General features: G+C 34.0%; 4 protein-coding genes, 2 long non-coding RNA genes and 1 pseudogene across 7 annotated transcripts; 4 read left to right on the forward strand and 3 right to left on the reverse strand.

The window, feature by feature from the left end:
* The first annotated feature begins 7,174 nt into the window (after positions 1 to 7,174).
* LOC125678825 (uncharacterized) lies at positions 7,175 to 10,486 on the forward strand (annotated as a pseudogene).
* A 5,522-nt stretch (positions 10,487 to 16,008) lies between these two features.
* Positions 16,009 to 62,820, forward strand: LOC125678559 (low-density lipoprotein receptor-related protein 4-like). Its single transcript, XM_048917114.2, has 21 exons — positions 16,009 to 16,175; positions 24,727 to 25,165; positions 25,666 to 25,918; positions 29,053 to 29,200; positions 31,287 to 31,397; positions 31,671 to 31,925; positions 34,495 to 34,645; positions 34,828 to 34,965; positions 37,178 to 37,283; positions 38,004 to 38,142; positions 48,583 to 48,702; positions 48,853 to 49,080; positions 49,617 to 49,797; positions 50,032 to 50,159; positions 50,263 to 50,419; positions 50,867 to 50,979; positions 51,063 to 51,188; positions 51,309 to 51,476; positions 55,708 to 55,887; positions 56,029 to 56,161; positions 60,288 to 62,820. Exons 1-21 carry the CDS (start codon positions 16,118 to 16,120, stop codon positions 60,478 to 60,480), a joined length of 3,525 nt encoding a protein of 1,174 aa, XP_048773071.2. The 5' UTR covers positions 16,009 to 16,117; the 3' UTR covers positions 60,481 to 62,820.
* A 3,031-nt stretch (positions 62,821 to 65,851) lies between these two features.
* Positions 65,852 to 71,602, reverse strand: LOC125678558 (uncharacterized). 2 transcript variants are annotated; one of them, XM_048917113.2, is made up of 3 exons: positions 67,976 to 71,602; positions 67,730 to 67,882; positions 65,852 to 66,559 (listed from the first exon to the last, which is right to left on the reverse strand). In XM_048917113.2, the coding sequence occupies exons 1-3, from the start codon at positions 71,589 to 71,591 to the stop codon at positions 66,414 to 66,416; spliced, it is 3,915 nt and encodes a 1,304-aa protein (XP_048773070.2). In that variant the 5' UTR covers positions 71,592 to 71,602; the 3' UTR covers positions 65,852 to 66,413. The 2 variants fall into 2 exon arrangements, with proteins under 2 accessions (XP_048773070.2, XP_056012122.1); XM_056156147.1 differs by having other exon boundaries at positions 67,730 to 71,602.
* LOC125678569 (phthioceranic/hydroxyphthioceranic acid synthase-like) lies at positions 69,489 to 110,938 on the reverse strand. The gene is made up of 7 exons (XM_056156149.1): positions 110,731 to 110,938; positions 94,692 to 94,707; positions 89,521 to 89,681; positions 79,905 to 80,108; positions 79,442 to 79,623; positions 79,120 to 79,294; positions 69,489 to 74,564 (listed from the first exon to the last, which is right to left on the reverse strand). Exons 1-7 carry the CDS (start codon positions 110,936 to 110,938, stop codon positions 71,602 to 71,604), a joined length of 3,909 nt encoding a protein of 1,302 aa, XP_056012124.1. The 3' UTR covers positions 69,489 to 71,601.
* Positions 107,437 to 109,222, forward strand: LOC125648811 (uncharacterized). Its single transcript, XR_008800463.1, has 2 exons — positions 107,437 to 107,674; positions 108,542 to 109,222. It is a non-coding gene; the product is annotated as an uncharacterized LOC125648811 (long non-coding RNA).
* A 9,840-nt stretch (positions 110,939 to 120,778) lies between the features above and the next one.
* Positions 120,779 to 125,030, forward strand: LOC125678820 (patched domain-containing protein 3-like). Its single transcript, XM_056156150.1, has 4 exons — positions 120,779 to 120,997; positions 122,418 to 122,624; positions 122,710 to 123,131; positions 123,537 to 125,030. The coding sequence occupies exons 1-4, from the start codon at positions 120,814 to 120,816 to the stop codon at positions 124,167 to 124,169; spliced, it is 1,446 nt and encodes a 481-aa protein (XP_056012125.1). The 5' UTR covers positions 120,779 to 120,813; the 3' UTR covers positions 124,170 to 125,030.
* A 1,108-nt stretch (positions 125,031 to 126,138) lies between these two features.
* On the reverse strand, positions 126,139 to 129,785 carry LOC130052100 (uncharacterized). The gene is made up of 2 exons (XR_008800461.1): positions 129,343 to 129,785; positions 126,139 to 127,682 (listed from the first exon to the last, which is right to left on the reverse strand). It is a non-coding gene; the product is annotated as an uncharacterized LOC130052100 (long non-coding RNA).
* Positions 129,786 to 141,393: the final 11,608 nt, after the last annotated feature.

Below are 141,393 nucleotides of genomic sequence, written 5' to 3' on the forward strand. Positions count from 1 at the left end.
AATCTCATAACTCCTAAAAGCAATACAAGATAGAGAGTTGGGCAAACACGGACCCTTGGATATACTATAGGTGGGATCAAGTGCCCAGGAGGAATAAGCATCCCCTGTCGACCTGTCACGCCGTGAGCCGTGTATCTTGATCAGGTATTTTACTAAAAGTAAAGCCTACATTATGCTAGCCATTTTAGCGAATCTAAATATCTATTGTAATCATATCTGTGTGTGTGTGTGTGTGTGTTTAAAGTTTCTTAGTGTTTTTTTTTTTTACCTAACATTAGCAGCATGTTGTTACAAAAACAGAAGTTTTCTATATTCTCATTTGAATTGGTCTAAACCTTATTTATTTCACGACGATTAACAAATAAGATCTGTAACGTATATTATTATTAATGTTTCATTGATGAGGGAGGAAACTGAGATACCCAATAAAACTCTCGTGTTGGAGTGGGCACAACCACTGCTGATCCTAACGATCGGACAGTGCGAACAAGAAGCGAGGGATTTAACCGTTACGCGTACCGGACAATCTGAGTATTGCCAATAGGCATGAAATTGCCCATAATTTATTATCATTACATTATGAATGTCTATATCAAAAGATCATCAATCTTATACGGTAGACCTAAAGAACAAAAAACACACGTGTATTTTGATCGGTTTGTAATAATATATAATAGGATAAAATAAAACAAAATAGTTCGAACAATGTGGTCAATGATGTCTGTGTTTGGTGTGATGCCGAGCGAAATATAACTAAAATAGTGTTTAATTCCCATACCAAATGCTTCAAGGTGTTTTGAAAGATGTATGTCACTACCATTTGTTCATTGTTAAAACAAATGTTTTACAAGGTGTAATGTTTTCATTAATTCCAGTTTGTATGTACGGTAAGTGGTTGAGAGTTATACTTATTTTTCCTAAATAATACATGAGATTTACATTATACTGCTGCTATCGACAACATCAAAACGTACGCTTTTAAGAGACTTTACACGACTATTCCTCAAGATGAATTAAAGACTAGAATTTTTGCAATTATAGACAGTTGTGTCGTCAACAAAAAATGAAAAAGGAAAGATTCATATCAACTGAGCAGTCATCCAAAAATTTACTTTGTTAAACACCACTCTTATTCCACACACAAGTACTCTGAAGTTGAAATAAAAGATATGCTGGAGTTTCTCATTGACAATATCTTCATAGGATTTGATGGTCAGTTCTTCCAACTGTCTCTTGGAATTCCCATGGGCACGAATTATGCTCCTTTGTTTCAGGACCTATTTTTATTTCCGTTTAAACCAGAATTTATTAAAAAGCTTCTATACGAGAAGACAAAATCTCTTGCTGTGGTCTTTGATTCGATATTTAGATTTATCGACGATGTTTTATCTATTAACAGTAATCATTTTCATTCATATGTCGATTCGATATATCCATGTGAACTCGAAATCAAAGACACCACAGAGTTCTCCACATCTGCTTCGTACTAAGATATTTTATCAAAGAGAAATATTAACGGCAAAGTAGCTAACCGCCGCGGTGGTCTAGATGTTAGAGCGTTCGCCCCGCATGCGGAAGACCGGGATTCGAATCCGCGACAAACCTAAGTCGTTAAAACAGGTAGTGACAGTTCCATCGCCAAACGCTCGGCATTAGGTGTAATTGTCACGGGTCCTCGGAGATGACCTAAAATACGGATGTCCCGTGTCACAGTAGGTGTGGTACGCTAAAGAACCCTCACTGCTCAATGGACATAAGCGCCGAGCAAAGGCCTAAATTTGAAACCCTTCGCCGGTCTTTGTGATGTCTCCATATGAGTGAAAAATTCTCTCGAGAGACGTTAAACAAGATACAATCAATCAATCAACACTCAACTTTATGACAAACATGATGATTTCAGCTTCTCCATCATCAACTTCCCATATTCATGTAGGAATATTCCATTATCACCTGTATATGGTGTTTAGATCTCTCAACTGATTCAATACGTAAGAGCTTGTTCTGCTAATGATCAGTTTTTCAATCGAGATAAGCTACTCACAAACAAGTTGATGTTACAGGGGTTCAACAGTCTCGTTCAAAGTCAGTATTTCACAAATTCTATGGTTGTTATAATAATTTAAGGGGATATGATTGTGACGTTTTTGAAGTCATTGTACAACTCAAACTGACGTATGTCGTAACATTGATTGAATATGATTCTTGTTGATATTGTATTTTTTTTTTAAAGTATTGATACACAGAATTTAACAATAGAAACCATATCTTGATTAAATAATTTGAAGACAGTACCGAACTGATGTTTTAACGATTGTAATGTATAACGACACAAGCGTGTGATTTTCGGCACGGTGTTTACGTTGACAGCAGACGGAGATTGACAGATGGCTCGGTATCGCAAACACGGATTTAGGTCTGGAAAAAATGTTGCTAGATATTTTAGGATCTCTTCTATTCAGCAGAAACGGTGGACAAAGGAGCCACAACAGTCTGATCACAGTTACTGTGCCAACACGAACAAATATAGAGTCATATAGTTAGATCCGCCCACGTAACGATCAGTCGCTTTGTTTCGGTTCCATGAGAATGCAATAATGTAGACTAAAGTAGGACAATATGTATGTAAATACAATGCCTGGCTACAAGTCTATTGGTCTTTTTCACTGAGAAGTTCAATGCGAATGCACCGGAGGTTGTCAATGTCCTTGAACTACAGTGCATATAAACAGATAAATATATGTCTCATCAATCAGAGAAAATAATGAGATTCCGTGTTCATACTTTCAGAATATTTATTTGTAAACATCTATATAAGCTGGCTTCAAATATTTATTGTGAATTCAAAATTCTGTGACAAGTATTTCGATCTGAAATGAGAGATGGGGTTGTTTCAAAAACGGAGGAAATGCGGAATATACAAAACTAACATTTGTGCATTTTTTATATCAAATATCTTTGCCAAAATATCCAAACACAAACATTATTAACATGATTTAATGTAAATTACAAACTTACTCTATCATCAACTGCTTAGCAGCACTCATCAAATAATTAACAACTTCTTGAAATCCTACATAATTTGTTACATGTAGGACTAATTTACAGACATGAATTAACAGAATCCAGCGTCTGTATACAACAGGAAGTGGTCAAGGGGAGGTAACTAGCCTTAGAGAGTAGTTTTATTTATTTCCTATTGAAAACACATAAAACATATTTGCAAGTGATATTGCAAAAGTGTTTAAAAATCCCATTCAATAAGACACCCACCCACCCCACCCTTTATAATCCCCTTCCCAAAGAACATATCATCTAGCTCTCCCCCAAACCATGAACCACCATTAAAAAAGAAATAGTGTTTGCTTGTTTTTTGGGGGAGTGGGGGTGGGTGGGGTGGGGATGGGGTATATTTGTGTGTGTGAATTCCTGTATGTTATGCACTTTAGATTCTGATTATCATTTGTGTTTGCAAATGTTTTGATATTACTAATTTTAATTCACTTTTAATTAATTCTTGCATTTATAAAAGATAATTTTTCTGTTAATGGGTATGTTTTAAAATTGATTTAATTAGCATGAACCCAAACCCCCTCCCCCATTTATAGAATATGTCCAGGGTTCATTTTCATATCAAAATAGCACCATCAGTACCCAGGAGTATATTACAGTAGTAATGGCAGTAACAAAATAGCACCATCAGTACCCAGGAGTATATTACGGTAGTAATGGCAGTAACAAAATAGCACCATCGGTACCCAGGAGTATATTACGGTAGTAATGGCAGTAACAATATTTTTGTTAATTTATCAGCAACTGCTGTACATACTCAGCCTCATTAATTCTCAGAGATAACTGTAAAATTATATACATGTAGTGGTACTATATTTTTTGTTGCGCAGTATAGTGGCTACTTTATTAGTCTTTAATCATCATATGGCACACTGATTTTGACTGCGGATAACTCCGTTTACCTGATCAGGACCGGTCAACAGGGGATGCTTACTCCTCCTAAGCACCTGATACCACCTCTGGTGTGTCCAGGGGTCCGTGTTTGCCCAAATATCTATTTTGTATTGCTTATAGGAGTTATGAGATTGATCACTGTTCGTTATATTCATCTTGCATGTATCTTTATATAATAAAGTATTCTATAATAACACATATGGATGGCATAGAATGGATGGATAAGGGGGATTCGCCTTCACATCTACCTCCTGCTGGTTCAGATTCCTATCTCCCCTTGTTTCCTTTTAAATCTATTCTTCCGGTTGTCTTTCCTCTTCCTAATGAAATTTGTGTAAATGTATTAATTATTCTTTAAATTCATCTGTGGATGTCATAGCAAACTAATTCGCATGATGTCAGTATTTTTTATGAATTGATAGTAATTAATATTTTGCAACAGTTTATCAAAACCCAGGACAGAATGTAAATTTTGATTATAATAACACTTTAATGTTTAATTTAGCTCCTGGTTTGTTAAATGTTCAGAGAAAGGAAGAAGCAAATGAAGACTGGAAATTGGGGAGGAGAATAGTAGAAATGGACATTCTAGCAAAGGGACTCAGTGCATGTGAGGGGTGTGGATTACCTTTGCAGCTCATCCACACAAAGGACATCCAAAGATGTGGTCTTGGATCACTTCTTAAAGTATGAATTTCATCAAAATTTTATCTATATTAACCATCTTGGATTTCTTAAAACATCTCAAAATTAAGTTTGAATTTTGATATTACATGTATTTGAACTGTCAAAATTTGAGTAAAATTTCAGACTTGAATTATTTTTTTTAACTTAATTGATTTTGTAGCCACAATTAATGGTTTTCCTTAATAACATATTATGTATCAATTTTCCTGTACTACAGGTCCAATGTTTCAATACCAGATGCATGGTGATTAATGTTATCCCAACAGGCAAAAGGCATGGCAGAGTGTGGGACATTAATACAAAGCTAGCTACTGGTAAATTAAATACAGATTAAAGTAATATATGTACGCCAACGTAATAATTTGGTGGTCTTTTAAAAATCCAATGGAAGCATCATTGTTCACATAACATGTATATCAGGGGCGTATCTAATTAAATCATACAAAGGGGGGGGGGGATAAACCCAAGTTTGTATCTTTTCAACTCACATGGGGGAGGGGTGAAGACCTCAAATAGCTTAACAATTATGGCTATATCTTTTAGTTAAAAATCGACCAATGGGAGTTGGGGAAGGTTGCAACCCCTATAACTTTCTCCATCTAGATTCATTGTATTTTAATTAATAAGCATGTATGAGGTCATACTGTTTTCAAATAATTAATCTTGAGTGCATTAAAGTATCTTATTTTCTCATTACAAGCAAGAAATTGACTACTTGAACTGTCAAATAATAACAAGTTCATTTTTTATTTTAGATAATCCATCTATTATTTGAATTTCTTTCTCATAGATATAGTTCAGTCAGGATTTGGAGAGAGACAAATAAACAATTTACTTGCGGAGTTGAACATCCCACAGTAAGCCACTGCATGATAAATGCCAGGCTGAAGGAGATGGGAACTGTTTTGGAAAATTTTGCAAAAGAGACATCAATTGAGGCTCTTAAGCAGGAAGTGGTCACCGTTGACGAGTACGTACTATACATTGCGGATGAGTTTTCAATTTTACATACAATGTGTTAAATTCATGTAGGAAAAAAACCCTTGAAGAATGGTTTTACATACATGTCATAATATACTGCAGTTAATCATGCGAGTCATGTAGGATTTTCAAAAAGATAAGAAAATGAATAATGTACATGCATTTTGATAGATACTGTTATTCATTATTAACATAGTTTAAACATATGAAAAAAACCCTGACCATACCATATTACACATACACTTAAAAAGGAGAGGGTACTGCTGTGTCTACTACCTAATTCAATTCAAGTCGTGTGTGTGTCGATCTGTGTGTGTGTTTTACTTTTAGCAAATCAATCATACACTGAGATATGCTAAATATTCGCATGGATATGTGGTTAGTGATGTATGTGGTTAGTAGGACTGTATGAATGGAATAATACGATATTGTAAAATGTTAAGGTTACACACCTGTACATCATAATTTAAGATTAAACAAGCAACTTCCTTTTAAATTTTTGTTGTCATATTACAGGAAAAATGAGAAGCTTGTGATTGCAGTTGATGCTAGGTGATAAAAGAGAGGCAGTGGGAGATCTTATGATAGTCTCTCATGTAAGTAAGTTGTTTGTGTGGTAGGTCAATATATTTCGTAAATTTAAATACCACCTATATAACCAATACTATCATATTTTTCTGTTTTCTCAAAATTTCTCCCATTATAAGCTCTCACATGAGACTCATAAATTCCTTCATTAACATTCTAATGCTCCCTGGAAATTTTCAGGGGAGCATATAGTCGCTGCCATGCCCGTCCGTCTGTTCATTTGTCTATCTGAGTTCATATCTCCCAAACGTTTCATCAGAAATTGATCATAATTGATCAGAAACATTTCTTGGGATAGGGGACCTTTGGGCCAAGGTCATTTTGGAAATGTCAAGGTCACTCAGATTATTTACCTTATATATGGAAAAAGTACCTTATTTCAAAACGTTTTGAACAGGTATTGATTATATATCTCACTTATTAGTGACAGATAAATGGATTTCAGTCACTTGAAGTTAAATTGTTGAGGATGTAATTTAGGTCACTCAGAATATATATCTTGTATGTGAAAAAACCTTTATTTCAATAATGTTTCAACAGTTATTGATCTTGTGGACCTAGGTCTCTTAAAATCATTTGGAAAGGTCAAGGTCATTCGGAACATATATCATATATGAGTAAATAATTCCTGAGCATGCATCCATCAGTGTTACTGATATTCTTGTTTTCTTTGTTTGACATCAGTGGAACATGTTCCACTTTAAAACACTCTAAATACATGAAATAGTACAGTGTACTACAATTAAATTGGCAAGTCCTGTAGTCATCATTTTGAAATTGTGTCATTCAATTTATTTATCTAGGTCACTGCTCTATGGTGGGTACACAGACTGGAAAAATTATCAATTATTCGCTTTGATCCAAAGATTGCAGAGTCTGCACCTCAGCTGCTTCAAGAAATGAACTTGTTAGACAACATGACAGCTATCGTAATTGGGAGGGGAGTGCAAAGGCCATGGAAGCAGATATTATAACAGATATGGTTCTCGATATTCACAAACAAGGGTTCACAGTTTCTGCAATAGCTGGTGATGAAGATTCTTCAACCATAGGTTGCCTACGAGCAAATGTCAATGATAAGATAGAGAAAATATCTGATCGGTAAGTTGTATTACATGCGAATATATGTATACATATACTGATGCAAAAACAAAGGACATGTACAGCATCATAATTCCAATCTTAATTATCGCAATTGATTTGATTTGACAAAAATAAAGCTAAATGCAAATTTACACATCAATAAATCCAAAAGCGCTATGTATACATACACGCATGAAAGGATATAACATAGTGCGGAGAAACTATTTAATTTTTTGAAATTGATAATACAGGGAACGCAATGGAATTATAAGAATCAAATATTCTTTTTGCAAAGCACTTTTATTAGCTCACCTCAGCCAATGACTCAAGTGACTTTTTCTGATAAAAATTTGTTGTCTTTCGTCGTCTTCGGTGTTGGTGTCGTCGGCGTTGTAAACTTTTCACATTTTCATCTTCTTCTCCAGAACCACTGGGTCAATTTCACCCATACTTGGCACAAAGCATCCTTTTGTAGAGGACTTTCAAGTTTATTCAAATGAAGGGCAATGCCCCCTTCAAAGGGGATATAGTCACAAAAAAGCAAAATTAGGGTAGGGTCATTTGAAAATCTTCTCAACGATAACCATTCGACCAGAAGAGCTGAGATTTACATGACAGCTTCCTGACATTGTGAAGATTCAAGTTTGTTCAAATCATGGCCTCCAGGGGTAGGATGGGACCACAATAGGGGATCAAACTTTTACATAAAGATATATAGGAAAAATCTTTAAAAATCTCCTCAAGGGCCATTGGGCCAAAGAAGTTGACATTTACTTGAAAGCTTTCTGACATAGTGTAGATTCAAGTTTGTAAAAATCATGGCCTCCAGGGATAGGTTGGGACCACAATAGAGACAAAGGTTTTACATGCAAATATATTTGGATAGTCTTCAGATATGGGCCAAGGTAACTCAGGTGAGCGATATGGCCCATGAGTCGCTTGTGTTAAGTTTGTGAGTAAACTGTCCGGCGTTTACATATCGATCAATTCTTCAAAAAGAATGTTTAATTCTATGATATTTTGTATTATAAATGGCAATAAGACACATTGAATAAAGCAAACCTTGATTTTTTTTGTAGGAATCACCTTTGCAAGCTGTTGGGAAACACACTTTATTCATTAAAGAAACAACATCCGATGCTTACGGTCCACATTATTAAATATCTCCAGAGATGTTTTGATTACATCATTGCTCAGGGTGAAGGAGATCCACTTCAGATTGCAGCAGGCCGTAATGCTCTTACTAAACATCCTTTTGGTGACCATCAGTCTTGCTCATCAAGATGGTGCAAGTTTCTTAACAATCCAAAGTGTATGTATGTACAAGTCATTTCCTCATGGAAAACCACTTTCCAATCTAAAACTCCCAAGAATCCTTGAAACAAGTTTTCTCCTCTTATTCGTCTTTGCGATAAGCTCTCTCGCCTTGGTAGTACCCAAGCCAATGAAAGTTTCAGCCGCATGGTAGCATCAAAATCACACAAGAATGTTCATTATAGCTCTTCAGGAAATCTTTCATACAGAATTGCAACAAGTGTAGCGTACAAAAAAACAACACCACGGAACATAGATATGTTGTAAACTAAGTACATTTTATCAAGATGGTTGGTTTCATTGATAATAATTAAAAAGTTTTTGAAAGGCCAGTGTCAAAGTGCATTAATAGTAGCACTTCATTAATAAGTATCCCCTCTTTCAGGGGGGTATTGTTTTTCTACTTTCTCTCCGTCCATCCATCTGTCTGTCTGTCACAAAATATTGATAATGCTTCTCCTCCTACATGTATATGGCTTCTCTGATAGATTGGAAACTTTGTACAATGTTTCATTGCCATTTTTAGATGTGCATATTGTCGGGACAGGAAGATCCAATTGTTATCCTTAAAGTTATAGTGGATCTCAGGTGTGGAGGGTGTAAAATAGTTTGTGAACATATCCCCTACGTGACTTATTGGTTTTCATATGTCTATGTTCCTGCTCATGCTTTCTCCTTCATATTATGCAGTACATTAAGGGGTGGTTTCATTTGGAGCAATTCCAATTTGGGGAGACATTTGTTTTTCATTACTCTTGAGTATTTTCTCTGTTACATTGTGCGTTATGCATGGACAAACGATATAGGAAACAGAAGAGATATATGTAAAAGATCTATATATTTCAGATCAATCGTAGACTAGGGCTATCTCCTGGACATTTTACTGAGCGTCTTGCAAGACTGAGGGACTCGCAGAGGTTAAATCAAAGGGCAACTACAAACTCACATGCATTTAAGAGGAGGAGACTGCAAAAGAAATCAAAACAGTAATAATGATTTAATAGATATTGATTTTTACCAAAGAGTGAAAAGTATAATAATAATTACTTGTCATACATGTTCATGCAACCACTAGCTTGGATCATTAAAATTTAGATAAATAGCAAATCAGCTAATCTCAGGCATGTTCTTCAGTCCACTTTAAAAGTTACAAAAGATCAATCTCTATATACATGCCAAATAATGGATGCTTTAATTAATTAAGAGACAAATATTATTTGATAACAGACATCAGAAGACAGCCTCTGCAGAAATAAGGGAAGGTGTCTCATATCAGACAAGATGCACTCTAAATTCACAATTGTGCACTGACATTCAGACCATTCCACAACCCCTACTTCAACCTCAGTATGAGCCTGTTGATTCAAATGTGATGAAAACTTGTCACTTCATCTTTTTTGATGTAGAAACTACTGGACTAGGTATTGTTTTGAAAAATGAAACTTGACACTGTGGTTTTCTTATTCTGCCAAGCATGACTGTATTTAATACATTGTATATTCTCTCTCTCTAGCAATAATGATACCATGAGCCTGTCACGATCAATTTTAGGACTGATAACATTTATCTATTATTATTTCATTAAACAGGACGTGATGCACACATTGTACAGCTGTCGACAACTGACACGGAAGGAACTACGTTTAGTACATACATAAGACCAAGACGACAGAGTTCGAAGAAGGCATCAGAGATCACTGGCATACAGTTTGAGAATGGAAAGATGTACCATCTAGATAAATGTGTTCCTTTTGTAGGAATTACAGAGACACTTCAGAGTTTCAAGCAATATTTAGAGGGATTTAGCAAAAGCACAAATCTTGTTGGACATAATTGCAGAGTGTTTGGCATCCAGGGAAATGAGACATAAACATCGCACAAAATATGAAATTGTGTTTCGCTAATAGTTCGCAATTCAATATCATCATTATCTGTCGCAAGTAAGAAATAAGAAAGGATAATTTCATACTTGGTTTTATCATATAATTATGTTTACAAACAAATACACTTGAATTTATGTCTGTCTTAACAATTGAATGGGAAATGGAATAAAGTGTAAATGAAGTGCCAGGAAATTAAATCTTACAAAACACACATATTTCGGAGGTATTGAGAAGAATGGTACCTCCTCGTAACCTCCCCGAAAAACCTAAGTCTTCTACTAGAAAATAGCTTTCGAAATATCCTAGGCTACTTTCCTTAAATGTTTTAATGGCAAATCTGCTGACGAATCATTAACAGCAGACGTGAAGTGCTACGTATTACAGACAATCCAATCCATTGAAAACACTACTTTAAAATAAGCGAAGAAAGAAAGGGCAAACATGGAACGATGCATCATATACTGCTAGTAATTACAAAGGTAAAGGTCGAACCTGAACCGATGAATCATGTTCTCATATAACTGACATATCATGTACTCATATAACCGACATATCATGTACTCATATAACAAACATACCATGTACTTATATAACTGACATATCATATACTCATATAACCGACATATCATGTACTCATATAACCGACATATCATGTACCCATATAACTATGTATCATTTACTTATATAACTATGTATCATACCTAGGTTACCTATCCAAACATGACAGCATGCGACTGGTTATGAGGCTAACACAGGACAGTCTAGGGGTCGTTTGCGGATCATTAACCGTCGTCCAGGCCCATTTTAGCCTTATTCGATGACTGCCTATTATTGTGTTGGACAATGTTTACATATCACAGTGTATATATCACAGTGTACTTATCAAATTGTATTTATCACAGTGTACATATCACAGTGTATATATCACAATCTACATATCACAATGTACATATCACAGTGTACATATCACAGTATACATATCACAGTGTAAATATCACAGTGTACATATCACAGTATGCATATCACAGTGTAAATATCAAAAAGTTTATATTACAGTGTTTATATTACAGTGTATATATCACAGTGTAAATATCACAGTGTACATATCACACTGTATATATCACAGTGTATGTATCACAGTTATATATTACAGTGTATGTATCACAATGTACATACCACAGTGTACATATCACAGTGTATATATCACAGTGTACATATCACAGTGTATATATCACAGTGTATATATCACAGTGTACATATCACAGTGTGTATATAACAGTTTACATGTCACAGTGTACATATCACAGTGTACATATCATAGTGTACATATCACAGTGTACTTATCAAAGTGTATATATCACAGTGTACATATCACAGTGTTTATATTACAATGTATATATCACAGTTATATATTACAGTGTATATATCACAGTGTACATATCACACTGTATATATCACAGTGTATATATCACAGTTATATATTACAGTGTATGTATCACAGTGTACATATCACAATGTAAATATCACGGTGTAAATATCACAGTGTATCTATCACAGTGTATATATGACAGTATATATATCACAATCTACACTTCACATTATATATATATTACAGTGTACATATATCAGTGTATATATCACAGTGTATTAATCAGAGTGTATATATCACAGTGTGCATACCACAATGTATATATCACAATGTTCATATCGCAGTGTAGATATCACTGTTTACATATCACAATGTCCATATCACAGTGTGCATATCGCAGTGGAAATGCCACTGTGTACATATATCAGTGTATATATCACAGTGCATTAATAACAGTATATATCACAATGTATATATTACAGTGTATATACCAGTGTACATATCACAATGTCCCTATGACAGTGTACATATCGCAGTGTAAATGTCACAGCGTACATATCTTAGTGTATATATCCCACTGTAGATATCACAGTATATATATATCACAGTGTAGATATCACAATGTGCATATCCCACTGTAGATATCACAGTGTATATATCACAGTGTAGATATCACAATGTGCATATCACAGTGTATATATCATAGTAATAACCGTATATATATCACAATGTAAAATGTATATGTTACAGTGTGCATATCACAGTGTACATATCACAGTGTACATATCACAGTGTACAAATCACAGTGCTGACATCATAGTGTACATATCACAGTGTACATATCAGAGTGTACATATCACACTGTATATATCACAGTGTATGTATCACAGTGTACATATCACAGTGTACATATCACAGTGTACATATCACAGTGTACATATCAGAGTGTACATATCACAGTGTATATATCACAGTGTATATATCACAGTGTACATATCACAGTGTATATATCACAGTGTACATATCACAGTGTACATATCACAGTGTACATATCACAGTGTATATATCACAGTGTACATATCACAGTGTACATATCACAGTGTATATATCACAGTGTATATATCACAGTGTACATATCACAGTGTATATATCACAGTGTACATATCACAGTGTACATATCACAGTGTACATATCACAGTGTATATATCACAGTGTACATATGACAGTGTACATATCACAGTGTACATATCAGAGTGTACATATCACAGTGTATATATCACAGTGTATATATCACAGTGTACATATCACAGTGTATATATCACAGTGTACATATCACAGTGTACATATCACAGTGTACATATCACAGTGTACATATCACAGTGTACATATTACAGTGTATATATCACAGTGTATATATCAAAATTTATATATCACAATGTATTTACAGTACCCTCAACGTTATTTTTGACATTCCTATCGTGCTCTATCGTGCGTGTATCATATCGTATCGTATCGTGCGTGTGTTGTATCCTATTGTGTATCAGGTTTTCCGTTTTCTATCGTGTTTTGTGTTTATCAGGTCTATCGTGTATCGTGTTTTGCGTGTATCAGGTTTTCCGGTTATCGTGAAAATCGTTTATTGGGTAGAATCGGAAACTATCGGGATCGTATATTAAATCTAATGAAAAAGTATTATACTTTCCGAAAGCTTTATTAGTTTTGTTAAAGAAGTTATTTTTTAGGAATCGAGGAAAGACAGTATATTTGAAGGAGAACATAAAGCTGTCGATTTTAAGGCTATTTGTCTGTCCAGAGAGGGTATCTCAATTTCATTCTAATTAGTATGAAAAGTAGGCAGTGGTTTGCCGAGCAAACCGAGGACAGTAAAACTGAAAGCTCCTTCATTTGGAGTTCTTAAACATTTCCTTGTCTAGAAAAAATTATTTGTAATTAACACAAACAGAGAAATAGGAAGTTCCGATTTGAAATGAAAAATCAGTAAATTACATTGTTTATTACATATATTTTAATAATGGTTCTTTTTCTTCCGATTTTGTTCACCTGTATTCAACTTATTATATATCAACTACTGAACTTGTGCGCGTTCTTATCTATCTGATTTTGTGTATCACCCGTGTTTTGACAGTAAACATTCTCAGGGACATTGTATTTCACACATTTAGAAGATTAAGTTTTAAAAGAGTGCAAGGGTGTTGGATCTCCCAAAATTCTGCTCAGTTGCGCACGATTCAGCTGTCATCTTTTTTTTTTATTTGTACATGTACATATGTACCAATAGTCGTACGTGTAGATACTGGAAATTTATGCTGGTTTTGATGATTATTTGAATTTTTTACATGCTAAACACAAACATTTTAAGCGTTTCTAAATTGCGAATTTAAATCAAGCCGGGTTTCGTTTGTTTTTTAATAGTTTATTCATTTTTTGTTAACAAAATATCAATTCATATAAATATGTTCCAATTACTCATGACTATCAATTATCACTCATAGTGTAGAAATATCTAACATATGAGCATATGATGTAGTGCAGTGGATTGTTTTTAAAGCGGTCATTATGAAAATAATTGTAGTTATTGAATGAACGATGAACTCAGAGCTTGATGCAAAATACCCCCCCCCCCTCGCTACAAATAAAATATTACTTGGTTTTATTTGATATTCAGGATAATAGACATTAGAATAAGAGAGCGTCTGAAGCATGATACCACTACATTATATTAATTTTTGTTAATTCCCTGTTTAATTGCTAAACGCTCGGCATCAGGTGTGAGTGTCACAGGTCCTCGGAGATGACCTTCAAAACGGACGCCCTGTGTCACAGTAGGTGTGGCACGCTAAACACCCCTCACTGCTCAATGGCTGTAAGTGCCGAGTATAGGCCTAAATTTAAAAGCCCTTTACCGGTCATGGTGACGTCTCCATATGAGTGAAATATTCTCAAGCGAGACGTTAAGCAAGATAAAAATCAATCAATCCCTGTATGATTCATATATTAAACATTAGGTGACAATATACGTTTTAGAATCATTGGCTGAGAAAATTCATATAGATATCAAATAATGAATTAAATACCGTATATAGTTCAGTTTTCTGATTTTAGCTGTAATGGCTAAAAAAAAAAAAACCCAACACAAATAAAAAAATAAAAAAAAAAACCTATAAAAATAAACGTGCGACCGTGGATAAAGAAATTATACGTTTTAGGTATATAATGAATGTTGAAATCCTTCAATATTATCATCAACATAATGTAATTATTTTATACGTATCAAAATTTCGTTCTGTCTAAATTGTTTCTAAATTTACAACATTTCTATCAGGTTTTCCGTTTATCATGAAGATCATTTATCGTGTTTTGCGTTTATCAGGTCTATCGTGAAGATCGTTTATCAGGTTTTGCGTTTATCAGGTTTACCGTGTATCCTATCGTATCGTGCGTGTATCCTATCGTATCGTGCGTGTATCCTAACCTATCGTGCGTGTATCGTGTTCTATTGTTTATCATATCAAGAATAGCATTGCGGGTACTGTATCACAGTGTATATATCACAGTGTATATATCACAGTGTACATATCACAATGTACATATCACAGTGTACATATCACAGTCTATATATCACAGCGTACATATCACAGTGTATATATCACAGTGTACATATCACATTGTACATATCACAGTGTACATATCACAGTGTACATATCACAGTGTACATATCACAGTGTACATATCACAGTGTATATATCACAGTGTACATATCACACTGTACATATCACAGTGTACATATCACAGTGTACATATCACAGTGTATATATCACAGTGTACATATCACAGTGTATATATCACAGTGTACATATCACAGTGTACATATCACAGTGTACATATCACATATTGTTTGAATATTTTATTTCGATGAAAGGTGGAGGAAAGGAACAGTGATCTAACTTTGAAATCACACACTCTGGTAGTATAAAACTCTCTATAAATTATTCAGTTCTTGAAAGAAATTCAAAACTATGAAAATGTTTATTATGTATGCCCTTAGAATACACTTTAGACCTTCTTGAGATTGCTAACCCATCCCATTATATATTTGTATGATATGTTAAATTTCAGAATAATTTTAGTCACACCAATCGCTTCAAACTTCCTCATTGAATGTAGTCTTTAATCGCAATCGAGGATTTTCCCTGTTAAAATCCATTTTTCGTTTGGAAGTGCGACGCTCATGATGTTAATTCTAACACTTTTAGGACTACTGATGCTAAATGGGTATTCAGGCTACGGTAAGTTTAAATTATGCTACTTTTTTCGAAAGCAATACGCAAAACCTTAATGGACAGTCACATCTATCGCGCTGTACCATATGTATAGCTTTGTTTAACGATATGTACAGCTCATTAACCGGAAAGGGGTGTTCCTTCAAAGACAAAGAATTGAAAGTACACAATAACACAAATCGTACGATTTATCTCATCCCCCCCTTTTTTATAGGACTTTAGTAGTATTTCGTAGTATTTCACCAGCAGCTGTTCCATGTATGTAATCCATCGCAAACATGATAAAATGAGTAAAATTCAATAGTTGAAAATCATGTTCGTTCCTATTACGTCGGAAATATACATTTTATGGTCGAGTTGACACGATATAGATCCCTCAATACTACAGCCTTGAGAGCACAGGTCAACATTTGTGGCACTTCACATACAGTTCATGTCTCTCTGAAAAGGCGAAGATAACGAACAGTGATCAATCTCAATAAGAGGAAAAAAATTCGTGTCCATAATATTCAAAAGATTTAAACAACTTCGCTGTTTACTAAAATTTAGGCAAGTTCTATCCCTGTTCCCTGATATATGAATAAATGAATATTTAAATGAATATATATATATATATATATATATATATATATATAGAGAGAGAGAGAGAGAGAGAGAGAGAGAGAGAGAGAGAGAGAGAGAGAGAGAGAGGTAGGAACATACTTTATTTAATAAGAGAATGATAGATCTAATTTCTTAAAAGGTTGAAATCTTATTTCTCATTAAAGTAGGAGTTATTTTAGCAGATAATGTTACATTCAGAATCAGTATGTGTTTGTTAGGTTTCTTCAGTGTAAAGAGCATGACTTGCCATTACAAATTTCCAGTATATGTTTGTAATACCTACCTCACATCATCTCAAAACTATGTGATGCTTAAATAGACTGCCATCTTAAGTTTTTTATTATTAGTTTGCAAATCAGTCATTTCATTACCTCACATTTGATCCAGAGATTCCGTGAAAGTATTGCTGTTTATTTTCGTTCTTATATGTTATCCCACCATAAAACAATAGTATATATTATCTCTGTGGTCAGGGTTTTTATGAAAATGCAGTAAAACATGACATAATAGGTGAGAAAGTGTATATTCTGTTTATAGGTAGTCTGTGTCATCAAGTCTTAGATTTTAGCTCTTCCAATTACGTACAAGCATAAAAGTAGGTGAGTCATACTAAAATCATGAAGTTAAAATATCAACCTTGTATATGTATATTAAGATTAACCAGTAAATGGTATGGATAAGTCTACTTAAAACCTCTTCTAATGAACGGAAGCACACAGTCTATATAAGCTCTGAAAGTCCAACATGATTTATTTGTATACTCTAAAACTACTTATGATTTTGACGTATGAAGATGTTAGTGTTGGACAGTTACTGTATTATTTCAGTGGAACAACAAAGCGATTTTGTGAAACCTTGTGCTCTCTCTAAAGTTTACACGTCTAATATCAATTTCGAAATTGTTACTAACATTGTTGAATACTGTTCGATTAAGTCTGTTTATAGATATAGATCTATATAACTTTTCCTGATGTTACAAGGTTAGATCAGAAATTTTCTTAAGGTCAGCAAAAGATAATGAGAGCGAATTTTTTCAAGTGCTTAAATAAATCAAAAATGATATATCCCCTGGCAGTTATAAAGAGCTAGGTACGTCATGACGTCGACGTTTATGAACAACGTTTTGGAAGGCAAAATAAGTATTTCAAACTATCCGACCCTTAACGAAATAGAAAGAAATCTACAAAATAAAAGATAAGTATGTTTAGTTTTAATTTTGATCTGGATGAATACTATTAATCATATCTCCAGACAAAATTTTTATGAGTCTCTCCGAGGCTTGGCATACTATGAATTTTTGTCTCCCAAAATGTGAAAAACCAAGCAATTTCTTAAACATTGACGGCTTATCACTCTACTTAATGTGATACAAATCAAAATATGGTTGTACTCGTCAAAATATTGAATGTGCCTTAGATGATCGTATTTCTAATATACAAACCGGCTTCATAAAAACCAGATATATAGGTGGAAACACCAGATTTATGCATGACCTTATGACCTACACAGAAACCCTCACACATTACAAATCTTACTTACGTGTATACATTTTCAGAACACAAGACATTTGACTCAAAGTCATGATCGTTTTATAAACAATATCTTAGAATTTGTTTGTTTTGGTAACAAACTAATTATCTGTGTCACAATTTAAAAAAAAACCAATGAACAAGTGAAGATAACGAACAGTGATAACTGATAAGGTGAAAATAGCGAACATTGATCAATTTCAGCACTCCTCTATAGAAGGAATAAGCATCCCTTCTTCACCGGTCACACTCGCCTCGATTCCTAGGTAAACGGAGTAATCCGAAGTCAATATCAGAATGTAAAGAATGAGTCAATGACTGGTATGAAACACGTCAGACAACGTTCGTCCCAGTGATAGATTGTATTTGCAAATTAGATCATTATAACGACCATGGAATTTGCAAATTGCCGACTAGACAGTTGAAAACCTTGTAACACCAACGTGTTTGTCAGTAGCCTTCCTCGATTCAAAATTTGTTCATACGTAGAATATGCTCTTGCATATCGAATCAGTAGAAAAACAGAAACATCGTATGTAAACTGTAGGTGATACAAAGATATGGAAAGTTAAGGATGGAGAAGATGAAGTCATCTCGCTTGTCATAAAGTGATGTTGTTAGTTTGTCGTTGAAATATCTCTTCAAACATGCAGTAGACATGGAAAACTTTGTGGTGTCTTTTATTTCGAGTTCACTGGGATGTTTCAAATCGACATATGGATGAAAATGACCATTGCTGATAAATGAAAGGTGAAGATAACGAACAGTGATAAATCTCATAACTCCTATAAGGAATACAAAATAAAGAGTTAGGCATATACGGATCCCTGGATATACCAGAGGTGGGATTGGGTGCCTAGGAGGATTAAGCATTTCCAGTCATCATTTATTTGAGCTCGAGTTTGCGCTCTGTTCACCTTTAAGGTTCGCTCACCGTTCACCAACCGTTCAGGAATCTTTGTTCAGTGTTCACACACTGCTCACTCACCTTTCCCTTTGCGTTCGTTCACTGTTCGCTTCCCATTCAAGAGGAAAAGTAGAACGTTTCAGGGATTGAGATTCGTTTCTACAATTCTTCTAAATCAATTGAAATAAATATTCCTAAAAGAGTAAAGTTTGCTAATCCAGGTGTAGCTTCCATCTTTGGTGATGGTAGATACCATAAGAAAACGCTTTGGAGCAAATTATTTCTGGACTGTTTATTTCTATCCCTGGTAGTATTGAAAAGAATTAAAAGTGATTTTCTGTGTTATCAAAGGTTCAAGATGTATCACCAGAATATTTAGTATTGAAAAGAATTAAAAATGGTTTTGTGTTATCAGAGGTTCAAGATGTACCACCAGACATTTTGTGTTGTTTATATTTGATAACTTTTCTTCCTCTGATATGCTTTTAATTTTGAATCTAATGTAAAAAGAATCAATTGACGATACCTTCTATGAATATATGTTCAGAAAGTGTTGCAGAACCGAAGAGGAGATGTAAATCTAATGTGGATTCTCAAAAATTCCAATGAACTATCACAACATTTTCCCAAATTAACAACATGAAAATAAATTACTTTTCATAACTTTCCACGAATATTCCTCATGAGGAAGTAAAGACCGGGTTTTCTCTCTGTTTGTTTTACATCACATGAACCTGCCTTGTTAATACTAATAGAAAAAGGAAATAATTATAACGTGTGCTTAGTCGTGAAAAACTACTTTGTTAAACACCGCTCTTGTTCTACACACAAGTACTCTGATGTTAAAAAGATGCTGATGTTCCTCATCGACAGTAATTACATAATCGTTGATGATCAGGTTTCCCAACAACCTGTAGGAATGCTCATGGGCACACAATTTGTTCTGTTTTTCACTGACCTGCCTCGTATGCTTTCGAGGAAGAATTCATTCAAAATATCTCTTAATGTAGCCTTCAACTCCACATTTTGATATATCAATGATGTTTTATTCCTTTTTCTTTTGCATAATTATGGAGATTATATCTATCAATTGATTCGATACGTAAGAGCTTGTTCAACGTATGATAAAACAAGTTGATGTTATAGAGGTTTCAACAGTCTTGTTAAAGTCAGCCTATCGCTGTCTGACGTGTTTCACACCGATTGTAAGGCAATTTTTGCACACTGATTTTGACTACGGATTACTCTGCTTACCTGATCAAGATATAGAGCTCACGACGAGTGTGACCGGTGGGCAGGGAATGCTTACTCTTCCTAGGCACTTGATCCCACCTCTGGTATGTACAGGGGTCCGTGATTGCCCATCTCTTTGCATTCCTTAGAGAAGTTATGAGACTGATAACTGTTCGTTATCTTTATCTTTTGCTAATATCTTTAACATTTTCCCCACGCCAAATTTTCTATTACATATATGTAGGTACATAATGTATGTATGTATGTATGTATGTATGTATGTATGTATGTATGTATGTATGTATGTATGTATGTATGCATGCATGCATGCATGCATGCATGTATGTATGTATGTATTTGTATAATGTAAATTCGTCTAAGGATAAGAGCTATGCCTGGGGGAGATAACCTTAATTTTGAAATGAATTTCTAAATTTTATCACAGCAATTAAATATTCATTCGTATTTTCAAGCTAGTAACGAAGTACTTCGCTACTGGGCTGTAGAGACCCTTGGAGACTAACAATCCACTAGAAGAGGCCTCAACCTATGGGTCATAATGTAAAACTTATACGGTACCAATTTCGATGCACCAGATGCGCATTTCGACAAAGTAATGTCTCTTCAGTAATGCTCAACCGACACTTTTGAAATCCGAAATAACAATAAACTTGTAAGAGCTATTTTAGGGAATACAGAGTGCCAAAAAGTGGAGTCAAATTTGTCTAAGGATAAGAGCTATGCCTGAGGGAGATAATCCTTAATTTTGAAATGAATTTCTAAATTTTATCACAGCAATTAAATATGCATCCGTATTTTCAAGCTAGTGACGAACTACTTAGCTACTGGGCTGTAGATACCCTTGGGGACTAACAATCCACCATCAGAAGCCTCGACTCAAATGAAAAATAAAACATAGAACATGGAAGAGTCTAGCAGTAAGGGATAGATACATGTACAACGAAACGGAGTCGCTATATAGATGCTTGAACTTTAAATAGATACACAATACTCATACGATTTAGGTCTTTCTTCATTTAGTCCGCAAGTGAAAAGCCCATCTTTATCAATGCCTTTTTCCTAGCCGTATGAGTAGCTGTGTCTGGCTATATTTCGGCTTCAACAAACATTCCTCTGTTGTCTGTCTTTATGGAACTGACATTCTGCCATACACAGTCGGTCATAACAAATTAAAGTTCTTATGTAGTCTACAATAGCTGGATGGGTGTCTGTTCTCATGTGGTGCCTCTTGTATCACAAATCACAGAGTGGTTATTTGCCTAGATTTACCTCTCATATCCAGGGGTATGTGTTTGCCCAACTATCTGTATTTTGTTGCTTATAGGAGTTATGAGATTGATCACTGTTCCTTATTTTCGCCTTGCATCAACTGCTTTCACTCTTGAGTAATAAATACATCTTTGGTGATATTACGCGACGTATGTTGAAGAGAGTAGGGGGTTCATTATGGTTATCAGAGATAAAAAAGGAGAAAGAATACACCAGCAAATTGAAGATAGTCATTGTTGATAATGATCGCAACTAAAGTGACAGGACGTGTATTCATTTGTATATCTGGTGGTTTCATTTAGTGATATTCTTGTATGAAGCAATATTGAATATCGGAACCATTATTTCGTCCCCGATTCCGTCGCGGTTTTAAGATTCAATATGCGATACAAGATCATGTTTTCTGTGTTAACCTGAGTAAATTTTCAGTAAACAAACAGTTAGTTATAGAGCTAGTGAGTGTAAGCACAGTTTAGTGTCGTTTTTGAAAGTTGATTGTTGGGGGAACAAACGGAGAAAAAAGTGTCGTTATATTTGTAGGACAAATCTTAGAAAGAAAAACAGTTCTGTCCAATCCCTACAATCATAAAGGAGGGTGTGGAAGTGTATCCTTCAGTACATGCATGAGTTCAATTCATGGGTTCATTTCCACTACCCACTACCATTCACCAGTACCATAGCAAGTGGGTGTGATCGTTGAGTCGAGCGAATACCCTTTACATCTTGCAACAACGACTTTAGAATTTTTATCCGCCTATTCATTTAATTAATTAACGCGGGGAATATAACACAATCGATGTAAACAGCATTTTGACGTTATATATAAGTTGCACTGGTTTTTTCCCTGTCAAACCAAGCAACAACAAAACGTACGAATGTATGCGAAAGCTTGTCTGGGAATTTAAAAAATGGCTGTGGTACTTTCCAAACTATTTATTTTATTTACGGGTTGTCTATGAAGTATACCGAAGTGACGACGACATTTTCCACAAACAATTATGGTTAATCCCCTACATTTGTCAGCTGATGAAAAGCAAATCACGTGACTCCTATGTGTAATCATTGGATCGCGTATTATTTATATCATTTCAAAGCGGTAAGTTGTTTTAATGACTCGAGAAAGTCTCGTTAAGTAAATACCCACGTACGCACATACAGTAGAGGAAATAAACTTTGTTTTTTCTTAGCTATTAAACATCAGAAATTAAATTCAATAGCTAATGTTGTTGGTACTAGGGCATTCACTTGCAACATTCTGAAAAAATAATCTTCAAGCCAGGCAGATATTTTTTTGTATCAGAAACATGTTGTCTTTAGCCATCACTAATTTGTATACAAGAGAAGCCCAAGTAACACGCATAATTTTCGTAACTTCTTTTCCTGAAACGTTCCAAAATTATCTACTTCCGATACCTCGTATTGCTTAAAACTTTAATGATAATGCAATGGAATGAGATGATTATGTAATGTGTTTATCAATCATCATTACCACATCGTCACACAACGTAACATACACATTTTAACACCATGCCATCACTAACATCTTATCATGACGGCAATAGTTCGATAATATTTTTGCTACTAATTACTTAATTGTTAACACCTTAATGCAACATTTTTTAAACACGCCTCACTCTCTCTCTTTCTGATACAAATATTCACTAAAAATAAGGAGGGTGCAAAAAGTTTCACAAGATTTTAAATAGCATGTATGGCCGCCATTTGCACCGATTCATTCTTCCCGACGCATTGAACGAGTCGAGTAATGCAGAAATGCCTGGGGAATGTTCTGTCATTTGTGCAAAAAAGAACAACACAAAGCGTACAATGTAGCAGGGGGTTTGGCTCTTGACGTAGACTTCGTTCAATTTCATCCCAAAGATGTTCTATAGGCGATAAATCCGGTGACATCGCAGGTCAGGGTAGCGCATTCACGTGTTGCTGCTGTAAATAGTCACTAACAACGCGTGCGGTATGTGTTCGTGCGTTGTCCTGCTGCAGAAAGACATTACCCTGGTTGTTGTGAATGAATGGAATGACGTACTGATGTACAATCTCGTCACGGTAGTTTACGCTGGTTAAATTAACGTCAACTATCCCCAAAGGGTTCCTTCCGTTATCATAATTCTACCCCAGACCATAACGCTTCCTCAGCTGAATTGTGGGCGCTGAATGACACAGGCGTCAGTCCATCGTCTTCCGGCACGACGGTAAGCCCAAACCCGACTATCACTGCTCTCAGGATGAAATATCGACTCATCCGTAAACAGAACCTCCGTCCAATCTCTGTTATTGAACCGACGATGACTCCTACACCACTCTAACCTCGCAACTTGGTGATGCCATAACATAACATGAGGACGGAAGTTGGTCTCTCGCAACCTGTTCCTTACGGTACATGCACTTTCCGTCGATACTCAGGGATCCGTCTAGCGGCCAAAGAAGCTGATTGGAATTGATTATGCAAAGGTGACGTCCATATATATGTATCTTGCCGGTGTGACGTCACACACGGGCGTCCTGATATCGTCTCTATAAAACATTTACAGTGTTAATGTTAACTCCACACTGCCTTGTCATATTAATTTGAGACATCCCGGAATACCACTAGCACGCAAACGATCGTTTTTAATCATGCGAGGTATCTCTCAATCAAAATTGTATTTACAAAAACCAATGTTTTTCTGTTTCAATACAATACATACTGTCAATCAATGCAAAGAATCCTAATCGATTACTAACCACGTGTCGATTAGCCTCAAAATTCCAGAAAAGCGTGTTGTGGCCATCAAGGCGAATCGAGCACGATATTTAACAAAACGAGTACTCAAACACGCGTTTAGTATATTGAACTATGCCTTTAGGAATAACGAGCGATCAAAGAATACCTTTTATGTTGTTTTTTAACCTTGTGTGTGAATAATTGTACAATCATGAGCAACCGCATTACGTCGGTTGATGAAAAATAATCTTTTTTTTTCACATTATATTTTAGGTATCCCTGGTAACAAGGGTCTTATACTGGGGATATGGAATCCTGCGTCGCTAGCCACCATTACAGAAATACCGAAAAGCCGTGGAAGACACTTCAACAACGTCTCCACAACTCTTAAATCGGGAAATCTGATCACCAGCATTGCATCAGATCCACAAAAGAAAGTTGTTTTTCTCTCCATCAAAGATTCTATTTACACCATGAAGAATTTCAGTATATGGCAGAATACCTCTACCTCGGTTTCAGTCGAGCACAAAGGGAAGTCTAATGCGATAGGCCAAATCGCTTTCGACTATGTTTCAAAGAACTTATATTGGTGCGATTCTTTGCTGAAGTGGATTGCCATGAAACCAGCATACACGAACGATACGATACATAATGTCGTAGTGGATGAAAATTTGAAGCAACCGGAAGGATTGACATTGGACCCTGAAGATGGGTAAGTTGGAAGAAAATGTTGAAACTAACAGAATATGCATATCAGCAAGCCACTATTGTACATCCTTAACGCTGTGTAGAGGATACAATAGCAATTGACAAATAAAGATAATGAACCTACAGAGATCATAGAGAGTTGTGAGTTCATTGTTAATGAAAATAAACATATACATAAGATTTATTTACCCTTCTTATGAAAATACAAATATCCATTTTGTATCAAGATAGCCCAAAATGAATAAAATACGTTTGTGTGGTAAAGCAAAATAATCATTATAGTTACATGTATTGATGTAATGAAGAAAGTGACGTGTTACGTGTATATTTCCATTTTTTCAAAGACGTATTCTCATGATTATACTAATCTATTTTATGTTGTGAGTCTTTAATTACATGTATCTTTTCTTATTCGTCTTTGATATTGACATTATGAACATGTCTCGTACATGTATTATATCAGAACATTTTATCATGTATTTTCAAAATATCTAATCTTAACAGATTGATGTTCTTTTCTGACAACGCCGCCAATTCCCGGATTGAAAAAGCCTCCATGGACGGAAAAAACCGATCTGTCATAGTACATACTGGTTTGATTAGAGTGCTGGTTCTCTCTGTTGACACTGGTAATAATGTACTCTACTGGGCAGACTATGCTAGACACACCCTAGAGGCCTGTAACTATGATGGATTACGGAGAAGGGTGTTACAACGTTTAAATCAGGTTTCAGTGACTGGATTGCAATACTATCAGGTATGTTACCACAATTGGATACCGTTCATTTTCTTGTAACAATATGTTTAGAGTCTCGGAGTTCATTTACGATCACTTGGTTTTTGGATTGCCTTTCTTTATTTCATTCATAGCAAAGAATCTAGATTGATGCATTTTAGAATTTAAATTCAAACTTTTACACTCACAATAAGTAAATCACATTTTTGCAAGACCATTCGACATTCCTTTCTTACTTAAGAATTATTCACATTAATCTATATCTTTCCTAAATATTATTCACAATGATTTATATTCTACCAACACTTATCTTTCTTGATTTATTTCTTGACATTTTACATTATGACCCCTGGGTCGAGGCCTCTGTTGGTGGACTGTTAGTCTCCGAGAATCTCTACAGCCCAGTAGCTAAGTACTTCGTTACTAGCTTAAAAATACGAATGAATATTTAATTGCTGGGATAAAATTTAGAAATTCATTTCAAAATTAAGGATGATATCTCCCTCATGCATAGCTCTGATCCTTGGACGAATTTGGCTTCAGTTTTTTGGCACTCTAGTTTTTAATTTTAGCTCTTACAAGATTGCTATTATTTCGGATTTCCAAAATTGCGGCTTGAGCATCACTGAAGAGACATTATTTGTCGAAATGTGCATCTGGTGCATCAAATTTGGTACCGTATAAATTTTACATTTATTGATATTCTACCTAAGGATTTTCTACATGAATTCATATGTTACTTAAGGATTACATATGTACCCACATCTATCTATATTCCACTTACGAAAGTTAGCTGCTGAGATTTTGAACCCAACTGCACAGGATGCAACAACAAAGTATTTACTGGTTTAATACCGATACTCACATCTATTACTGAACTCTATTCAGTTGAAAAAAAATTGTGTCAATTTACAATTTGAAAGGGTTTTGCAGTGACTATATTTTGTGGCGGAAAGGATTAATTAATAAAAAAAAATAATCTGCGTGATATTAGTTTCTGTTTCATCCAACATATCCTATAGGGACTATATTTTGTGGCGGAAGGATTAATTAATCAAAAAGTTCTAAATCTGCGTGATATTACATTTTCTGTTTCATCCAATATATCTTCTAATTTTTACTCCTATACGTGTATTTCAGTTTTATAATATTTGCTACAAGTAGTTGAAAAGTGGAACTACATGTAGTTCAAATGTTGTCATTTATTTGGTTATTAAATTTTTCCAAACAGAACATCGATTTTTTTTAAAGTTCAAATTAATTTATTCGAAATTTTGTATAAAATTCAGTATTTTTGCCAATAATTAAATAACCTGGTCTTTGACCCCCACTGTTTTTAGTTCCTTTTTACATTTTAAGACAATACCTTGAAAATTATGTAAAAATCTTTAAAATTGACATTACTCTTAATATGTCCTTTTAAACTCTCAAATTTGATATAATGAACGTTTTCGTATATCAAATGCAAAACGGTCATAATTTATTTCCATTACTAGAATTGAACTTTTTTTTGTCTCTAGTGTAAGAAGACATGATTATGTATTTGCTTTATGAAAGCTGACGATAACGAACAGTGATCAATCTCATAACTACTATAAGGCATGTTCAAGAATCCGTGTTTGCCCAACTATCTATTTTGTATTGCTTAGAGGAGTTTTGAGATTGATCAATGTTCGTTATCTTCATTTGTCATAAGCAATACAAAATAGATAGTTGGGCAAACACGGTCTCTGGACACACTAGAGGTGGGATGTGATTATGTAATTAGTTATATAATTATTGATTTGTGTTGATTGTGTTGTGTTGACACCAACAGACAAATCAAGTTTAATTGAATATATTTTAAGACAAAAACGTCATGTTTAAAACACTATTACCCAATAACAAGCGTTGCGATCCTACTATGCTTTTTAATATCTTAATTCTCCTTCCATATAGAAATCACAAATACACTTCCCAAAGGTTTGACATTATTTCGGATTTCAAACATTTCGGTTGAGCATCACTGAAGAGACATTATTTGACGAAATGCGCATCTGGTGCATCAAAATTAGTACCGTAAAAGTTTTACATTATGACCGCTGGGTCGAGGCCTCTGCTGGTGGACTGTTAGTCCCCGAGGGTCTCTCAGCCCAGTAGCTAAGTACTTCGTTACTAGCTTGAAAATACGGATGTATATTTAATTGCTGTTATAAAATTTAGAAATTCATTTCCAAATTAAGGATTATCTCCCTCATGCATAGGTCTTATCCTTGGACGAATTTGGCTCCACTTTTTTGGCACGCTGTTTTTGGCTATATTTAGCTCCAAAACTTCATAGTTATTTCGGATTTCAAACATTTCAGTTGAGCAGCACTGAAGAGACATTATTTGTCGAAATGCGCATCTGGTGCATCAAAATTGGTACCGTACAAGTTTTACATTACTCGAAATCTTAGGTGCGAACCTCTTTAACGTTTATCCATACTGATGTAAAGTTAAAAGTTCATATCTATATAATTGGCCCCAATATGATTAATGAACTAAAAATTAGATATTCAGGAAATGTAAAAGATAAAGATACATTATACACGACATCCATCCATGGAACATGCAGGTAGTTGAATATGATAGTAAATCACGAATTATCCGAGCTTCATTCGGTTCGTCGAACTTTGTATTCTTTTGTGGCTTTTCCCCTGTTCAAGGGTTAATCTATTTACATAATCTCTAACTTACAATTATAGGTTATATATTTTGTATGGGAAAATATGTCGACGGAGTTTTTTGGAGCGTAGATGGACCGAGTTTGCGAGGTCCGTCCGCGAGAAAAAAACGAGGTCGTCATATTTCCCATACAAAGTCTATAACCTTTTTATTATATACTTCCAATTTCATTTAGAAACTAACAGCAATTATATTCTTAACGATTTCTTTATTGGTTTAACTGAGTAAAAGATGAAAGACACGAACAATTTGAATAATTAACGGCGTAGCAATTTGCTTGTGAATTGATTGTGACGTACTGTTTGCATATGTCATGTGATATATCCTCGCAAACCTTTAAAGAAAAAGAAGAAACGAAATTGAAAGTATATAATGATACTGATATATTTGCTTCTCCCTCTCCGTCTGTACAACAGTGCAACCTCACGTGTTTGTTTTCTTTTGTTTAGAATATGCTGCACGCTGTTAGCGCTGGAGCTAAAACGGTGTTTGGTATAGACACGACATCAGGATCATCTCTTTACAGCTTAAAGCTCGAGTCAGCAAAGCCATTCGCTGTTCACGTTTACGATGAAGAGACACCCAAGCATTATTTAGGTGCTTATGTCTGAATTTACAAATATTCTATCATATTGTTAAATGAAAAGTGAAGATAACGAACAGTGATCAATCTTATAACTCCTATAAGTATTACAAAATAGAGAGTTTAGTAAACACGGGACCCTCGATATGCCAGAGGTGGGATCAGGTGACTAGGAGGAGTCAGCATCCTCTGTCAACCGGTCACACCCGCCCTATATGAAATAAACAGATCCTAGTTACCATCTAATCATACCAACTATAGCTAGATAAACATGTCTTAACTCACATCTATCCTATGATGAAAAGGTGAAGATAATGAACAGTGACCAATCTCATAATTCCAACAAAGAACAGAACATTAAGAGTAAGGCAAACACGGGACCCTGGACACACCAGATGTTTTGACATTGTCTAACACGAGACCCTGGACACACCAGATGTATTGGTATTGTGTAACACGGGACCCTGGACACACCAGATGTATTGACATTGTGTAACACGGGACCCTGGACACACCAGATGTATTGACATTGGCTAAACCTTGACGAACATATCTGAACTTACAAACATTTCATCATGTTGTCTATACTTACATAAATATTTCTGAAGGATATACTCAACGTTTTCCAGTAATATATATTTTTCGTGACATTTCAAGTATAATTCACTTGCATTCTATCGTTTCTGTAAAACATATTGGGTTATATTACCAAACGTACTTTAGGGTTTAGCATATTTTGAAAGTCCCTGATTGTTGGAAGTAAAAACGTAAAATCATCTCTCATGTATTATAAAAGTTTATATACATGGACATTACAATGCTATTGTAGCTCAGAAAGGAGAGCATCTTTGAAACACACGGGGATCAAACCCGGGTCCATTCATTACTAGTTAGGGAATCTAACCGCTGATCTACCCTGACTGATATACGAAGTTTGGTATTATTGCTACAATATAAAATTCGAAAACATACAAAAACTCCTCATACCAAGAATATGAAAAGTAATTTTGGAAAGATGTCAAAAACGTTGCGTATGTCTTTAATTTACACCTATAGAGGGTCTTAACCTAATTCATCATGCCTTTACTTATACCTATAGAGGGTCTAAACCTAACTCATCATGCCTTTACTTATACCTATAGAGGGTCTAAACCTAACTAATCACGGCTTAACTTACATTTATAGAGGGTCTAAACCTAACTAATCACGGCTTAACGTACATCTATGGAGGGTCTACACCTAACTAATCATGACTTTACTTATACCTATGGAGGGTCTAAACCTAACTAATCATGACTTTACTTGTACATATGGAGGGTCTAAACCTAACTAATCATGACTTTACTTATACCTATGGAGGGTCTAAACCTAACTAATCATGACTTTACTTATACCTATAGAGGGTCTAAACCTAACTAATCATGACTTTAATTATACGTATGGAGAGTCTAAACCTAACTAATCATGACTTTACTTATACCTATAGAGGGTCTAAACCTAACTAATCATGACTTTACTTATACCTATGGAGGGTCTAAACCTAACTAATCATGACTTTACTTACACCTATGGAGGGTCTAAACCTAACTAATCACGACGTAACTTACCGTTCGTACATTATCTGTACACAGGATAGACGTTTAAGTAAAATTATCAAAACCAAATATATATTCAGCATTTTTAAATGATTTATAATTGTTAAATTTGTAGGAACTAATTTTCATTTTATCGTATTTCATCGTATTATATTTCAAATGAAAATACTATTTGTTTATTTTTGTTTATTGTGAATTAGCACAGTGTGTGTTTGTTATACATGTAGTAAGTTATCCAGCCACCTGTATTGTTTATGATATATCGTAAAGGTATTCAGTTTTATTTAGTTTTGCGGCTATAACTAACTTACCATCAATGATAAAGGTTGAATTGTGAGAAATAACTTCTTGACTTTTTTTTAGCTTGAAAACAGAATCATCATTGAACTTAAAAAATGATGAGGAATTGGTATGCATTGCCTAATATGTAGTATTCGTTAGTAATTGATTCCTTTGTACATGTATACATTGTTATGTAGGAAAAGGTATACTTTTTTTCGTATAGACCCGTGTTCTTCTCGAGGCTGTCAACATATGTGTGTTAACACTCCTACGGGCCCCACGTGTCTCTGTGCCGAAGGCTCCCGACTCTCCACAGACAGCTTGACGTGTACAGGTAACTCAGATGATTTCTCTGTTAAATGAAAAAATCCAGAGATTTGTAAAATGGCAATTTCATTTGCGTTATGGAATATGATATAGAAGCATAGATTCTTGATCACTGAAAAAGTATTCCATGCTTGCTGTAGGTTATCACATTTTCATCAAATTTGGTGAAGTTTAATAGACTGATACACGGAATACATCTACTTCATTATGTAATGACGTGTTTACTTATATTTGTTTTCATTTTCAACGAATTTCAAGATTGGTTTTGTTCATTCCTCAGAAAGTTCATGGATCAACGAAGATGGTTTCGTCGTAAATAATGCAACAACATTTTTCCTGTTTAGCGTGCTCTCCGTCAATGGAAGACGTGGCCAGATTCCGTATCTTAGCGTTTCATCTTCCTTCATCGAGACCTTTGCTGTCGATGCCAATTTGCATGTTATCTATTATATAGACAGCAAAAATAGAGCATTAAAGGAATTAAACATCGTCAATAAGCAGATCAGAAAATTGGCATCCGTGTCATCCGCTAGAGGTAAAAACACATGAAATATCGTGCGGCATTATCAAAGTTATCGGGATACGGTAAATTAGGTAACAATGGTATTTGCCATAAAGTCACAAGACTGTCTAACAATGTCCAGACAGTGAGTAGGAAAGCAAAGTGTAAATTCTGGATGTCTTTGAGTTCGTTAGAACTCCCACTTTAATGTTACACACTTCACATAACGATGTTTAATCGTCTCTCCACTAGTGCAAAATGTTATGGCATCGAAAGTTAACTTAGTTGTATAAATTATAAAACGTGTTGTGGAGGTCCCGAAAAGTGTTTGCCTAAAGTATGAATATTGTCTTATTTGGTAGGTTCTTTTTTCAAAATAAGGATGAAAAAGTCATCAATTTATAAATCTCATATCAATCAATCAATAGCAAGACAAACACGGACCCCTGTACACATCAAAGACGTGATCAGGTGCTCCGGAAGAGTAAGAATCTCCTATTGATTTATCACACTCGCCATGAGCCTTATATCTTGATCAGATAAAGGAAGGCATCCGCAGTCAAAATCAGTATACAAAGAACCGCCTAAAAATGTGAGTGAAACACGTAACACGCGGATTCTAAGCAACGAAAGGTTTTATTTGCAAAGTTGATCATGGTAAAGACCATATAATATGCGGAATGCTGATTTCAAAGCATATTATTTCAACCCCAATATTTACATTTGCCAATGCGTTTCCTTTTATGATAATACTAACGAAATTTACATTCAATTTGTGATGACATGAAATCGGCCACGTGCTCAGAATTTCTTGTGTATGAATACAATCACCACTTCAAATGTCTTTCATCTGGCTCTTTGCTTACGAATTGCGGTAGCAGATTTAGATGAGGCCACCTCCTGTTATCGTCATAAATTTAGAAATAATGTGAGTAAAATCCCAGATTGGCACCCAAAATAGCTCCATATTTTGGCTAATAATTGACTTTCATATGTGTCCCTTTCAGAAATCCTGGATCTGCCACTGCAATGAAGGAAAATAAAAAAGAAACACACATCAGAATTTCTATAAAGAATTTATTGTGTAAACAGACACACATTTCGTCAATTAATAAAACAAATATTAAACATACCGTTCAGGTGTTTTAAGATTTTAAATACCGCCTGCAACTAAGTTTAAAACTGCACCTTCTGCAACATGGCGAATTCATACCATGCTTTTGATTTTGGAAATGAAAAAGTGGAGGCAGACTTGATAATGATAATCTGCTATTTCTGGGCAACATTCATCACGACTATGAATGAGGCTGGTTTCGAGGCTCGAAAAATACGTTCATATCAGGACAACGCTGCGAGCATTCATTAAAATGTGAACAAAAACTCCGTCAGTTTGTGTTTATTTTCTCCTTTACACCTCTTGCAAAGTGATAAAAATATCTTGGAAATTAAGATAATTAATGCTCTTGGTCACAACATATCGCTTAGATAACTTGAAGCAACTTGCACCCCCACCCCCTTTGCAAACGACCCTGGCTCGGATCCTGCAAATGACAATGCATGTGGGTTCATAGCTGTTTTGCTATATTCTACCTCCTTCTAGACATCCGATTCCACCTCTGATGTATTTGTTATACTTTTAATGACTTTTCTTTATAGTAAATTATATTCTTTATAGTATTTATTAGATTGATAACTGCTCGTTATTTTCACTTGCCGGATATATTATTGAAATATGTATGTAACGATCTGAGACCGCATGAGCGCTAACAACTTAAGATTATGATAAATACTTACTCTTCCGCAGGATATTGATAGATAATGACAGCTAATCACGTATTGTCTGAAACATACCTAAATATTTAGTTTAGATCGGCGGTTGCCCTTTTTTAAAAGAGGTTTTAGAAATTTGTGGGACACATATTTGTTCATAACGGTTGCTAGTCCAATGTCTCGTTATACACATGTTGACGTTGGTGTGTTAAGTGTGACGCAAGGACAATCGTGGTGCAATATATCATTCCATACAGACTGATTCGATATACCGGCCCTTTTATTTGTACAGCTGAATATTCAATGATACATACCACCACCCTTTTTATACTTGTACATTTGCGTGAATGTTGGAATTACGATTGCAATGGTTGTATGACCATGTAATGTTTACTGTCTGTGTGATATAGCGAGAAAAATCCATTGCATTATTGAACAATTCTAATATATCATGTCATTTTCCCGCGAGATAACGAATGTCCTCACTGGCACAGCGCACTATTTCATTGTGACATCATATACTACTGAGTACCTTGAAATTCGCATGATTAAATCGTAAATATTGTAATGAAGTTTATTTCATTGCATTATGATATTCTCTTTATTCGTTGTAATCCAAAGCCCGAAATTGAAACCAAAGGAATTATGACCTAGCCTTTATGTAGGATTTAACCATGAATTTAAGAATATGTTGAGCTGGGATTGAAATCAGAAACTGTAGAATAGAGAAGTCGAACATAAAAGTACATTTTTATCGAAATATAGTCCTTTAAGATATCTGTGATTTTTTTTATATCAAATTTAATAGAATATAATTCAACAATTCATGCAGATCTCATTTTTGACTGGATTTCCAATCTTCTTGGATGGATTGAACCTCACCAGTCTAGCATCAGGACCTTCTCCCTGAATTCTCGAACAATTTCAACAATCTATTCTGGACTTCAACGGCCCGTTTCACTAACGTTGGATGCACATAATGGGTCTGTTGAAATTTTACAATGTTTCACAAGCTAATTCTCTAATTCAACGTCAAAGTAATACAAGTATTGATTTCTCCTTCATTGTTTCATAGTTATCCAGTATCATATTTTGTCTATTCTAAAAGATTTAATTTCGATTCTAAAGAACCATCTGGATATAAATATATTTGAATACGCTTTAGGTATCTTTTCTGGATTTCCGGATCATCAGGGAAGTCTATAATGCGAGGGACATGGAACAGGGATACTCCCAAAATCATTGTGTCGTCTGCAAATATGGGCAATCCCAGTTCTCTCCATTATGACGTCACAAGTAGCAGGTAATTTCTAATTCTGTGGAAAATGAATGGATTAGCATTAGATATTTCAATGATGAAAATCGTTCAATTCGTATCTTCTATGCAAAAACTGAAGGAAGACAGTGAAAAGTTTACCATCATTCATCAAGAATGCAAAAACGATTTAAATCTTGGAAACATCGTGTTGACGATGTATTTCCATCAACACTTCTTGATAAGTTTTCATCCTAGAATTACGTGATATCATAACGAACTAGAAAACAATACAAAGTTTTCTACATCCTTTTCAAATTTGAATGTTTTACTGAACAAAGATATTAGCGGTAAACTAACAACTAAACTTTATAACGAATGGAATGACTACAATTTTGTCACCGTCAACCTCCAATGTCTATGTAGTACTATTCCATTATCATGTGTATGGAGTCTTTCAACTGATTGCACACGCAATATCACATCTGTTTGTATCAAGTTCTAAACCTGGGCAAGCTACTGATAAATATGTTGAGATTACAGGAGCATCAACATTGGAGTTCAGAAACTGCAGTTTGCACATTCTACGATCATTCTAATGATATCATTTGCAAACACAGTGTGTCATCGGTCCAGTGTTTTCTCACGTGTTTCGTACTAATTGTTAAGGTGTTATTTTCATGCTGATGTTTTACTACAAATTACTCCATGTCAAAACAGAAGGATTGATGTCGGTGTGACAATTCAACTGGGGATGCGAAATCTTTCTGAACAACTAATTCCATGTCTGGAGTTTCTAGGGGTCCATATTTTTCCTGACGGCATTGTGCGGTCGCACAGTGTTGTACACCAATCAGGCATGGGACGGTCAGAGTACGGGAGTTATGCCGAGCATGTTTGATCAATATTAACGACAGTGGATTTGCCTCTCTAACTTGTTTATATTTGAATGCTATAAGATTTTCACTTGTGCAGAAGCAATATATTGAAGGAACTTTGAAATGTATACACATCGGGTTACATGACTGATACGATCAGGTGGTAATATGAGATGTTCCTCTCTGGTATATCAAATGCTTATAATTTTGTGTAACTAATGAACATCCACGTAGCGATATAGGTTTTGGCTACATATTAATATGATAGAATTCAAGTAACGAACAGTGGGTATTCTCATTAATCCGGCAAAGAATTCAAAATCAAGAGTAGGACACACACGGACCCCTGGATATACTAGATGTTGTATCAGGCTCCTAAGAGGAGTAAAGATCCCGTGTTGATGAGTCACACCCGTATTGGACCCTCTATGTCCAGGTAAACGAAGTAGTCACAATACGTATAAGGCGTAACAATAGATATGAACCACGTTAGACAACATTCAGCCTAACATATTATATTTTTAAATTAGTTAATTTTTAAAGTATCAATTTTGATGATTTATATCATCCTGGTAAACTTCGCATCGAAAAACCACAGCGCTCTACAGAAATATACCTCATTGTACTTCACACTATATGACGTCACATTAAATACGGATGCATATTTAATTGCTGTTATACAATTTAGAAATTCATTTCAAAATCAAGGATTATCTCCCTCATGCATAACTCTTATCCTAGAACGAATTTGGTTCCACTTTTTGGCACGCTGATTTTGGCTATATTTAGCTCTAAAACTTCATAGTTATTTCGGATTTCAAACATTTCCGTTGAGCATCACTGAAGAGACATTATTTGTCGAAATGCGCATCTGGTGCATCAAAATTGGTACCGTATAAGTTTTACATTAAAAAGTACGTCACGAGGTATAAAGTAGTATCGAGGGGAAAATGTCACGTGGCAATAAAGATAAGACTTTTCTTTGGTACAATATATATTAACTGAAGAAAATTGACTTACATTGTAGCGATATGGAGTTTAGCAACATAATGACATATCTTCTTAAGTGTCAATTTTCCTAACTTTATAACGTTTGGGTAATCTTATTACTTCTGCATTCTCAATGGATCGGTGGTAAAGTGTGGTATCGTCTAATGTGTAAGTGTGAAGCTTGATTTTTGGTTGAAAACTCAGCAAAATTTTATGACATTTCTGGGATACTATAAGAAATAGTCATTGAAATTTAGTCTTTAGAAATGGATGTTAAACTAGGCAGTTACCCAAGCCGTAACTAAAATGCACTCACTAAATTTTCGAAGGATTTACAATCTTAAATCTGATATATATACATGTATTATACACAGTTTTATTAATCTTTTCAGAATATACTGGCTTGATGGTACAATTATTAAAAGCTGTATGGTCAATGGATCTGACATTAAAAGCCACATCATCGCAGTTGGTGCAACGCAGGCATTTGCATATAAGGTTTACATTTTCTGATTTAAAAAAAAATTCCTTTATCATTATTAAAATAAAATTATAGCTTGACTCAAACACTGGGTAAACAATGCATTCATGTGTATCGACATTCAAAATCTTGGAGGGAAATCAGCATGGAGCGAATTAAAACTGGTGTATAATTGACTGTCTGCATAGACACGAATATATTGTCCAAATAAAGAGGACAAATAGAGAGGGGTCAATAAAGATGCATGCTGCATTAACTCCCCTGGCTGTATAATCCTTACTATGATTTGGTTGCAAGCAAAAGTAAAGATACATGCTCAATATTTGAGAAAATAGTAGAACGTATAAAACGGTACAGATTGGGTTCTTATAGACACTGCTAGATGATAGTAAATGCCATGGCAAATGCGCTATATATAATTCAATTATTTGCTATAAGGATACACAATTAATCATAATTGATAAGTCCTTTCTGTTAGTGACGCAAGGGAAGGAATTTCTGCGATTTGAAAATTTATCGAGTTATATATATTTGCATACAAGTACAATGAAAATATCTAAACCATTTTCTTTATATAGACTGGATTATTTCACATTCCCTTCAACTACATGAAAGTTAAAACTTCTCCAGAAAACAACCATCATACATATTATTTGAATTTTGTAGATTCATTAGCACAGTACCAAACACTCAGCAAAAACTTCTTATACACGCTTATAAACTTATAATTGTTGTAGGATTTCTTTGGTTGGATATTTGGGAACAAACTTCATTTTGCCAGAAAATCAGCATTGACTAAGGAGGTTGATGTGAATGCAGTAGAAAACGCAAAAGAAGTCACCGTGTACGATTCTTCTCTACAACAGGACAGAAGAGGTTCATTTTATTCACAAAAGATTGGCAATATATAGTCTTGCAAATTTAGTGGTTCATTATATTCACAAAAGAATGACAATAGAATAGAATATGATTTATTTCCAAATTAGGCCCTCTCGGGCATACAGCATACATGATTGTTAACATTTCAATGTGCAATGACGATAAAAAGAAAAACAAAACAAGAGTAAAATATGCACTATTAGTATGAGCAATGTTCATACACGAGACATTTGAACATGATAATACTTATTTGTATTATATGTAAGTACTACCGTGTATCCTAATGCAAAACAGTCAGAAATACACATAGAAAAATATATATATATATATAGATGTCTATATATATATACATGTACATAACAACTCTACATGTAATAGTAGTAAAGGTAGTATAAGTACATATGATTAACTCCACTGTAATGCAAAAGATACCACGGGACGGTGCATTGGTACTAGATCCACATGTTATGTTTATAATGAGTGCATATGTGCAATATGGTTTCATATGGTTCACACATAATATACAGTAATACTAGTAGTATGAGCTTAGACAATGTACATAACATGAGACATTACTTGATGTAATATATGTAAATACCACCGTGTATCCTAATGCAAAACAGTCAGGAATGCACACAGGAAGAAAATAATAACAATATATGCAATGACACATAATAGTAATAGGCACGTAGTACAAGTACATATGATTGAATGTAATGCAAAAGATACCACGGGACGGTGCATTGGTACTAAGTCAACATGTCATGGTTACAAGGAGTGCATAATTATGTATAAACATATTGGTTTGAACTTTCGCATGTTTCAATTTATATTGCTTCTTTAATCAAATCGCAAAGGGCTACAAGTACATCAGTATTTTCACAATTGAGTAACCATATTAATCTATTCATGTTGTCAAGACTGGAAAAATGTTCACATTGTTGTTTTATAATTTCATACATGTTCTTCCTGAGTGAGTTATAAGTTAAACATTCAAAAATTAGATGAATTTCATCACCAATTCTACAAGAAGAACACTTTGTGCAAAATCTTAAATGTCAAGGGATTCCTGAATAACGACCTCGTTCTACTGGTAAATTGTGCGCTGATGTACGTAATCTTGCAAGTGCTTTACGTTGTGCAGGTGGTAAGAGTGTTAAGTAGTTTTCAAAAACAAAATTAGTTTTAAATTTAACATAAGTTTCAAGTTTTCCATATTGTAAACTTCTGATATGTCCCCATTCTTTCAAATAATGATTGCATAACAATTCCTTGCATTTTTTTCTTAAAAAATGATAGGTTATTGATTGCAATATGATTGTTTCTAATTCCAACAATTCCAAATAACTTTTGCACCACACCATACCATGATTGCGATTTTAATGTACAAGCATTATGCTTACTTTGCATATATGCAGCATTTAGTACAGAAGAAGTACCCAGATTTTCTAATCTGTTTACATATTTTATTATATTTTTCACTACATCAAAATGTAGTGGAAACCTGCCAAGTTCGGATAGTGTTGCAAAGTTTGAGCTTTTTCTATGAAGACCTAGAATAAATTTACAGAATTTTACATGCAGGTTTTCACATTTTAATTGAGAGTAAAAATCATGTAAGGAGATATCATTGCGATTGAAAAAAGAAGGGCGATTAAAAATTCCCCAAATCTCACTGCCGTAGAATAAAATTGGCTTGATTGTGTGATCATAGACATGAAGGGATGTTTTAATGCTAGGTTGTAATGATAAAAAATCTTTATGTAGTTTGAAATATGCTTTCATTACCTTTTTGTACAGATCCTCTTGAGCATTAGAAAAATTTCCAGCTGTATTGAAATATATTCCCAAATATCTGTAAGAGGGGACACACTGTATTTCCCTTTTCTCCAAAATAAAATTTTGCTTGAGAAATCTTCCTGCCTTGTTAAAGATTAAAACTTTAGTTTTATCAATATTGACTTTCAAGCACCAATCAGAACAGAATTTTTGCAATTTATCAAGGTTACATTGTAAACCAACTGCTGAGTGTGACAGTAATATTACATCATCTGCATACATTAAACAGTGTATTATTTTATTGTTTAGAACTATTGGGTCACTTGCATCTTTGAAGTACTCTGGTAAATCATTGATAAATATATTAAGCAAGTTGGGACTGAGGTTGTCTCCCTGTTTTACACCGCGTTTAATTTGGAAAAAGTCTGTATGATGACTTTATCTTAATCATGATTTACTATTGTTGTACATACTTTTAATAAGCATATAAAATTGGGTTCCAACACATAATTTGAGTAGTTTGTATTTGATACCCGAGTGTATGACAGTATCAAATGCTTTTCTAAAATCTACAAAACAAGCATATACTCGCCCCTCTTTATTATGGCAATAAGTTTCAATGCTATTTTTAAGAATAAACATGTGGTCTGATGTCCTTGCAGATTTTGTGAAACCAATCTGGCATTCATTAATTATTTTATGCTTTTCAAGAAATTTTTCTAACCTCCTATTGAGGATACTATTTAATAATTTACCTATTGCACTAGTTATGGTTATTCCACGATAATTGTTTGGGTCGTGAGCATCACCAGACTTATGTAGTAAAGTTATAATACCTTATGACCATTGATTAGGATAAATACCTCCCACTAAACAGCTATTAAATAGTTTATGTAAGCTATCGATACATGTACACGACACGAGTTTTATGCGTGTTCCACGCAACGCGGTGGAACAAATTTGTCCCTAACACGGTGGACCTTTAAAATTGTCGGCACCTTTGAAGTCCTATTTTTCCGCGCGAGCTAGACATTGAAGTCCACGGAGGATCTCCGTGGATGTCACCGCGCATCTCCGTGGATGTCACCTGTACCTCCGTCGATTCCACCGTGTACCTCCGTGTGATAAAACAAAGAAATAATTTCCGAAATGATTCACCCAAAAACCCTTTTCGCTTGGCCAGCATACATGCCCTCACCCCATTACTTATTTAGAAATTAGCTGTAAATCATTCATTTCTTGTAATTGTTGTTTAATGATACGTTGGTGTTTTCGGTTCATATCAGTATGTAGACTTCCCTGCAGACGTTCACACCTTTTTATGAAACGCCCAAATTCTCTACATCCTGTATATAAACACCTGTGTTATTCCTACCACTCGTCGGTACATTGTTTCACGGCACGTGCAGCACAATTTCACCAAATAAAAGAAGGGTCATGAACAACGACAATCACATGCCAGTAATTTCAATTTGATAAACAGCAGTTCAAAGAAATGTGTACCATAAGCAATAGCTTATTTTTACGTAAAGTTTTCATCGTAATTAGGAATATGTGATTAAGGTCAGATATATACATGTACATGATTACATTGGATATGAATTTCATTATGTACTCAACTGTGAAGCAATGTGAGCAAAGAATCAAATTTTTATCACTTAAACAAATAAATATTAAAACTATCTTTACTTTTAAACAAACCTTTAGAAAACTCCGTACTTTCATTAAGAAAATTTCATTAGAATGCCCATACTTCACATTGATCATAACACGGTTTTTAAGGGTTTTTTTTCTAACTTGATAAATACTTTATTACACGCATGTATTATTTACTAAATGTATATATAACAGCTATTTGTCTTTATATTTTTGTATACCATTGCATAATGGTGATGAGATCCAATAAATTGAATTGAGTACATGTAGTCTTGAAATATCACAAAGTAAAGAGTTGACAACGATTGAAATAAAAATGCAGACGTTTTCTCGTTTATTCAATAACTCAATAACTTGCGCGTCTTCTGAATGAAAGTTGTAAAACAAACGTACTAGGTTTTGGTCAGTTATAACATAATGCGGGGGTAAAATTCATCTAATATCCGCTAGCAATGGGTTTTGAGTCAACTGTGCCTTCGTGCACGAATAATCTCGGCTAACGAAGATGAAAAAAAAAAGAAGCCTAGATAGTCCGCTTGCATTAACATGTATTATGAAGGTGCAATCGAAGAATTATCCAGTAAATCCAATGATGTTGCAGTATATATAGCATGCATTTATTTTATTTTTGACTGAGAGGGAGATAGACAGCTAAGCACGTAACATCGTTTTAGAAGGGGGGGGGGGGGGGGTACTCATTCATTAGTCCTAACCCGAACCAGCCGAAAAATTTAACATGTAAAGAAAACAAAATGGGAAATAAAAAAAATATCAGAATGAAAGGAGATGGATAATTAATCAGAAAGAAATTGTACTTTCAAGATTTATACTGAACGTATTAAACTTCCCGTATCTGCATACATTCATGAATATTATAATCAATGATTACCAATGCTCTCTCTCTCTCTCTCTCTCTCTTGCTTTCATTATCTAATGCATCTAAAGATTAAATTAAAGATTTTAATAATCGATAGCGTATATGAATAAAAGCAAATAATCGTTAAGTCATTTCTGTTTATATTTATATTAGTTTTTTTTTCTTTCGTGAACTAGTTGCATTTGACACCGAGGATTTACATCCTTAAATGTTGATACAAGCATGTAGAATCGGAGAGGGTGTACTTTGAAAACTTGAAAGGTTTTCGTAATCGGAAAATTTAAGCACCATTTTTGTTGTTATTTTATTGCTTGTCAAGAAATTTATACAACTTAACCGGCAACATACCCCTTCTGATACATTGAAAAATATAAGTAATGTTAGCACGGGGCTCTATAAAGTTCAATCTGCAGTTTGGTCATACTTCGTCATTCAACAACTCATTCAAAATAAAAAAAAAATGTTTGTCGGATTAGCGGTACTATGATGTATGACTATAACAATGACCTGTGTATAACTTGTACATTCCATGCAAATTCGAAGGGGTTTTCGCCTCAGTAGAACAATGGGGGTCAGCTAATCCGTGTATTTGAAATCAACTGAAGTGCTTAGCTTCTTGCGGAAAGTATGAAATATATTGGGTCGGCGTAAGATACTCGTGATCTTAGACTAGATCTGATATCGCGCCGACCCAATATATTTAACACTTTTCATGAGAAGTCAAAACCCAAACTAGCTAATCGTAATTTAGTTATACTGTGAGAAAGACCCTAGGAATTTGCATGGTATATACTTATTATACAAAAATCATTGCATTATCCAGACACTCCCTATGGACATTTATTTTAATGAAAACCTCTATCAAAGTACATCGAACATAAGTCTCGGTCAAATGTAATTAACTCGGGATTTTAAAAATAAATCATTCGATGGTTTGTATTTTTGCTTCTATTAATTACGTAATAAATTAATTCCAATTTGTTAATCATCGACAATGCTCTAATTTCTATATTGGATCACGTTATATTTGTGAAGATACATATCAACACAATATGATGGAGGTAATTATGTTAAACAGCACATTTGTCACACACACACACACACACACACACACACACACAGAGAGAGAGAGAGAGAGAGAGAGAGAGAGAGAGCACATCGGTAATTATTAAATATCCCTATCACATGTTGTACATGTATGTTTTTCATTTACTGAATATACTAATTCACATTCAAAACAGGAATTGCCTGCAAGTACGCATTATTTAAACATAGGATTTAAGAATATTTTAATGAAGAAAGAAGACTAAAAGAAAAAAAGTCAAAACCAGGTTTTCTTAAAAACATAATATATAGTGTTTGGTATCGTTGGAATCGGCTCAATATGCTGAAAAACAATATAAGTATCATTTTTTCTTTTCTTAAAATTCCACCCTTATCTTGATTATTTGGCCTGCGGCACATTTTCACATCTCCCGCAAGGCGCCCGTGGCCAGAACAAAGCTCTTAGCAGCTGTGTGTATTCGCAAATAACACACACCGTGGAACACAGAGGACACGGTGTATTTCCGTGGATTTTCCACCGTGGTCTTTCCACGGTGGGGTGTATAAAACTCGTGTCGTGTACATGTAAGTGCGGTTTGTCCATGTTTCAGCATGTGATTAGTTATTCTTTCTAATCCTGGAGATTTGTTACATTTTAATTTACATATTGTTTCAGAGATTTCTGTTTTAGAAATCCTAAAGTCTAATTCATTAAAACATGCTTTAGATTCAAGTTTAGATACTTGTTCATCCAAACTAGCAATGCGAGATTTGAAAGAATCTGTAACAGTATTTAACATAATGAAATGGTGTAGCCAATCTTTAGAAGATATTTGGGATCCTTGGTCATCCACTTTCTCATCTGAGAGTTTCTTTATTAATTCCCAAAACATTTTCGGATTATTATCATGCAGTTCATCAATCTTTTCAAGCATGCTGTTTTTGAACTGTCTACATTTAAATTTCCTAAGTTTTGCATAGTTTCTCCCAAGTTTAAAGAAGTGTCCTCGAACCAAAGGATCTTTCGGGTATTTAGCAAAAATTTCTGCACATTGTAATAGATCTTTTCTTTTCTTAAATAAGTCGTTATCAAACCAATTTTTGGTTTTTTTAATGTGTGTGTTTTTATTGCTGGACACATTTCTTTTCTCTTTCAGAGATTGTTTAGCTGCAGATAGTATAATGGATGTCAAATCATCACAGGCTTTGTCTATTGAATCTTGTGTGTTTTCAATAATTTGATCATTCACAAAATAATTTAATTTCTTGCTTAATTCAGTGCTACTAAGTGCTAAACAAAACTTCTCATCAGAATTATCATCCCATATAAATATAAAGTCTTACAAATCTAGTGGTTCATTATATTCACAACAGATTGGCAATATAAAGTCTTACAAATCTAGTGGTTCATTATATTCACAACTGATTGGCAATATAAAGTCTTACAAATCTAGTGGTTCATTATATTCACAACAGATTGGCAATATAAAGTCTTACATATCTAGTGGTTCATTATATTCACAAAAGATTGGCAATATAAAGTCTTACAAATCTAGTGGTTCATTATATTCACAAAAGATTGGCAATATAAAGTCTTACAAATCTAGTGGTTCATTATATTCACAAAAGATTGGCAATGTAAAGTTTTACAAATATAGAGGTTCATTTTCTTCAGAATAAGTCTTACTAATCTAGAGGTTCATGTCCTTCAGAATAAGTCAATATAAGTTGCATTTTCTCGCATGAGAGTATGGCGTGCAATGTCCTTAAACAGAGCTTTATTACCCTTTTACTCTGATGCTTCAGTTTGTTCTTCAGATCCCAAAATCAACAAAATTTACACAAGCACGCGATTTTCTTCTTTTTCACTATACACATCTCACGATCAATTTCAGTTATATTAGTCAGAGTAAATCCAACACGCTGAGTGTACTTGATCTTTGAGCTTATTACAAAATACACAGGAGATTGTATAGGACATTATTATATAAATGCCTCTCAAATGTATAAGTGTGCATCTGGGCAGTCTGCACTACAAATCTTCACCATCGTCGTAAGTGTGCAAATTGAAAGGTGATGAGTTAAAAGGCTCCTCGTCAAGTGTATGTTAAGTAAGTTTTATATAAATGCACGCCATTGTAGAAATCTATCTTCTCATGTTGCTCATTCTAATGATCTAATTCATTTCAAGGATTCCTGATGACCGGTAATGATAGAATAAATTAATTTTGGTAGCGGGAGTGTTTGTTTGTTATTTTGCGCCCCATTCGAAATATTTTCACGTATATAAAGATGATACCGGCTTAAACGGAAGTGTCACAGATGTAGACCTATACATGACACTTAAAGAAGTAGTAGCTTGGTTCATAATTGTGCCAATGCCTTCCGTGACAAGATATTTACGTTCACTGTATCGTATTTGAAAGGATCGTGATATTCACATTCAATAATGACTGGCGGAATAACATTCATTGCCGATTTTAAATGTCTGCGTCTAGGAATCAATGAATGATCGAACCGAGATCTCAAACCGATCGCTCTAACCACGAGACTACCGCTATATTATGACATAATATCATCATTCAAGTCTGGCGTTATCGCAGCTACGTAATGGCTATCTTCTAGCATCCGAGTAATATTCACATTATCAAATAGATGGGCGGACAGGTCTTCTGTCACGAGTGCGCGGAGCGCACGAGTGAGAGAAGGACCGCCCACCTCTTGATAATGTGAATTTTACGAGGATGCTAGAAGATAACCGACTTGTCACATATTTCAAAAGCTTCTCATTTTACATTATTGAACCATACATTCAATACAATGGTAGATTGCCATAGATGCATGTGTATATAAAATTCAATACTCTTTACCCGTAAAACAGCAAAACTAACTTAACGAAAATTGATTATCCCTGTAAGTATCAATCACATATTGGTGGCTTCATAAATGATTTTTCAGGAATTTAATTATATACATGTATTTTGTACAACTGTTTTAAGAAAACTTGTATAACACAAATATTAAAGTAGGGAATGTATTAAAGACTTGCATTAGCAAACTATGAAATGAGAGAGAGAGAGAGAGAGAGAGAGAGAGAGAGAGAGAGAGAGTTAACAAATACTGACTTTAACAAAACACGGTCACAGGTATGTGTATATCTGTTACATAATAATTCCTGTCTGCTTCAACACCCATCATCAATCGGCGCACGCTTTACCCGTAAAACAGCTTCTGTTTGAGATACCACATGGATTATAAATTCAAACAATAGTAAAAAAGCATAAATGAGTTATTGAGATATTTCTATTTATAATTTATCAGGGCTTTATATTGAGAGAGAGAGAGAGAGAGAGAGAGAGAGAGAGAGAGAGAGAGAGAGAGAGAGAGAGAGAGAGTGTTACTGAGATATTTCTATTTATAATTTATCACGGCTTTATATATATATATATATATATATATATAGAGAGAGAGAGAGAGAGAGAGAGAGAGAGAGAGAGAGAGAGAGAGAGAGCTATTGAGATATTTCTATTTATAATTTATCACGGTTTTATATTTATAAAGAGAGAGAGAGAGAGAGAGAGAGAGAGAGAGAGAGAGATTGAGCTATTTATAATTTATCACGGTTTTATATTCATAAAGAGAGAGAGAGAGAGAAAGAGAGAGAAATGTGTAAAACTGTAGCAATAATATAGATGAAATAATATGGCATGTTGCATACGTATGACAATAATTACTCATTTAGTCAATGATTGAGAGTAAGGGAGAGAGAGAAGGGGCGGGGGGGGGGTAGACTAGCTATGTGCCAACTTCTGTTTGGGATACCATCGTTACACAAACACTACGTCCACAGAAACCCTAAAGAGAGAGAGAGGAAGGGGTGTAGATTTCGTGTCAGCTTCTGTTTGGGATGTCATCGTTACACAAACACTACGTCCACAGAAACCAGAGAGAGAGAGAGAGAGAGAGAGAGAGAGAGAAAGAGAGAGAGGGAGTAGACATCGTGTCAGCTTCTGTTTGGGATACCACCATTACGCACACACTACAGCTACAGAAACCCTACAGACGGTCTATATTGAGGGGTATCTTGATCATTCTTCATTTGGTTGTACATGTACACAGATCTACTTGGATTTATTCATTCTCTCGAAACATGGATATTTTACCTACTACACCCACGACACCGCGAACTCCCAGGACAACAGGAAGTGCCCGGAAAACGCCGGATAATATTATATTTAGGAAATTATTTATATACGATATATAACAATTTAATTAGAAGTTTTAAAAAGCAAAGGTTTAGAAATGGGCTAAACGTGTCATTTGCAATACATAGATATGACCAAGTTTGAAGGTTTACGGGAAATAGAAATGTGGTATGCATGTAGGTAGAAATTTCAATTTTTTTTTTGCACAAATCAAAACACTAAGCATAATTTGTAATAACCTGAGAAATTTCCTGAGTATATCATAACAATATACACAACAACTATCTCTTGGCCAGGTAAATTCCAGGTAAATAACATTGACCATGGATAAGCTCCGCCCACATTCAGTGATCCGTGGAGCAACCGTAAGGTGTTTTTTTTTTTTTTTTTGGTCTTTAACGAAAACGGATTATCCCTGGCAGTATCTATCACATAACACAAGTATTGAAGTGGGAAAAGGATTCAAGACTTGCATTAGCAAACTCTTTATAAAATGAGAGAGAGAGAGAGAGAGAGAGAGAGAGAGAGAGAAAACTATTTAACATTACTGACTGCAAAAACGGTCACAGGTATGTGTATACATGTATTTGTTACATAATACTTCGCGTCTGTTTCAACGCCCCAGACATCGATCGGCACACGCTTCGCCCGTGAAACAGCAAAAGTAACTTCACCAAAACTGAATTATCCCTGTCTTGTTTCTACTGTGTAATTCTGATGTTAGTACCGCCCATGCGATAACAAGGTGGGGTGAGCTCGTTTTATTACATATGCGACAACAAAACCCTATTGATGATAACCAGATACAATTCCTGAACAACAAAAGAAACCACTGTAAGTATGTGACAAATACATTTATCACGTCTTCAATTACAGGTAGTTGTTATGTCCTGAACGGTGGTTGTGAAGATATATGTATACCGACACGGAGCGGGCGGAAATGTGAATGCGACCTTGGTCTTCAGCTTCAATCAGATTTGAAAACATGTGACAGTAGTGAGTAATAATTAAGTTTAGTATCCCACTTTTCAGACATTGTTGTCATGTTTTTATCCTTCTTTGTAAATTATGAAAAATGTGAAAAAGTATGTTCAAAATAATTAAAATCCATTAATAGAAAATTATATGTTTTGTTGCATTTTGTAGGCGTGTTCTCGACCAATTTCATTCTGGTCGCGGATTACTCACACGGAAGAATCCTACAGATCGACATTAGCACGGGGAATCTGGTTAAATTACCAATAAGTATAAGGACGGTTCCCGGGATCGCATTTGATAAAACAACAACGGAAATCTTCTACTCCGATACCACGACGAAAACTATTATGTCCACTTCGCTACATGGACAGAACACGACTCTATTCTACACAACAGGTATGCTATTATACATATACACATACGCGTTCTCCCCGGCCCCATAGCTATAAAGTGAGATCAAAAGTCATTAAACTTTTCAATTTTATTAATGAAAAAGTGAAGATAACGAACAGTGACCAATGTAAAGGTGAAGATAACGAACAGTGATCAATCTCATAACTCCTATATGGAGTAGAACATAAAGATCTGGTAAAACCCGGACCTCTGGATATACCAGAGGTGGTATCACGTGCCTAAGAGGAGTAAACATCCTTTGTCGACCTGTCTATCTAATAAATTGTATGATGCAACTTTAAAAAGACAAAAACAACAACAATATATAGTTTTGCCTAGTTACTTCAGCTTAATATCATTTATGTCTTTTTTATGTATTTATTGTTCTTTCATTTAGTATGCTGTTTATGTAATGCGCTTTAGGGTAATTTTGTTGATTATATAAAGCTCTAGATATGTTTACAATACTAATACGAGTAATGGTAAACTTTGTAATTGATATGATTCAAACCGCCCACATCTAACTTTCGTTTTCACAGGTTTTGCTTATGCTGATCGTTTGGCGATTGACGATTCAACAGGAATCATTTACTACACCGCAGTGGGACCAACCCCCAGTCAGAGTTATATTGGAGTGGTCCATCGAAAAATATCCCTTCATAAGACTTTGTTGTCTAACCTGCACAGACCAAGAGAAATTGTGCTGTACCCATCAAAAGGGTATGTCCACGACTGGCAGTACTTGATCGTATAAATACACAATTCCATAGAATATCTACGTAAACAAGACTGGGTTTAGATAAATAACAACCACATTGAACGAGGACATATATTCTATAAGCCTGTTTACTTTCAATTCTTCTTTCTGAAGGTGTGTAATAACTACAATAATTGTTGCATCATGAAGGCAAAGTTGCAATATGTAATTCTTTTGGTTTCCTTTTCGATGTTTAGTTTCTTGTACTGGACAGAGTTTGGAAATATAACTGAAATAGGTAGAGCATATATGGACGGAACGTCGAAAATCTATATCGCAACAACTGATCTTGGATGGCCGAACGGTCTTGCAATTGATTATACATGTAAGAAAATACATCTCAAATCTATGAGTTCCTGCATTATCGTTGTTTTTTCAGTAATCCCTGAACGAGATACTGTGGTGTAATGTGTAGAATTCTCTTGTAGCTGAGAGACTCTACTGGACGGATGGACTAAAGAACCGCATCGAGTATTCTGATTTGAATGGCGGAAACAGACGAGTTCTGACGACGGATAATGAAGCACATTTAATGAATATTGTGATACATGAGCATTATCTGTATTACACCGCATGGAATCGACAGTTCGTATAACTAAAATAGTTTTATTTATTTAAACATATTTTACTGAGAAACTCAACAGGATTTGACAACAGGCAGAGCCTATGTAGGCCCTCTCCCAATAACTAAAATAATCATTCTTAATATATCACAAATAGCATGATCCATGGTTATTCATTGCCATAGTATTAATAATGGCTAAATTAAGTGATGTTTTCCAAATTGTCAAATTAATGATTATCAAGTCTATACCCTTCTATATTCATATTGAACATGCTAATACAATCGTGAAATATTGACATTCATTTTCTTCCTCAATTCGCCAAGTGTTCAACCTGCCAAAATTCCCGCTATACAGTCGTTTTATGAATTAAACTTTATTATCTGAAGATTTCTAAATAGTATTTATAGAACTGAGACTTTTTCATATGCATAGCACTTTATTGATATATATGCTTCGTCACGCACAGACGGATTACAAAAATGGACAAAGAAACAGGTTCTAAAGTTACCTTTATGTCAAACCATCCAGAGCTTGGTCGACTTGACAGTCTTGCTATATATGCAGATGATATGAATGATGGTAAGGAAATTAACATCTGGAAAATTCATGAGATGTATAGTATTAGACTTGATTCAGATTAAACCAAGCGTTCTATGTTGTAGTGAGCACAACTTGTTTGAGGAAGAACGGTAATTGCAGCACATTCTGCTTTCCTACGCCATTCGGAAGAACATGTGGGTGTCAGGACAATGTGGATCTACAATCAGACCAAACCACGTGTCAAGGAGGTTTACTGTCTTGTCAATTTTACACAAAAAATAATAAATCACTTAAAGAATTACACACACATACGCTGAGAAGTATTACCACCATATTGCTTTCTTACACCTGTCATTTTTTTTGTTTAGTGTCTCGCTGTATTACTCCACAGAACGTGGAGTTGCCTGACTGCGTTCCATATCCTGGTCAGACTTGCGAATTTAAGTGCAAACCCGGATACCGATTTGCCAACAGCAAGTATGTTACTTGTGATGCTTTCGGCAGATGGGTTCCATCAGTATCTTCCTTGTGCATTGGTAAAGTTCTGATATTCATATTCAACCAATATATATATATATATATATACATGTAATGTGTACTCATCTACTTTTACATTTAATTAATATTGTTCTAGTAATTTAAGAAGATTTAGCGAATTGTTCTAAATTCTAAGTTAGAAAAAAGTGTTTTGTGGCAGTATTTAATTTTATGATTATTTGTTTTACCGTTTTGTTAATACAATGGTGGTCAGAATATTATAAAGAGGATCTTGAACGAGTGCTTATGGCATATGAAACTTGTGATATGAGTTACCGGAATTAATATTTCCCAAATCTTGGCGAGGGAAATATTCAATTCCGGTAATGAATTTCATAAATGTCATATGTCATAAGCACGAGTGTAAGATTCTTTTTATCATACAACTATCAATAAACGCACATTTTGATTTACTGTCTATTTCACAACCTGAGTGTCAAAATTTTTTTTGCTTTCAATTAGATTGTGACGTCGTCGCTACGTTACTGCTTAAAGAAACTTGAAATTATTTACACTTCATAAAGACACACAATCCTCTTGGAACAACCGTGGTGACAACAACAAGGTCTTTTACTGTAAATGTTAACAATTTCAGAGGATGACATGTTGTTTTGTTTTTGTGGTGCATGCATGGTTGACCTACCTTATTTGCATAATTATGAACATGTACTACGATTTCATATCGTTTTTCGGAAGCCCTGCTATGAACCTGGGAAAAGTATTGTTGTGTGATAAAAAACGATATCCCTGACGAAGATGTGATTTCTCATGAATTGTTCTCAATCGCATTTTACAAATTCTATGGTAAAAATGACCTACTTTGCCAATACAACCTATCTTTGGATTAAATGCTGTCTGACGTGTTTCATACCGATTGTTTGGATGTTCCTGGCACACTGTATTTGACTACGCATTACTCTGTTTACCTGATCAAAATATAGAGCTCACGGTGGGTGTGACCGGTCGACAGGGGATGCTCAATCCTAAGCATCTGATCCTACCTCTGGTATATATAGGGGTCCGTGTTAGCCTCTCTGTTTTGTGTACCTTATAGGGGTTATGAGATTGATCACTGTTCGTTATCTTCACCTTTATTTTTAATAGACTCTCATGCGATGAATACAGGAAAGTATGAATTTAAAAAAAGTTCTTGAGAACTGGAGAATATTCAGTATGCTAAAGCGTTTACAGAACAGGAAATTTAATTTAAAAATATTTAATGATACTTCATCACTTCTACAGACAAATTCAACGTATACTTTAGTCATGAAGTATTTTAATACCACATTTCCTGAATAAACCTAGTGTTTACAGATTGCAATGTATATGTGTATTGTTTTGTTAATCCATCCTCAGGTGAATACAAAAAATTATATATATATAGTATTGCCTTTGTCACTTTTTAAAATTCTATGATAATTGTACTTAGCCACATGGAAGATAAATTGGAATTCTTCTTACTTATTTTTAGGTCACCTGAATTCATTCAGGTGACCTATTGCTATCTGTTTTTGTCCGTCGTCGTTCGTCGTGCGACGTGCGTCGTGCGTTAACATTTGAACATTTTCAGCTTCTTCTCTGAAACCCCTGAACCAATTTCAACCAATTTTGGCATATAGCATCTGTGGGTGGAGGGGAACAAAAATTGTGAAATTCGTGGTCCCTGCCCCCCTGGGGCCTGAGGGGTGGAGCAAAAACCATCAAAATGAGTGTAATTTTAAAAAATCTTCTTCTTTACTCCTGGACATCAAGAAGCCAAACTGTGGGCATAATTATAATGAGCGTTGAGCCCTCTACCAAAATTGTGAAATTCATGGCCCCTGGGGCAGGGGTTCTTGTGTTAGGGTGGGGCTTTATTGGTCATATAGTGAAAGTGTAGAAATTCTTTGAAAATCTTCTTTTCTGTCTCTGGGTATTAAGTAGACAAACTAATAGCATGGTAATGATGAGCAAGGATGCCTCTTTATACCCCCTGCAACAAGTTGGGGGGGGTATACTGGAATCGGGTTGTCCGTCTGTCCGTCCGTCCGTCTGTAGACGCAATGGTTTCCGGGCTCTAAAGCATTATCCTTTCCACCTACCGTCACCATATGATATATATGGACTACCCATGGGATGAAGATGTTCCCTATTGATTTTGGGGTCAAAAGGTCAAGCGCACTGGACATTGAAGTAGCAATATGGTTTCTGGGCTCTAAAGCGTTATCCTTTCCACCTACAGTCACCATATCAAACATATGGACTACCCATGGGATGAAGATGTTCCCTATTGATTTTGGGGTCAAAAGGTCAAGCGCACTGGACATTGAAGTAGCAATATGGTTTCTGGGCTCTAAAGCGTTATCCTTTCCACCTACAGTCACCATATCAAACATATGGACTACCCATGGGATGAAGATGTTCCCTATATATTTTGAGGTCAAAAGGTCAAAGGTCACGCTCACTGGACATTGAAGTAGCAATATGATTTCCGGGCTCTAAAGCGTTATCCTTTCCACCTACAGTCACCATATCATATATATGGACTACCCATGGGATGAAGATGTTCCCTATCGATTTTGGGGTCAAAAGGTCAAAGGTCATGCGCACTGGACATCGAAGTAGCAACACTCAGAAAAGAGGTAGTTTATACCTATTACCAACACCCTTTGGGAGATTGGGGTAAGCGGGGGGTATTCTTAGTGAGCATTGCTCACAGTACCTCTTGTTAAAAATTGTGAAATTCATGGCCCCTAGATCAGGGGTTCTGTTGCTAGGGTGGGGCTCTATAAGTGATATAGTGAAAATGCATTATTTCTTTGAAAATCTTCTTCTCTGTCCTTGGGTATTAAGTAGACAAACCAATAGCATGGTTATGATGAGCAAGGATGCCTCTTTCAAAATTGTGAAATTCATGGCCCCTGGGTCAGGGGTTCTGGTATTAGGGTGGGGCCCTATTGATCATATAGTGAAAATGCATTTTATTTCTTTGAAAATCTTCTCCTCTGCTGCTGGGTATTAGGTAGACAAACTAATAGTATGATAATGATGATCAAGGATGCTTCTTTCAAAACTGAAATTTATGGCCCCTGGGTCAGGGGTTCTGGTGCAATGGCGGGGCTGACCACATAGCTATTCAATGTTTCTTCCATCCAAAAGTAAAATTCTTATATTTAAACACAAACCTAATTCAAACATTGGAAGGTTGTTACATGATACTCAGGTGACCTATAAGGCCCCTGGGCCTCTTGTTTCTTTATACCGATTGTTAAGCCGTTCTTGACACACTGATTTTGACTGCGGATAACTCCGTTTACTTGATCAGGATATAGGACTCACGGCGGGTGTGACCGGTCGACAGGGGATGCTTACTCCTCCTAGTCACCTGATCTCACATCTGGTGTGTCCAGGGGTCCGTGTTTGCCCAACTATCTATTTTTTATTGCTTGTAGGAGTTATGAGATTGATCACTGTTCGTTATCGTCACCTTTCATTCCAACTTGATGTGTTTCAAGGAAGATAAAATTTCATTACAGGGAATTCTCTTTATTGCTCTAGAATTTTAAATTTACAATTCAGAAGTTCTCCTATGAGCTGAAAGTCACCTGTGACAAAATTCTTTAAAGTCTGCAGATGTTCGTCTCTGTTCATGGCACTTTAAATTTTTCCAAGATGTTAAAGTATGAGGGAGACTGATAAGATGGTATAACGTGTCTGATATAAAGTTTTCAAACTTTTTACATGTATTTCCATATACACTACTCTGTAGCCTGGAAGATTGTTGATATACACCTCCATTTAAAAAGGTGTCTAGTGTTCTTAATCATTGGTACATTTGATGATATAAAACTGCCAAACATATACATGTTAATCGCTCAAACACACCTCTACATGTACTTCTGACAAATAATTAGATAACGCTTAAGTTAAGTAAATTCACTACAAATAATGGAACAAAGCGAGATGGGGATACTAGAATGCAGAGCCCTGTTGTTGACGTGGATTCGGTGGAAAAAGGGTTGATCTGTAAATGTTACACTAAATGATAATACAATTCGTGAACTATCTGAATTTCTCTTCTTTTTTTCTTTCAAGAAAATAATTCTTAACGTGGGAATATGAAAGAGAGAACCCCTGGTACATTACAGTGGGCCGATTTGTTACTCACTAATTTCTGGTTTAGGTCATTTTGTGTCTACTACACAACACATCAGGAGAATAACACTTTTATCGTATCTACCTTTTTTCCAGAAATAACCTGTCCATTGGAAATTAGTAATGGTAATTTGTCTGCTTCCTGTGGAGGACGAGTCGGAGAACAATGCGGGGTCCTTTGTGCAAAGAATTTTGTATCTGTCTCTCTACAATTAGTTTGTACAAATTCAGGATCCTGGAATAGAGAAACACGCAATATTTGTGTACAAACTGCGCGTATGTGTTGATAATCATGTTCTTCGATTTTGTCCATTTCATAGTGTTTAGGTTGAGATTTTCGGATGCATTTTCAGTCATGTTATAAATCTAAATCCTTAGTATTTGTATTCTAATTGTTGTTCCATATTCTCGTTACAGAAAACACAACTGCACAGCAAAAGAACGACGGTGTTCAAACGTACATTTATATCGGATCATCGATTGCGGGGGCTACTGCAATAGTAATTGTAATAGTTGCTGTTGCGTGTTGCATCAAAAGAAAACCATATCGGTAAAATATGTGGCATCACAAAACAATTCATGTAGTAGTGTCTGACCGTATTGGACAATAACACATATACTTTCAGGTTCCCAGGGTACCTCTGTTGATCCTCTATGATCTGTTTCCATCAGTAATTATTCGAAAATATTTAAATCTTCTGAAACCACCTATCCCTGTTTCACTAATTTTGGTATTGCGATTACCAAGATCCCTATCCCTTTCTAGCCTTGGGAGTGGAAACGAAACGTGCAAATTAACAAGAGGCTAACGCAACAGTTACGTGGGTATCAAACAAGTAGATAAGATTAGTAGTGGTTCATGTTTACATTGCAGTCATTGTATATTCAGACTCAGATGTAAGAGTTGTGTGCAGTGGAGGATACCATCAGAGATGTAGGATTTGTGTGGGGGTTAAGGGAGGAGACCATCATTACTTGTAATGTGTTTCTTTATTGCAACACTAAAGTCTTGATAAATGTATATCCAATGACTTTGACCTTGAAAGAATTATTTTGGTCCAGGGGTGACGTGTTACACTAACTGGCCATGACGATATGATTTAAACTTCTCTGGAAAGACAAATATTTTAATAGTAATTTAGACCTTGATGATATATATTTTTCAGTGCTTTGGCACAGTTTGTGGTAATAGTACCGGTATATGATTTTAATGTGTTTCCATTACAAAAATCATGGTGACCATTTTCAACCTGGAATCCTGAAGACTTTCTCTTGTCAAGAGATACCTCACGTGCACACATTTTTAGTCATAGATTTTTGCCCTGAGTGGAACAGTCGTGGTATCTTGGTAATGAGGGCGCTTGTTTCGCAACCAGAACGTTAGGCTTCGGTTCTTGATCCCGGTGCCTCGAACACACAACCGAAACGCTCGACCTCGGTTCTCGATCCTAGAACGGTCAAACACAAAACGCTTAACATTTGCCAAGCGTCTGGGATTAGAAGTGAAGGTCACGAGTCTTTTGGAACGAGAATCCCTTGTTATTGTACATAGGTGTTGGCATGAGAAAAAAATCTTCACTGCTATAACCTCGAATAATCTTTACAGGAAACGATTGTTTCGATGGATACGCCTCACCAAATATCAGGGTGTTATCGGCAAGCCCATGGTCTGAATACTACATCTGTCTAAATTGCTTTTTCAACTATCGTTTAAAGTATTTTCTCATTTTGTATCTTTCCAGATTATGTAAATTTGCCATGTGTTATCAATAATGATATTTTCTAGGAAAAACGAATACTGTAGTAGTTACATATATATTTAGAAAAAACTATTTGCTATCTATCTTAAATGTTTATCACACTATATATATATATATATATATATATATATATATATATATACAGAATTCTACCCTGACCGGATATTATAAAGCAAGGAAAGAAGATGAAGTTAGGACTTCATTTCACGATATTTTGTTTATATCAAAATCATTTAGGAAGGAAATTAAGGGATTTGTTTAAGAATACTTTCAAAACAAAAATTAATGAAGGGAGATGTACAGATAGAGACACACAGAGATAGTGGAGTGTGAGAGAGATGATGATCAACAACTTAGGTCTGTCATAGGTCTTGGGGATCTCGAAAGCTTAACACTCTTATCAAAATATTTATGATCAGCATTATATATACAGTACAATGAAAAATTGCAGGTTAAGAAGTGTGATCAATTTCATAAATCCTATAAAGAATACAAAATCAAATGTAGGGCAATCACGAATCTCTGGATACACCAGAATTTGGGTCAGACAGCCGTTTCACTAAGCGATCGTAGATCGTGAACTTAGATGTAAATGTGAACGTAGTACTTGCGACCGTTTCACTAAAAGTTACGAGTTCGATTTACGACCAATATCAATCGTGACTCTACATTGTCGTAAGTGCTCCTACATGCAGGTAAATGAGCAAAGTGGCCCCCATGATGGCTTTGCTCGATATAATTTTGTAGTAGTATTTACGTGACTGAGTTTGTTGACACTGTGGAGGAAGAAAACAAACACATTGACTTGTAGTTTACTTTTGTACGAGAATAGGGTGCTATCCGAGCCCGAATTTGAAATTAATTAGAGTTATCCTTCTTTGCTAAGCACAAATGTTTACAAAAGTAATACATTCATCGCTCCACTCTTCTATTTCCATCACCGGTGATTACTACTTTTAAAGAAGTGAAGAGGAGCAGTCAATATACCGAACTTTGCATGTAAAAATCAAGAAAACAGTTGTAAAAAATGGAGGAGGGGTGTTGCTATATGTGCCTGCATCACCATTTTATTAGTGTACATATGTATATAGTTATATCAGATTAGGCAGAATTTTCAAGATATCTTAATTCTTATAGACATGTTCAGAAATGAAAACCTTTTTCGGTAACAGTTAATTTATATCGGATACCTTTGATGCAACTTACTAAATGCACAACACATATACATTCGACTGATAAATAATACAAATTTGCAGCTAGGGAAATATGATATCATCATAGTTTAGTAATGGTGGAAGTGTTAAAATTCCGATTTTGCAAGTGGAACGTTTCTGAAGAGTTTTATGAAGGTCGTTAGGAATTGAATATACAAACTAGATACACAAGAAAGGGATGAGTCGTTATCGGACCTTTTAATCTCCAATCTCTTGTTATCAGTAATATTTTTTGATATATAACATCACGCTTACATGCCTAAATCATAAAATACAAATGCATTGGAAAAATAAATTTCAAGTCATTTCAAGGGACAGGAATAACAATATTGATATGCTTTCTAGATACATGCACCTTCATCTTTTCTTGGAACGAAATCAAATATATTTTCATACCACCTTGTTTACAGGAGAATCTCAAAATAGAACATAGAGAACTGTTAAACACTGAAGTATATATGATATAGTGGGAGTCGTGAACAATGTGCAATCAAAGTACTCGGCGTATTCTGATTTGATATCATTAAAGGGACCGATTCACGATTTTCCCTAAAATTTTCTTTTTCACTTTTAGTGATCAAAATCCACTTTCTAATGTGTTTAAAAGAGTTCACATAAAAATAAAGGTTATACATTATGACAGAAGCTCATTTTAGATAGTTTATCATTTGTTTTGTAAACAAAGATTGCAATATGTTATTGTTTACGAATTTTTAAAAAAGAAATGGATATCAATCTAAGTTTATATCTTTCACATTTCAAGCAGTTTTGGGGTAAAATGTGTCATATAAAAGTTAATATTTGTGACTATGCAAAATTAAGATGCATTATATTATAAAATCAATATTTCACTTGTTTGTTTGTATACATAAAAAGACTCGAGTCTTTGTTTGCATAACACAGATTTAAAGCTAAAATATTGCTTTTATTCATTCTTTCAGAAGGTCAAAATTTTGGCTGTCAACATTAATTGAATTATATTTTAAATGTTGACCATAAAAAATGAAAAATATTTTTATCAAAAATCGTGAACCAGTCCCTTTAAGATGAATTTCATATTTGTGTTATCAACACTTTTGGTATTAAGAACTTGTTAGGTGATACTCAGGTGACCACGAAGACCCGAATGTCTCTTGTTTGATCACCAATCTTCAGTTTGATTGTCATTGACGGCTTCATGTTTAAATCTATATTTTGTACGTCATAAAACTAGTTTCAATCGCCATTGAGCATTAAAGTTGATATACATTCAAATACATGTATTTAACAAACGTACTTCAAGGTAAATGGGAGGACAGGGTACAGAAGAGGGGAAAATAAATTTAAAAAGGAAGGGAAGTTGGAGGGGAAGATGGGAAGGGATGGAGAAACAGAAAAATGAGGGAAGAAAATAGACCTGCAACTCATATTCCTAAACACCAACCCTTATATTAATCGTGTTCTTGCATACCGCAGGGGTGCGATGCTAGTTCAAGATTGTTTCTATGTCATTTCAAGTAGTCTGTCTGAAAAATACCGATGTTGATATAAAGAAATCCATTGGGATCTTCATTTGTTCATTCATAAGGTATCATTAAGAAATCTATAATCAAAATAAAATTGTATCCAGAGATTAGAAATAGATAATTCAGTATTCCTTAATCTAGGCATTCTCTCTCTCTCTCCATCCATCAAAATCTGACGTCATCATATTGTTTTGTAGATACGTTTACAAACGATCGTCTGCAACGGATGACAATTCTTACTTAACGTTCAGAAATGGCGGATACTTGACAGGCAGTAACATGCCAGAACGTCCGGTTTCAGATCAGTACGTTACCATTGACGACACATTCGCTTCCGGTTACGAAGATCCAGTGAAAGGAACCTATCTCAACCCCATATCTGGTGTCTAACTGAAACGATGCTAATTCAACAGCATGTCATCCTTCGTATCTAATTTGAATATTTTGATTTATTAAACTTGCTGTAGTCAAAAACTGGTATAGTCAAAAACCACACTCTTTGAATCTGTATATTTTACTAAATGTAAAAGACTAAAGTGTTCATGTGTGTATTTTATGCTTATTACCTTGTTAAACCACTTTTAAAATATCTTGTACGTACGACTTACTGTATGTCGTTTGTACCACTTATTATCTCGTTATAACGACTTAGTATCTCGTTTTTACGACTTATTATCTCATTATTACGACTTAGTATCTCATTTGTACGACTTATTATTTCGTTATTATGGCTTATTATCTCGTTATTACGACTTAGTATCTCGTAATAACGACTCATTATGTCGTTCGTACGACTTAGTGTTTCTCGTAACTACAAGTTATTATCTCGTTCGTACGAGTTAGTATCTCGTTCGTACGAGTTATTATCTCATCATTACAACTTATTATCTCGTTATTACGACTTATTATGTCGTTCGTACGACTTATTATCTCGTAAATACAACTTATTATCTCGTTATAACGACTTATTATGTCGTTCGTACGACTTATTATCTCGTAAATACAACTTATTATCTCGTTATAACGACTTATTATGTCGTTCGTACGACTTATTATCTCGTAAATACAACTTATTATCTCGTTATAACGACTTATTATGTCGTACGTACGACTTAGTATGTGTCGTATATACGACTTAGTATCTCGTACGTACGACATATTATATCGTAATAACGACTTATTATCTCGTACGTATGACTTAGTATCTTGTTCGTACGACTTAGTATCTCGTACGTACGACATAGCAAAACTTTATATCAATTGGCAGCAATACGCTTCCATAAAAATAGAATAAGCGAAGGATATAAAATATATACCATTCACACTTACTTCAAGCAAAATGCAAATACATGTACATAAATACTACTGTACTTATAAACATGACATGTATGCTCGCCATGAAAACGCATCGAATGCGGACGACTATTTACCTGGGTCTACTCGTAATATGTGTAAAGGACCGAAGATGTACTTGTACACTTGTTGAGAATACTCTAAATAGTAGTAAAATAATATTTACCCTGTATTGTGCATGAGTCCTTATACCGCATGATTTACTGGTCGAAGTATTGCAGATCTGTAAATCAGGAAATCATTTACGTAGATAAATTGTATATATAATTTGCGTATACAACACTGTACGAGTGTATGGGATGTGAGAGAGAGAGAGAGAGAGAGAGAGAGAGAGAGAGAGATTTTTTCAAACGATGATCTTGTAATAATCACACTTATTAAGAAAAATGACATCGTTAATTCAATAAAAGAGAAGAACAGTAACTCAATATTACTCTCATTAATTGATAGTACAGATTTATTTGATTGATTTTCATTTCGTAGATCTGGCCCAATGGATATATACTGAAAATAGACATACCGCTGTACGTCGAAATTTCAAATCAAATGTATTCGATAAGATGTTAGTATTCATAAATCAGTGAAATTCGTGTTGAGGTTTGATTTTATATGATACAATGTCAATATACTATAATGCACGAGTAGGATTTGCAAACGACAAGGGTATAAATATTTTCAATTTTCATTAGTAGTATCAATATCTATATGATCACGAAAAAACATTATATAAATTCTGGATATTGCGCAATTCGGAGTTTATATGGAACCTGGTCCGTTTGTATTTGTAGTTTTAACGGATCTCAGTCCGTTTTGTATTCACATATTAGAATTTCTGTTGTTTGTCCTGTTAGACGATAGCATTATCATTATCTTTCCATTCGCTCTATTCAGTTCACAAAGTTCTTTTTCTATGTTTGTGATAAATTTAAGTCCCTTTAATTAATAAACATTCCAAGCCTCTGTTATCTTTGCGTTTTATTGAGAAAATAATCGATTGGTAAGGTATCCTTTTTCGCGGGGTTTTTCTATTGTATTGCGTGCAGTACATGACAAAATTTAGTAGATTTTGTTTTAGAATTTTGTCAAACTTGAAAATCGTGTTTCCTTCTTGTGAAATATTGTTTCAAAATTTTCTGTGTTGGTTTATATGTATCACAGGGTTTTAACATGAGATTTGTGCATGTTTTCTTAAGAACTAGAAATTATATGTATTTTGATTGATATGAATATTTTTGTGTTTTCAAGTAATCTAATCACTCACATGTTCAACTGATTTGTTCCTTTATTGAAAAAATGTGTGTACAATTGTGTATTTCTTCCTTTTGTAGCTTTACACCATCATAATGGAGAATACCAAATAAACACTTATTTGAAACAGTTCTTGGTTAGCTGTCTGCTTCTAAGGCAGCACACTATAATTTATATCCGGATTCATACACCGATTTAGATATCAATAAAAACAAAGCTGCATAGCTTGGGGGAGGGGGTTCTAATGAGTCTGGTGAAATTAAAAGAAGGAACCCCACATTTGTATTCAAACTAGATGTACTTCAAAATGAATTCATTTCTGCTCTGACTGAAAGCATGTTTCTAAATTTTCGGGAATTACAAAATAATTAATAGGGGAACACATAAATTCGAGCTACTTTGGAATTTAATGAAATGCAGATATGCACCTTTCTTTCAACACGAATTGATATGTTGTTACAGGCACGTATACAGGGGGTAGTGGTGGGCAGGGAGTCTGGTCTGCTCTCCCCACCTTTTTTTTTTTAACAATTTACTGTTTTCCGTGATTCTAATAAACAAAGTCAGTATTTTCTACATGCACAGTTCAAACTAATATTTTTTCAAAAAAATGGTAATGAATACAATTATGAGCATGAATTTCTGTAAGTTTCCAATATATTGTCAAATTTTAAAATAACTGGAATTTTTTAATGCTTGTAAGCTTACATTTATATAAGTGATCAATTTTCTTTCCTTCTGTGAAATGATATTATTGTACATCGAAGTAGGTCTCTCTCTCTCTCTCTCTCTCTCTCTCTCTCTCTCTCTCTCTCTCTCTCTCTCTCTCCAGTTCAATCAATGCAAATGGACATGCAGAGACCATAAATAATTATGTGGTTTCCAAAGAGACGAAACTATATTTTCGTTTATATACATGTATTTCCTTTTATACGTGTCTTTGTGTAATCAATTGTTTATTATGGATTGCCAATGTAATACTCGTATTTTCACACAGATGTATGTTTCCGACCATTAATCCCTTATTTATATATTCAAGTTTGTATATGATCATCAATAAATTTTAATTGTGCACGCAATATATCCAGCCAGATACTCAGTGTATATGTACGTGCATGATTAGATTCCCGATTTTTATAAACTGCAAAACCCCTAACCAGACAAGCATTCAATGCAGGAAAATCTTTCGACCCTTGATACCTCCTCTGATTGAAGACATCCTGTTTGACACGGGTGAAGTGCGTCGCAGTCTGTATAATGGAATGACAACGTGTTGTAAAGTTCTAACGAAATACAAATGGAGTTTATCATTTTGTTTCGTAGATTTATCAAAATAAAGAGAATCTAATATTTTCGGTAAATGCACATCTCCGATACCTGTTGAATAGATGTCCGCATTTGATACATTTTTTTTGGCGAGTATGCCATGTGCATTACATATTATGCAGATGACATGCACCTGTATTTTGCAAGAATTGATATAAATGATATATTTTATGCTCTTTGTTTATTCCATTCTATCAGTATGTAATTGGCAAATGATTTATCTCCATTTATTTCATAAGAAACTGCAAATATTTGCATGCACTTGCAAGTATGCAAGAAAAGCTTGTTTTTTTTGCATTTTTGTCTAAATTATCTAAACTTTCAGAATGTTGAATTGGTATACAATAAATATTTTGTAATTTTGAGCAAAGCATAATGTTTTAAAATGTGATTTTATATGTTTCTCATTCCCTATATATTACTCTCGGAGATGTGCACTGGTCGAGTCCACCTAGAAAAATCACTCATGTTTGACAATCACATTTGGGGTATATACGGGTAGAGTAAATTAGGCTACTTGAGAGAAATATGGCGGATAAGATGAGAAAGGTGTACGTATTCATTAATTCATGTCAGCTTTAAGTGTACTAGTATGTACCCTAAATGTGATTGTTGCACCAGATTAATTAATTTCTGTGGAAACTAGGGGGTTATCTACATGTATAATCGGTCTTTCCGATAGAATATCAATACCCCCTACCCCCTCATTTCCACAGAGATTACATATTAATATTCTAGTTTGACACTATTGGTGCGCATCTCTGAAACAGCAAGACCAACAATCGTAGCAAAGTGATGGGGACGGACCATTTTAATTCGTTTTTTAAACAGGATTTTCCGGCGTACGTGCATTTGTATAATTATAGTCATGATTATACTCTTCGATACAGAGGAGATATAAAGCTTATAACAGATTGTTTTAAATTCTACACTATATTCTACATTACATGTAGATCACAACATCCGTATTTAAAGATAGACAACTGAAATGAATACCATAATATGTACCAGTCAATAGGAACAATATTTTAAGTCAATTTCTTGTAGTTATATGTTCGGTGTAGTGTCTGTACCTAAATGTTTTCCCGATTTCCAAAGACTACAAAACTTCTGACCAGTATAGCAATCATGCGCGTTACATGATAAATATTCTATTCTGGTATAGATAGAGCTGTGTTGCAGTATGTATAATGAAACGAGAATGCAAAAGGAATAATCAGTTTGTTATCATCTTTGGTGTTTCCAGGGATCCTTATTCTTAATTGTGTATTCTTTATGGGATTTGCGAGATTGAACAGGTATCTTCACTTTTCACTGAATACTACTGACACATTGCTGCGGGTGACATCAATAAGCTATCCAAATGATAAACTTTGATATTTGTTTTCAGAAACGCACGATTAATTTACTGGATTTACGCATAAACTGAAACCTTCCAACTGAATCACTTAGGATGATCCAATGCTAAGTATCCATCGTAATGTCGTGTCTACGGATAATCTTATTAAGGTGTTAATATCTTTAGCTTCCAGTTTCGTCCTCCTGGGTTTTTCATCATCAGAATCATCAACATTGGGTGTGACAGGTCGACAGGAGATGTTTACTCCCCCTGGGCACCTGATCCCACCTCTGCTTTATCCAGGGGTCCGTGTTTGTTCAACTCTCTATTTTGTATTGCTTATAGGATTTATGAGATTGATCACTGTTCGTTATCTTCACCTTTCATTACCATTATCATTCATAATCAACTTCCCCGTTTTCTTAGCGGGCCCTCAAATCATTTCAGGTCATTAAGAGTGCTTAAAATGTCTTGCATTAACTTTAATACCAGTCGTTCGAAAAGAAAATTATTATTTTATTTCAGTTATTCATGAAATGTTTACTGTATCTGATTACAAATACATCAGAAGAGGTTTTCAATAGACATTGTACGATATATAAAATTAGACAATATAGTTACAATGTCAAGAATTTACAACAACAAAAATTGCGATTGAAATGCAATTTGCAGTATAATACAGATAATTCAATAGTTGTTAATTCAATTGTACAACAAAATAAAAGATTGCATTAGTGTATGTGCGTGTTCTATAAGATATATTCATTTTGCTGGTTCAAAAGAAACCATTAAGTATCTTTTTGTATTACAAAGTAATCGGTAAAATAGTAACAAAACACATTTTGTTGAAAATGGCGAAATATAAGCACTGTCAAAAGCAAAGTCAGGATTTGGTTATTTCTTAGATTTTCACATTTATACGCAATGGAACTCCTCTGTGTATCCCATCACAACCCTAATAATGTACTCCAGGGAGCCTTATGACAGCAGAATGTTTTGTGAAAATGTTAAAACACTAGGAAATCTTTACTCTTACATGTCAACAAGTCATTTCATTTTAGAGACGTGTGACAGCAGATGTTCCAAAATTCAATTCAGACAGGTTTTTTTCCAGCACTGCAATCCAAGCATCTCGTGCTCTTCGATTTTTCAGCGCTAGCTTGACGTCTGACTGCGGTAATGTCAAAGAAATACCGTATAAGTCTGAAGAAAAAAAAACGATTCATGTATATGACTGCATAAATTGTGTGAGAACCATAGCTTCACTGATACTTTCTATTATTTCAAGTAGATAGTCTTCGTCTTGATAGATGCTTTACATTGACATTCGTTTCATAAAGTGCGTTAAATTCATTTACACAATAAAATAACATTGCGAATTAAAAAGGCTGTTTTACCCTTTATGTGAATAAGACGAAGATAACGAAAACTGACCAATCTTATAACTCCTATTAGCAATGCAAAATAGAGAGTTGGACAAACATGGACCCCAGTATATACCAGAGGTGGGATCAGCTGCCTAGAAGGAGTAAGCATCCCTTGTCGACCGGCCACACCAACCTTGAGTCCTATATCTTGATAAGGTAAACGGAATTTTCCGTAGTCAAAATCAGTGTGCCAAGAACGGCCTAACAATCGATATGAGTCAACTTGTTTAAATGTGTCCTACCTTGATTTAAAAACTGATCATACCCAGAACAAGCTCTTGCGTATCCAATCATCTAAACAATTAAGGAATCCAAGTATCATACCTATTTTATTGAAAGTATATATTAACGGCAAACTAACAATTCAATTTTATGACAAACAGGATTTCAGCTTCTCCGTCGTCAGCTTCCCATATTTATGTAGCAATATTCTAGTATCCCCTGCAAATGATGTTTATATCTCTCAACTGATTCGATACGCAAGAGCTTGTTCTGCGTGTGGTCATTTATTTTTAATCGAGACAGGCTACTGACAAGCAAGTTGATGGTGCAGTGGTTTAGTCTCGTTTAAAGTCAGCTTTTAGCAAATCATATGGCCGTTAGTCATTACAACCTATCACTGGGTCAAATGCTGTGTGACGTCCTTCATACCAACTCATAGACCGTTCTTGGCACATTGATTTCGACTACGGTTAACTCCGTTTACCTGATCAAGATATAGTGCTCACGGCGGGTGTGACCAGTCAACAAGGAATGCTTACTCCTCCTAGACACCTGATCCCACCTCTGGTATATCCAGGGGTCCATGTTTGCCCAACTATCTATTTTGTATTGCTTATAGGAGTTATGAGATTGATCACTGTTTGTTATCTTCACCTTTCACCTTATGAACATGTACTATCAAATTGGTTGAAATTAGATTGCAAAATATGAAATTGATATTTACCTTCAAACTGAAAACCTTGTATCCGTTGAATATTTATCACAGGGATTTGGATTTTTCTTTTTCGACCCCACTCCAGAGTAAAAGTTGGGCTGTGCAATATGTGTACCGTTTTGAACTTTCTGTCTCCTTTTCCATTGAGGAAGGTAAATGATGCTAAAAGTGGAACATTTTTCTTTATTATGAGTATGTTTTCAGGAAGAGAGAGAGAGAGAGAGAGAGAGAGAGAGAGAGAGAGAGAGATCAAACCTGAGGACAAATTTCCGATTTCTTGCTCTATACCAGATGTTGAGGTTATGTCATGCATATGTAACACTGATTTGAATGGCATCATGTAAATTAATCTTTCTATGTTTTCAAGAATACTCTCGCCATTATATTTCCCAACGTTTTCTGTGGAAACCTGGAGTTTGAGTTCAATATTCCTTTCGGAGTGGATGATTATGCTCAAACATGTCTCGAAAGTTGTGTCTTGTTCCGCTTTGAACTTGGTCATTTCAACACTGGTAGTATCAAATCTATTCCATAGTGTTAGGTCCTCAAGATTAATCATGTGCACTGAGTGAACGCTTTTCTTAAACTCTGACATTCCTTTCATAAGTTTGAATGGTAAATTGCTTTTTGATAAACTGACAGCTATTCTTTCAGAATTATCTTGGGCAATATCATGAATAGATCGGTTTGCCGACAATTCAGGTGATACTAATGGAATATAATTCACACATAAAACTGCTCTCTCTAATAATTCTGGAAAATGCATTCTCATATCCGTTGCGTTAATAACACATACTCTTTTATTCATTAAAAAGGCGTTAAGAGTAAGCTGGTAGGCTGTGCAAAACAAGGAAAATAGAGAAACTTTTCTTTCTTTGGCATACTCCTCTAATTTCATGACCAATTTTTCATCGCAGTTTTTTGACAGTACCAGGTCTTTTTCCAAATCGCAATTTGTGTCAGGTCTGGACAGTGAAGTAAAACTATGCTTCTCGTTGCATGTTAGCAACTCTGTTTTCCAGTAAGACTGGAGGTTTTCCATTTCACCAGCTAAGTTTTGTTCCATAATTAAAGCTGGGTCGACTGCACGTCGTACCATTGAATCTGGGATTGTGTGCTTTGCGATGGTATATTTCATTATCATTTCTAAATCTTTTGCAAGGATAGAAACACTCCCATTATCAAATGCACAGTGATTGAAAATCAATCGAAGACAACCAAAATGTGTAGACTGCCAATACACAAATCTTACTGGAATGTCTTCATTAGGATTAAACTTCCTTAATTTTTCTGAAGTTTTTTCTAAATCCTCTTCAGTATTCACATTTTCAAATTGAAGATTGATGTCCTCTATGTCCAGTACAAGTCGCATTCTGTTACCTCGTTTCTGTCCATGTTCCGTTGATTTGAAAACAGTTCTTAATTCTGGATTCATCATTATCAAGTTTAGAGCTGCGATCTTCCAACTCTCCTTGTCATTTAGGCTTCCACTAATTGTTAAATCAACCATGATTGCTAAATGTGGATTATTTTCATTTTCTTCTAATAGATCAAAGTAATGTTGTTCCAAATACGAAGGACTAAATGACACATATTCCTCATTTGATGTATCGTTAGTTTGGATTGCCTTATTCAGGAAATATTCTGCAATTGCTTTCACTGTATTTTTACCTGTTATTAGATATACAACAGGAAGACGGATTTGACTGTGTGAAAACAGATAATTGACAAGCTCTATTGCTTTTTGTGAATTTAGTCCATAATCAAGTAAAATAGATGACTCTTTTATTTCATCACTTTCAACAGAAAGAACAGAAGCTGACGACATTTTGACAAAACGAATCCATATATCCAGTAAATCTTCTCTAGATTGAGATTCTCTTTGGAGTAAATTCACCACATTGTGGTTTTCTTGCAATTTACTGCTTACCCGAGGAGACTGCAAGTCCTCAAATTTTATGCCTCCGATAGAAACATCGATATCCGCCACCATCAGTTGTGTTCTGTTCATCAGCAATGCATGCATTAATGATGACGTGATCTGAGCTGTGCTGATTGGAAATAGTCCATTCAATGCATTTATAGACTGAATATTTTGATCAGCTCCCATTATAGACTGGATATTTTGATCAGCTCCCATGCCAACGTTTAGCAGTCCCCAGTTAATTACTTGGGCAGGGTGTCCAATAGAACGTCGATAATGGGCAAAAGCATCCATGAATGAGTTTCCAGCTGCATAATTGGTTTGGGAACCATTTCCAAGTAGCGAAACCACACTTGAATGTAAAAGAAAATAATCAAGTTCCAAATGCTTTGTTACATGATGCAGATTCAAGGTACCAACGATTTTAGGCATGAGTGGTTTATCAAACATATCCAGAGTAAGTTTTTCAACTGGAGCGTCATGTAGGACTCCTGCACCATGAAATATTCCACGGAGTGGAGTTTCTGCTAGCCTGTGCTCAAGATCAAAGAAAGCATTCTCAAGATTTTTTCGGTCCGTAATGTCTGCATTCACGTGCCAAACTTCAGTATTTCGAAGAAGCTGTAGATTTTCAAGCCGATATTTTACTGTCGGCGATGGCGATCGCCTTGACATACTGATCACAATTTTGGCTTTTTGACTTGCCAGGAATTTCATTATCTCCCATCCTAAGCCTGAAAGTCCCCCGATAACAACATATGCAGAATCATGTCTAATCAGCATTTGTTTAGGTACCTTCAAAGGAACTGTAGGTTTAACTGCAGCAAAATTCAATACACAATCCTGATTGTCAATTTTACATTGGTATTTGGCTTTGGCTAGGCATCTTTTTACATGAAAAAAGGTGGTCTGCATCGATGTTTCTTTAAAGATCTCATAAAGATCAATGAAAGACGTTTCTATAGTTTTGTCTCTGGTAGGATGCGCCGCATAGACTGAGAATGAAAGTAATCCGCGAACACTCAGCAAATGTTTTAACATGGGAAAGCAGCGATTGATAACATCCAATGAACAGATAATGTGTTTTGATAATATTATCAAAGCTGTTGCAGTTGGATGCTGAATGTCTTTTGATGAGTCAAATTCAGCACTGTATGTGGTACATAACTTTTGATGAAGCAAATGGCAAAGTTGTTCGGATATATTTTTGTAATTCTCATCGTATATCACAAAAACTGAAGATTTTCTTTCAATCAGGTCTGCAAAGCTCATGGCAACAGTCATGGTATAAAACATTCCGATTTCGTAATTTTTTACGACTGATTTCAAGCAGACGCATGCTCTTTTTACTTGAACATTTGACATGATACTTTTCAAACAACAACCGATAACCTCAATTTGTTTCTCACCCCTTTCGAATAGTCCCGAAAATTCACAGCATAAAACCTCATGCCCAGCATCATTTTCAGGTTCCCAGTGTTGCCTTATTGGGGTAATATCGTAGGGATGAAATAGCAGTTTTTGTGAGCATAAGAGAACTTCTTTGATGGAAATATTGTAATCTTGTTTTGTGTACGGTGATTGTGATAACGCTGGTACTGCATAAAATGGAAGCATGTTGCGATTGTTCGAAGATCGTATAGCAACTTTTTTTCTCTCGGTCATTTTCTCTCTCCTAAATGACATCTCAAACTCACCTACAGGAATTCTATCAAACGTATTGGTGAAAACCTTTCCATCCGAAATAACAAACTCTTTCGGAGATTCGTGTCCGACGCCATTCTCGAGAAAAGATATCATTCTACAGAGATTATGTCGTAACTGTGCAAACTGTCCTTGTACGTCACACATTGTAATGTTCGCAGACGTTTTTTCTTTGAGGAAAGAACGAGCCATTCTCCATAATTCAGAGCCCATCACGTCAACGTTAGAAACCTTTGTGATCATTTGGACATTTTCAGTTAGGATGAGGATTATGTTTTTTGCCATATTGAGGGGATTGAAGAACCTGCAGAAAGAAGTGTGCATTTTGCTTTATGTTTTCATACGTATTTGTTTGTTCAGTATCCTCATTCAATAGTGACATTCCTGGAATGAAAATCAATGTCTTGTTTTCTAAATTGTTGAGTTTTTTGATGAAGCACTCTCTTTCAAAATAACTCGAAAGATTTACATTTTGAATACTTCCCAATCCCTCAGAAAGTATATCACTCATCAACTGCATTTTTCGTTCACTCCATGAAAGAATTATTCTTTGCCTACAACGGGAGAACGGGAAACTAGGAACATCCATTTCTTTCCACTTTTCCTCAAAAAAGAGTTTTTGATGTTCAAATCCTTCGCTAACTATCTGCATTTCAAAGCCTACAATTTCAGCAACAACTGAACCGTTTTCTTTTAAAAGAATGGCATTGGATACTAGTTTCACATTGTGATGCAGCATCATCTTTGTATAACAGCGCATCTTTTGGATTGGTGCTTGTTTAACAACAAGACTATTGACTTTCACCGGAAGTACTCTTGAATTTGGTGGGATCAGTAGTGCTAAATTTGAATGTATACATGACTGAAACATCCCATCAATGATTACGGGATGAAACGATGTTTTATGAAGATCCATCAAAACATTTTTGGGTAAAGAAATTTCAGCCAAACTTTCATTCATTTCCACCTCAAAGTCTGTAATTATTCGAAACATTGGACCGTGATTGAAGCCAAGGTTACTTAAATGTCTGTAGATATCGAATTGCATTTTTCTTTTTCCAAGTGAGAATCCTATTGCTGAAACATCCAATAAACTGGAAAAGGCTGGCGATTCGCGTTTCAGAATAGTGCCATTTGCAAGAATTCTAGTTTCCCCAACTACATTTACAAAGAAAGTTGTCTCATTGTCGTCAACATTGTTGGTAGAAACGATCAAAGACTTTTCCTCATTCGAATTAACTTCCAGTGGAGACAGAATACTCCAACCAATTTCAATCTTTTCAATTTCTCCGCCATAAATATGTCTTCCAATTTCTAATCCTATTTCTCCAAATAAAGCTCCTGGTATTAGAATTATATTTTCAACAAGGTGTTCGAATACAAACGGCGTGTTGTATTTCGATATTTCCACACTGAATGCCGCAATTTGTCCAGGGAGTTTCTTTACTATACGACCATTAGCAGCATCTATATTGCTTTCTTGCGTCCACCTTCTAACATGTTCTGATTGTAAACTACAATCCACTTTTGAAAATACATAGTTTGGAAATGAGCAGAGTGTTCCATCATCTGGAACTAAGTTTTCCCAAACTGGATTTATGCCCTTTTCAAATAATAATGCCAAACTGTTGATGAACGTGGGTACCTCTGATTCTTTGTTCATGGACGGCAATGCTAACTCATCAGAATGTCCAAATATGCTCGATAAATGTGCTCGTAAAACAGGCCGTGGACCAATCTCTAAGAAAATTACATTCTCATATTTGTTTTTAACTGCCTCTACTGCTTGTTTGAAAAGTACAGGTTTTGTGATGTTTTCTGCCCAATACGATGCTGATGAGAAATGAATATCCTTTACTTCGCTTCCAGTAACTGTTGAAAAAATATCAACATTTGGGGCATTCAATGTCAGATCATTTAGATGTTCGACTACTTTTTCACCTGCTGGTATTGTATGAGAACTGTGGTAGGCACAATCTGTTTGCAATGAAATAAAATGTGATTCTTTAGGGAGAAGTTTTTTCATTTCGGTCAAAGCACTTAAATCACCCGATACAGTGCATGACTCGTTGCTGTTATAAACAGCTATGCTTGATTTATGACCAACTAAGCTTTTGCAACATTCTTCAACATCTTTGACAGGACAATTTCGTATCACCATCATACTCCCAGTTTTGCATGATGCCAGTGATTGGGATCTGTGATATATAACTTTCGCAGCATCTTCTAGTGTTAACGATCCACATGCATGAGCTGCCGCCACTTCCCCAACCGACTGTCCAATGATTGCTGTGGGAAAAAATCCTATATGTTTCCATGTTGCACAAAGGGCTATTTGGCATGCAAATATGGCTATGTGATTTTTTATGGGATTTCGGGTAATGTCTTCTGAACTTTGAAGCATTTCAAACACTGACATACTTGCATCTACAGCCCTCAAAGATTTATCGATGTTAGTAATGGATTCTTTAAACTTTGGACTGTTTTCGATCATTTCTTGACACATGCCAACCCAGGATGTCCCAACACCACAGAAAACGTACACAATATTTGGCGGTTTAAAGGCCAGATTTTGAAAAAGATTTTTTGCTTCAGATAACTGTCCTAACTGCTTTTGAAGATCTGATTTGTCTTTTGCAACTATCAGCTGCCGATATTTAAAGTGATCTCTTCTGTAAATAGATGTATATGATAGATCGCAAAGATTCGATATCATTTGCACATTTTGACACAAATGGTCTGCATTCTTCTTAAAGGACTCCCGTGTTGCTGCCGAAAGCACAAATATTATTTTCGAAGGGAAAGCAATATTCTCAGATCCTTTTGTAGAAATATCAGCTCTTTTACTTGATGTTGCAATTTTATTGCAAAACACGACTGCATGTGAATTCGTTCCACCGAAGCCAAAGCAATTTACACATGCAATCCTTGCACCATAGTTGTCAGGGTTCCATTTTTCAACTTTCTGACAAACCTTAAAACCATATTTTTTAAATGGAATATTTTCATTTAGTTCACTTGCATGCAAAGATGGTACAAATCGTTCTTTTTTCATCATTAGCAAAATTTTGATTAATCCTGCAATCCCTGCACCATATTCTAAATGACCTATGTTTGTCTTCACTGATCCAATCATTTTGCTTTCAGCACAATTTTGTCCAAAATATGATCCTAAGGCATTGACTTCGATTGGGTCACCAACTGGAGTTCCAGTCCCTAAAACAAGAGGATTTAGTTAGATAACTCTCTTCATACGCTTAAAAGGGAATGCTTCATTCTAATTAGTCACCACAGATGTAAAATATTTATCTTCAGACATTGAATGATAATATCATGTATTCCAAATAATAGTAAGCAATAAAGAAGAATTAAAATCAAAATGCTTTATTCATTCTGGAATCATCGGGATATCTGTGTTCCAATGGAAATTACTCCACTACTACAACCACTTCTCATATGAATTGGCATCCCTTCTAACTTCTTTGCAAGTGAAAATGTATGAATATATCGACACATCCCATGCAGTCAATATTTCACAGGTAATGCATGAAATTAGAAAAGCGCCACGTATCCCACTGTTTGTCTATAATAATATGACATAAAATTCAGTAGAAAAAATTGCTACGCAAATAAACTTCAAACTAAATTTCTGGTGTTATAAGGTGATAAATTTCAAAACATCAGCATCTGATCACACCTCTGGTACTAGTATATCCAAATGTCCGGTTTTGCCCAACTCTCTATTTTGTATTCCTTAAAGGAGTTATGAGATTGAACACTGTTTGATATCTTTACCATTCACTGTTGATCTATCTAACACAGAATACATAATGCATTTAAATATCGTTTCATTGACCTTTAATGTTATCATGGATGGATTTGTGTTGTTGAAATGAAGGTACAGAGAAAATAGACTGATCTCTAATTGAGATATTTGTGTAAAATAGTTTATAAGGGAAATTACCCTGTTTGTGTAACTTGAAATCCTCGTATATATTTCATTTATTTATTCATCGCCGAAATCTACAGTTATCTCTCCTTTTTGTAACGTTATCAGAGACAATCAACATCAGAAAATGTTTATCAATAAATCTGCTATCGTTTTTCATAAAATGGCATATTCTAGGGACAATTTTGGTGATATACCAAACATTGACATTTTGATAAAGATAAAACTCTACATGTTTGAGCTAATTAAGCAAAGTGTATGGCTTATGAAAGCGATTCATGGTCTTGATCGGATGATTCGTTTGATCGTTAATAAATGAAAGGAACACAGCTGACAGTCCATGGTAACTGCACAAAATTAGTTTTGTCCAATATTGCGTAAGATGTGTTAACATTTATTCAACATCTGTAAGATTCATTAGAATAATCTCAGAAGAACTAACTGGGATGTGTAATTTTACAAGCACGTGGCAAATCACAATTGTATTTTCCCGTATTTTTGACCTTATATTTTACTTGTAAAGTTTGATTAATTCGCTGACTGTCCTTACCCCCTTTTTAGTATTAGTGAAAGGTAAGTCGAGTAGGTTTTGGGGCAGAAGTATTTATTTTATCTGTCAAAAATTTTCGGGCCAATCACTTATCCATTGCCCCAGTGGTCGACTTTAAAACCTAATTTTAGGTTAACACCCCCAAATTTTACCTATATCATGAGCAATGGTAAGCCGCCTGTCAATTAACCATTTAACAATAGATTTCCGGTGGAGTGATAACTGCAGATACATTAATTCTAAAACTTGAAACTAATTGAAAAAATTTCGATTAATGATTTATGATAGCTTTATATCTATATAAAAATATTCATCAATAATATTGCCAGTATGAAAGATGGTATAAATGTGGGAGAGAGGAAACATTAGTGTGCAAAATTATCTTACTGGTAACTTTTATCATTATCTATCTATCTATATCTACATCTATCTATCTATCTATCTATCTATCTAGTTTTGTAAAAAGAATTAAGTATTTGATGCAGTAAATATTTGCAATAAATAAATTCAAGAAACACAAAACTCGAATAACATTTCACTGTTAGCGCTTTCGGCTTTAATTTCTCTTCAGACAGTTATAAAATGAAATTCCATAGTTAAGTAACGTCAAAATATCACAACGTAAGTAACTGTCCTTTATGACGTTCTGATAAATTACACTGGTAACTATATGATACACACAGTATTAGATAACACTTGGAAATCAATTAGAGAGTTCGGTTAAATGTAGTTTCAATTTAAAACAATCATTTTCTATTAAATTTTGGATCTGGTGCATCAAAATTGGTACCGTATAAGTTTAACATTATGCCCCCTGGGTCGAGGCCCCTGTTGGTGGACTGTTAGTCCCCGAGGGTCTCTACAGCCCAGTAGCTAAGTACTTCGTTACTAGCTTGAAAATACGGATGTACATTTAATTGCTGTTATAAAATTTAGAAATTCATTTCAAAATTAAGGATTATCTCCCTCATGCATAGCTCTTATCCTTGGACGAAATTGGCTCCACTTTTTTGGAACGCTGTTTTTGGCTATATTTAGCTCTAAAACTTCATAGTTATTTCGGATTTCAAACATTTCGGTTGAGCATCACTGAAGAGACATTATTTGTCGAAATGCGCATCTGGTGCATCAAAATTGGTACCGTATAAGTTTTACGTCGATTTGATATATCCCTGTGAGCTGGAAATAAAGGACACCACAGAGTCGTCCACTTCTGCTTCATACTTAGATATTTTATTGAAAGTAGACATTAACGGCAAACTAACAACTCAACTGTATGACAAACGGGATGATTTCAGCTTCTCCATCGTCAACTTCCCACATTTATGTAGCAATATTCCATTATCACCTGCATATGGTGTTTATATATCTCAACTGATTCGATATACAAGAGCTTGTTCTGGGTATAGTCAGTTTTTAAATCGAGGTAAGCTACTGAGAAACAAGTTGATGGTACAGGGATTTCAACAGTCTCGATTGAAGTCAGCATTTCGCAAATTCTATGGTCGTTATAACGATCTAGTTCGTCAATACAACTTCGCATTGGGTCAAATGCTGTCTGACGTGTTTCATACCGATTGTTAAGCCGTTCTTGGCACACTGATTTTGACTGCGGATAACTCCGTTTACCTGATCAGGATATGAGGCTCACGGCGGATGTGACCGGTTAACAGGGGATGCTTACTCCTCCTAGGCACCTGATCCCACCTTTGGTGTGTCCAGGGGTCCGTGTTTGCCCAACTATCTATTTTGTATTGCTTGTAGGAGTTATGAGATTGATCACTGTTCGTTATCTTCACCTTGCATTAAACAGTTTTATAAAACTGACACACCAGCGGTGGGATCAGGTGCCTAGGAGGAGTAAGCATCCTCTGTCGACCGGTCGCATCCGCCATGAGCCCTATATCTTGATGAGGTAAACGAGTTATCTGTAGTCAAAATCAGTATGTCAAGAACGGTGTAAAAATCGGCATGAAACATGTCAGAGAGCACTTGACCCAATGATAGGTTGCAATGACGAACTAGATGATAGGTTGGTGTGGCCGGCCGACAGGGGATGTTTGCTCCTCCTACGTACCTGATCCCACCTCTGGTATGTCCAGAAGTCCGTGTCTGCCCTACTCTTACTTTTGTATTGTATTCTTTATTGGAGTTATGAGACTGCTCACTGTTCGTTATCTTCACATTTTTGACAATGTACACTCAATGACAGGTGAAGATAACAAACAGTGATCAATCTCATGACTCTTATAAGAAATACAAAATAGAGAGTTGGGAAAATACGGACCCCTGATCAGGTGACTAGGAGGAGTAAGCACCCCTGTCGACCGGTCAAACCCACCGTGAGCCCCATATCCTGATCAGGTAAACGGAGTAATCCGCAGTCAAAATCAGTGTGCCATGAACGGCCTAACAGTCGGTATGAAACACGTCAATCTGGTCTTTTTTAAAATGTTATTCACATAATTTTGTGGCATATTAGACGGTTCAATGTCGTCTCAATTCAACTTGATTGTCCAAAGTTTCCTAAACGGGAGTCCTATGCAATTAAATACATGTATAATCCCTGACCCGATCTTAGAACACAATTTAGAGCAGCACACTACCATTTTCATACATGAACAATCCCGTGCACGCCTTTCCTTCGTCGACGACTTACTTGGGTGCTTCTAATGATGTCAAATTAAAAAGTGAAGTAACTTGTGTTTAATGGATTGTTTACAGTACAGGTACAAATTTTGATGCCAATTTAGAATAGTTTCTTGCTGGAAAATTGCTAATTATGACCTATCATATTATGTTAATTGGGTTTGTGAAGTATCTAAACAAGATAACACATACTCTTTATGTACTATGTATTAAATCATCACAAGTGTTACAACAGTCATTATACCTTTGTATTTTCCTAAACATGAAGTTCGAAACCCAACAAGATAATTCAAACAATCAGATTAATTATTATATTATTTAACCCAAGTAATCACTTAATTGATGTATCTGTTATTAAGAAAAGTGCGACGGGCAATGAGTATCTTTTCCATCTTGTCCATGCAAAAGTATAAATAACGAAAATCATTCTGAATAATCGTATAAAGATAGCAGAGTAAGGTAATCACATATCCCTAGAATCACCAGAGGTAGAATTAGGTGCCTAGGAGTAGTAAACATCTACATTTGACCGGTCATACCTGCCGTAATACCTCTATTATGATCAAGTAAACGGATTTGTCGTAAACGTATAACGTTATACAATATACTAAATGCGGAAATACCATGAGCTTCAATATATTGAATAAGTTGTGGATGAATTCCGGATTTCCCGTAAATCCTTTGTAAAAGTCTGACTTGTTGATCACCAGAGGGAGCTGTGATTGGGGAATTTTCATGCCCGTCTTGATTACAACCAGTTCCTATTGTTCCCCAGATTTTGTTGTTGTCTTTTATTGCCTGTAAAACATATACATATTTCTACCTAAATACTTGAATTTTGATATTGTCTGATATTTTACCATTAAAAAATTGCCTACGATATGTTTAATCCAAATTGCTTCCCGTCATTTATATCTTGTAAAACAATTTCAAAATAAGCTTTACGTCTCCAAGTTTTTTCAGAAAGACAATGCCACATCCTTCGCCACGAGCATATCCGTCAGCCTGATTAGAAAAAGTATGACATTTTCCTGTTGGAGACGCCATCCTTGCTTTTGCCAATGCTACGAACATGGAAGGGTTCATTAGAACATTCACTCCCCCACATATCCCCATGGTGATTTCCCCTGAAAATGCATTTACGTATGTTAAGATATTGTAAAAGACATTTTTTGCTTGTTTCATAGGCGTTTATTTTCACTTAGAACATATGCAATAATTAACTCATAAAAAGGGCAATGTTTAAATATGTGATATGGAAGCTCTTTCCAATGATACAATGTACTGCTATGACCAACTATTTAATTTAATCTCTTTGATAAAGAAGCAGAAGTTCTATATACTTAGCTATTCGTAGCTGCATGAAAAGTTTTATATAAGAAATTTCAAACAGAAAAAATACACCTACCTGATTTTATAGCTTGCGCAGCCATATGGATTGCAACCAATGAAGATGAACAAGCCGTGTCCAAGGTAATGGCTGGGCCGTGAAGGTTTAAATGATAAGCGACAGCAGCAGATATAATGCTTCGACTTGATCCCGTGACTGAATAATTCGACACCATGTTTAAATCCGTTGCAGCAACTGTCTCAAATTCACTATTCATGGCCCCTAAAATTAGTTTGCAACTTTTGTAAATTGAAATTCTATACTGATTCTGAGTTATCAAATTGGATTTTGAAATTAATGTATTACAGATATAGGTACCGGTACATACTATACGTATTTTTCTTCAGATAAGTGTTCACCATTGCTGATAATAATCAAGAGTTTTCCCTTAAGCTATTGAAATAAATACTGCCACTTGTAATTATGAGTTGTTTAATTTCTTAATCCCCGCGGTCGTTTGCATTTGTTTAGTGATGTCGTCTTGATTCCCTGATCCATGAATTTCTTGAATAAACAACAACTCGGGTTTTGTTAATTAGCCCTACACAACCTGCATGTTGATTACATGTTAATCAGTTGATAGTTTGGGTGAAATAATTAATTTAGAGTGCCCACTAAACAAATCACTGCGGAATTATTACCCATGCATTTTGAAACGAAAGTTTTAGTGACTATAATTCCCAGAATAGCTCCAGAAAAAGGCCCTTCGTTTCATATATAATGATTACTTATTTACATATGATGAATTGCTTCAAATATCTCTTCTCCCAACATTAGAATGTAAAACTTATACGGTACCAATTCTGATGCACCAGATGCGCATTTCAACAAATAATGTCTCTTCAGTGATGCTCAACCGAAATGTTTGAAATCCGAAATAACAATAAACTTGTAACAGCTATTTTAGGGAAAAACAGAGTGCCACACCCCCCCCCCCCCCAAAAAAAAACTGGAGTCAAATTCGCCTAAGGATAAGAGCTATGCATGAGGGAGATAATCCTTAATTTTGAATTGAATTTCTAAATTTTACCACAGCAATTAAATATACACCGTATTTTCAAGCTAGTAACGAAGTACTTAGCTACTGGGCTGTAGAGAACCTCGGGGACTAACAGTCCACCAGCAGAGGCCTCGACTCAGGGGTCATAATGTAAAACTTATACGGTATCAATTTTGATGCACCAGATGCGCATTTCGACAAATAATGTCTCTTCGGTGATGCTCAACCGAAATTGTACTGGCTATAGAAACTCTCTTTCTTTCTTCAGGACATTGTTGCACTTTAGAGATAACTCTTTTAGTTTTAAGAGGCCGTCCACGGAGATATCAGGCAGTAGTTATAATACGGCTGGCACATGCAATTCCCCAAAATTTTATTCATACCCAATAAAAGTTAAGGTCATACGCCAATTTTATCGTATGTCAAGTGAATTTCACAAAAAAAATTGTTAGATGCCAAAACTTGGCCTATTTCATAAATTCGAGGACACTATATAATCTATAGAAAATGATCATTTTGTAAAGTTAAATAATACCCAATACAATAAAATTTGTCCAGAAAGTATAAACAATATTTGAAGGAAATTCCTTAATAATTAAGATGAAACAATAAAATTGCTGGGAAACAATGCTGTTGTTGAGCTTTTACTGACAGAAGTAGCCAAAAAGCCAGTAATTTGAGTTACCTCCCTTGGCGTAAAAAATGTAAAATGATCCGAAACTTGCATAAATTGTAATTTTCGAAGAAAACAGTATTTATTTAGAACATTTTTCACTTATCTCGATTTTTTTTATCAAGTGTAAACGTGGAATTAATTTTTTTTTAAATTTGATGGTGAAAAATAAATATTCAGCCCGGACCTTATCAAAGTTTCGTGGGTAAACAGATATGGCTGACAAGTGATAGAAAGGTGAAGTTTTTCTAGGAGTGGTCCTTATTTTAGGGACTTGTCGATCCTTAATAATTGTTCAAAAGACATAAGTGGATATTCAAGATATTTTAAAGTTGGAACTGCGTGTAATATTCAACCGAGATTGACCCCCTGCTGTACAGATCGGGGTACTTCGAATTCGACGTAAAAGTTTAACTGTTTAAACTATCGTGCACGGTGCAGATGCTTACTAGTATGCCAAGGTCATTGCGATTATTTTGGGATTTACTGGAGGCAACCACCAACAAATGTAGTTATCTACTACACAAAGGAAAGTGTAAAGCAGACAGAGCAGTAAACTTCAATGTTTCAAGGGAAATATTTGTTCCCGTTGGAAGTGGTAAGTATAAATGTCGAATTTTCTCAGTTATTTTTCTTTGAAAACTGTCTTTGATTGCTAGACAATTTTGATGCAAGTTCTCATGATGTGTCAATGCAAACAATTCATTTGATGAAATTATTCCTTTTAAAATAATAATGATTAAAATGATAAATCCCCACGGTAAAAAAAACCATTAAATCAATCTGGGGGGGGGGGGGGTGTTAATGTAGGGATTTTTAAAATCTGTACTACAACACAATGTTTATCCACAAATCATTGAATTAAGAAACAATATAATCACACAAAAACAAGATGAAAGTGGTGAAAAGTGTTTATTGTCCTGCAAGCTATGTACATATCAGCATGCATGCATAAAAAATAATAGATATTAAAATTATATCAGATTATTTTTGACTGATTTTTTTTTACTAGCTACTTTTCACATGTGTGTTTTTTTTTTGGATTCCTAGATTTAATAACTATTAAAGGATGAATGAATCAGTGTGAGAGGGTAGTATATGTACATGTATGTATGTGACAAAAACCGAATAATAAATATAAAAAAAATAATGATATATATTTATTCATGTAATTATGCAACTATAAGAACCATTATGTGTGTGGGGGTGGGGATGGGGTGTGTGTTACAGGTTGATGTATATAATTAATTTCTCTAAATTTAAGCTGAATGGATTATAGAATTCAGATGGTTTAACATATCACAAAATCTGATGATTTATTTGCATGCACACAGGTACTAAAGTGTATTAGTGTGACATACATGTATATACCAATTACCGAAGCTCGATAATGAATACAACGCCCATTTCATTACAGATTTGGAAAATAATTACAGTCAAATCATCCCTACTGCAAGCCAATTATCAGACTGTATCAGTGAGTATATTTATTTATTTCAATCAAAAGATTTTAAATTCAGAACATGGTACATCTGACCTTGTCATATTGTCATAATTCATAAATTATGTAAGTTTAGAACTATTACAGATATGAGCTTAATTCCACATTTGACCAATCTAATTAAAATTAAATCCTTTGATCCGCTCATCTACTATCGCTTGTGTAGCGATAGTAGATGAGCGGATCAAAGGATCTAATTTTAATTAGATTGACATTTGAGATGTATATTTCTTGAGACAAATCCTGACCAAAGCATCCAATGTTATGATGTCACAATCCTTTTGTTTTAACTCACTTGACAGACATACATGTAGAATATAAAAACTTTAACTTTGACAATAACATAAGAATGGTTAGAGATGGGGGTTGGATATTTCAGAAATGTGTGTTCCTTCATGTCATATGATAGTAACATTTTTACCTTACGACCTTGACCCTTCATATTGAAGTTTTATTTGATGTCACCATGCCACACACAACACATACATGCATTTTTAATTCATGACTGTTATCAAAGATTTTAACCCACTCGATAAGTTTTAAACTCTCTTCGGACAATTCTTGTTTAGATAATTTCAAATACTAGCCCGTATATATATACATATATATATATATATATATATATATATATATATATATATATATATATATGTATATATATATATAAGTCAGAGGTGATGTTTTGAAATCAGAATGTGGTTTAATTTTTGAATCAATGAATATATAGTTTTTTTTTTTGTTTTTTTTTAGCTCACTTGAGCTGAAGGCTAAAGAGGCTAAAGAATTAGGGTATGGAGGAGATCAAAGTATGATGTGGGAATATACAGGAAATTAAAACAAATTCTTTTCAAGGTTAGCAGGGCCACACTAAATCCTTTCAAACTGCAAATGCTCCTACTTTGTGTTGATTCATTTTTCATTTCTATGCACCCATGACTAAAGTCGGGGGGGGGGGGGGCAATATATGTCTGGAACTTGCTCATGTTAGTAATAAGGCTCTCATATTTTTATTCCTTATAATAAGACATTTCTTTTGATATCATTTTTTTTTTACTTTTGTGCTTGGCCTACTTTTAACAAAATGAGTCTGGAACTTGCTCATGTTAGTAATAAGGCTATCATATTTTTATTCCTTATAATAAGACATTTCTTTTGATATCAATTTTTTTTTACTTTTGTGCTTGGCCTACTTTTAACAAAATATAACCAATTCTCCTGAACTATATATAAGGTAGTCTAGCCTTTTATGTTTAGTATTTAGATATCTTATGGCAAGAACTTTCATTTGATACCATGCTGTTTGATATTGTGACCTTGGTTTTGAAGTTTAACCCTGATTTTATTATATTGATATTTTACATAAAGATATACAAAATGTGTATATTCTTTATTACCAGACTTTTAATTTAGTACCTGACCTTAGTCTTTAAAATAGCATGATTTTCAAAAACTTTAAATTGGTATATAGTTTCTCAGCCACTTTGGATTGGGCTTTGATATAGATTTCAAATATTATAGATTACTAATGAAAAGAGCTTTACTTTTGAACTTCTGACTTTGACCATGTTGACCTACTTTTGAAAAACATTCATTATTACCAGATCTGTTATATCTTGAGGGATAAGGTATTGGGTTAGTTTGTTTCACATGAAATGCCTAATGACCAGAATTTATTTTATATCATGACCTTTGACCTTGTGACTATATCAAACATATGATCTTGACTTTCTTAGTGCATTGCTTACAGTGCTATTTAAACATGTTCATCATTTTATTTCCATTAATTTACACAACTGTTGTTATTTAGATCTCAGCTGAGTCCAAGATAGGAAGAGACTTTGGAGAAAACACAGAATTACTACAGACAAAAGACTTGTGAAGTTATAAGGGGAATTGCAGAACTCATAGCTCCACTTCAATCTAGATATGTTGACAGTTATTTCACAGAAACACTTTGCAGCTGACAAAGATAATCAAATGATGACCACTACTTTAACTCTATGGTTGCAGCATATTTCAATTTTTGAAGTGACAAATTTTATTCCTGTTTGTGAACCAATATTCAAAAGAAACACTGCTATGGCATTAGACATAAATTAGAAGAGAGTGGTGGGGTGGCAAAATAGGATTCCATACTGTGAAATGTATCAATTGTTAATATACATGTATCAATATAAATTCAGTGCCAATTTTCATAATTTCTAGGGGAAAAGTTTGTTTATAACAAATGTCAGAAATATGCACTAGCTCTTACTTTGCAAACCATGCTACTAAGTACCAGGCATTAAGACATGATTTGTTTATTGTCATTTGTTAAACAGAGACAGTGATTTGAAGGGGGGGGGGGGTCCAGAAAAATGATCTAAAATCTGCATTAGGTCATATCCGATGAATTGATAAAGTAAATATGTTTATTATTGATTGCTAGTTACATGTAACCTTTTATTCATCAGTTGAAGATACTTTATGAACATATTCTGTCAATGGGTAAAATTCAACAAACATTTTGTGTATCTGGAAGTGGTCAATATATATTTCAACATCAGAGTAAACATGCATTAAAGCAAGTCTGCCAATCTGATGTAGGCAGAAAATGGAATATGGCATGTTATTTCATGAATGCAAAGGGAAATGCTTTACAAGAGAATCAAAAAATTTCTGGTTAATGCTAAATAACTATCTAGATGTCCCAGAGAAAAGAAGAGGGTGTTTTCTACCCCCCCAACCCCCTCAGGATCTGCCAATGTCAAGTTTGTAATGTGAGTGAATGAATTTAGATTCTTCATGATAGGCAATTTATTAAAATTTGATTGACTGATAATTTTAACTTCATATATGTGTGTTAATTAATTGACTATTATCTCAAATCCTGTGTCAGAAATGACCTCTAAAAATCAACATTGTAAAATTTTATACAATGAATTACATAGGCATTTTTTGCCTTTATTATATAGAATGTATACAAAGACATGAAATTTATTTCTGAATGTTCATATGTTCTAGTAATTTTTCATGAATTTTAATCATTTAATCATTGATTTGTTATATCTACTTCATATTTATTTCTATTTATGTAGTTCAACAATCTTCATTTAAGTAGTTGACCTTTTTGCAATTATTGAAAATTTTGAGATTTCAGTTCAACTTTTCACCATCAAACCTTGCTTTTCCCACTGAATTTATTTTTGTAACTTGAAATACACCTCTTCAAGTTTCTGGTTATACATAATCTATTTCTTTTGAGACATTGTATTGGGTTTTGTGAGATCTTATATTTTGATCATTATTTTGTAAAATATATTGGTGTGAAATATGTACAATTTTAACAATTAATAAATTCATTCATTGGATGAATATACACACAAAAACCCTCTTAGTTATTGCATATTGTGTATATCTAACATATAAAATATTGCTTTTCTCTATGTTTTAGTTATATGACATTTTAGAGCTGTTCAAACATAGCACTTTTTTTCAATATTTCGTGACCTTTTTCCACCGAAAATTATCTCAAATTTGTTTTTCCATGTCGAACCCAAACTAAACATGATAGAAACTTTTTATTTGGCAAATTTCATATTGGGGTCAGTAGGAACCTGTGCACAAAGTTTCATGAAAATCTGAGAGATAGCATGTGCCGACCTCTGCCTGATATCATAATGGACACCCTCTTAATTACACAAATACTGCCAGTGTACGCAGTGTGAGGACAACCACATATGGATTGCAATCTGTTAGGTACAGTGCTCCTAAGATCTGGAACTCTTTGCGAAATGAAGCTAGACATTTTACCACCTTAAGTCAATTCAAACGTTTTATTGCCACTTGGTCTGACCCATGTAAATGTAAAACACACCGATATTAGGTCCAGTGCAGGTAGCTTTATATGTTACTTCTGTTCTTTTCATTAGGTGGTGTTTTTGTATGACTTAGTGGAATCTTTCTTTTTTCTAGTTTATATTGTTAGTGAATTCTGCCTGCAGAGTGAATTTTAAGTATTTACATTTATATTCATTTACTACCATTATTGATATTTAATCATGTTCAGATTATAATCATCAAATATTTATATTTATCATTTATTTACTACCATTACTACAATTATTGATTTTTAATTATATCTAAATTACATTTATTAAATTCATAATAATATTCATCCAGCTCCATATTCAAAGATAGCTTGTGCTTTTTGCATTATTTGTTTGAATTTTACTGCTGCGTTTTATGTACATCCACATTTGATTGTAGTGTTTCCTTTCTTCCTCTGAATCTTATGCCTTCGACCCATTTTAAGAAAATCAAGATTGTTTCAAAATACATCTGTTTTATTCTATCTGTGTTCTTTTGTTCATCTTTTATATGTCTGTGTATATGTGTACATGCATGCTATGTGTCTTATCTTTGATATATGTGATAGTCGGTTAAAAAGCTCTACATGCAAAGCTTGTGTTGACGTGTTAAATGTATATTGTACCATCTTTAAATAAAATTTACTTACTTATTTGCTTTATGCTAGACCAAATTCGAAAGTAGGAATCACGTTTTAACAGGAAAAATATACAGTCGTTGAATAAAGGTAAAGTTTCATGAAATCATGATGAATATACATAATAAAGATTATTTCGTCCATACCTCTGTTTTTTAAATAATAAACTTCAGCAAGTAATTCTAAGTACTAAACTGTTCATACCAGGTACAGCAAATAGACTGGGCTAGAATCATTATATTAAGATGAACTCATACCCCCAAATACTTTGAACAACACTTTGCGATGGCTTTATTTTTGCGATCGTTCATATCATCGTAAATAAAACGAAAATAAAACACAAGCAAATATCCCCACCTCCTTCACAGTAATCCTCAACTGAATATACCTACACTTTTGATGTATGTTCAAATCTTTTTGAGGCAAGGATAATTTATTTGAAAATAGGCGTCAAAAGTAAATGAGGCTATACAAAGTTAACGTTTCCTAAAGATGCTCCGTTAATATAAGATGGGTCATGGCTGCAGGTTCGCAACAAAGGGAAACAATATTATAGGGTTATGAATTGGTAAATATCGGCCGAGGTGGGTTTGAATAATTCACAAACTTGATTGATCTTCAGATAGTTTAAACAAAGTGTAACATCCTAGGCACCTGATCCCACCTCTGGTATATCGGGGGGTGTTGGGTGTTTGTCCAACTCTCTATTTCCCACATCATATACATTATCATTGCATCCATATGGAAATGCAGTGCCTAATGTCCTTTCGAATCCCTCTTCTCTCTCTCTCTCTCTCTCTCTCTCTCTCTCTCTCTCTCTCTCTCTCTCTCTCTCTCTCAGGTCAATCTAATTATTACAAAAGTCGAAAGAGGCAACGCGCACATGTCATACATGTAATTGCCGCGGGAACGTCAATCAATAAATTGTTGGTGACGTTAAAAGATTGTCGCTGCGAGGGGGTTAACTGCAATATTATATATATAATATGATATTTGACGAGAAACTTGTTCAAACTATAATATATTTAGTTAACAATTATTTGTAATTTATTAATAAGAAAAAGATACATCTAATTAAGGCAATGTGTTGATGAACATGGAAAACAGAAAACATGAATTAACTCCCATGTTATTTTTTTTGGACAAAATTGCATTCTAGCATAATGACATTTGACCCTCTGTAATGCCATATTTACAAAAGATTTTGGATTAATTCCTTGTTATATTCAAAGTATGATACTTAAACATAATATTCCAAAATTTCATTAATTTCTGTGACAGGGCCGATTTTGACACTTCGTGGGCTTACTCCTTTGGACTCTAGAATTTGTAAACAAATCCCCTTTTCTATTATTTCGGAGAAATTCCCCCCAAATAATCATACAAAATAATTGAGAATGTTTAATGCTCTTTCGATGCGTAAATCATTCTTCATACGAGGTTCTAAAGCGAGCCATTGCATAAAATTCTAGTGTAATGTGCCACCTTAATTGATACTTTATTGATAAAATATCGAAAAATGCCACAAGAGCTTAAAATTAATAGCTGATCAGATCTTTGTTTACTACAAAGACTACAACAACTTACTAAACAAGGGCTGCAATGCGTAGACAATAGGTATGTGTTTCTAACAGACACTTTTTATTATATGTTAAAAAAACAAAAACAAAACGCGTGTTATCTAAAAGATTTTCGTTTAAATCTTGAAACATGCAACTATTTTATCAGAAATCTTAATGATGGAGCAGTAATGATATATAGGTCTAAGGAATATAAAATATTTGCAGCTTTTACCATTTTACCTTTAACCTCAGGATTAAGAATCATCCTTGTATTTGATTTGCACCTTAAAATTCAAATTCAACAGAGGACAAAATGTGGTAAATGAACAAATCATAAAACTGACGTTTGGGTTTCGTACAAGTACCTTAACTAGTAATATAATTCTGGTAACAAAATATTGATTTAAATCACCTATATAAACTCCTGTATCCGAACGATTGAGATGTATCCTTGTAATTCCACCATCTTCCATGGCCATATACACGCACTCTAGTACCAGGCGCTGTTGAGGATCCATTCTTTTGGCTTCAGTTTCTCCAATACCAAAAAACTTATTATCCCAGCGATGAAGTCTATAATGAACACAAACGTTTCATTTGCTCATGTATTTTAAACCAATCTTGATTTTCTTAAAATGAGTCAAATTCACTTTAATGAATGATTCCGAAGACCTGAAATTCCGCACACGACTACAGAAAATTGTTACGTATTATAATATCTCACAGTTGATACATTTACCGTCACAATGAAAAGGAAGATTTCATTCAGCAAGAACGACCGTGAATACATGATTTTAATGTACATATTATCGTCTGACACATGTTGTCTCTCGCGATGATATAGTCTACATTAAAATTGAGGATTTTGAAATGAATTTCAATCCCCTTTGCAATTACATATATCGTAACAAATATAATACTAGTGATCCTAAATGTTCGCGAACAATTCGAGGGCTTTCCACCCTCTATGTTATAAAAAAAACACCATGTTTTATATGGTCAAATAACAAACTGTATTTGAAATTACTCTAAAATACCTTGAAATTTGATAAAATGTCATTTTGATGATGATCTTGACTTTATTATGAAGATCAAAGGTTATGAGGCTTAATGTAAGTGGTCCCATGTCTCTACCTATGTCAACGTAAAAGCTATAAGCTTAAATAATGATATTGGGAGACTTGCAGGGGCAATGACTACATATATGCTTAAGGGCCCTTGGGCCCCTTCAGTTAACCTCTCCATGAAATGGTGTTTCAAAGTGAATTCATTAGTGAAAATTTCTTATCTCAATGACGTGTAATGTATTATAAGTAGCAATAATAAGTTTTTAAATACGAGCCTCGGTCATTTGCAGAAAGGTCAAAATTCAGAGTTGTAATAAATTATGTGAAAACCGACTACGAAAGCAATACTTATGCCTGTTGTATTTAGAAAGTATCTCATGCAGGAAAAATATATAACTATTCTCGGGTATTTGTGGCTGACCTTGACCCTAGACCTTGACGCGATTTTCAAGGTCAAGGGTTACTGATCCCATTCCAGTTGGTCTCGTGCCTGTACGACAAATAGGTCTTGTGTATGATATCTTTTACATAGAAATTGTAGACTTTAAGAGGCAATAATAACTCCTCATAAGTGTCATCGAATCCTTTTGTTTAATGCTCATATGAATTCGACTAAGTCACCTCTATGTTTCAGCAAAGGTTTGATCTTTTACTATTGAAAAAGAATAGCAATAACAAGGAAGTTTTCGTAAAGTCAAATAACTCCGTAAAAGGTCAAAGGTCAATTACGCAGGGTCACATGTGATCATGCTTCAAGATGATGAATATGATGGGCTATTAAACTTTGCGATTCGTCTAAAGACGTCGAATGCTTTTTTGGCGGAAAGGGAAGGAAACTCTCTATTTTGTATTGCTTATAAGAGTTATGAGATTGATCGCTGTTCGTTATCATCACCTTTATAAGAGTTATGAGATTGATCGCTGTTCGTTATCATCACCTTTATAAGAGTTATGAGATTGATCACTGTTCGTTATCTTCACCTTTATAAGAGTTATGAGATTGATCACTGTTCGTTATCATCACCTTTATAAGAGTTATGAGATTGATCACTGTTCGTTATCATCACCTTTATAAGAGTTATGAGATTGATCACTGTTCGTTATCTTCACCTTTATAAGAGTTATGAGATTGATCACTGTTCGTTATCTTCACCTTTATAAGAGTTATGAGATTGATCACTGTTCGTTATCTTCACCTTTATAAGAGTTATGAGATTGATCACTGTTCGTTATCTTCACCTTTATAAGAGTTATGAGATTGATCACTGTTCGTTATCTTCACCTTTATAAGAGTTATGAGATTGATCACTGTTCGTTATCTTCACCTTTATAAGAGTTATGAGATTGATCACTGTTCGTTATCATCACCTTTATAAGAGTTATGAGATTGATCACTGTTCGTTATCATCACCTTTATAAGAGTTATGAGATTGATCACTGTTCGTTATCATCACCTTTATAAGAGTTATGAGATTGATCACTGTTCGTTATCATCACCTTTATAAGAGTTATGAGATTGATCACTGTTCGTTATCTTCACCTTTATAAGAGTTATGAGATTGATCACTGTTCGTTATCATCACCTTTATAAGAGTTATGAGATTGATCACTGTTCGTTATCATCACCTTTATAAGAGTTATGAGATTGATCACTGTTCGTTATCTTCACCTTTATAAGAGTTATGAGATTGATCACTGTTCGTTATCTTCACCTTTATAAGAGTTATGAGATTGATCACTGTTCGTTATCATCACCTTTATAAGAGTTATGAGATTGATCACTGTTCGTTATCATCACCTTTATAAGAGTTATGAGATTGATCACTGTTCGTTATCATCACCTTTATAAGAGTTATGAGATTGATCACTGTTCGTTATCTTCACCTTTATAAGAGTTATGAGATTGATCACTGTTCGTTATCATCACCTTTATAAGAGTTATGAGATTGATCACTGTTCGTTATCTTCACCTTTATAAGAGTTATGAGATTGATCACTGTTCGTTATCTTCACCTTTATAAGAGTTATGAGATTGATCACTGTTCGTTATCTTCACCTTTATAAGAGTTATGAGATTGATCACTGTTCGTTATCTTCACCTTTATAAGAGTTATGAGATTGATCACTGTTCGTTATCTTCACCTTTATAAGAGTTATGAGATTGATCACTGTTCGTTATCTTCACCTTTATAAGAGTTATGAGATTGATCACTGTTCGTTATCATCACCTTTATAAGAGTTATGAGATTGATCACTGTTCGTTATCATCACCTTTATAAGAGTTATGAGATTGATCACTGTTCGTTATCTTCACCTTTATAAGAGTTATGAGATTGATCACTGTTCGTTATCATCACCTTTATAAGAGTTATGAGATTGATCACTGTTCGTTATCATCACCTTTATAAGAGTTATGAGATTGATCACTGTTCGTTATCTTCACCTTTATAAGAGTTATGAGATTGATCACTGTTCGTTATCATCACCTTTATAAGAGTTATGAGATTGATCACTGTTCGTTATCATCACCTTTATAAGAGTTATGAGATTGATCACTGTTCGTTATCTTCACCTTTATAAGAGTTATGAGATTGATCACTGTTCGTTATCATCACCTTTATAAGAGTTATGAGATTGATCACTGTTCGTTATCTTCACCTTTATAAGAGTTATGAGATTGATCACTGTTCGTTATCTTCACCTTTATAAGAGTTATGAGATTGATCACTGTTCGTTATCATCACCTTTATAAGAGTTATGAGATTGATCACTGTTCGTTATCTTCACCTTTATAAGAGTTATGAGATTGATCACTGTTCGTTATCTTCACCTTTATAAGAGTTATGAGATTGATCACTGTTCGTTATCTTCACCTTTATAAGAGTTATGAGATTGATCACTGTTCGTTATCTTCACCTTTATAAGAGTTATGAGATTGATCACTGTTCGTTATCTTCACCTTTATAAGAGTTATGAGATTGATCACTGTTCGTTATCTTCACCTTTATAAGAGTTATGAGATTGATCACTGTTCGTTATCTTCACCTTGATAAACAGAACAGTAACGATAGGCACAGAAAGGTTGAAAGCGCTAATAATGGATATCAGGCACAAACATATGGTGACTTCGGAAATACATTGTTGATCAAATTCAATTTATTTGAATTAAGATGAATAACTGTATGTCACTCCGCAAAAAGAGACAACAAATAGACATATATTTTTAATGAGATCGCATCAAGTGATTTTTGTACTTAATTTTTCGAATATAATTTACAAAATAAAAGCAACAACAAGAAGGACCTATGGTTACTATTGAATTTCTAATGTTTTAGGCATACATTTTATTAGAATATACTTCGAAATAAAATTCGGATCTTATTCTACCTCTCTTGACTCAAGTTTTAGGTCACTTGAACTATAAGTCCAAGTAAGCTTTTCTTATAACCTATTGCCCGTTATGTGTACCTCTGCCTCTCCATCATTTTGTATACTTTACACAATTTTGACTTCTCTCAAGTTTCGGGACCAATTTCAACAAACTTGGATGAGTACATTCATGAGTTTGAGAAATTCAAAGTTGTTCAAATGAAGGATCAAGTTTACCCTATTATAAGAAGAGATAATGAAGAAAAGGTAAAAATAAGATGGATCAGTTGGAAATATTCTTCTCAAGTTCCACTGAGCTTGAAAAAATTGACTTCATTGAAATCTTCCATACATTGTGCAAATTCACACTAAAGGATCAGAGATTTACAAATAAGTATTTAGGGAAAATTCTTGAAAATGTTCCCATGGACAGCAAGGATATGATTAGTCATATCAACATGCAAGTATCGGTATATTTAAATTTCTTCAAATCATGCGTCAGGTTGAAGGCTGGGGTAATAATAGTTAATCAATGTTTTAATCAATATATATATATATATATATATATATATATATATATATATATATATATATATATATAAGTCAATAAAAAAAGCAGGAAAATATACAGTTCCAAAATATATTTAAATATATTTTGGAACTGCATATTTTCCTGCTTTTTTATTGAATTATTTTGACTGTGTGATATCAACTCTTTCTATTTGGATTATATATATATATATATATATATATATATATATATATATATATATAATTTTAAAAAAATCTCCTAAAAACAATAGGACCATGACTAATCACATCATCTGCTCGAGGAGGGTAGGGAAACTTTCTGTATTTTCCCCTGACTTCATTTTAATATGTATACAAACTCAAAATAACAAACTAATATACATGTAGACTGATGTTTTGACAGCATAAACAGTTACTTGTTCAGCAAAAATGGAAAAAGGAAATATTTATGTCTAGTGATCAGTCATTAAAATTCACATTGCTAAACACCACTCGGATTCTACGCACAAGAACTCTAAAGTTAATATCAAAAGGTGTTGGAGTTCCTCATTGACAATATCTTCGTAGTCTTTTGCGATCAGTTCTTCCAACAGTTTGTTGGAATTCCTATGGGCACGAATCGTGCTCCTTTACTAGGTGACATATTTTCATATTCTTATATATATATATATATAGGTAAAAAATAAAAATGAGACACGATGCCGTTTAGTAAAGCTTTAGCGCTCTCATTTCAAATCTTCAGAAGCTTTACATTTAGTAACATAGTGACGTTACAGTACACGACACAAGTTTTATGCGTGTTCCACGCAACGCGGTGGAACAAATTTGCCCCAAACACGGTGGACCTTTAAAATTGTCGGCACCTTTGAAGTCCTATTTTTCCGCGCGAGCTAGACATTGAAGTCCACGGAGGATCTCCGTGGATGCCACCGCGCATCTCCGTGGATGTCACCTGTACCTCCGTCGATGCCATCGTGTACCTCCGTGTGATAAAACAAAGAAATAATTTCCGAAATGATTCACCCAAAAAACCTTTTCACTTGGCCAGCATACATGCCCTCACCCCATTACTTATTTAGAAATTAGCTATAAATCATTCAATTCTTGTAATTGTTGTTTAATGATACGTTGGTGTTTTCGGTTCATATCCGTATGTAGACTTCCCTGCAGACGTTCACATCTTTTTATGAAACGCCCAAATTCTCGACATCCTGTATATAAACACCTGTGTTATTCCTACCACTCGTCGGTACATTGTTTCACGGCACGTGCAGCACAATTTCACCAAATAAAAGAAGGGTCATGAACAACGACAATCACATGCCAGTAATTTCAATTTGATAAACAGCAGTTCAAAGAAATGTGTACCATAAGCAATAGTTTATTTTTACGTAAAGTTTTCATTGTAATTAAGAATATGTGATTAAGGTCAGCTTTATACATGTACATGTTTACATTGGATATGAATTTCATTATCTACTCAACTGTGAAGCAATGTGAGCAAAGAATCAAATTTTTATCACTTAAACAAATAAATATTAAAACTATCTTTACTTTTAAACAAACCTTTAGAAAACTCCGTACTTTCATTAAGAAAATTTCATTAGAATGCCCATACTTCACATTAATAATAACACGTTTTTTAAAGTTTTTTTTTCTAACTTGATAAATACTTTATTACACGCATGTATTATTTACTAAATGTATATATAACAGCTTTTTGTCTTTATATTTTTGTATACCATTGCATAATGGTGATGAGATTCAATAAATTGAATTGAGTACATGTAGTCTTGAAATATCACAAAGTAAAGAGTTGACAACGATTAAAATAAAAATGCAGACGTTTTCTCGTTTATTCAGTAACTCAATAACTTGCGTGTCTTCTGAATGAAAGTTGTAAAACAAACGTACTAGGTTTTGGTCAGTTATAACATAATACAGGGGTAAAATTCATTTAATCTCCGCTAGCAATGGGTTTTGAGTCAACTGTGCATTCGTGCACGAATAATCTCGGCTAACGAAGATGAAAAAAAGAAGCCTAGATAGTCCGCTTGCATTAACATGTATTATGAAGGTGCAATCGAAAAATTATCCAGTAAATCCAATGATGTTGCAGTATATATAGCATGTATTTATTTTATTTTTGACTGAGAGGAAGATAGACAGCTAAGCACGTAACATCGTTTTAGAAAGGGGGGGGGGGGGACTCATTCATTAGTCCTAACCCGGACCAGCCGAAAAATTTAACATGTAAAGAAAACAAAATGGGAAATAAAAAAAAAATATCAGAATGAAAGGGGATGGATACAATTTCTTTCTGATTAATTAATCAGAAAGAAATTGTACTTTCAAGATTTATACTGAACGTATTAAACTTCCCGTATCTGCATACATTCATGAATATTATAATTAATGATTACCAATTCTCTCTCTCTCTCTCTCTCTCTCTCTCTCTCTTGCTTTCATTATCTAATGCATCTAAAGATTAAATTAAAGATTTTAATAATCGATAGCGTATATGAATAAAAGCAAATAATCGTTAAGTCATTTCTGTTTATATTTATATTAGTTTTTTTTTATGAACTAGTTGCATTTGACACCGAGGATTTACATCCTTAAATATTGATTACGAGCACGTAGAATCGGAGAGGGTGTACTTTGAAAACTTGAAAGGTTTTCGTAATCGGACAATTTAAGCACCATTTTTGTTGTTATTTTGTTGCTTGTCAAGAAATTTACACAACTTAACCGGCAACATACCCCTTCTGATACATTGAAAAATATAAGTAATATTAGCACGGGGCTCTATAAAGTTCAATTGCAGTTTGGTCATACTTCGTCATTCAATAACTTATTCAAAAAAAAAAAAAAAAATGTTTGTCGGATTAGCGGTACTATGATGTATGACTATAACAATGACCTGTGTATAACTTGTACATTCCATGCAAATTCGAAGGGGTTTTCGCCTCAGTAGAACAATGGGGGTCAGCTAATCCGTGTATTTGAAATCAACTGAAGTGCTTAGCTTCTTGCGGAAAGTGTGAAATATATTGGGTCGGCGTAAGATACCCGTGATCTTAGACTAGATCTGATATCGCGCCGACCCAATATATTTCACACTTTTCATGAGAAGTCAAAACCCAAACTAGCTAACCGTAATTTAGTTATACTGTGAGAAAGACCCTAGGAATTTGCATGGTATATACTTATTATACAAAAATCATTGCATTATCCAGACACTCCCGATGAACATTTTTTTTTATGAAAACCTCTATCAAAGTACTTCGAACATAAATCTCAGTCGAATGTTATTAACTCGGGATTTCAAAAATAAATCATTCGATGGTTTGTATTTTTGCTTCTATTAATTACGTAATAAATTAATTCCAATTTGTTAATCATATATAATGCTCTAATGTCTATATTGGATCAAGTTATATTTGTCAAGATGCATATCAACACAATATGATGGAGGTAATTATATTAAACAGCGCATTTGTCAGAGAGAGAGAGAGAGAGAGAGAGAGAGAGAGAGAGAGAGAGAGAGAGAGCACATCGGTAATTATTAAATATCCCTATCACATGTTGTACATGTGTGTTTTTCATTTACTGAATATACTAATTCGCATTCAAAACAGGAATTGCCTGCAAGTACGCATTATTTTAACATAGAATTTAAGAATATTTTAATGAAGAAAGAAGACTAAAAGAAAAAAAGTCAAAACCAGGTTTTCTTAAAAACATAATATAAAGTGTTTGGTATCGTTGGAATCGGTTCAAGATGCTGAAAAACAATATAAGTATAAGAGGGGAAAATATTGACATTTTTTCTTTTCTTAAAATTCCACCCATATCTTGATTATTTGGCCTGCGGCACATTTTAACATCTCCCGCAAGGCGCCCGTGGCCAGAACAAAGCTCTTAGCAGCTGTGTGTATTCGCAAATAACACACACCGTGGAACACGGAGGACACGGTGTATCTCCGTGGATTTTCCACCGTGGTCTTTCCACGGTGGGGTGTATAAAACTCGTGTCGTGTACTGTACATCACTAACAGTGGAACGTTAAAATTAAACAAATCTAGACGTCATTACAGATCCCTGGGTCGAGGCCTCTGCTGGTGGACTTACTAGCTTGAAAATACGGATGTATATTTAATTGCTGTTATAAAATTTAGAAATTCATTTCGAAATTAAGGATTATCTCCCTCATGCATAGCTCTTATCCTTAGACGAATTTGACTCCACTTATTTTGGCACGCTGTTTTCCGCTATGCAAGGTGAAGATAACGAACAGTGATCAATCTCATAACTCCTATAAGCAATACAAAATAGATAGTTGGGCAAACACGGACCCCTGGACACACTAGAGGTGGGATCAGGTGCCTAGGAGGAGTAAGAATTCCCTGTTGACCGGTCACACCCGCCGTGAGCCCTATATCCTGATCAGGTAAACGGAGTTATCCGCAGTCGAAATCAGTGTGCCAAGAACAGCTTAACAATCGGTATGAAACACGTCAGACAGCATTTGACCAAATAGTTTTAAAACTTGATTGTTATTTCGGATTTCAAAGATTTCGGTTGAGCATCACTAAAGAGACATTATTTGTCGAAATGCGCATCTGGTGCATCAACATTTTGTAAATGAAAATGTTTTCACGCATTAATTTATAATGACATCACTGTAAACACTATGTTGTAACGTTCAGTGTCTTATGACGTCGACATTTGTTTTGCTTTACTATGAGGTCACAATGAACAATACGTTTCAACAGTCAGTATGTAATGACATCTAGATTTGTTTAATTTTAACGTTCCGCTGTTTGTGATGTAACGTCGCTATGTTACTAATGTAAAGCTGCTGAAGATTTGAAATGAAAGCGCTAAAGCTTTACTAAACGTCTTCGTGTTTCATTTTTATTTTTTACCTATACTTTTACCGATCATTGCGAAAAGTAACTATTATCTCTCTCTCTCTCTCTCTCTCTCTCTCTCTCTCTCTCTCTATATATATATATATATATTTGATTGAAACATTTTCCCATAGAGAAAAACAAAAGTTGTTGCAGCCTTTCCAATTTTGACGGTAATCTCGTCAGAATTGGAAAGTATGCAAATATCAAAATCTACGAGGTATGTGTTCTTAGCACACTGTTCTATGGATTTCAAACCTGGATCCTCTACAGTAAGGAGGAAAAGGGACTCAACACTTTCTAGAATTTCCATATTACATTGTACAAAGAGAAATACTCTTTAATATTTTTTTAAAGTTAATAATTATTAATACCCTTGTTACAGTCGAAATATTATTGGTGTTTGATTTCATAGGTGAATCGTTTTGTATTATTAAATATATATTTCATACAATCCATTCCTTCATTGAAAAAAGTAAGAGATTCAGTAGTTGATACTGTTGTTCAAAATGTATGTACATACATGTATGTACTCACTCAATACTTCACTGTAGAGCTAAACACATTTCTGAATCCGAATTGTTGTATGTATGTGTTATATTCTTACCATATACGGCAAGTAATTGTATTCCCCTTTATTGATAATTGTTTAATTTGTAATATATTTCATTTTTGTTCAGATATTTTGTTGATATTTTCATGTACTGCATGTATGTTAATCAACTTCTGTCCTAACTGACCTCTGACCATGGAAAGGGTTTACATACTAAGCAGTTTTCCTGTTGTCTAATCATATTTATTATCTAGTTTCTATATATACATGAATAAAATGCTGTTCAAACAAATAAAAAACAACAACTCTGGGCAGCAATAATTGATCAAATAGGTATCAAACATGCTAACATAATGTCCCCATTACCAAAAAGAACTGTGACTTCTGATCAATGTGTCTATTGTAAACGTCGCCTCGGAAGTTAATGTTAGAAAACTCATAGATTCCATCAAACTTAATTTTGAAAAACTTTATTTGTTTTCAACACAAAGAAGCATAACAAAAACTAGATCATAACGAACTGAGTACGTTAGAGCAAGAAGGAGTTGTCCATTATTTTTTTTAGGTGCGATGAAGAATGCGTTATCAAGGCGGTTCCATATGAGTATTCAAAGTAAGAAAGATCGTTGTAGGTAAAATAACTTCAACATCCAAAACTTAACATATACATGTATACGTAGACCTACAATAAATAAATATTAATAAAACTGGTATCAACTTTAGCATAGATTTTATTTGCTTAGTTATTCACTGATATTGTAGAATATTGCTTTTCCTTGTAAATGAATATTGGTAGGAAGTAGGTAATTCAAACCACCATAAAAATGTTTTATACTCTCTAATGTATACCAATTACAATATTTCTAAAGTTTTGGAGAATCGTTTCTTTTTATGAGTTTCTTCCCCTGAAAAAAAAAGGCGTGGAAATAAACTGATAATTTACGACACCGCTAATTACACAAAACAAAGTCCGCTATAATTCAAGCTCTTTCGATTCATTTGTCGTTAGATACAGTATTGCATTGTTCGTCTGTAAGCAAGAAAGGGTAATGTAGCTAAATGAATTATTATTGTGTTTTAGAACTGAAAAAAAAGATAAGGTGGATATCTTCTAACTTGTCTAGAAAATGACAAAATCCATCCTAAAGCTATCAATAGCAAATATCTTATAAATAAGAATACCGTTCAAATGTGTTTTTGAATTGCTACATGTAACATTTAGGAATCAGGAGACGTAGTCATTGTAGAACATTGTTATATGAAAATCTTTGACTTTGAAGTCCATTAACTACCTTAAAATACTAAAAAAGAGTCATTATTCCGTAAATGACTCTTCTTAGGGTAAGGCAATAACAATAATGGCGATGATTAAAAGTAATAAATCCAGAGGCAAGAACGTACGTTTTATAAGCAAAGCAAGGACAAAAGATCTGCGTACTCCAGAAAGAAAATTATTGTACCAGTAGTAAGTTTGTCTTCGGCGCCAGATTTTTTTTTAGAATCCCTATAATTAACTAATCTATAAATTCATCAAAAATATTAGAGCAATATTAATTGTCGTTAAAATATAATATTCAATCAAAGAAGACAACCAACTCGTGATTGGTAATTCTGATCATTTCCTTTACAAGTATGCGAAAAGTGACGTCACGTATTTTTCATTATGATGTTTTTGAAAAATATTGTTGGATAAGATAAGGGCCTTTTTTGCTACGAACGGCTCATTTGATGATATTTTCTCTTTGTATTTAAGAAAAAAAAAATCACCATACAATTTTTACAAATGACAAATCAATAGACAGATTGCTTAAATTTTATAAGAAAAAATGTAGCACTATTTTGATGAGTGATGATTTTTCAATGAGAGGTACCGCACTCATCCTAGAGGGCCTAGATGTATAGTATGAATAGATATGGCCATGTTGATTCATACAAAATGGAATGTGCACAATATATCCAAAGTATCTGCATTTTACACACACACACACACACACACACAAACACACACACACACACACACACATATATATATATATATATACATATATACATGTATATATATATATATATATATGTGTGTGTGTGTGTGTGTGTGTGTGTGTGTGTGTGTGTGTGATATTGCTCTATATATGAAATTAAAGATCTATAAATTTAAAGAATGGAAAGGTAATGGTAAAGATAACTTGCAGTTATCAATCTTATAATCAATATAAACAATACCAAACACTAGAGGTGTAATCATGTATCCAGAGGAGTAACCATCCCCTGTTGACCGGTCACACTCTCCGTGAGCCTTATATATCAATCTGGTAAACGGCTATAATCTGTAATCAATATCAGTGTGCAAAGAATGGCTTAAAAGACAGCATTAGACCCAATGACAGTTTCTCTTGGTAGATTTGATCGTTATAGGGGATGCTTACTCCTCCTAGGCACCTGATCTCACCTCGTTTCCGCGCTCCCCCCGCGGGATTGAGCTACCGCGGTCTTACCTGTATATGATTAATATGGGAAGTTCACAAAGAGAAGCTGAAATAATTCCGTTTGTCATGAAGTTGAGTTGTTAGTTTGCCGTTAACTTTAAAGTTCAATAAATATCCAAGTATTAAGCACCTAGGTACCTGATCCTACCTCTGGTGTGTCCAGGGGTCGGTGTTTGTCCAGCTATTAATTTTGTATTCCTTATAGGAGTTATGAGATTGATCGCTGTTCATTATCTTCATTTTGTATGTGAAGATTCTTGTGCATTCCATTTCAGAAAAGTTAAGTAGTTATCAAGTGAATATTTAAGGAGAATTATGGTTAACTGATTGAACAACAGTACAGCAAACGGTACAACATACGCCCGTAGGACAGTGAAATTAAACTTGAAAGCATATCACGCACTCTGAATTGATACCACACACATTCTGATCAGAAAAACTTTAAAGTAGGTCATCAATCCATTTGACATGTGAACTGAATATGTATTTCTCTGAGAGGGAGGTTGTGACAAAATGTCAATGCGATATCTGTATCTATGACAGATAAAGTCCAGGAAACAATTTCATCTACTTTTAGCCTTGAAGTAGGTCATGGTGCACCAATTCAGTTGAAATGTCTGAAATTTGAAGTGGTAATGTATTTCTCTGAGAGGGAGGTTGTGACAAAATATAGCAATACCTGTGACTGGAAAACTTTTTGACCTTCTACCCCTAAAATAAATCATAGTGTATAGTAGGTCAACGATAGACCAATCCAGCTGAAATGCAAACTGAACTTGTATTCCTCCAAGGGGAAGCCTGTGACTAAATATTAAGGCAATATCTTTACCCGTAATGAAAGAAGTCCGAAAAACTGTTTGACTTAATTTTATGCGTTAAAGTAGGTCATGAATAGACCAATCAAGCTGAAATACTAACTACTCTTGTATTCCTCCAAGAGAAAGTATGTGACTAAATCTTAAGGCAATATCTGTATCCGTTATGAACAAATCCTCCGGAAAACAGTTTGGCTTAATTTCAGCCCAAAAGTTGGTCAAGGATTAATCAATTCAGCTGAAATGCAAACTAAAGTTGAATGTATTGCTCCAAGAGGAAGCCTACGACTAAATATCAGGGCAATATCTGTATCCGTAATGAAAAAAGCACGGAAAACTGTTTGACCTATTTTTAGCCCGAAAGTAGGTCAAGGACGGACCAATCCAGCGGAAATACAAACTGAAGTTGTATGTCTCCAAGAGGAAGTATGTGACTAAATTTCAGGGCAATATCTTTATCTATAATGAAAAAAGTCCTGAAAACTGTTTAACCTACTTTTAATCCTAATGTACATGTAGGTCACGGACGGAGAAGCCAATCTAGCTGAAATGCAAATTGAACTTTTCCTCTGAGAGGAAGCTTATGTGTAAATTTCAAGGCAATATCGGTATCTGTAACGAAAAGAGTTTGGAAACCCTTTGGTCTACTTATAGCTATAAAGTAAGTCAAGGACGGACCAATCCAGTTGAAATACAAACTTGCTCTTTTGTCTTTTGATGGAGAAATTGTAACCAAATTTCGAAGTTGTACATTCATCCGTTACGGAAAAAAATCCAGAAAACATGATCTCGGACGGACAGTCAGCCAACCAGATAGATGCAGGGACAGTGCCATAACATAATTACGTCCCGTCTAATGAAGGGCGTATAAAAAGGACAAAGGAATGTCAAAGGAATTCGTCAACTTTACTCAAGAAGATTCACACTGAAATCCAATAAACCTTTCTGCATTGAAGAGGAAAGGATTAAGAGAGAGTTCTACTTATGATTTATTGCGAGCATGAATGATTCTCCCACCGTGGAGGAAATCCATGTGGTACATTCTCTGTCCGGCTTGCCATCCATATCCACTCTCCCAGATGGAACATATACATTTAACACCAACTACTGTTTGTGTTATTTATATCACGTCAAATCGCAAAATATAATATTCGTGTTGACATTTTTGGAATCATCTTCAACTGAAATTCCAATGTAATTCCAAATATCCTATACTAAATTCAGTTTCCCTTTGAATTATGTATGCAGTACATTACAGTATAGAAAATTCAAAATTAAATATACCACATTTCTCACCTTTTGTTGAAGCTACAGTTTTGTCCATGTTCGTTGTTTTAAAAAAATGTCCGTTTGAACGCTTGAAAGTGCCTTTTGATAGGAATGTATTACAGGGTTTTGAATTATTATTTAAAGAGTAAATTACTGGTTATCCCAGAGAGAGAAAAACGTAGCAAAGTAATTTCATCTGTTTTTAACAGTTTTGCTCCAAAGGGAGGCAACTTGTTTATACCAAACGGTTTGAGGAAATTTGACCTTTTTTTGTTGTTGTCTATTTAAAATTCACCACCTACCGTTTTTTTGCATGAATTTATACATTTCATAATATATTGATTATCATAGTGCTAAAATGTCAACAATATCTCATTGTTACTTTTATTTATTCTTTATTTTTTGTTTTTATGTTTTATTTAATTCAATATCAACAAATATATAAATCATTTATCAACATTATTTTCTTACAACAACCATGTTCTACATATTCAAATATATGTTATACATTAATGAATTTGTAGTGCAATATATAATACAATTGTATGTAATAAAGTTTACAATAGTTAGATTGAATTGTCAAGTCATACAAAGCTATTGTTTACCACATGAAAGGCTACCTTCGTTTACCTGTAAGGCACACTACCACATACACTAAGAGTCCAATTGCCTCCAGGTAAACAAATTGTGAAGGAACCGTCTCCCTCCAAACCGGGCCTCTCATATACAAAATTCAAATCAAAAAGTATCAAAAGTTGTACAAACTTTCTTCAATATATTTTCAATACATATATTTGAATACGATTTTTCTGCAATGTATTGTTATGTATTTAAAACCCGTTTCACTGAGATATATAAATTTTCACTGTTACAATGTAAAACTTATACGGTACCAATTTTGAAGCACCAGATGCGCATTTCGACAAATAATGTCTCTTCAGTGATGCTCAACCGAAATGTTTGAAATCCGACAAAACTATGAAGTTTTAGAGCTAAATATAGCCAAAAACAGCGTGCTAAAAAGTGGAGCCAAATTCGTCTAAGGATAAGAGCTATGCATGAGGGAGATAATCCTTAATTTTGAAATGAATTTCTAAATTTCATAACAAGAGGTTTATTTAGTCTACATTTCATTATATAGTTATAAATCTTCAGTGCAATGAAAGAAATAAAAATATTAAGAGCCTCTGATAGATTTGTTTCATTGTAAAAGCCTATGACGATATGTTTCCAAGAAATATCAAGATTTAGTACATTAATAATCCTTTTCATATTCTTTTAGACGTTCTACAGGCATATATAAGGTGTTCTATGTTTTCAAATTCATCACAGTTTTCACAATATTTTTGTATATTTGGATTCCATTTGCTAACATTCAGATTATCATTCAAAAGTTTATGTAACAATTTATAGTTAAACTCTGATATTTGTTTATCTGAAATTTTTGCGACTTTTAAGAGATAAATTGTCTTCCATAAAGATTTCGGAACGTCAAACTTTTCCGTCCAAAAGTTGTCTGTGATTGGCTTAATGAACTTGTTATAGAAGAAAGACGATTTCATATTCAATATGTTAACAAAGTTATTTCCTTTAAATAATACATGCACGTCGTCTTTAATGTAAAACTTATACGGTACCAATTTTGATGCACCAGATGCACATTTCGACAAATAATGTCTCTTCAGTGATGCTTAACCGAAATGTTTGAAATCCGAAATAACAATAAACTTGTAACAGCTATTTTTAGAGCTATCACAGGGAAAAACAGTGTGCCAAAAAAGTGGAGTCAAATTCATCTAAGGATAAGAGCTATGAGTAAAGGAGATAATCCTTAATTTTGAAATGAATTTCTAAATTTTATAACAGCAATCAAATATACATCCGTATTTTCAAACTAGTAACGAAGTACTTAGCTACTGGGCTGTAGAGACCCTCAAATATTAATATAGGCATATTTTTTGCAGTCAAATATATAAGTAAAGCGGTTGAACATTGTTTTCAAAATACAGTATTCACAGATAATATTGTTTCTATGAAAGATAAAATCTTGAAAATATTTTAAATCTCTAAATACACCATTGTTATATCATATAAGTCTTTGGTGTATAGAACTCCTGACTTGACGCAATTGGGAAAATAAATTGGATGGTTTTTGAACTGAAATAGGTTATTTTTCCAAATTGGTTACTTTTATTTCAAACTTCAATTTTTTGTGAACTATGTATTCATGTACGAATGGGATATTTTGGTTAATTCCTTATTTCTAGTAAGTTTCTGTTTTCCATTTATTCATACCACGTTAATGTTATGTTTCATTGTTTGATGCTAAAAGGAATTGATATACTTTCAGAATAATTCTTAATCCATACTTATATCAACCCTTATCTGCTCATCTGAGACATTCGTAAGATTTTTTGTTACCCCTACCCTCCTTAATACGAATTTTTGATGGGTTGATGCATTAATTCTCTTCAAACACATTTTATTTCTTTATATATAAGAATTGTAATGCAAAACAATCTAATCGATGCAATAAACATGCTTTTGCAACTTTTCTATACATTCAATTTTTTTCGTTTGGTTTAAATATTTTTTTGGTTTAGTTATTTTGTTTGTATTTAGACCTTGCGTATAGTTGACAAATACATGATATGCGATATCCTCCAATCGTTTGATCAACATAAGCAATTACCAGCGATTAACTAACTAAATAAGTACATTAATTTAAAAGCAAACGTACCATCAAACAGTGTAACACATCATTCGGTACTTAATACATTAATTAACTCAAATATTTTGTTTTACTATACATCTAGAAATGATGGATATATCGCAATAAAACGGGAGAAAATACCTTAGACCCATTGAAATACCGACGAAATGTGCATAGACTAATGATGATTCAACTTAACCATGACATTGAATTATGTCTACTTGTCAACTTTAATGATATCAACGTTTGCTATCGTTATAAGAATATCAAATGCTATTAAAGAAAATAACTGCTGTGATCTAACAAAGTCGACATTATAAGATTTAATGTAAAGTTAGCCATCAAAGTTATCGATATTCGTGAAAATAAAATATCGTTGAATTTCTTGCATTGGTGAACGAATTTATAATTATGCTATATAGTCGTTTATTGTAAATTAAAATCTAATAAATATAGTTCATATTATTGGATATTTCTGAAATCGTTAAATATTTTATGATTAAACCTATATCAATTCACGCTTCCACTGTCGTCAGGGGAGGTGCGGTTATCATCTCCGCACAGCCAATCAGAATCACGGAAGAATTGTCCGCCATTACCTCCGTCAAAACTCATGATGACGGAGGTTTTGAGGTACAGATGTTTTAGCCTGATTACTTCGAGTTCTCAGAAAATTGGTGGGATTGTGTGCATCGGGGAAATGCAACAGTGATTCACGTTACCCAGAAAGGATACTAGAAGTAATGTTTATCCCATTTCCAAACCCCAAATCACATAAAGATTAATGTTTACGTTGGATAAAGGCGTGCGGTAGGCCCCACAGTAAGAGCAGAATGGACCGGCACACAAAGTAAGTTAGTCTTAGCAGACAATTATGTATTAGTTAATAGTAATAGTTAAATCAGGGACTGATAATAATACATGCCCATGTCATGTGTATGAATGTACTAAGAGCTATAGTTGCTTGGGTTCAGGACCCCCCCCCCCCCCCTTCTCCCGAATTGGCCGAATAACCTGCACGACTTGATTTAAATTATTTCTTGTTGAAAATCCTACTAATGCATGTCAACAATGTCATGCATACCCCAAAATAGCTCTTTTTAAGAATTTCCCCCATTAAATATAACAATTCGTGTAGCTAGGTTATTCAAGGGGGGGGGGGGTGTCATGAACCCAAGCACCTGTGCTAAGAGCTACACAATACTATTTTTATTTTACTATAATATTATCTATTAAAAAGAATCCCCTATCTAAACTATTTTCATATCTAGGGTCAATTCATTTAATGTTTACACCAATATCTATGCAGTTTCTGGTCTGGTGTCTTAAATTTTCCCTGCTCAGCCATACATATCATAACATGACTGTAAGAGCGCCATATTCAAAGTTTTCGTTCCATGATTCCTACAATAGATCATACCAGGGGATAAAGTTCTAAAGTTTCAGTAATCAGACTAATTCCGTGGTCAAAGTTTTTAAATATCAATAGAATTTATGTCCATATATATTTTGTAATAAATGGTTTTAAATTCGAATTTAGATTTCATAATAATTCAAGCAATCTGAAATTTTATAAGTAGTAATAAATTGTTGGGTGTAATGTATGCATAGGATCTTTCATGTAATAGGTCAGGTCACTTTTTAAAATTTCATGACCCCTCTCAGCATCTATGTTTTACTTCCAAATGCTAAAAAAATTGTTGTTGTTTCTTTATAGATTCATTGGATATACTTGTAACAGCAGCACAAGTCAGAGAATTTACAAGACCAGTTAACAACAGCAGAAAATGCCTTTCATCAACAGAACATACTTAATCATCGTCTGCAACTCCAGTTATCAATGGAAGCCCAAGATTAACCCCACCAACAGGCCACCCCTTTTGACATTAACAGTGCTCTACAGCAAGAGAAAAAAAAAACCAGGGTTGTTTTTATATTATATCAATTTGAGACATGCCACATTTTGTACTTTGTTAGAGGTTTTTTTTATACATCTGAGCAAATTCCTCAGTGTGTAAAAAAAAAAGGAGGGGCATAACAAATATGACAAAACAATCGCAGTTGTTATTAACACTGATGAGGCTGAGACATAATTTTGAAATCAAGGACTTGGCATCAAGATTTTGTATTTCAACACAGTGTATCAGTGATATATTCTGTGCCTGAATTGACCTTATGTTGTGTTAGGTTGTGTTTCAATATAGTCCTATAGGAATGATATTAAGGAAATCACAGAAACAATCTTCTTTAAAACTACAGTTACAAATTATACATTCTGACTACAAATCAGCTACAACCTAAAGGGGACTTGTGGATTGTGATCCTTCAGGGGATACAATGGAAACTAGCTGTATGCTAATTTGTGTTATCTTGGATAAATAAAGGCTATTATTATTATCATATTTGTTAGTGAATTATTTACTGGATCTATGTCAGATGTTGCTGTTACAGAGAATAGTGGATTTTACAAACTCCTTTGTTAACTGATGGTGGGTTGAATTATTCTGGAAGGGGAATTCATTTTGGCAGACAAAGGTTTCACGATATCCAAAGAACCAGGGGAAATATGTCTGCACCTCTGTATCTCTGTCGGTGTATTCCCACCAGTTAGTATATGTATATATATGGAGACATCAATAAAGTTGGATAGTTTGCACCCTACTAATTCTTGGGCAAAACCCAGGGTTGAAGAGAAAATTGTAGAGCATGTGAATTCATTGTGTACTACTTGTATACAATGTGAGGAATTTATTTAAAATGATAAACATTTTATAAGAGAGTAAATTTATGTATAACTTTGGGAAAACTTACATTATGATGAATATAAACTAGTAGATTACTTAAATTTTCCTTCGAAATGTGTGGATGCTCAAAACTAAGAAAATGTAAGAATTTGTGCTGATTCATTGACAATTAAAATAGACAGATATTGTAAACCATTTATTCTTAAAGAACAATGATTATTCCATAGTTTTGAATTATTTGTTGAAAATAAAAAAACCATGTGGTACTTAATTTATTGTCCTATTTATGATAAACTACTCCTTTAACTAAGTATTATATTGTGTTGCTGATCCTATGTAATTACAATATGTACTATAGTACAAGAGGTTGGGTAACTAATTAAAACAGATGTTTTACGAACAGGAAATTGTTTTTTGGTCCGAGTCTTTATAATATTCTTGTTTATAATCCAAGTTTTCTATTGTGTGTCATTTAACATATTCTTGACTGTACTGTCAAAATTTCTGTTGATTTGCAAGTTTTTTTTTTTTTAATAGAAATAGATATTTGGGTGGACGTGGAATAAAAACTTGGAATGATCTAATTAACCCATTACCATTAAAAAAATTATGCATGTAAATATCTCGATGTAGATATCTAGATCTACAATATCCATTCAAGTATAACTGAAGTTGAACTATTATTCAGTTTCAACCGAACAACAAACATCGTCAATTCCGTAACAAAACAATTATTCAAAACTCGGAAAACGTTCCGTAATATTAACCCAGCTGTGCATGAACAGTAAGCATCGATGGCAGCCGAATCCTGCAATTCGAGGGTTAGACGATGTAGTGTTTCTTTACTTCAAATGCAGCGAAAGCATCTAGTGCTAACAAATAAGTTTATAATTACTGTTTCTTCCGCGTTTTTATCCACTGAAATTATGTGAACATAACCTTCTCTGAAGTATGTCAAACCCTTTGACGGACTGTTCAGTGAAAATTCACGAGTAAACAAGGCGATTGAAAAGGTATCCTGTATAAGATCGAAATCGCCCGCCATGTTGTTTACATAAGTTGACGGAGTCTGAAAACATATGACGTTCGTTGTCATCGGTGGGCGGGGCGTGGGAGAGTGAATTGTATTGGTCTAAAGCAATTCCGAAAACATCAACTTAACCAGTTGTAAGGCCAGCCTTTCTAATATACGTTTTCCCTGGGGTGTCTGGGTCTTCATCGTAAAAGGCATCCACATTGAACCTGTCTTTAGGGATGTCCTGTACATGATCTTCCCCATTCTCTAAAACACGCCAAAATTCTTCCAAATTCTCGGCGCCGGGAAATATGCAGCCAACACCTACTATCGCAATTGCATCGTCTGTGTCCATCTGGGTGATCGTTATCAAGAAAACCGTAGTTTTATTTTGTATATGTATTCAGAGGTTTTAGTTAATGTACATGGTATTGAATTCATCATTATTCTTACCTCCTCTATGTTCCTGAGTATGTATGCGTATTTATACAATGCACATGTGACGGCCCAAAACTAAGTAAACCAATCGACGTACGTTTACCCTCCGCCGTATCAACCCTATCAGTTTTTGAGATTGACATGCGCTGTAGATAGAGCGAACAAGCCAATCAAAAAGGATTAAAAATCTGCTAAATCCACCCACGTTTGTATACAGGCTAACAAGGAATGAAATCCAGGAGACATATTTAATTTGTATGTTTTACACTATGATGCCAGACATACATTTTTCTTTACTGGGGAACTTGGAAGATACCCTCTTCTAGTAATAGTCAAAACAAAAATGATAGCGTTTTGGGAGAAACTTCATTTCCCTAGTAACACTAATAAACTCTCCGTTAAAATAATAAAAAAGACATCAAATGGTTAAAATTTATAAAAAAAACAACATATTGAATGAATGTGGACTCTCATATTTGTGGACAACAGAATCTCTATATAATCCAATTTGGGTAAAACAGGAAGTTAAAAGAATATTAATAGACCAATTTATTCAAGAATGGAGGAGTAATATTTATCGTTTTCCCAAATGTTTAAATTACAGACTTTTCAAAGATTCCCTGATATTCGAGAATTATCTCACTATTCTGCCTCGAAAATTCGCACTAATTTTATGTAATAATTTTAAACTACCCATTGAGTATGGAAGATGGAATAATACTCCTAGAAGTCAACGTTTCTGTTATTTATGTAATCGAAACAAAGTAGGAGATGAATATCATTACGTATACATTTTTGAGTGTACACAACATAATTTAACAAATGCCAGAAAAGCTTTATTGTCTGAAAATCTAGCAAAGAATCCAAATATTATAAAATTCCACAAACTATTTACAACAACAAATCTTGCACTACTGAAAAGTTTATGTAAATTTCTGTTTGTTGTAAAGGAAAATTACAGACTTTTCAAAGATTCCCTAATATTCGAGAATTATCTCACTATTCTGCCTCGGAATGAAAGTATGATTTTATGACATAGCTGATGTTCGGTATCATGATGTAATAAATGACTTGAGACTTTCTTCTGACAGAGACGAGCGGAGTGAATATATATATATATATATATATATATATATATATATATAGTGGGATAAATCTCCGATATATATATATATATATAAATATATATATATATATATATATATATATATATATATATATATATATATATATATTGAAACTTCTCCAAACAGGCCTCTCGGAAACCGATCCTTCCAGAATATTGGCCGATTTTTATAGTAGTTTGTTTACAAAATGTCAGGAAGTAAAATTCCCAACGATACCGAACTGTAAATGAATAACTGGAGGGGTGTAGCATGGTGGTTTGATTTGATTTATATTCAACTCGTTGTGTGTTTTCTACCCCCTCACCGAGGTTCAGGGATAGAAAACACACAGCTCGTTGAATCAAATAAAACCACAAACCATGAGAGATCCTATATTCATATAATCCAAAATATAAGTAAAATAGCATAAAGAAAACTCAGAACAACGACAATAACTCAACCGGTTTCATTTTCAATCTTCAAGAATTAGGACAATATTGCTTAGTTACACATGTTATTAAGTGTCACAATCAGTAAGCATCAAGCATTTTGTGAAAAATGTGGAAAGTGACAAAAAATTGATTTTGATGAAACTCATATAAAAGGTGACGATAACGAACAGTGATTAATCTCATAACACCTATAAGCAATACAAAAGGAAGATATGGGCAAACACAGACCCCTGGATATTTATCTGAGGTGTGATCAGGTGCATATGAGGAATAGACATCCCCTGTCGATCAGTCACACCCGCCCATGTTCATGATACATGGTATGATAAAAACATCAACCAAACATTCATTTTTCACATTGTTGCCATGTAAACCACGTGCCTTTTAGACAGCTTGTTATGTATATAAGTATAACTCTAGAATTTATATTTATGCAAACACATATGTGTTACTAATTATCATGAAACACTTATGACTGGATTTTTTTAGAATTCAAACGTGCACCAATTGATTGTAATCACCATTGATAATTGAAATTCACCTTACCCCTTGATCTATGTCACCAACACGTTTGTCAGTACAGTGCTCTACGAGACATAGGCCACCCTTGATAATCATACTGATGATTTTAAAGGGACTGATTCACGATTTGGCCCAAAATTTTCTTTTTCACTTTTAATGATCAAAATCTACTGTCTAATGTGTTTAAAACATTTCACATAAAAATTATGGTTATACATTATCACAGTAGCTCATTTTAGAGAGTTTATTATTTCTTTTGTAAACAAAGATTGCGGTATGTTATTGTTTACGAAATTTTCAAAAGAAATGGATATCGATCTAAGTTTATCATATCTTTCACATTTCAAGCATTGTCTGGGGTAAAATATGTCATCTAAAAGTTAAAATTTGTGACTATGCAAAATTAAGATGCTTTATATTACAAAATCAATATTTCACTTGTTTGTATGTATACATAAAAAGACTCGAGTCTTTGTTTACATAACACAGATTTAAGGCTAGAATATTGCTTTTATTCTTGCATTCAGAAGGTCAAAATTTTGGCTGCCAAAATTAAATGAGTTATATGTTTGATGTTTAACATCGAAAATGAAAAATATTTCTATCAAAAATCGTGAACCAGTCCCTTTAATGGTTTTATCCGGCAACAATTATTCTCGAAAAAATGAGCGTTTGTTATTTTTTAAATGGGTAAAATCATTCTGAAACTAAATCAAGTAGACAGAAATAACAGAATATCTATTTACAAGAAATATATCCTCTTAAAATAGCTTAAAATAATTTATGTTCACATCAATGTGTGCACCTGTTGCTAAGGAAATGAATGTCATTGGATACCAACCAACAATGCGTCCAAAATAATTTTTTGGTTTGTTTTTGTATTAAGTGGTATAAAATCAAATATATATCGGCAGATTTTGAAGAACAAAATTTTTGGCTTTCCATGAAATGCTTGGTGCTTGCTAATTTTGATTTCTAACAATTTAACCATGATGTCAAAAGCGCCAAATTATATTTACGATTTACCAAAGACCATTGTGACGTCATGATATAACGTTATGAAGTATTACGGGAAATTAAAAACAAGATGTAACATATACAATATGTACAATAGTAATGATAAGTTACATATGACTGACAAGTTTGTTTGCACAACATATGACGTCTGACCTATGTGTTAATAAGCAAATAAACCAGTTTTATAATGTGTGAAAATGTTTCTAAATTATATAAAGTTCTGCATTTTATGGAGCGTTTAATGCAGGTTTGTATCGTCGAATAAACAACTTTTCTTTAGTTTCAAGCTCCGTTTCCATAGTATCTTTCAGGAATTTGTAAAAGGGAAAAATGGTTAAGTTCGGACTGAGATTTTTTGCACAATTTGGAATGTGTTTACTGACTTGAGTACATTGGTATTTTGGTTCCCTTATTTGTTGTCGATGTACAGTTTTCCTGTGTTGTAGGGTGTCGTCTGTCTGGTCGATATGATTTTCACCACAACCGGCGCAAGTTATTACATACAAGATGTTGGAAGAAGAGCACGTAAATTAGATTATGCTTTCCATTTTTCTAAGAATATGAAATACTATTCGAAGAAACCGGTTTTCTCATGTCCCGCAGCTTTGTTATTTTTCTTGGCAATTAACAAAAGAATACATAATGTTGGTTGAAAATTGTCATTTATTAATGACGATTGAAGAAGTTGACAACTTTTTTACAAACCCTATAATTGGGAGATCCCTGAGTATCAAAACTACAACTCAGACAACCTAAACAAGAATGACATTGGGATCTCCCTAATTTTTATAAATCTTGATAAATACAAACATAATAAAACAGAAAAATAAAAAATCATTTCATGATTTCACTGTAAATTGGTTTCAGATTTTGAAATAAAATTTGATCCAGGTGTTATATATGGGCACGTGGCGCACCTTTGCTGACGGTAGGGATTTCATTGTTGCTACTGGAAAAAGATGCTCTGGTTAGAATTGATTAGAAGGTTAGAAGGGCTTTTACTTTTACTTTTGAGAATATTTGATGATTTCAATATTTTTGTCATGTCTCGGTCGTCTTCCAAGATATTGAGATTGTTGGTATTAACCTGAAAAACTATATAATCATGTCCTTTAACATTACAGATGAAAAAAGAAATTAATACTAGTAAAGGAAATAAATAATGACATTTTCGCACATTATATACGAAAAACTTCATGATATCAAAATTGAGAGCTTAAAAGGACATATTAGATGTAATGTCAATTTCTAAGATTTTACATGCATGTAATTTTCAAGGTCCGGTCTTCTAATTTAATATGCAACTAAAAAAGTGGTGGTTGGAGATCACATGTTTGAATTACTGGCGAAAATACTGAATTTTTATACAAAATTTAGAGTAAATTAATTAAAACTCTTTTAAGAATGGGTGTACTGTTTTAAAATTTAGATCGATCAAGTTAATAAATTACAACCTTTGAACTAGTTCCAAGTCTCAACTACCTATATCATAAATTTTAAAACTGAAATACACGTATAGGGGTATACAAATAGATGATATATGGGATGAAACAGAAACTGTACATCATGCAGAATTAGAACTGTTTAATTAGTGAATCCTTCCGCCACAAAATATAGTCCCTGTCAAACTCTTTCAAAACTTGAATTGACACAAACAAATTCAACTAGATAGGGTTCAGCAATATATTTGTAATATGTTTGCACCAATGGGATCAATGTTGAACCAGTGAATATTTAGTTGTAGCATTCTGCGCAGTTGTACCCAAAAGCTCAGGAACTAACTTCCTTCATTATATTAATAGTGAACTGTCGCCTGGACGACAACTAAATATTCAATAAGGAACTTTGAACTGTCGCTTATCATTCCCCATTTCAAAACCATGACATTCCTGTTAGTTTTATGTTTATTTTCTGCTTTTGAGAAAGAAGCTTTGGTTACATTGAATGACTCATCGATCTTAAGCTTATCCATCAAGTTGGCATGATCATTGAAGAAGTTTGCTTACACTAGAAATGTGACGTTTAGTTTTAATCAATGTTTTAGATAAGGTTGTGAGGAAATGCAGCGTTATGCATAAAATCAACGGTATGTTTCGTATCAAATTTTGAACACTCTGTGTACTGTCATAGGTAAGAAGCTTTATCTTATATTTCATAATTTCATTCCTAATGAGATAATTTACAAACAAGACCGTCAAGTCCAAAACTTATATCATGTGATACGTTGCAATATTCAGTATCTTTTATTTGTGTTCTTTAACTGTCAATTTGTATCGTAAAATATATATTTGTATTGCATATTTTTCCATTTGTATTCTATAATTATTGTCTATCTGTATTGTAATTTTTTTTATTTATATAGTACAATTTCGAATTAGTAGTCTATAATTGTCTATTTGTATATTTTAATTCATATTGTAAGATTGTCTATTTGTATTTTGTACATGAACATGTATTTCTTTACTAACGTAGTATGGTTATCATTTGGATTGTTGAATACATTTTCGTACTCTTTAATGTTTCAATTTGTATATCGATTCTATTTTTGTTCGTACTAAAGATGATACGATTTTGGCCGAATTATGCCACGTTTTCAAACTCCGTAAAACGTACGTGGGTAAAAGCCTAGGATCTACACAGTTCAATGGTATATGATTTATTTATGTATTTATATATACATGTATTTAGATTAACAAATAAGACTTCTACGCTGAAAACGACGGCCTTATATACAGATCATCATTTTTTTCCCCATAAACCGATTTTATAGTGTCTATTGGAATTGCAGCACATTCCCAATTTGTCATTAATTGTAAGATAGATTTACTACTTTATAATGTATTTGGTATTGAGTTTAATCATTTAGAAAATAGCATGAGGTATATAGGAAAATAAATCTATAAATTCACGAAAATAATTAATGCAACACTGATTAAAGCTAATTTTGTTGAAAGGCGTGGTTTATTTCGAAGAAGAAAACAAAAGAGAGCACTCGATGAGTTGATTTAAGGTTTCAGCGACGTTTCTCTTTTTATCTCGAACTACTGGTGAATTACCACTATAAATTATACAACTATTAATATATTCTTTTTAGAGAAGTGGACAGCAATATCCTACATTCTGAATGTAGGTTATGTCCATCAACTTTTCTTTAAAAAAAATGGTCCGAATGCTTTCTTTTGAACTTATTCTATATGCTACTTAATCATATAAAAGATGAGCTAGTCGGCTCAAAGAAATAAAGAATTGAATAGACGTAATTGAAATGCCTGTTATTGAGGTGTACATTTTCATTTCTCATTAGCGAACATGCACATATAATTGTGTTGATATATAGGAAACAAAGCGTTATAGTCGTGAAATATTAAAATGATTTATCTAAAATAAAGAATACATAAATTACTGCGACGTATTCACTCAAAAAAAAGCCTTTACGTTCATTTGATATGTACACTATTATTCATGTACATATTGAAAACGAAGCGAATTAATGCGATTTTTGTCAAACCAATTCTCAACTAGTTCTATTTGTAACGGGGACCGTTAAAGATTTTCCCACATTTAAGTATAATTATTATATGGTTAAAGTTCCGGGCAAGGTTGTTTAAATTGGTGAATCAACGTTGATAGCCCTTTACGGATATGCAAAGGTTCACTTGACTGTACAAATAGTTGAATTCTGTTAACCAAGTTTCCACTATATATAAATCGTTAATTACAACTGGAGGAGTTTTGTATTCAGTATGGAACTATGTCTTGAAAAAATGCTGCAGTGTTTTATAAACAGGTGTTTTCTTGCTTCAACCCTTGTCAAGGCAACACAAACCAAACTCGTAACTGCGCTGAAAAATTCTCTTTACAACCAATATGGTCAAATGTGAATTTTCTCTTCAAAGGTAAATCAATCTGTTTTAATGATTGGATAAAAAGTGGAAATTTATATGTTAAAGATAGTTTCAATGAGGATGGGTTATTAAAATCAGGTAAACAAATTTATGATTGTCTTACTAAGAAAACGAACTGGTTATGTGAGTATAAGATGATACGACATATTATTTTTAGAAAATGAACTCTGATATGATTTTTCTAAAAACCAAAAATATAGATAAAAATTTATGTTTGCAACATAAAACTAAAATTTTCTACTCTACTTTGATAAAACATAAATTCCAAAAACGCTCGCTAACAAAGTCGAGAGTTCCAAATAACAGATAAAAAGGAATGGGGATCAATATTTTTTATTGAAAGTTAAATACATTGAAGACAAATTCTTAGCAGAGTTTAATTATAAACTAATACACAACTTATTGAGTAATAATCTCCGTATTAGCAAATGGAACAACACTGTAACAAATAAGTGTAAACTGTGTAGAAATAAAATCGAAAACACAAAACGCCTTATTTTTTATTGTATTAATGTACAACATATATGGAAGATCGCAAATACCTGTATTAAATTCACCATTACTTGGAAACATATTGCTGTTGGGTTTTATTTAGAAAATACTGAATTGATAAAGATATATAACTATTTGTAAGATGTATTGTAGAGTGCTGTACAGGTTGATGAGACAAGTGGTTTTGTAATTCGTTCCATCAAGGAATACTTGAGATCGCACTATCAAGTTCTCAGATTTTTATATAAAACCAAGAAACAGAATTTAAAAAATGTATCCAATCTATAGTTATACTATGGAATTCTTTATACCAAAATGTTTAACATATAAAATTTAAACATTCTTACTACTGCTACATGTTGTATTATATGTATACATGCATCTGTGCTTATGTATGTATACATGTGGATATCTGTGCATTATATGTACTTGTGTCATTTCTAAAGCCATTATTCAGAGGGTCCTGCTATCTGTGTACTCTTTGTGTCAGCGCGGCGTTTTTTAAAAAAAAACTTAATTATCTTTATTATACACACACTTTGCCAAATATGTTTCATACACAGTATTATTCCGTCACTTGAAATTATGCTGATGTAAATTAATAACTACAATTTTTTGATATTTACTGTATCTATTTTGATTTCATGGTAAAATAATAACCATACCTTATGCACATTGTGTCTTATATATGTATTTCATTTGTTTTGTATATTTGTATATGTTTTGTCTTGTTTCATAACTAAAAATCTCGAAACTTCCAAAAAAAAAAAAAAAAGTATTGATTTTGATATCATTCTTGAAACTTTCAATATGTCCGAAAAGACAAAACTGCAAAGATTTCTAATTCTAAGTGTTTAAATGAACGAGCAACTAAATTTCAATAAGATATTCAGCAGTGTTCTTCCTGTTCAGTTACTTTGATCAACCGTTCATTACAAAATGCTGTTATTTATTTCGTGATATTATAATGTACTTTATCTGAAAAAGTCATGGAAAGTCCAATAAACACAGGTCATGTCAAAAGCAAAAAGAAAACCAAGGTTCATTGAAAGAAGAAATATTTCCAATGTTTACATATATTGCCTATTTACAGATTTCTCACTTTTAAAGTGTTATTTTTCGAAATTATATTTCCACCCATTATTGATTGCTTTAATCTCCTGTTTGAAATATTTATGATGTAAAATCTATTTTACTACCTCTTAATTTAAACAGTTTTTGTTTCACTGAATTTGAAATTCATTTGCAAGCATAAAATAAACCATTTCCGGAAGAGGTATTGACTAATAATGAAATGTGAAGATAACGATTAGTGATCAATCTCATAACTCTAAGCGATAAGCGGTTCAGGTATCATCAATCCGTATTTATTGCTGAACACATATGTTCATTTCTATCACGGCAGGGTCACCCTTTGATTCTGTGAATCAAATATCATCCTGTTTTTACTTTATTTTTTTCAGCTTCGTAATGGAAACAAAGAAAAATTGCGTTACAAAGTGTTACACGAAATGGGAAGCTTTTCTAGAAAATATTTTTGGAAAACTTGGATCAATGATATCGAGGAGACCGAAAATTATCATGACCATATGTATCTTTTCAAACATAGCCCTCGCCTTAGGATTACTTAATATACAAGTTAACAACGATGTTGAGGATTTGTATACGCCAATGGGAAGTAAAGCTCTTAAAGACAGAATTGCTGTACAACGTCTTTTTGGAACACCAACAAATGGTTTTTTCCAGACCTACCAACTTTCTGATTTCGGACGATATGGCGTGATAATAATTATTTCGAAAAATAAAAGCAACATTATGGAGCAAGGATACTTGAATGAAATAAATGCACTTGACAATATCATACGAACACTTGTTGTCGTTAGGGACTCCGATGGAGTACAATATCATTATGGTGACATCTGTGCTTGTTTCTCCACAAGTTGCGTTGTATCTGGTAACACAATACTGAATGGAACATTTCAACAAAAGTTCGTCAATGATAATATTTCATATCCTTTTTACAACGGTAAAATATTGTCACCAGTGCTTGCAAATGTCATCCATGAAAACGGAAAATTAAAATCAACAATTGGGGTGAAGTTAACTTATCACTTACAGCAAGGCAATGCATCTGTATCAGCTTTGTCAAAACTGTGGGAAAAATCATTTGTGTCCAAACTTCAAACAATACGCACAAATCTAACAGATATAGCCTATTCGCATTCCGAGTCATTAGGTACTGAGTTAAATAAAAATACACAAAATGACATTAAGTTTTTTTCAGTAACATTTACGATTATGATGACATACGCATCAATTGCGTCTCTAACAATTAACTGTAACAACGTTGCTAATCGAATGAATTTGGGATTTGCCGGAGTTATTGCTCCAGTTTTGGCTATTGCGTCATCATTTGGGTTTGCAAGTGCAATTGGCATTGAGTTTACAAACATCGTCGGGGTAATGCCTTTTCTTGTCGTTGGTAAGTAATAGCAGTGTTTATTGATGACTCATAGACAAAAAAGTTATGTTTTTTATATCAGAAATATATAGTGAGCATGAATCATAAATGTGTGCATAACAACATTTGAACACAACTGCATTATTATCATTGAAAATAGAGATACAGAAATTATGGTATTACAATATTTAATTGCATGTAAAATCTCTTTGCTACAGAGTTGCGGACGCTTAAGGATATAAGTTATTAGATCAAATTAACCGTATCTTCAATCGTCAATTACTAGTAGTGCAATTACTTATTCGGCAATGTGCATATTTTCTACCACATTTTAACAAACCGATGTATCGAAAATATTTAATCTATTAACGATATTCATTTTCATTTATATGTCGATCAGGTATATATCACTGAACCTGAAAATGGACGAAACAGTCTTCCACATCTGCTTCGTATTTCGATACTTTATTGAATATAAATGTTAATGGCAAACTGACCACGGCATGGCTTCAACTACTTCATCGTCAACGTCCCATATGTATGTAGCAATATTACATTATCGCCTGCGTATAGTGTCAATGTCTCTCAACTAATTCGATACGCGAAAGCCTGTTTTGCGTATGATATTTTTTCTAATCAATGCAAGCTACTGACAAAAAAGTTGGTGTTGCAATGGTTTTAACGGTCTCGTTCATTTAAAGCCAGTATTTAGTCAATTCTATGTTCCTATTTGTATATACAATATGTCGTTAGGTCGAATGTTGTCTGACAGATTACTCCTTTTACCATATTAAGATAAAGGGTTCATGAAGGGTGTGACTGGTGTACAGGATATGCTTACTCCTTCTAGGCATCTGATCCCACCCCTGCTGTGCCCAGGGGTCCGTGTATGGTCAACTCTTGATATAAATTCTTTATGATATCTATGAGATTAAACACAGTTCGTTATCTTCACTTTTTCATGAAATACCTTCAAATTTTCCAATAGCATTCAAATATTACTGATTAAAAATTAGTTACATTACGGAAAATTCTCACATTTCTTGTGCATAAGACTGAAGATGCATTTTCATCCAAAATATACCACATTTGTAGGAATTATATCTTTGATGAATTTTCTGATTTCTATAACATATTACAGGTGATAAGTGAAGAAGAGTGGACGCGATCTTTTTTACGTGTACAAGATTTAAAGTTACTTTCTTCATCCAAATTTGATCCAATTTACAGGGATGGTGCTTTTCATACATGGCATAGATCTTTATGTTGTCCAAGGTTACATGTACATGTAACAGTTCAGGGGCATTGAAAGGGAATCTTCTTCATTCATTGTATACAAGATTTTAAGTTCTTATGACATACGAATTACTACTTGGAATTAACGATTCAATTTCTATTTTTTATATTTAAGATGAGTTTTATACTGAAAAAAATATTTTAGGAATTGGAATAGATGATATGTTCATACTAATGTCTGGGATGGCCGATGCCCCTCCATTGTCAAAATCTTCAATAATGGAAAGAGTGGTTTTCATGATGCAGAAGAGTGGTATAGCCATCACAATTACGTCTCTGACGGACCTTCTAGCTTTTGTTATAGGAGCCACTTCAGTATTCAAAAGTATCCGCAATTTTTGCATATACACAGGTATATACGTTTCCCTTACGTTGAAAAATGTCTTTGACAAAATCAAAGCAACATTTTAAACTTTTTTATTTCTAATTCTGAACAGGTGTTGCCGTTTTTTTCTGTTATCTCAACCAACTCTTCTTTTTATGTCCTGCCATTCGGTTAAATGAAGGAAGGACGAAAGAAAAACGTCATTTTTGCCTTTGTTGGAAAGAAGTTCAACCAGACAATCATTACATAGGACATTCGAAATGTTTCACACGCTGCACAGCTGGACACCCTCCAGAGACAAGAGAGGATGTTGAAAGTCCCATGGAAAAATATCCCAAAAACATTATGCTTTTTATGTTGAGCAGTCTTTGGGGGAAGGTGCTTATAACGATATCATTTATGACTTATTTAGCAGCAGCAATTTACGGCTGCTTCCATCTTGAACAAGGTCTTCAACTGTACAATTTAGCCGCCAAAGATTCCTATTTCTATACATACAGTGCTTGGGATAATGAATTTTACACTATAGAGCCCGTGATAATGCTTTGTCTTACAAACGAACAAACATATTCTTTGAATGAAACACAAACTGCTGTTAGACGGCTTTTGAATGATATAAAAAACGATGAAACGATTGATAAAAATTTTGAAATAAATTGGCTAGATGAATATAGGAAAACAACTGTGTTTGACGACACATCAGAAATCAATTTTATACAAGGATTGAAAAGATTCCTATCGATGAATATGCAATATAAAAATGACATTGTTTTTGATGATACCAATGCCAAAATAACTTCCTCGCGATTCTATGTAAAGTCAACAGATATACGAACGTCAACAGAACAAGGGAATTTTATGTTAAGAATGCGAGAAATCGCTAGAGGAAGTAGAAGACCCTGTCTGATATATACCGCGGCGTTTGTATTTTTTGAGCAGTATGTACAAATTCTATCTAGTACTTTGCAAACGATAGGAATTGCAGTCGCTGTAATGCTTTTTGTAACTTTCGCCTTCATGCCAGATGTACGTGTTGTTTTGATTGTTTGTGTAACCCTTGTATGTATATTAGTGGGAATATTTGGATTCATGCATTTTTGGGATCTTACCCTCAGTTCTATTACTATGATCCATTTGGTCATGAGCGTTGGTTTTTCGGTAGATTTTACTGTCCATGTATGTCATGCTTTTATAAGTGTTGAAGGGGATGAACGAAAAGAGGTTTTGATTAAAGCTTTAGATAGATCTGGGGGACCAATCGTAAACGCAGCCTTTTCTACTTTATTAGGAATATTAATGTTGGGTTTTTCAAGTAGCTACATTTTCATCTCTTTTGGAAAAGTAATGTTTCTTGTGATTGCTTTTGGGTTGATCCATTCAGCTTTCTTTTTGCCACTTCTTCTGTATTGGTTATCGCCATTCCTTAGGAAACATGCGATGACGAAGGTAAGTAGCTCTTCGCCATGTATGGATACTGAAATGAATGCAGAAAAATTTCCACCAATAACAGATTCAACTGAAAAAACAAAGAAATCAGATAACTTTACTGATTTAAGTAAACCAAAATATTAACTTTCTCTCATTTACATGCAATACTCTGTTTGTACAACAATACCCAATAATTGAGTATTAGAATAAAGTTGTTCTTTCAGTTATTGCTACCAATTTATTAAGGACTAAAATCTTTTTTACCTGCGGTTTTTTAAGACTTTTTCCATGTAAACGAAGTGCCGTGCTACTTTTACTGTTCATATATATATATATTGATACCTTTTACTTTGCATGGAATTCTGAAAAGATTCTGTACCTTTGGACAATCCCAAACAGATGGATTATTATTGTGTTTTATTCGTTGGCTTTACATAAGCATCATTTTGAATTAGTGTATTCATTTTTTAAGAAATTCGTTTTAATCTTTTTTTATCACAATTTCAACTGTAAAACATAACGTTTTGAGTCCTTATTCCTTTAAGGAAATAGTGTCAAAGGGCAAGGCCACTAAAAGGCTAATTTCCTTGTTAAATGTTTGCAGTACAGTTTGTATTTCATTTCAAATGCTATTGTAAGGATACTACTTGATATGTTGTTTCTTATTTTTAACTAAACTGTATGTAAGCATTGATATCGTAAGGATTCTCTAAAGACATATTGCCTACCATCTAAGAATATATTCATAATAAGCATTGTTGATTTTTACAGTAGAACACTTTCAGACGAAATTCTGAAGTATCATAAAATAAGCATTACAGATTAAAAAAGAATAAGCATACGGCAGGACGATGAATAAATGTAATATGCTTCTTTGTATAAATTTTCAATGTGTATATTTATGCATTGGTAGCTTGATTGAGTGTTTATATAAAATGGTTTTATTATATATCATATTATTATTTTGAATCATAGACGAAAATTAAATAAATTTAATGATTTCTTTGTTTATTTCAATATTTTATTTTGTTAGCATTGCTTGTCTCTTCGAGGTTAACATTACCAGTTGCAGGTAAAAGGACTAAGACCATGTTTAGCTATATCGGCCCTGTGGTGTGTTAAAAAATAAAGCAGAATGAATTGAAATAAAATTGTTATCATTTGATAATATAATCTTTATACCATCGCGACGTGCCAAGATTTCCCCGCCAAAACGTCAGCTTGTGGAATTCTATACAAGACAAAACCGGTATCGGTCTGGTTTTCTGCAGAAATCTCCACTTTTTTCAAATTTAGTTATATAATTCATATAAAACACGACCTTCGATCCAGAAACTGACTGTAGTCTATCAAAATCTATCAATACAAATAAATTTTGCACGAACGATTTTTTGGATCGAAAGGTGTGCTGTTGATGAATATCAACTTTGAATTAAATCGAGAGCAATCCGGCATTATTTATTTTTGTGAGAGTTGTGGGTATTTTATTAATTATGTTGCTTTGAAAAATTAAAACAATATACTTATGTGGAGTCTACATCATTTCCATGCAGAATACACCCCTATGTGGTGTTTTTATCACAAGTTTGTGCAGGAATTCTAAAAGCTATAGAATTTTAATGCGTAAACAAACGAATCTGCTGTCCGACAAATCGGACCTTCAATGCTATAGAAAGTTTTTATTTAGACGACACCAACAGAATTACTAAGATCAAAATGAAAATAATTTATAGAACATGCATTGATATAACTAAAACTATTGCCGACATATCGAAAGTATAACGTTAACTAGGGCAAGTAAATGTATCAAGGATTTTTGAGCGAGTGACGTCATAGACTTCGTGGCTTAGTGGTAAAGAGCCCGTCCTTCAATCGGGAGATCCGGGTTCAATTCCTACCCGTGTCACTATATTTTTTTTTTAAAATCATAATGTTACCTACATTTTTCTTGGCGTTATTGAAAAATTTCTTTCTTTCAAGACACTGAAGATGAAATTATACCTGAATACAAATAAAAATCAATAGGCCTATGCAATCACAGAACACCAAGAAAATATGCAAGGATTACAGATTACATTTTTTAAAATTCATTGAAAAAAAACCCCCAAAATACTTTTTCGGACTTGATTTTATTTCAAAGTATGAACCAGCAAAAGATAATGGAAAGGAAAGTTTTTCCAATGCATCTAATGTACAGAAGAAAAGTCAGAAAAAATGTGAATCCATTAGCTATTCGTCATTTCCTGCAGAGTAAGAACTTTCTTGTTGAAACCACCACATGATATATTGTGTAGCAAGTGTAGACATGTGTGTCAGTAAATTCACATCCAACAAAATTGTCACAATCAATCTCGGCCACTTCCTGAGACAAAGTCTATACAGACAATTTCAATACCTCTCGACAGAACCAGGCCTGGGGTAATGGTAATTAAATGACAGCCAGTTTCAATGTAATGGGAGTGTAATGGACCATTTTTGCATTACAAGTAATGGTAATGTAATGCATACTGTACTGCACATTATTTTCCATTACATTTACACTACTTCAAATATTTGATGATATTTTGAATATTTAGAATAAGTCATTATATTAGTGATTGACTGAAGCATTTGAAACATTGATGACAATCAAATGCAATGAATAACTTAATAGATATGTTTCCTAACATTGCTGAATATTTTGTGTACTTATGTTAATGTATAATTAAAAATCATAATACAGAAATAATTTTTCTGCCATTTCTTTAATATCTGACAGTATGTTATGTAAATGTGTAATGTAAATTCACTCTCAAGTAATGTAATACATTATATTTCAAAATAGGAGTAATGGTAATGTGAAATTTTCTAGGTAATGTAAGGTGTTACATTGCTATGTAATTGACCTCAAGCCTAGATAGAACACCTTCTCATGCATATATGCAAGTGCCTTGGACCCCAACTTGTCATTTCCTCTTTTGCAAGATTTTCAGCATTTCTTCATAGAGATCATAATTCCAACTGCAAGGTGTCCAAGATGATGAATTCAGACCTGACCAGTGTTTTTGACAATTTGTTAACTTTTGACTCTGCACTTTTCATCAGGACAACCATTCTTGAACTCATTCAAAAAGTACATTATGACATTCATAATTCAACATGCAGATTTTCATTTGAATCATCAAATATGAATTCTTCCAATTAATAACCCCCACCCCCCCAAAAAAAACCACTTTAAAAACCTCCACAGGTATATTTCAAATGACATAGAACCATGGTATCAGGATGTCTCTGGAAGTGCCATGGGTTAATAAGGTTTAAACTTCAGAGTCGACATGTTTCTTCTAAGAAATATAGTCTTGTTTGGATCCAGTTTTTCCAGTTCTGATATAACTGCCTGATACTGTACAATGTAGGTGTCAATCTGGTCCCCCTATTGTGGGAATCTGTTTCCACATAACTGCTGTATAATCTGGTACCTTGCTATTAGCAGGCACAACAAGGAAGCTATTCCTGCAGTGATGTCCAACACTTATCTGCATGTGTCACTGATGCCACTATCATTGATGAATCTGATGGCAGTGATGAAAGCATTATTGAGGAGTAGGAATATGGATTCTTGTCAATCTGATTCATGTCACCCTTGCCATCAATTTTTGCTGGACATATTATATCATCCTGAAATTCAAATTACTCCAGTATTATATCATTATCAAAACTATATCATAAATGAAAGGTGAAGATAACAAACAGTGATCAATCTCATAACTCCTACAAGCAATACAAAATGGAGATTTGGGCAAACACGGACACCTGTATTATAATATTCATATAAAAGTTGTACTTTCATGCCCTCATGTATTTTCATTGATATAGAATTCAGAAAAATTACATTTATGTATTCGGTGGGAGATTGACATGTCTCCAACTAAACAATAGAGGACAGTTTAGCTACATGTACATTTCTGCATAAATAATTATATACACACACATTTCATTTGAATTTGATTCCCCATCTAATAATTTTTGTTGTAGCTAATGTTGATATATTATCTTACTTCACAATTATCAGCAAATTCACAAAATATTTTTATCTTTCATACTCTTTCTTGTGGTAGATGTATGGAAAAATTTAATATTCAATAATATAAAGGAGATAAGCTAACAAAAAATTATATGCTTAAATCATGGTAGTACCCATGAAATTCAACATTCTCTGAGTGATTCTATATCTAATCCCAATGCAGGCATGTAAGTTGTAAGTGTAATTGTTGAAATTAAGTTTGACATGTTTACAATTTATCTTGAAATAAGGCATATTTAAATTAGAAAACCAAACTATTCTTATGATTTTCTTGGCTTAATGGTGCTTTTAAGTATTTAAAAATTATTGAATGTAAAAATCATTCTGACTTTTCTAATCCATGTTTCCGCGTAAGGCCAAAAAAAAATAAATATATATATATATATATATATATATATATATATATATATATATATATATATATGTTAATTGGTTTCCACTCTCCCGACCTACCCTAATTAAACATTTCTGTTGACCCTAACACATTTTTTTCTATATTCTCACAGATTTTGCAAATGTCATCACTACAACAAGAATATATTTATTGACTTATGAAGTTATTTATTATGCACTAATACCAGACAGATTCCAAAACACAGAAACAGTTTTTGTTTACAGTAAATTGAAGAAATGTATCGATTCATCATATAACTTTTATTTGATTACTAAATAATCACTAAGTTAAGTTTAAACATAGTAGAATACTAGAATACCAAATCATTCGAAAATTATTCAACCTATAACCCCCCACATGCAGGCCTACATGTTACCCCAGTGACCTATACCATTATGGAAATATACATCTATATACAATTATATGTCTCTTTAACCTATACAAATACTTTTTAGACCATACAATGATACATGGAAAGTTCAAAGTGTAAAGTGAGTCAAACATCATGTAAGAAAATTCAAATAGACCCGAGAAGGCCATGCACTCGGAATTGAAAATGGCATGATCGTGAAACAGCTGATTTTTCTGATCAGCTGATATACATACAATTTTAAATCTTAACAATATATAATTATAATAGATAAACAATTAATCTATGTTGACAACAGTTAACAGATTTGTTGTGGGATTTCCAACAGCCCAATGCGTGAATATTATGAGTGTATGTCAACACACCACAGGCGCACCATACTATTCGTTCCATGCGACTTGTTTATTATTTTTAAGAGCAATTGGTACACCTATTTGGTTGTACAGTTTAACGAGTAGAGGTGAAGTATATTCATATTTCTAAAACTTACGTTGAAATGCGATGAGTACATCCTCTGCAACTTCCACGAACAGCGCAAACAGGCTAACGGTGCGGCGTGTGAAAATGGCCGAATGAAGGATTGAAAAATATGGTGTGCCATTCGGGCTATAAGTAGAATAACCTTATTGCGTATTGGGAAAGAAAATTTCTTTTTCAAGATCTTATTATATATTAAACCACTCATTGCATAATTATGTTTTACAATACGTTACCACTTCTAATAATATATAGCGACGTTGTATGACGTAATCTTAAAAAGTAGAGCAAATTATAGGATCTATACTAGTAATGTAAACCTAAAAATAGTGTTCTTTCACCAACTCTACATATAAAAACCAGTACATTATAGGAAAAGAACATGTTAGAGAATATTTCTAACAAAAAATTATTCACTTTGGACGTTAGGCCGAATTTTGATAAACATGGTCTTAGTCCTTTAGACTAAAGCCTTTGTTATATAGTGAGTCCCCACCCCTCCCCCAGAGATCAGAGCGTTTTCCCTGGGATGTATCACTATATACCCAAACTTCCGGGGGAGTCTCACTATATAGCCAGTCTTCTCCCTTTATAATGAGGTTTCCCACAATTACTTTAGTATCCGGAATAGTCCTTTTCGGTATAATATTCACGTGTTTATTGAAATGCAGTTAATTAAGTGCTCTTCAAAAAGTCTTAATTTGTACTATTTTTTTTAAAACCGTTTGTACGATTTTTTAAAATCGTTTGTATGATTTACTAAATTGTACAAATGACTTTCTAAATCGTATACATGATTTTTTAAATCGTACAAACGACTTTCTAAATTGAACAAACGATTTTCTAAATCGTACAAATGACTTTTTAATTGTGCAAACTGTTTCATAAATCGCACAAACGATTTTTTAAATCGTTTCTACGATTTGATAAATCGTACAAACGATGTTTTAAATCGTACAAACGACTTTTTAAATCATTCAAACAATTCCTAAATCGTACAAACGACTTTTTAAATCGTTTGAATGATTTAATAATCCCTAGATCCGTAATTAATTGTTAATACACCTACTAGAATTACTAACACCTCATGTACACTTATTGATCATTTCTACACTACCCCTCCTATAGCGAATTTCTCTCGGACTTGCAAAGAGCCAATTTAAATGCCCTAACAAATTTAGACAATCGTATTGACATTTTAGAAACATTTTTAAATATGTTTAATACCATTCTCAATAGGTAAGCTAAAGTGAAAACTAAACGGGTAAAAACTGAGTCTTGTTCAAAACGCAGCCCAGTTAAGGCTATCCGAAAAAAAATCACAGTGCTGTTATAAATGTACCTCTGTGCACTTCGCACCATATGACGCCACAATGAAAAAGTACGTCTCAGCGCATATATTCTGATAGTTGTATCGCGGGGAAAGTGTCATAATAGTCGTTATTTACTACTGTTATCAAGTGATTTTTGTTCTCTAGTAATTTGAATCCATTACAACAACAGCACCACCCTTATCGGCTTCTTTTATATTGATATACATAAATGAAAACGTTCATGTACACAATGACCCCAGCACTTATATTGAAACATTATGATTTGGGGTTTTAATGGATGAGACAAGCTAAAACGATATAGATACTAAACGATCTAATGCATAAAGTCATAGACAAGGAAGTACTCCAATCTGTCTCATCAGACTTGAATTATAATTTCTGTATGAAAAAAAAATTATATAGCGTTTAGGTCCACCATTGTATAATAAATGATCTTACCATAAAACCTTCGGCCATGATTCATTTGACATTAAATCCTATTCAAAAAGAGGTTTTTCAAAATCAGACTTCACGTGAGAAATTTATCCAGAACAATAAAATCCCTAATGATTTATAGGTAGTTTATCATTAGAATGGTTTATATATGGGATTTACATTGTTGGTTGTATTCCTTTCTTTACAATGTAATAATGCCTTTATCAAATATGCACATAATCTTCATCATATGAAAGGGAAAGACAAATGACAGTGTTCAATCTCATAATTCCTATAAGGAATACAAATAAAAGAGCTGGACAAACATCTTGCACAATATCTGTATTAGCATGCAAGATGTTTGCCCAGCTCTTTATTTTATATGATATCTGTATTCGTAAATCTGATTGTGTTCGTCAATTTGGTTTGAAATTATATAATGGGATCCCAAATAAATTTCTACTTGCGTACGAATTTTATTGATCTAACAATCTTAGGGTGTAATGAGTAAATGAAACCATTTTAGTGTAAAGCAAATCTGAAATAGATTAAGACACTAAAAGTACTGGGAAGCGCTTTATTTAATTTCTTATGTCAAATAATCTGCATAGTTACTGGGATGTTTAAGAAATGTGTCATACATATAATACTTACATTTGCAATATCATATTTCAATGTACTTCTTCAGTTAGTAAAAGTCCAACTACCCTTAACAAAAATGAGATTCTGAAAAATCACACTTCAGTTAGTAAAAGTTTCATATTGTATCAAACATCACAATTTATTTTCTCAAACATACCCATTAGAATAATTTGAATTTGTGAATGAATTTGTATCTATACACAATATTCTTGATTCACATAATTGTGTACACTGGTTTTAAAAATTGCAGTATATTATTCATTATCAACATATTTTAATTGTTGATTTGATTTGATTTGATATCTTATTGTATAAATGTACAAAGGAATTGGTTACAAGTTCTAGCAACTTAGAAAACCTCTCCCGTATACAATATGTTATACATGTGCAAATAAAGATTGTCGTACCTAAGACAATATAATAATCGTTATAATATACAATTTTGATAATATAGATGCAAAATATATTTAAAAAAAATATGATATACAGGTCTGATTAAAATCTGTTAGACTTCTTAAAAAACTTCTGAACTGCTCTGAAAATATAAAAATACATCATTTGAAAAATATTCATTCCCCCCATAACAAAACGTGGGTATCACCAATAGAAGTTCATTAAAAAAACAATTTCTTGCTTGAGTGTATCTTTTACATGCAAAGAAGAAATGTTGGGCATCTTCAATATGATCATGTATACAATTTGGAGAGGCAATGTTGTTTTTACGATAAAGATCATTATTTAAAATGCAAGAATGTGTTAATTTGGAATAAAAGACGAAGTTAACGAACAGTGATCAATGTCATAACTCCTATAAGCAATACAAAATATATAGTTGGGCAAACTCGGAACTCTGGATATACCAGAGGTGGGATCAGGTACTTAGGATGAGTAAGCATCCCCTGTCGACCGGTCACACCCGCCGTGAGCCCTATATCTTGATTAGGTAAACGGAGTTATCCGTAGTCAAAATCAGTGTATCAAGAACGACCTAACAATGAAACACGCCAGACAGCACCCGACCCAATCACAAGATGCACTGGCAAACCTGACCGCTACTACGACCATATTATGAATAATATGAATGAATAATATTAAAATATCGCTGGTCATATGAATATTATAAAGATGGTTCCGAGGGTGTTATTTTAATGTGTTTTTTTAAATTTATTAATTGAAGTTATCTCCTTTATTTCTATACTCTGCAAGTTCCATTTTCTATCTGTGTTGGGAATAGATGACTATTTATATACTTCAAGTCTGCATCTAGAAAGTGTGTAATCGCTAGAATTACGGGTATTATATGATAATACATTTCTGCGAATATTTGGGCAAATTTCTTTCAAATATTGGGAAACTAAATTGTTATGGATTTTAAACATATTTCTTGATTTAGGTGTTTGCCTTCTAGAGACCATGGGCCAGTAACACATTACCCCCCCCCCCCCCCTCATAGGGATTTTTCTACACAATGCTTTTTTGAAAGTGTGTATAACATAAAGGTAAATGGAGGTTGTTTGACAAATTTATGTTGGGGCGTTTTCAAGATATGGCCATTTGAAATTATAAAACTTTTGCAAATTCAACATGGCCATTACCGTGTTGCATACCACATTAAAGACACCACATTATAAAAACAAACAATGGGCTTGGCGCTTCTCATAGAGGAGATGGTGAGAAATACGCATAAAACATAGAAGACAGCGTAATGTGGAAAGTGGTACATATTTTTAAATGTCTGCAAAATACAATTTTTATAGATACATTTCATTCATTATGAATATCTTTTAAGATTACACAGGTATTCCCAAAACATGTACCTCTCTTAACATGTTCAATATAAATAGACAGTATGATAAGCGGTTCATTTCTAGATACTATAACCCACCGACCCCATCTTTATATAATATAGACAATATTGAGTTAGTGAATATATATTTCGACATGAAAATCACTGCTCATATTTCCATGTCTTCACGACATATTTAATGTATGGAAGTCCATTAATGTACATAATCAAGAAAAAGAAAGCACATGGGTTACTTTTGAGTACACATACAAAATTGGGGGAAACTCTGATAATAATGGCTCAACTATTGAGAATCAGACATATTACAAACAATGAACTAATTTATAAATTATTTAGATGAATGAATTATATTCTACAATAGTAAAATAAAGAAATATATTGTCATAGGTAAAATTGAACAACTTTTCAATTTTCAGATAACTCTTCAAGATGTCACATAGAAGAAAAATAAAACAACTTTAAATCTTATGCCTGGAAAGTTAATCCGTTTAAAGCCCCTATCAACATCAATAATAAAGATGTATCCTACATTATGCATAGAATATAGAGAATAATGACAACATCTTCACGGAGCACATTTCTTAAAAGATTCTAAGACTGATTAATTGATTGCTTTTACATCCCGTCGAGAATTTTTCACTCATATTGAGGCGTCACCAGTTGTAGGTGAAGTACCATACATTTAGACCTATACTTAGCGCTCAGGGTCGTGAGTTCTTTATCGTGTCAAAGTCTGCCACGACACGGGACCTCCGATTTTAAGGTCATATCCGAAAGACCCGTGGTTCTCATTTCTAAATGCCGAGCGTTTGGCGAAGGAGCAATCGCTACTTATTTTAACGTCTAAGGGTTGATGTGGACATGGCACTAACGAGGCTCTAACTCACGACCTCCTGGTTACGAAACGAACGCTCTATCACTGAGCTACCGCGACCGGTTCAAAATATTAGAGGACATGTAGAGTCCCAAGAATAATACATTGTAAATACATAGATTGTTTAATAGCTAGAAGCTTTGGCCCCTGTCGCTGGTGTTATCAATAATTTACCAATATTAGTTACTAGAAATAAAGCTTGAGCATTGAGGAAGATACGCCTAGTCTAGTGAACGGCGCTTTTCCTCACCCACAAATGCTTGTTCTGTGATAAAGAAACTCATGTACAAGGGGAAAACACAAACTGGTAAAGTGTGACAAAACAGTAAAAGAATCCATTAAAAAAAACCTGCAAAGAATAAAAGTGACAATGACAAAATAAAAAGTTGATTGTATATTGTTTAACATCCCGCTCGAGAATTTTTCACTCATATGGAGACGTTACCATTGTCGATGAAGGGCTGCAAAATCTAGGCCTATGCTCGGTGCTTACAGTCTTTGAGGAGGGGGGGGGGGGGGGTCTTTATCATGCCAAATCTAGTGTGGCACGGGACCTCGGTTTTTACGGTCTAATACGAAGTACCACCCCATTTCTAGCACGAATCCCCACGGAACAACAATAAGTAAAGTTCGATATATTGATTTCGTTGCTAAAGGGATCGCCCCTATCTAACCTGTAGAAAAATCTACACTAGGTCCAATGAACGAAAGTCAAAAACTAAAGATGATATACTTCTTGAGCATCAGGGAAATGAATTTGACTTTATCCGTATATATGGAGATGAATATCGTGTAGAAGTACATGGATGAGAGAATGTCAATGTTCAGAGAGAGATACTTGTCATTTATCCCGACTCACTTAACAGTGCTTACAAAGCTTGAAAATCAGAAAGAAAATGTGGGAGCAAATTCGAATTTAGGATAACTCCAAATGGCGAACTTATATATTCTGCAAGTGTTGCTACGGAACAAGCAATTGAATCTGCATTTGCGTTAGCCCTCTCAGCCAAACGACAAGTCAAAGAATCTGTTATGATAATCAAAAGGCAGATTTTTGACTGCCACAAAATTGCCAATAACCTACCACGGCCACTTCTCCATCATTTCTGATTACATGTGTATAGAATGTTTTTTGCTTTTCTCTCTCAAGTCGTATCAGGCAACCCATCATTTTTTCAATGTCAAAAAGTCTTGTCAAATCGTGCTCTCAGGACACTTGCCTCAGCTATGAATGGCAAATGGATATTATCTAAGCACCTTGCCTTTAAAATGACTATGCGCAATCTGACAAGAAGTACTGAACTATTTACACTATTAAACCTGTTAGGTCCCTGTAGAAGTTACTCACAGACGCTGGAGCTTGACACTGCTATTTGCAATGTGATTACAAATTCTGGATTAATACTGCTTGCAAGCATATCTCTTAAAAATATTTCAGTAATTCATGAACACACCTCGCTACGTTCTTTAAAGCAAAATACATGTTTGCAAATGTCCATGTTGTAATATTCTCGAAGTTTTTCCATTTTTTAACAATACTTTAATGACAAATTTCATGTTTTTGCCCCAAAACTTGAAAAATGTCTCCATGCTAAAGGGTTATATACTTTCAGAAAATAATTGTTTTCAAAGATCAATATTATCTATATAGGATCCGAAAAACTTATCAATTTTTCGGCGATTTTTTTAAAGAAAAATCATAATTTAGCCCCAAACATCGTAAATGCCCCCATATTTATGTCAAACAACTTGATATATAATCAAAGGGCTACATATGTTCACAACATACTTCTTTCCAAATGTCAACGACATCTATATCGGATCTGAAGAGTTTCTCCAGTTTTTGGCTATTATTCTTACAAATTTTAGGCTTTTCCCCAAAACTGGATAAGGTCTTCATACAAACAATCTGATTTATAGTTAAAGGGTTACATACTTCCAGAAAATAATTGTTTTCAAAGGTCCATATTATCTATATAGGATCTGAATAAGTTTTCCATTTTTCAGCGATTTTTAAAGAAGAAAATCCTGTTTTAGCCCCAAATCTCGTAAATACCCTCACTTATTTTTGTTAAACAAATTGATATATAATCAAAGGGATATCTACGTTCACAAAATACTTGTTTGCAAATGTCAATGACATCTATATCGGATCTGAAGAGTTTTTCCAGTTTTCGGCTATTATTTCTACAAAGAACAAGAGCCACGAATACCCAAATATGGCCCTGTAATTTTGAGTAAAATAAAGAATCTTCATTTCAAAATTTCATCGTGGTATGAAATAGCTTAAACCTTCTTCTTTATAAATCCAGTGTGTTTTTTCCGCGAAAATTCACGCATATAGAAATTATAACATGCAGAACCCATACCAGTTGTGTTATTTTTGTAAAAGTTGATAATATCCAACAATATGCACCAAAAATTTGTATAAACCCCAGGCCTCGATCCAATAAATATTAATGAATTGTAAATTAGTATATTACATACTGCATAGAAGTTAAGAGTTTTTTTTGGATCGAGGCCTAGGGGATACGTGAATTTTTACTTTTTATGTTCTGCAAATAACCGGCATTTCACATTCCATGCACGAAATCCGAATACTTTTCCAAACTATAGGTTTAATACAAATCGTAATATTTAAATATTATAGTTGGGGATTGTTCCATTGTCTTTTTACGAAACCAGTAAGTATTCAAAGTTAATAAAATATGATTATTTCAAACAATATTATTGAAATAAAACCGGATCCGCGCCATCGTCGGAATCGGGCTACGTACAACAATCGATTTTGCCCCGAAAATTTCAAATAGATTATATGCTCAATTTATGAACTTGAATATATATGGAACCATGTTAGGGATAGTTACAAAAACCTTACACTAGTTAACAGTTTTAGTTATTTGATCAAACAATTACGAAGCTATGTCCTCCAATCCACTCCAGATACAATCGAGATCCACCCATCGTCTGCGCCGCGCCTTTACTTCCACACATTTTCTTTATACGTTATCACACTATATATATTTTAATTATCTGAAGGCCGTTGAATTTAATAAATATCTGGCTTCACGTGTTTCATATCCGTGCATTCAGTTTTCTTGGCACTGATTAGCATGTTGAAATCGCTGTCGCAGTACATAAAAAGACTTGGAGAGCCGAAGGGTGCCTAACTCTATAGGCTACTTAGATGTGAAGATATATTGGCCTATCCCGTATTGTTTAATGATTTCTAAAGTTATAGTACAATATATGGGTACTAGACAAAAATTAGGCGTCCACATAACAATACAAATGATAGACTGTAGGCTACAATCTCTGAGCTATCTACAACATTCGTTCGGTTGTTTACGTGTCAACCGATTTGGACATACGTCATCGGGTACCGTTATATTTCGACACACAGCTATTCCGGTTCATTGCATATTTCATCCGTCAGAAATCAATATATAGAAATACATACATATATGAATACGAAAAATATATGTAGCAATATGGATCTTGTTTTGCTTTTAAATGAAATTTATTGACAAACAGAATTACATTTGATCTGATTAGCAAAAATACAAGGCAGTTAATAAAAAGGGATAATAATAATTAATGAATAATTCGAAAATGAAAAAGAAAATGTAAAAAGAATGTTAACGAAAATAGTGTATATTTCATTGTTTCAATTATGTTTATCATTGAAAATTCAGTCTCAACTGCAAATATTCAAAACCACAAATCTTATAACAAAATAAAAAAGACAAATGGAAAAACAAAGATATCATTAATACTGATTAAAATAGAGGTGAACATATGAATGACACTCGTTCCTGAAGTAAAACTTGATGTATTTATTTTTTAAATATATTATCCTACATAATTAAGTAAAATATTACTAAGCATTACAGAAGGAAGAACTGAATACTATTAGTTACACAGTTAGTTAGTGACCTGATACGGAAAAATACATGGTGTGAAAAGAAAACCCGTATCGCCGAGCCCGATACGGGTTTTCTTTTCACACCATGTATTTTTCCGTATCAGGTCACTAACTAACTGTGTAACGAATTTATCACGTCGAAGACCTCTAACTGTATATGTGGGGGGTCTATATCATACAACTTAGTCAAATGTCTTTCCTTTTGACACGGCTGCAAGTCGAACCCGACGATAAATAAAATTACTCGCCCAATACGGATTTTACTCGCATGATACGTTTTTTTTCACGGCGTCATGTGACCAAGATCTGACCAATTAGATTTCAACAATTTTGTCTGAGGCGTGATAAATTATTAAACCACACTGTCTTACTTAATTTAGATTGAGTGTTTGTAACATGGAGGAAGTGTCTGATAACGGAAAAAGGTTTCCCTCATGCATTTTATGTAAGATAAGAACTAAACCTAATGACAGGAAGAAATGTGAAAGTGTTAAAATAAGCAAATTTTATGGTGGATGCCAAACTACAGATGTGTTAATTCACCATGGAGTTAACCCCTTGATTGATAAAATTCTTGTTTCTATTTATGTGAAAATAACACCCCCTTAATTTTGTTTGCACACTAACCAAATATATGCAAGGAGGGAGTTTGGTTCTATTATATGTAGCAGTATGAGAATAAGATTTTTTCATAGATGTTATGGAGTTAATGATAATAATTAAGGCATTTTGAAATACACACAGGTCTAGATATTATTGTACTAAATGATCCGGATAGGAAACTATATAATGAAATTAGATACATTTGTAAATGGAACATATTTTACCTGATGATGAGTTCACGTGAACATTTTCTTAGCCTAATGTAAAATAAATTATCTCCATATGGCTAAACTAATGTTCATGTGTTATTCTGTACATGTACGACTACTTTTGTAACAGTTTCCCTACCCCCACCCCCACCCCCCCCACCACCCCCCCCCCCCCCAAAACACACACATCATAAACGTAACTCCCTATATAGCAAAACACAAAATAAAAGTGTGAAACATAGGATTAAAATGTTTACTCACTGTCCAAAGTTGTACATGTAGCAACGTGCGTCTGAAATAACGCCGCTGTCCAAAGCTTGGCTATTACTGTTTTCGGCGTGTTTACATGTACATGCGGGATAATAATAACACCCCTCAAACAAATAATAAAAATCCACAAACTTATAAAAGATTGTTAAAAGAAGTGATCAATATGCAACATAAACTACAAGTAATATTGAAACGCGCATACATAGGTCAATAGATCTTATTGGTAAGTCAACGGTTGGATCCACCGTGTTTTCGTGTACATTTTAAGATCCCCCCCCCCCCCCCCGAAAACTATCGGTATGTGCAATAAATGGTTATACAGTTAAAATATTGGGATTGGGTTTAACTTCATGTTATACTTAATAACAAAGCTAAGTAAAGAGGCGCTGAATTAATATCACTTTAAAACTGTTGAATGGTTGCATATAAATAAAAATTAAAAAATATAAAGAGAGGAAAGGAGACAAACAGAGAGAGGAGAAAGGGATGTACGAGTATACTATATAGGTGTGTGTTTTGATATAGAATTAACATAGACAGATTTAAATATGAACAATATCATAATTAAATTACACTGAATAGTGTTTTTGTTTCACTTTTATACCTAGAGAACTTTCACGTAAAAGTACATGAAACGTAAATTTGTGACGTTACGTTGCAAAATTGCGACGTCAATAACAATCTGGCCAAAACAATGGGTACTTTGAACGCCAATAACTAAAGAAAATGAAAAGATATCGGAAAAAGGATAACATATTTGAAAAATAGATATCCTTGGCTTCTGTCCCCAAGAATAATATCATGTTCTGACTAAGGGCCATTTTTGGCTATTCGTGGCTCTGGTTCTTTCATGCTTTTTGCCCCAAAACACCCCCACGTAGAAATATCAAGCAACCTGATTTATAATCAAGAGACTATGTACTTTCAAAAAATACTTGTTTGCAAAATTCCCTAGGAGGGCATTACCTTTACTAGCCCATGGTCTACTATCAGAACGGGGATCCCACCCACTTTCAAAAGAAAGTGAATCTAGTGAAGCGAAAATGTGAAGAGCAGTTACTATCCTGGCAGTCAGTAATTTAACTTTTTCTAACTGGTGTGAATCAAAACTAACACATCCATCCCAGACTACAGAGGCATATTCTGGTACAGGTCTAATAAAAGTTGTATACATTGTTGATAAGGTATTTCTTTCTACAGTAAATTTTAACTTTTTTAACAAACCAAGTTTTTCTTTATACACATTATGAACAATGTTTTCAAGATGCACAGACCGGCTTAAATCATTAGAAAATGTGCTTGTGAACAGTAACATATTCAAGCTGACATTGTTGGAACACTAGTTTCGGAGAGTCTGCGGATTTTTTTTCATTGTAAAAAAGATGCTATTGTTAAATTGAAGAAGCCATTGTTTTAACTGTTCATATTGTATTTATCTAACCGTTTCACATTAACCCCACCGGTATGGAAAAGTGAAAATAATGAAGAATTATGAATCTCCCAGATCCTATAAGGAATATTAAATCAAGTGTTAGGTCATCACAAAGTCCTGGATATACCAGAGGTGGGATCAGGTGCCTAAGAATTCTTAGCTCACGAGGCCTACAGTATATGTCTCGATCAGGTAAGCAGAGCAATCCTCAGTCAGTGTAAGTGTGTAAATAACGACCTAACAATTCGCTGAAACATGTCCGACAGCATTTGACCCAATGGTATGATGTATTGGCAAACCAGATCATCATAACGACCATAAAATTTGTGAAATGCTGACTTTAAACGAGACTGTTGAAAACACAATATGCAGGTGATAACTAAATATGGCTACATAAATATGGGAAGTTAACGATGGAGAAGCTAAAATCATCCAGATTGTCATAAAGTTGAGTTGTTAATTTGACGATGATAGTTATTTTCGATAAAATATCTAGGATGTGGAGGACTCTTTGGTGCCTTTTAGTTTGACTAGGATACATTTAATCGACACAT

Source organism: Ostrea edulis, chromosome 2 (genome assembly GCF_947568905.1).
Source record: "Ostrea edulis chromosome 2, xbOstEdul1.1, whole genome shotgun sequence".
Lineage (NCBI taxonomy): Eukaryota > Metazoa > Mollusca > Bivalvia > Ostreida > Ostreidae > Ostrea > Ostrea edulis.

Excerpts from the sequence above, each read along its gene's own strand:
- LOC125678558 (XM_056156147.1), bottom strand. The coding sequence starts at position 71,591 with ATGATCACAAAGGTTTCTAACGTTGACGTGATGGGCTCTGAATTATGG. Across the intron at positions 66,560-67,729 it reads ACAAGGTTTTCAGTTTGAAG|ACTTATACGGTATTTCTTTG; the intron begins GTAAATATCAAT and ends TTTTTTCTTCAG.
- LOC125678820 (XM_056156150.1), top strand. The coding sequence starts at position 120,814 with ATGATGACATACGCATCAATTGCGTCTCTAACAATTAACTGTAACAAC. Across the intron at positions 120,998-122,417 it reads AATGCCTTTTCTTGTCGTTG|GAATTGGAATAGATGATATG; the intron begins GTAAGTAATAGC and ends AAAATATTTTAG. Across the intron at positions 122,625-122,709 it reads CAATTTTTGCATATACACAG|GTGTTGCCGTTTTTTTCTGT; the intron begins GTATATACGTTT and ends AATTCTGAACAG.
- LOC125678559 (XM_048917114.2), top strand. The coding sequence starts at position 16,118 with ATGATGTTAATTCTAACACTTTTAGGACTACTGATGCTAAATGGGTAT. Across the intron at positions 51,477-55,707 it reads AGTATCTTCCTTGTGCATTG|AAATAACCTGTCCATTGGAA; the intron begins GTAAAGTTCTGA and ends CCTTTTTTCCAG. Across the intron at positions 55,888-56,028 it reads TATTTGTGTACAAACTGCGC|AAAACACAACTGCACAGCAA; the intron begins GTATGTGTTGAT and ends TTCTCGTTACAG.
- LOC125678569 (XM_056156149.1), bottom strand. The coding sequence starts at position 110,938 with ATGGACACAGACGATGCAATTGCGATAGTAGGTGTTGGCTGCATATTT. Across the intron at positions 79,295-79,441 it reads TTCTGAAAAAACTTGGAGAC|GCAATAAAAGACAACAACAA; the intron begins GTAAAGCTTATT and ends TATGTTTTACAG. Across the intron at positions 74,565-79,119 it reads TCAATATATTGAAGCTCATG|GGACTGGAACTCCAGTTGGT; the intron begins GTATTTCCGCAT and ends CTCTTGTTTTAG.